General features: G+C 43.4%; 3 protein-coding genes and 1 long non-coding RNA gene across 4 annotated transcripts in view; 2 read left to right on the forward strand and 2 right to left on the reverse strand.

The window, feature by feature from the left end:
* The first annotated feature begins 21,899 nt into the window (after window positions 1–21,899).
* On the forward strand, window positions 21,900–61,354 carry SLC27A2 (solute carrier family 27 member 2). The gene is made up of 10 exons (XM_057488792.1): window positions 21,900–22,547; window positions 31,357–31,566; window positions 35,137–35,295; window positions 37,465–37,589; window positions 50,879–51,073; window positions 52,896–52,986; window positions 53,581–53,779; window positions 55,538–55,635; window positions 59,606–59,736; window positions 60,888–61,354. Exons 1-10 carry the CDS (start codon window positions 22,070–22,072, stop codon window positions 61,062–61,064), a joined length of 1,863 nt encoding a protein of 620 aa, XP_057344775.1. The 5' UTR covers window positions 21,900–22,069; the 3' UTR covers window positions 61,065–61,354.
* A 5,194-nt stretch (window positions 61,355–66,548) lies between these two features.
* Window positions 66,549–86,585, reverse strand: LOC130679584 (histidine decarboxylase-like). Its single transcript, XM_057488793.1, is given in 13 exon segments — window positions 66,549–68,004; window positions 68,140–68,192; window positions 68,195–68,240; window positions 69,264–69,362; window positions 75,066–75,156; window positions 75,247–75,409; window positions 76,262–76,328; window positions 76,800–76,943; window positions 77,196–77,328; window positions 79,491–79,615; window positions 80,547–80,660; window positions 83,576–83,757; window positions 85,754–86,585. Coding segments are annotated over 13 exon segments (1,995 nt in total). The 5' UTR covers window positions 85,785–86,585; the 3' UTR covers window positions 66,549–67,257.
* Window positions 86,586–96,420: 9,835 nt separating this feature from the next.
* Window positions 96,421–115,838, reverse strand: LOC130679585 (uncharacterized). Its single transcript, XR_008992603.1, has 3 exons — window positions 114,771–115,838; window positions 102,166–102,289; window positions 96,421–98,798 (listed from the first exon to the last, which is right to left on the reverse strand). It is a non-coding gene; the product is annotated as an uncharacterized LOC130679585 (long non-coding RNA).
* Window positions 115,839–121,417: 5,579 nt separating this feature from the next.
* The window catches only part of LOC118908268 (long-chain fatty acid transport protein 2), a 64,135-nt gene continuing 41,373 nt past the window's right edge, over window positions 121,418–144,179 (forward strand). The window contains exons 1-4 of the mRNA XM_057488794.1: window positions 121,418–122,046; window positions 128,201–128,410; window positions 132,745–132,903; window positions 135,066–135,190. Coding sequence (XP_057344777.1) covers window positions 121,569–122,046; window positions 128,201–128,410; window positions 132,745–132,903; window positions 135,066–135,190 — 972 coding nt within the window. The 5' untranslated portion in view covers window positions 121,418–121,568. The remainder of the gene's footprint in view (window positions 122,047–128,200; window positions 128,411–132,744; window positions 132,904–135,065; window positions 135,191–144,179) is intronic.

Consider the following 144,179-nt stretch of genomic DNA (forward strand, 5'->3'; position numbering starts at 1 on the left):
CAACATTCTTCAATGAACTGGAAAAAATAATTCAAAAATTCATATGGAAACACCAAAGACCACGAATAGCCAAAGCAATCCTGAGAAAGAAGAATAAAGTAGGGGGGATCTCACTCCCCAACTTCAAGCTCTACTATAAAGCCATAGTAATCAAGACAATTTGGTACTGGCACAAGAACAGAGCCACAGACCAATGGAGCAGACTAGAGAATCCAGACATTAACCCAGACATATATGGTCAATTAATATTTGATAAAGGAGCCATGGACATACGATGGTGAAATGACAGTCTCTTCAACAGATGGTGCTGGCAAAACTGGACAGCTACATGTAGGAGAATGAAACTGGACCATTGTCTAACCCTATATACAAAAGTAAACTCAAAATGGATCAAAGACCTGAATGTAAGTCATGAAACCATTAAACTCTTGGAAAAAAACATAGGCAAAAACCTCTCAGACATAAACATGAGTGACCTCTTCTTGAACATATCTCCCCGGGCAAGGAAAACAACAGCAAAAATGAACAAGTGGGACTATATTAAGCTGAAAAGCTTCTGTACAGCAAAAGACACCATCAATAGAACAAAAAGGAACCCTACAGTATGGGAGAATATATTTGAAAATGACACATCCGATAAAGGCTTGACGTCCAGAATATATAAAGAGCTCACATGCCTCAACAAAAAAAAAAACAAATAACCCAATTAAAAAATGGGCAGAGGAACTGAACAGACGGTTCTCCAAAACAGAAATACTGATGGCCAACAGACACATGAAAAGATGCTCCACATCGCTAATTATCAGAGAAATGCAAATTAAAACTACAATGAGGTATCACCTCACACCAGTAAGGATGACTGCCATCCAAAAGACAAACAACAACAAATGTTGGCGAGGCTGTGGAGAAAGGGGAACCCTCCTACACTACTGGTGGGAATGTAAGTTAGTTCAACCATTGTGGAAAGCAGTACGGAGGTACATCAAAATGCTCAAAACAGACATACCATTTGACCCAGGAATTGCACTCCTAGGAATTTACCCTAAGAATGCAGCAATCAAGTATGAGAAAGATCAGTGCACCCCTATGTTTATCGCAGCACTATTTACAATAGCCAAGAATTGGAAGCAACCTAAATGTCCATCGATAGATGAATGGATAAAGAAGAAGTGGTACATATACACAATGGAATACTACTCAGCCATAAGAAAAGGGCAAATCCTACCATTTGCAGCAACATGGATGGAGCTGGAGGGTATTATGCTCAGTGAAACAAGCCAAGCAGAGAAAGAGAAATACCAAATGATTTCATTCATCTGTGGAATATAAGAACAGAGGAAATACTGAAGGAACAAAACAGCAGCAGAATCACAGAACTCAAGAATGGACTAACAGGTACCAAAGGGAAAGGGACTGGGGAGGATGGGTGGGTAGGGAGGGATAAGGGGGATAGAAAAAGGGGGGTATTAAGATTAGTATGCATGGCGGGGTGGGAGAAAGGGGAGGGCTGTACAACACAGAGAAGACAAGTAGTGATTCTACAACATTTTGCTACACTGATGGACAGTGACTGTAAAGGAGTATATAGGGGGGACCTGGTACAGGGGAGAGCCAAGTAAACAAAATATTCGTCATGTAAGTGTAGATTAATGATTTAAAAAAAAAAAAAGCAGTTCCAGTGTGGTGACCTCCAATGAGTTCTACACAATCATATAAAGGGCATATAAAAGTGTAGGCAAAGGGTCTGTTTGTGTTTATACAGAGGATCAAAGCCTAATTGGGCTACCCCGAAAATGAACTAAGATACAATATGAAAAAGAACTTCCAACATCAGCACTCTCTTGAAGACTCAAGCCGGAAGTTGATCATCAAAAAACCCCAACAAAGATCCACGCACTGATACAGTTGTAGATGCACTCATCCCACCAGTTCCTGGACTTGCCATGGGAATGAAGAAGGAGATATCTAAGCTGGCCTGTGCATACAGTAAGACAACAAATTTGACTGGATCTATACTGTTGGAACTCAATCAAGAATTAGGAGAAGTGCAAATTGTAGCTCTCCAAAATCTTACAACTACAGACTGTTCACTGTTAAAAGAACATATGGGATGTGAACAGTCCCCAGGAATGGGTTGTTTTAATTTATCTGATTTCTCTCAGACTGTTCAAGTTCAGTTGGACAATATCCACCATATCATAGATAAGTTTTCACAAATGCCTAAGGTGCCTAACTGGTTTTCTTGGCTTCACTGGAGATGGCTGGCAATTACAGGTATACTTTGGTTATGTAACTGTACTCCTATTATGTTAATGTGCATGTGCAATTTAATTAGTAGTTTAAAACCAATACATGCTGAAGTTACTCTACAAGAAGATATGTCAGAGAAATAATCAATCTTCCCATGTTTTCTTCCGCCTGGTACTTCTATAGCTTTTCTTCTTCCTTCCTAATTACAACCCTTAAACAGAATTCGTGCCTCATACCGAATTTACCGAGTATCATAATTCTTCCAAGTGGTAAAGACACCTCAAGACAAATGCTGGGCATAGAAGCTACAGGGCATAAATATGCAAAGAAGTAAAAAGCTAACCTTTTCAAACAATATGGCTTCTCTCTCACTTACCAACTTTACATTTCCCTGTACGGCCCCAGAAGATGACTGGTTAGCCAGAGACGGGTAAGATTCCTCAAGGGAGGAACAACCTAAGACAGGCACAGTCACAGGGGGGCCATCAGGTGAGAAATTGGGGATCAACAGAGGTGAGGCTTAGAATCTCACACCCCCTGTTCTGAGAGAAACCTTCTGCATACGTGGATGTTTTATTGCCCTTGTCTAGCTTGGATTAACACATAGTCTACAGGCACACACCTGATCATCTACATTTGCTCTCTTACAACACTAAACTATGTTTTCTACCTTTATCTTGTATCTACCTACCACTTCAGCATTTTATTAAAAATAATAATAATAAAGAGAGAAATGTGGCATCCACATATAAATCAAGTATAAAAATCAAATGAGTATTCATATTTGAACTGTTTATAGTTCATAATGCATGAGCAAAACCGAAAGCTTCTGTGATGACTGCCCTTGTACTGTTCACCATGTAACTTATTCACTATGAAATAATTTGTTCTCCATGTAAGAACTTGTTCGTTATGCTTCAGAAGATTGGAGACTGACGAAAATTAGGCTTGGGGTGGATTAATGATTGTGCATTGAGTATTGATCCCCCCCTATACAGAATTAATTTTAATGTTGTTAACAACCATTTGGTCAATAAATATGAGAGATGCCCTCACAAAATATATATATATATATATATATATATATATATATATATATATATATATATATATATACACACACACACTTCCAATTGTAAAATAAATAAGTAACCGGGATGTAATGTATAGCATAAGGAATATAGTCAAAATATTGTAACAACTTTGTATGGTGATAACTGGTACCTAGAATTATCATGAGTATAAATGTTGAATCACTGTGTTGTACACCTGAAACTAATGTAATACTGTGTGTCAACTACCCTTCAATAAAAAATAATTATCTAAAAAAAAAAAAGAAAGAAAGGGCATCAGGTGGGACTAGAATGAGACATGTACAGCTGCTTTTCCTTCTGCTAAGTGAGTAGTCAAGGCCATACAAGCCTTGAGTGTAATGGACTCATCAAGGGCCCTGTGAGCTCAATGTTCATGTAACTGAAGATGGTTATGGATGGGGTCTTTGGCAGCAGCTTGAATGGACACGCCAACCCACTGGATTCTGGTCACAACTATGGAAAGGAGCTGAGGTCTGGTACACCTGGATATTGAAACAACTGGCTGCTGTGTACCATGCCTTGGTAGCTACAGAGCCCATCACTGGAACAACTCTAACAAAGGTAGTAACCGCCTATCCCATTGTGGGGTGGGTGCAAGACTGGACCCAAAGGCCATGGAGTGGCATGGCACAGACACCTACACTGACCAAATGGGGTGGATATTTACAGCAGTGTAGTGCTCTCTCTACTAGCTAGCCAGGTAAGTGGAGAACTCCAATGCTTATTAGGGCCAGTGATGTATACCAGTGTAAAGCAAGAAGAACTTGCTTTTGAGCCATTGGTAGCCGAGAGTACTTATCAGGAGGGAAAAAAGCCCTTGGACCTAAAGATGCTTGGTACACAGACTGCTCCAGTCATGGGCAGTCCCTGAAGTGGAGGGCTGTGGCTTTCCATCCTAAGACTGAGACAATATGGATGGAGGATGGAGAGGGCAAGAGCAGCCAATGGGCTGAGTTGCGGGCAGTATGGCTCATGATCACACAGGAGCCCTCCCCTATAGTTGCCTGCACTGACAGCTGGGCCGTCTATCAGGGTTTGACCCTGTAGCTACCAACATGGCACCATGTGAACTGGATAGTTGGTCACCGGCCCCTTTGGTGGCAAGAATTGTGGCAAGACCTATGGGCCTCTGGTCAGACTAAGACTGTCACCATATATCATGTGACTGGTTGTTTGCCTTTGGCATTCCCAGGGAATGATGAAGCAGACACATTGGCCCAAGTGCATTGGCTAGAAGGAAAGCCTGCCTCTGATGTAGCCCAATGGTTATATCAGTGTTTGTTGCACGCAGGGCAAAAGACAATGTGGGCTATAGCCCATCGGTGGAGCTTGCCGTTGACCTTTGAAGAAATCAGCAGAGCCCAGAGGGAGTGCTTTGTGAGCTCTAAGAGGACCTTACACCAAGTCCCACAGCAACATGAGACAATAGTAAAGGAGTTGACACCCCTTGTCAGGTGGCAGATAGACTATACTGGGCCTCTGTCCATATCAGAAGAATATAAGTAAAACATGACTGTGTGGACAGAGCTACTGGCCTATTGGTTGCTTTTCCTGCACATCGTGCAGATCAGCAAACCACTAAGAGGAGGCCAGAGCATCTCTCTGTAGCCTATAGCCAGCTGCATGTGATTGAGAGCGATCAAAGCCCACTTTACTGGACATGCATTACAAGAATGGGCACAGCAATTAGGAATAAAGTGAAAGTTTCACATACCATATAACCCTACTGGGCCAGGAATGATAGAGAGGTACAATGGTTTGTTGAAATCTGACCTGAAGTCAGACACCAAAAGTCTATGGGGCTGGTTGGTTCACTTATAGACATTGCTACGGCGTTTGAATGAGAAGCCCCAAAAAAAGGAGCCTTGAGCCCTGTGGATATGCTCACACACCTTGCCGCCTCTATACAACTGTATGTGCAAATCAAAGAGGTGTTATTGAAGCCAGGATATGGCCAGCAGAGCAACATCCTGCTGCCAGCCCCTGCTGCATTAAACCTTGAAGACCCTGTCGAATGAACGTTGCCCTGGACATTTCAACTCATGGACCACTGATAGCTGGCCCTCCTGGCACCTTGGGGAAAAGGCCTGGAAGCTGGCCTCATGTGTAGTCCTGGAGTAACAGCAGAGTGTCCCCAAAGATCATGGTAGTGTACCCAAAATGTCCGGGAGGTAAAAGCATCTTACAGGTAAGTTTTGTTTTATATTTATGGCCAGTGCATATGCCCTTTATATTGACCCATCTGTAACTCCCACAGGGAGGGGGGTGAAAGTCTGGTATACTAGACCAGGATGAGATCTCATTCCTGCAACTGTCCTCTCACAGGACCACCCTCTTGCATGTACCTGATGGACAAGATTTGCCTACATTGCTGTCATTAAAACATGTATCATATCGCCCTTACAGTTATTTTCTCCTACAGTCCTTGTGGCCTGGATACACCCCCTGGCTGCAGCTGATGCATGATGATTGCTCTGAACTCCCTACCTGTTCAGCTACTGCCTGCCTATGGAATGGGCGACCTTGGACTTAATCTGCCTAGGACTCCAAACCTCGCTGAAGCCTCCAGCTTGAGGATTACCATGATTTTATTGCTGTTGCTTTTTTATGTTGTTACCTGGGTACAATGCTCCAGTTTTCTTGCACAGGGGCCATTGCGGAAGATGGAGAACATGTAGATTGTGAGGCGAGATTTCTGGAGGTTTGGGCTGTGGGTAAAATTGCAATATTCCCAGAATCTCTCACCTGGCTTTAGTTCATCTGCATATCAATCCGTGTTTCCAAAGGGTGGAAAGTTTTAGGCCATCTGCATATCAATAGGTAATTACAAGGGCATGAGAAGGTTTATCTAGACTGGAGAGGTTGGGCGGAGCTCTCTTCTGCTGCACCCTGGTCAGGAGAGAAACGGGGGTGACTGCTTGTAAGAAATACATGTGTTTCTTAACTTTATTTCTCCCTTTGACTGATTTAGTTTTCAGAGGTATTTCACCCCAGGATTTTTCAACCCAGAGGTACAAGAGCTAACAAACATGTTCAGGGATGAAGAAGGGTGCATTGTGAGTTGAGGATATGTGGGTTGTAGTGGGATGTTGATAGGGAAAAGGGCTTGTACAAGTAGAGAACACACATATATGCTCTGAAAGCAATGATCATGTCACTAGGCTTTTTCCCTCAGAATTCAACACCAAATCAGAGGCATTCTGATCAGAATCAGTGAGAAGCAAACACCTTTTTTTAAATCATATTTTGTTTTCATTGTTTACTTACCAAGCACAAGGGGATCCCCAAAACAGGGGGCCCTGCTCCTTCACGTCTGATGACAACAACCAATCTTTCCAAGCCTCTCCTGTCCTTCCTTCTCCAAAAGCAGAGCCAATCTCAGCCTGTGGCATCCCGCCGAACTCTAACCGTGCCTCTCACTGAACACCTATACAGTCTGTACATCTAAACCTAAATGTCACTGTGGTTGCCATTCAATAGGAGAGCAGCCACCCATATATCAAGAAATGTGATTCACAGCAGACAGCACAAAGATAGACCTTCCTAGAAACACCTGAATGACTCAGTCACAAAATTCCTATTTGTACTAAATAATGTCAAATAACAGCAGGCTTCATAACCTATACATTTTCGTTGACAATAAGTCCCCATGCATCAGGTGTCACAAGGCCTAAAAAATTAACACAAGGCCTGTAAGAGCTCAGGTAACTCCTAAAAGTCTTCAGCCAATATGTAACAAACAAGGACTTGAACCCAGATCCTCTGACTTGTTCTCCTTCTCTTTTCCAAAACTTCAATCCTGGAAGTTGAATGCCAGTTGGGAAGGTGAAACTAATAGGCACAGAACAATCAAGAGCCGAGATGAGTGGGTTTATAAATTCAGTACAAGGGATAGATTGGCATGGGCTAGAGGATTTTTTTTTAAAGTTTCTGGGACACTTCTTCTGTGAAACCTACTTGCAAATACACTATGTAAAACATACATATGGAGCTGCTTTGACTGGAGCTGGGGTAGGGGTTCCCAGAGCCCCTTTCCCATGCTCTGCAAGGAATTCTCCATGGCCCCTCAGAAGTCCTGAGGGCTCTACTGAGCAGCTGGGAAAACGCTGGCCTAAGTCAGTGGTTCTCAAAAGTGCAATCCCTAGACCAGCAGCATCACTACTGTCTGGTGACCTCTTGGAAATACGCATGCTTTGACCCCACCCAAAATTCATTGAATCAGAAATTCTGCAGGTGGGGCTTAACAAGCTGTGTTTTAGTACATTTTCCAGGTAATTTTGATGCCTGTAAAGTCTGAGACCAGCAGCCTACTTCATCTCCATATAGGAAGGGATCCACCTGCTTTGAAAGAACACTTGAGGTTCGATTGGGGACTTTGAAGGGAGTTGGGAACTGCCACTGGGAGGCCTTCCCTACGAAAGCAGAGATGGATAAGGGGTGAAAAGCTGGCCAAGGCTAGAATGTGTCAGCATACACTCCCAGTAACCACATGCACCCCCTGAACTTCTACAGTGTTTCAAATAGGGCAGGAGAGAGTGGGCACTTGAGGTGACCTAGGTTTCCTTGGCCTACGGAGTTTAAGGAAAAGAGAAATCTAGGAGGCTGCATTGAAGTGACTGGCCAAGAAGGGCCTCGAATCCTGACAGTAACAGGCTCAGTGGAGGTAGGGCATGGGGGAAGTGAAGGTCAGGCAGCTTCACTAAGAGTATAGGGGTGGAGAAGCTCCATGTCAGAAATCCTAGTGCTGAAACAATCTTCAGCTATATCAAAGCCTGAGATTTGGCTTATTTCATGCTTCACTATTGAATTTATATTTCTAAGTGAACAAAGTTGCATAGAAACCATTTCAATACAAAAATAAACCAAAAATGTTGTATTTTTTCTGCACTCAAAAATGATTTAATTTCTGTCTTTTTATATTTGGTATAATCTTCTCTTCATTCTTTCTTGAAAAGGACTATAGCTTCCTTTTGGTATTTTTCCCTTTTATATATTTGTGTGGTAAAATACACATAACAAGATTAACCTTTTCAACCATTTTTAAGTTGAGTTATACTTTCCTTTTTAGGTCTAAAAATGTCACTCTAGTTGATTAGGGAGAGCTGTTTTTACTTGAAAAATGTTAACGTTTGTACTTTATGTAGGGTTCCTAACTTTTCTAAATGCTACTTGGCTGAGAAATCCAGACATGTATGAACCACTGCCTCAAAGGGGAGTTGGGAGGATTTAGAGGAAACGAGTTCAGGGGTATTTGAGAGAGGCAAGAACAAAACCACAGAGAAGAGAATGTGCAGAGAATTTTTCCAGGAATGTAGACCCATCTTGCTAAAACAAAGCATTTTGTAAAGGAGTAGTTGGGATTAAGTTTTGGTCCATTTAAAAATATCTAGTGCCTCTACTTACAATAGCCAAGAATTGGAAGCAACCTAAGTGTCCATCAGTAGATGAATGGATAAAGAAGATGTGGCACATATACACATTGGAATATTATTCAGCCATAAGAAGAAAACAAATCCTACCATTTGCAACAACATGGATGGAGCTAGAGGGTATTACGCTCAGTGAAATAAGCCAAGTGGAGAAAGAGAAATACCAAATGATTTCACTCATATGTGGAATATAAGAGCAAAGGAAAAACTGAATGAACAAAACAGCAGCAGAATCACAGAACCCAAGAATGGACTAACAGGTACCAGAGGGAAAGGGACTGGGCAGGATGGGTTGGTAGGGAGGGATAAGGGGGGGAAAGAAGAAAGGGGGTATTATGACTAGCCTGCATAATGGGGGGGGAAGGGGAGGGCTGTACAACACAGAAAACAAGTAGTGATTATACAACATTTTGCTATGCTGATGGACAGTGACTGTAAGGGGGTTTGTGGGGGGGACCTGGTATAGGGGAGAGCCTAGTAAACATAATGTTCTTCATGTAATTGTAGATTAATGATAACAAAAAAAAAAGAAAGAAATGGGGGATTACTCCCTGATAGGATAAAACTAACTGCAAATCACCGATTAATTCATTCTTTAAATATCCTTAATTTTGATCATTTAAAGGGTGTCAGATGATCAGCTATGGAAGTACATTTTTCTGATAATATTCCTTTCTCTTAAAAAAAAAAGCAGTTCCTGTGTGGTGATCTCCAATAAGTTCTTCACAGTGGTATAAAGGGCATATCAAAGTGTGGGCAAAAGGTTTGTTTGTGTTTATACAGAGGATCAAAGCCTGATTTGGCTACCCAGAAAATGAATTAAGATACGGTATGAAGAAGAACTTCCAACATAAACATTCTCTGGAAGAGTCATTCCAGAAGATAATCATCAAAAAACTTCAACCAAGATACTGGTGCTGTTGCAGTTGTAGCTGCATTCATCCCACCAGTTCCTGGACTTGCCATTGGAATGAAGAAGGAGATATTTAAGCTGGCCTGTGCATACAGTAAAACAACACATTTGACTGGATCTATGCTGTCAGAACTCTGTTGGTAGCCGCGCCTGCCGCACCCTGAAAATGGCGCCCTCTTTAAGAGGAAGTCCCTGCATAAGGGAGTAAAACAACTTGGGCAACAAAAACCCATGCAAATTGAGTCTGAGCATATGAACCAATCAGGCCAAAGTGTCATGCTAATTAAGGCCTATGCAACAGCACCAATCAGCGTAGAGCATGAGGCCTATATAAGCAGACCCTTTCTTCCCGTCTGAGTCCTGCCCGACACATTTGTTTCACAAAGAGCTGAAGAGTAAAGCTTTCTGCAGAAGAATCCTGCTGTTGTTGCGTGCTGTTCTTGCCGGCGAGGACGGGGCGCGCGACAAGTGGTGCCGAAACCCGGGAACCAGAACATCACCGGCACAGGGAGGACCCTTCAGACATCTGGAGAGGATTCAGAACTGCAGGACAGAAGAAAGCCCGGAGAGGTAAGTTCCGAGAGACGCGCTTTTAAGGGTGGTGGCTGATGGTTCTCTGTAAATAAAGAGGCACCATGGGAAACGCACCATCGTTAGTCTCAGCATTACAGGCAGTTCTCAAAGAGCAAAATTTGAAGGTCTCCGCCAAAGTTTTAGGATCATTTGTAAAAGAAGTAGACCGTGTTGCCCCCTGGTTTATCTGTTCAGGGTCCCTCTCCATCCCGAGCTGGGACAAGTTAGGGAAAGATCTTGATAGAGAAGAAGAAGAGGGACACTTGAGAGGAGGCACTAGACCACTATGGAAACTGATTAGAGCTTGCCTGCAGGATGAAAAGTGTGAAAAGGTGATAAAAGCAGGTCAGAGAGCCTTGTCAGACATCCAAGAAAGTATGGCAGAAATGGAACGGGAGACAGAGCTAGCTCACGGCCGAAAAAGGGCCGCTAAAACGAAAGTTAAAAAGCCCCAGAGTGAGGGAGAGAGCCCGTCCAGGGCAAAAGCGAAAGAGCCCCGAGAAGCAGGTGACGACCGCCTCGGAGAAAATAGCAAATACCCCTGGAAAGAGTTGAGGGAACTCCAACTTTCCAATAGGGAATCAGAAGATGAACTAATGTCCTCGGAAGAGGAGGAGGAGACTAGAACCGCGAAGTGCGGAAGTAAGGGAGCCAGCAAGGCTGAAAGGCAGACCAAAGAGAAAATGAAAGCAGGGTGCTCTCCGTCGCCCACTACTCCGCCACCTTATGTGAGCGGTACACATACTTTCTGTCACCCAGATACCATACTAGCAATTAAGCATATGTTTCCTGTGTTTGAGGACAACGGGGTACGCTCCCACCAGCCCCTGAGCCATAAACAAGTTAAAGATCTAGCAGAGTCCGTTCGGGCTTACGGAGTCAGTGCTAACTACACCTTAGCGCAGATTGAGAGGTTGACAGAAACAGCTATGACACCTACAGATTGGCAGTATGTGACTAAAGCATGCCTTACTAGCATGGGACAATATATAGAGTGGAAAGCATTGTGGCATGATATCAGCATGACCCAGGCATGTGCAAACGCTGCCGAAGGGCAACCCGCATGGTCATATGATATGTTGACAGGCCAGGGACAGTGGGTTGCCAACCAGACCGCCTTCCCCACGCAGGTGTACGCACAAATAAACGCGTGTGCTGCCAAGGCATGGAAAGCCCTCACTAACAAAGGGGAAGTGTCAGGCAATTTGACAAAGATTATCCAAGGGCTGAGCGAGCCATTTTCAGATTTCGTCGCTCGCATGATGGAGGCCGCGGGTAGAGTATTTGGGGACCAAGAGCAAGCTATGCCCCTAGTGGAGCAATTAGTATTCGAGCAGTGTACCAAAGAATGCAGGCAAGCGATTACACCCTGGAAACAGAAGGGGATGCATGCTTGGCTAAAAGCCTGCAGAGAAATAGGGGGACCACTCACCAATGCGGGCCTAGCCGCGGCTATATTACAAAGCCACAAACAAGCCAGAGTTACCAATAAAAATATTAAATTTTTTCAATGTGGGAAATTAGGACATATAAAGAGAGAATGTAGAAGCCCAACTTTAGAGCACACAACCCAAAAGACCCCTGGATTATGCCCTAAGTGCAAAAAAGGCAGACATTGGGCCAATGAATGCCGATCTGTTAAAGACATAGAAGGGAAACCCTTAGAGCTGCCAAAAAACGCCCAGAGGGGCCCCCGCCATCAGGGCCCACAAATATATGGGGCAACCAGCACACAAGTATCATTTGGGAGCAACCAAGCCCCCCGAGGAGAGCCACTCCAGGTTCCGCGGGATTGGACATCCGTGCCACCACCAGAATAGTGTTAACTCCACAGATGGGAGTTCAACCCATCCCCTCAGACTTTAAAGGCCCCTTACCACCAGATACAGTTGGGTTGCTCTTGGGACGCTCTTCTGCTGCCTTAAAAGGCCTTGTAGTCCACCCCGGAGTTATTGATCAGGACTATGAAGGACAAGTAAAAATTATGTGCTCAGCCCCCAGAGGTATCTACCCTATATCCCCGGGAGACCGCATAGCCCAACTCCTAGTATTGCCCAGTCTCCATGCCAATTACCCAGCCGCCACCAATGAGAGAGGAGAAGGGAGTTTCGGCTCTTCTAACTACAATTCAGCTTTCATAGTATTAGATTTAGCAGACAGACCAAAATTAACCCTCAAGATAGAAGGAAAAAGTTTTGAAGGAATCCTGGATACTGGAGCAGATAAAAGTATTATTTCTGCAACCTGGTGGCCCTCTAAATGGCCTGTAACACAGTCCTCACACTCTTTACAAGGTTTAGGATATGAGTCTAGTCCTACCATTAGTGCCAAACCATTGAGATGGCAGGCGCCTGAAGGGCAAAAAGGTACAGTTACCCCTTATGTGCTCCCACTGCCAGTCAATTTGTGGGGGAGAGATGTTATGCAGGGCCTAGGCCTTAAACTCATTAATGAATACTCCACCCCTGCCCTAGGCATGATGATGGATATGGGATATATCCCTGGTAAAGGACTAGGGAAACACCAACAGGGACGCACAGAGCCTATCCTACCCAAAGTAAAAAGTGACCATCGCGGTTTGGGTTTTTCATAGGGGCCATTGAAGACGCCATGCCCATACCTTGGCTTACAGAGGAGGCCATATGGGTTCCTCAGTGGCCCCTATCCTCTGAGAAATTAGAAGCAGCGCACCATTTAGTACAAGAACAGCTCCAATTAGGACATTTAGAACCCTCTGTATCTCCATGGAATACGCCCATATTTATGATCAGAAAAAAGTCAGGATCATGGAGATTGCTTCATGATTTGAGAGCAGTAAATGCTCAAATGAGGCTGTTTGGACCTGTCCAGCGAGGACTGCCACTCCTCTCTGCTCTACCCAGAGAATGGAAAGTAATCATAATAGACATCAAAGATTGTTTTTTCTCTATACTCCTAAATACCAAAGATAGGGAAAGGTTTGCTTTTACCCTGCCAGCTATTAACCATGAACAACCAAATGCCAGATTTCAGTGGAAAGTCCTCCCTCAAGGGATGGCAAATAGCCCCACCATATGTCAACTGTATGTTCAGCAAGCGCTAGCACCAATTCGCGAAAACTACCCCAAACTAAAAATCATTCACTATATGGATGATATCCTTCTCTGCTCCCCACAATCAGCAGAAGTAGAAGAGGCCTATGTAAAGCTCACTAAATCCCTAGAGACTTGGGGACTGAATATAGCCAGTGAGAAGGTCCAAAAATCTAGTATTAGCAAATTCCTAGGAGCCACCATTTACACAGATGTAATTTGCCCCCAAAAGCTTGAGATAAGACATGATCAGCTGCGAACTTTGAATGATTTCCAGGAGACATTAATTGGTTGCGGCCATTTTTAAAGATACCTAGCACTGAATTGAAACCGCTATTTAAAATCCTAGAAGGGGACTCACAACTAACATCTCCGCGCTCCCTTACACCTGAGGCAGTGCAGGCCATCCACAAGGTAGAACAGGCCTTAATGACAGCACAATTGAATAGGATACAATTAAATGAACCCTTTGAGTTATGCATCCTTCCTACTCCGGGACTGCCAACTGCAGTCTTGTGGCAACGAGGGCCACTGATCTGGATCCATCCCCAAGCCTCTCAGGCTAGAACGATAGAATACTACCCAGCTGCCATAGCCAATCTCGCTCTGAGGGGAGTAAAAAACTCATTAACACATTTTGGGAAAGCTCCAGCAACAATCATAACCCCTTACAATATGGAGCAGATACAAACATTATGTGCTATGAATGATGATTGGGCCGTACTTGCTTATAGCTTCTCAGGAACCTTTGATAATCATTTCCCAAAACATCCCCTCATCAATTTTGCTAAAAATCATCCCCTAGTGTTCCCTCGGGTCACTAGCTTAACCCCGTTGCCACATGGAAAAACAGTCTACACAGACGGATCCAAGACTGGTACGGGTGCCTATGTCCATAACGGCAAAATTGTAACAAAAAATTATACGCCCAATACTCCACAAATCATTGAGTGCCACATAGTCTTAGAAGTACTACAAACCTTTCCCGGACCTTTGAATGTTGTGTCAGATTCTTGTTATGTAGTTAATGCAGTCAAATCTCTGGAAGTGGCCGGGCTAATCAAAGCATCCAGCACAGTAGCCACTCTGTTCAAGCAGCTGCAATCAGAATTACTTAATAGACAATCACCCTTATATATAACCCACATCAGAGCACATTCGGGCCTTCCCGGGCCTATGGCCCGCGGCAACCAGCTAGCAGACCTCGCGACTAGGAGTATAGCTTTCCCTCTGCTAGACCCTGTCGCCACAGCTTCAAAATTCCACTCACAATTTCATGTCACTGCTGAAACACTGCGCAAGCGGTTTAGCATAACCAGAGCCGAAGCTAGGAACATTGTTCTTAGCTGCCAACAGTGCTGCAGTTTTCTTCCCACACCTCATGTTGGGATCAATCCTAGAGGTATTAAGCCTTTACAGGTTTGGCAAATGGATGTAACACATATTTCTTCCTTTGGGAAGCTGAAATATGTACATGTATCTGTGGATACTTGTTCGGGAGTCATCTTTGCCTCCCCATTGTCTGGAGAGAAAGTTTCCCATGTCATTCACAACTGTCTTGAGGCTTGGAGCGCATGGGGGTTACCCCAAATCCTCAAAACAGACAATGGACCCGCCTATACTTCTGCCAAATTTGCTCAATTTTGTCATCACATGGGAATTAAACATATCACTGGTCTTCCTTACAACCCACAGGGTCAAGGGATTGTGGAGCGCGTGAACCGCACTCTCAAATCCTATCTAATTAAACAAAAAGGGGGAATTGAGGACTTACCCCCCACACCCAAAACAGCTATAGCCCTAGCACTTTTCACTCTAAATTTTTTGAACCTGGATGCTCAAGGCCATACAGCGGCAGACCACCACAATCAGTGGCTAAAAGACCCACAGGAACTAGTGAAATGGAAGGATGTATTATCTAACCAATGGAAAGGCCCGGATCCAATTATAATAAGATCCAGGGGAGCTGTATGTGTTTTCCCCCAGGGTGAAGAAAACCCCTTCTGGATCCCAGAGCGCCTGACAAGGAAGGTCCTGGACAAAGGAGATGACCTCTCTGTGCCTACTGATCCTGCTCTCGTCGCTGGGAACCCCGATTCAGGGAGTACTGAGATAGGGAATATTGTCTGCCTTTCCTAAGCCCATGCCCGTCCGCTTCAATGCAGCAATTTTTCCACGTTTTTTTACTTCCAACTCTAGCATAAATCTGCCATACCTGGCAAAAGACACCACAACAGCTCCTTTGGGAGAAAACCGATCCTTTGTAACCGACGGATCATTATGTTTCACCACTAAGAATCTAACCAACTGTATCTCCCTAAAGCAGAGAAAATATGGCTGGTTCAGTGATCCGATAACGGGGATCGTGCTTGGGGGGCCCGAGAACCTAACGATCCCCCAGAATGTTCTCTGGATCAATGGAACATTTGTAGACCCTCCCGGAGGCCTTAACTCAACCACCAGCCTCCGTCAACCCAAATATGCTCCCCACTGTTTAGGTGATTATGAGGGAGAACCATGGCCCTGGACAGACTGCCAGTCAGCTACAGTGACTTGGGCAGACACACACCAGAGGTTCACTATCTCCCCAGATATGACCGAAGGTAGAAGTTGGGGAACAGCAATGATAAAAGATAGCAATTACTCCCAGCCTATGAACAGGAATCCTTTTCACAAATGGATGCTGTGTGGCATTAATGGCTCTTGTACAGACCTGTCCCCACTATCCGCCCTTTTGGGTGGAGGGAAAGGCGTCAGCTACAACATGACCTATCAGTGCTATACTGATGTGAAATCCTCAAGCCCTACCACTCGTTTCTGTTCCCCGGTCAATTCTACGCAGAGAGCCCCCAGGCTCCCCTTCCCACCAGCTCCAGTGTGCCTTTCCCCCCCCATTCCTGTTTATCTTGTCCAATGATGGTTTTAACTCCTGTTCCAATACCTCCTGTTTTCTGTCTCAGTGCTGGGATGCGCTTAACTTTACCAATGCCTTAATAGCCCGTATTCCTCATTGGGTCCCTGTCCCAGTAGACGCACCTAATACCATGACACTGTTTTGAGAGAAACGCGACTTCGGTGCTACAGCTGCTATAGTGCTTCTAATCTCCATATCCGCAGTTGCAGCCACTGCAGCTGGCATAGCTTTAGACACCTCTATCAAATCAGCTACAGAACTCAATAACCTTGCGGAATCAGTATCCTCTGCCCTTGACCATCAGTCCACGCTTGATGGCAAGCTGAAAGGAGGAATAATGGTCCTCAATCAGCGAGTAGATCTAGTGGAAGAGCAACTAGATGTGCTCTGGCAGTTAGCCCAATTGGGATGTGAGCGAAAGTTTCGCGCTCTCTGCATTACTAGCATACAATATGAAAACTTTACGCGAGCAGCTAATCTGTCACGAAGCCTGTCCCAGTATCTTTCAGGAAACTGGTCCCAAGACTTAGATGGAGCATTGGAAGAGCTACGGCGAGAAATAACCCACATCAACTCCACCTGGCTAGATATCTCCGTAGCAGAAGGACTCTCTTCCTGGTTCCACAGAGCCCTCTCCCACGTCAAAGAGTGGGCGGGCATGGCTGGAATGGGTGTATTCATGCTTGGAGGTCTCATGCTCTTACTCTGGTTGTTATGCAGGCTCCGTGCCCAACACAGGCAAGATAAAGTGATCCTTGCTCAAGCCTTGATGGCAGTAGATATTGGCGCCTCTCCCCAAGTATGGCTCAACATGCTCAATAAAGAAGCTCAGCTTTAGCTTGAGGTAGCCCTTGCACCCTGAGCCCTTGTGGCATTGCACCAGGCCCGGGTACCTTATCGCTTACCTGCAGCTTTCCCTAAGAAACTCGCAGTGCAAGAGGGTCAAAGAAAAGGTCCAAGACCCTTTGTACCAGACGGTCCCAACGTCTGCTAGAGGATGCGAGGCTATGCACTGCAAGAGGTTTTGGACCCCTCTGAGAGACATGCCTGATTGCATAGGGGTAGATGTCTACAAACCCCTCTCCGAAAATAGGACATCAAATGTTTCTGGAGATCAGGCCTCTATCTCCGCCTCAGCTGACATGTTCCGTTCTGAGTTTCTATAAAACAAAAAAGGGGGAGATGTTGGTAGCCGCGCCTGCCGCACCCTGAAAATGGCGCCCTCTTTAAGAGGAAGTCCCTGCATAAGGGAGAAAAACAACTTGAGCAACAAAAACCCATGCAAATTGAGTCTGAGCATATGAACCAATCAGGCCAAAGTGTCATGCTAATTAAGGCCTATGCAACAGCACCAATCAGCGTAGAGCATGAGGCCTATATAAGCAGACCCTTTCTTCCCGTCTGAATCCTGCCCGACACATTTGTTTCACAAAGAGCTGAAGAGTAAAGCTTTCAGCAGAAGAATCCTGCTGTTGTTGCGTGCTGTTCTTGCCGGCGAGGACGGGGCGCGCGACAGAACTCAACCAAGAATTAGGAGAAGTGCAAGTTGCAGCGCTCCAAAATCTTGCGACTATAGACTATCTACTGTTAAAAGAACATATGGGATGTGAACAGTTCCCAGGAATGTGTTGTTTTAATTTGTTTGATTTTTCTCAAAATATTCAAATTCAGTTAGACAGTATCCATCATATCATTGATAAGTTTTCACAAATGCCTAGGGTGCCTAACTGGTTTTCTTGGTTTCACTGGATATGGCTGATAATTGTAGGTCTGCTTTGGTTATGTAGCTGTATTCCTATTATGTTAAAGTGTGCACGCAACTTAATTAGTAACTTAAAACCTATACACACTTATGTTACTCTACAAGAAGATATGTCAAAGAAATAATCAATCTTCCCATGTTTTCTTCCATCTGCTACTTCTACAGCTTCTCTTCTTCCTTCATAATTACAACCCCTAAGTAGAATTCGTGCCTCATATCGAAATTACCGAGTATCATAATTCTTCCAAGTGGTAAAGATACCTCAAGACAAATGCTGGGCATAGAAGCCACAGGGCATAAATATGCAAAAAAGTAAAAAGCTAACTTTTTCAAACAATATGGCTTCTCTCTCACTTACCAACTTTACATTTCCCTGTATGGCCCCGGAAGATGACTGGTTAGCCAGAGATGGGTAAGATTCCTCAAGGGAGGAACAACCTAAGACAGACACAGTCGCAGGGGGGCCATCAGGTGAGAAATTGGGGATCAACAGAGGTGAGGCTTAGAACCTCACCCCCCCTGTTTTGAGAGAAATCTTTTGCATCCGTGGATGTTATGTTGCCCTTGTCTAGCTTGGATTAATACTTAGTCTATAGGCACACACCTGATCATCTACATTTGCCCTCTTACAGCACTAAATTATGTTTTCTACCTTTATCTTGCATCTACCTACCATTTCAGCATTTTATTAAAAATAATAATAATAATAAGGGAGAAATGTGGGATTCACATATAAATCAAGTATAAAATTCAAACGAATAATCATAATTGACCTGATTGTTTATAGTTCATGATGCATGATCAAAACCGAAAGTTTCTGTGATGACTGCCCATGCACTGTTCACCATGTAAGAACTTATTCACTATGTAAGAACTTGTTCACCATGTAAAAACTTGTTCGTTATGCTTCAGAAGATTGGAGACTGTTGAGAATATGGCTTGAGGTTGATTAATGATTGTGCATTGAGTCCCCTATACAGAATTTTATTGTTAACAACCATATGATCAATAAATATGAGAGATGCCCTCTCAAAAAAAAAAATTAAAAATAATTCACCATAAAAAAAAAATATCTAGTGCCTGATGATATTCTGCTAGTAGTAGAAATTCAATAAATATTTGTTAATTAAGTTCAAGTCAAATTCAGAAGAACCAGAACATAAAGTTTGAACTTCATGTTTTAAACCAGAGCTTCCAAGTAGATGATCAGAGAATGGATAACCAGTGTGCTAAGCTACTGATCTGCTCCCTCCACAAGGGAGCCAGGCAGGACCCAACACCTGTCGTCAGCTCCAGCGCAGGTGTGTTCTAGTATGCTGTACAAATGCCACGATTGTCTATAGAGGTCATCAGTGGAAGGACATAGGAAACGATGGGGAGGCACTAAAGATCACTGAGCAGCAGAGATGTAAGATGACAGCAATACTTCCAGGAAGACGATAAGCCTAAGCTAGAACCACTGGGAAGAAGAGTTCCAAGATAGGTAGGTAGGTACGTAGGTAGGTAGATAGATAGATAGATTAGATAGATAGATAGATAGATAGATAGATAGATAGATAGATAGACTGATAAACAAATATTTCCTAATTGACTCCCCAAATGTATTTTTTCCCCCTTCCTTCCCCACCACTTTTTAAAAATACCCTGAAATTTTCTACAATATGGGACTGACTCTACACCCAACTCCATGGCTGAGCATAATTGGTTTAAAGCAATGGGCACTTCTTTTCCCCAGGCCACAAAGACTGGTCCAGGAATGGGCACACCACCCTATCAAAGATTTTTTTTTTAATAAGGGACTCCTAAGAGAAACATTCTTAGATTCTGTCTGAAGTTGAAGCAGGAAGCATGTAACCCTGAAGGGCTGGCAGCCATCTCTGGATCATGATGGGAGCGCCTACATGAGAAGGAGGAGAGAGAGCAGAGAAACGGTGAAAGGGGATCTGGGTCCAGGCCGCAGCACGTAAGCCACGTGAAGGAAGGCTCACCTGAAGCCTTTGCGACCCCGGGACTGCACAGTCACCGCTTAAATTCCTGTTCTGCTTAAGCTGCCTTGGGTTTTGTTTTCTTTGGCTTGCGACTGAAAACAGCTGATACACAAGGCTGATGCCTTCAGAATAAGAGAGAGCAAAGTAGGCATTTTGGGGAATGTAGCACTCTGGAGAGTAGCTGTTTAGGGACAGGACAAGAGCGTCTAGGAGGCTGTTGAAGTGACTGGCCATGAAGGGGTGGCTGTGGGATGGAGAGGGAGGGCTGCCTCCGAGCTTCAACCTGAAAGAACAGGTGCCCACCAGAATAGTTCCTGTCCTGACCCCTATTTTGATTAACCCTGCAGACTTCCCCCCAGGGATAACAAAGGCCCCCAACTTCTCCCCAAGGAAATGATGCAACCAGTTGCTAGGTGGTAGCTCGATGGACCATGAGTCCGGAAAAGGGGAAGAAAGGGTTGCTTGATCAGGTCCCAGGGATAAAAAGTGAGGGCTGAGAAAATGGGGGAGGGTAAGATTGTGAGAGGGAAAAGAGAACATTGCTAATGGAAAAAAGAGAACATGGATAGAAATCCAGGGAATAGGAGGGCAGCCTAACACTGTTGCTAAGAGTGGGCCCTGAGAGCCACACAGATGCCAGTTTCAAAGCCCGAGCGTCACTTAACTACTGTCTTAATTCACATCTCCAAGCATCCCTTTCCTGTCCATAAATGAGTATGAAAGTGTCACCCTTAGGTGACTGTCTGGCTCCAAAAATATAATACAGAGAAGTCCCTGGCAGAGTGTCTGGCAAGGAATAGACAGTCATTATTGGTTGTTACAGCATAGGAATAAGGTAAACAGACACAGGAAGACAGGAGAGCAAAAAAATAAAACACTGCTATACTTAGATCCTGACCCTCCTTAGTTGCAAGCAGCGACTCTTCACTCCATATACACAGAGTATCAAGAGAAATTAAAATAAGGATCACAATAAAAGAAATAGACTTTGAGAAATGCCAGTAATGTTTACTTTATTTTCTCTGTACTGTACTTTTTTTTTTCCTCTGAAGGCGCCATTTGGTCAATGTATGTTCAATTGGGCTGACAATAGTTGAGAATATTCAACATACAAGGGGGGGAAATCACTTAAAATAAAATATTAACACAAATCAAAATATCGCCAGAGCTTGATCAGGAGGCAAAGTTTGGTCTTCCTCAACGCCAAATCTGACCTAGCTGGGCCCCACAGGACCAACGCCGACAAGAGCTGCCTGTCCCTACCCGCTGCCCAGTCCCTACCCGCTGCCCGGGGGCTGGAATGAGCTGGAGGTCACAATCGCTGGTGCTTTTTGCTCAACCTTGAAATCCTTGCACAGGAGGCCGCCTTGCAATGAGGCTGAGGCTGGGCGGGACGCGGGGAGGATAGGCAAATCTGAGAAACAAAGAGGAGAAAACCCCTGGGACCAGGAAGGAGAGATGGGGTTCTGATTTGACAGTGGCGCCTGGTGTCCGCTATAATAAATAACTGGACCGTGTTGCATTCATAAGGCATTTCATTAACAATAACAAGTCATCTCTAGAACTCTATTAGCGTTAGCAATAACAATAGCCCTACGCCTGCACCATCTCCACTGATCTCAACATCCTCTAAGTGAGTTTTATCATCACCATTTTGATAAGGAAACTGGCTCCAAGGTTTAAAGTACTTGGGCACAGGAGAGGAGCGTCCACACTTGACCCCAGACCTCCGGACCCGCGCAGAGTAGAGGCGGGGCCCGGGCGAGCCGCAGAGCAGCTTTACCGGCCACAGGACGACCGCAGGGGCGGGCCGCGGGCGCAGGTGGCGGCACCCCCACGAGGGGGCGGGATCAGCCGTCCGGTCCCGCCCACAACGCCCAGCAGCCCACACGCCACTCCACCTGCCCCAGAGCCCGCGTCGGTGCTGGCAGTCCAGGCGATCCGCCGTCGCCCCAGCCTCGCCGCGCATCCCCGCGCAGCCCGCCCGCCGTCCGCCCGTCGCCGACCCCGCCGCCGAGCTGCACGCCCACAGTGCGCCCTCTGCCCCGCTGGGGACAGGGGACCCCGCCACCGTCATGCTGCCCGCCGTCTACACGGCCCTGGCGGGGCTCCTGCTCCTGCCGTTGCTGGTGAACTTCTGCTGCCCTTACTTCTTCCAAGACATGGGCTACTTCCTACGGGTAGCTGGCTTGACCCGGCGGGTGCGCAGCTATGCGCAGCGGCGGCCGGTGCGCACCATCCTCCAGGTCTTCTTGGAGAAAGTGCGCAAGACTCCGCACAAGCCCTTGCTGCTCTTCCGGGACGAGACGCTCACCTACGCGCAGGTGGACCGGCGCAGCAACCAAGTGGCGCGGGCTCTGCGCGACCACCTCGGCCTGCGCCAGGGAGACTGCGTGGCACTCTTCATGGGCAATGAACCAGCCTACGTGTGGCTGTGGCTGGGCCTGGCCAAGCTGGGTTGTGCCATGGCCTGCCTCAACTCCAACATCCGTGCCAAGTCCCTGTTGCACTGCTTCCAGTGCTGCGGCGCCAAGGTGCTACTGGTCTCGCCAGGTGAGCCCAGGGACCGCCCGCCTCCTCCCCCGGCACTGGGCTCCTCCGCTCTTCACCGAACCCGCCACAGGGTGGTGTAGGGGGTTGGAGAGGAAAGTTTGGATTGACATTGGAGGGTGTACAAGGGGACCGAACCCTTTCTCCAATCACTAATACATGATCATTAAAACCACCTGTTGTGCAAGCTGACCGTGCCAGGCACTGTGTTAAGCATTATACATACAATGTCTTAAATCCTCAACAGGTAGGGTTTACTTTTGGACTTTATAGATGAGACCACTGAGACCAGCGAGGTGCTGGCCTTATGCCCCAGGTCTCAGAGCTGGGAGGAGGGGGCTCAACCAGGGATGGATATCTACCACCAGAGGCCAAGCTCTTAACCAATACTGACATCTGTATTAAAATGCAGGGGTCTTTAGTGTGAACTACAGAGGATCCAGGGAGACTGCTTGACTGGCTCTTGACCATGGGAAAGTCACTTTCCCTCTCTGTCCCTTGGTTTCCTCCCTTGTAATAGAAGGTCTTCAAGGCTGCTTCCAGCTCTCCAGTGCTGTTAGCCTCCCTGGATTCTCACTACAGAGAGAAGGTGACCCCACCTGATCTCCAAGGAGAAGACTTCAGGGATTTGCTGCAGTGCCCTTTTGAGCCCCCATTGCATCAATATCAGTAGTGACCTTTGGTTCTGTAGTTACCTCCTGCCACTTTCCAGGGACCCTGAAATGGTAACTTCATACTCCAGTGAATACCAGGTCAGGAAGAAACCAAGAACCTGTTACCCACAGGGCTGCTGTTTTTCGCTTCCCAGAAAGCTTGTCTCAACTCTTGAATAAATGCCAGGAGATGCTTCTCGCTGTCACGAAAGGAGGCCTGACCAGGTGTGGGTTGAAGGACATCAAGGAGTAGCGAGCCAGGAAGGCTCACCTTTTTGTAATGCCCTCCTGTCCCATGCCCTATACTAGATGCTTTTATTACCCTAAGAGATAACGTATCATTACTCCCTGTTAAGCAGTTGAGGAAACTGTGGCTTCAAATTCCCACCTAGGTCTGTCCAGCTTCAAAGCCCATGACTTTCCGTACAACATGCTACTTCTACGTGAACGTAAAGTGTTAAAGCTGGAGGGGTTTAAGCACCCATCAGCTCTCCCCCTTCATAAGAGAGGAAACTGGAGCAAGCTGAGCAGTTTGCCTAGTGTCACAGAAAGATGAGAGGTCTGTTCACTTGTGGGAAATCAGGAAACTTATGTGGCAAAAAATAATTTAAAAAAATGAAGTCTTTTTATGAAAGCCTACAAGCAGGGGGACAATTTTAAAGGCAGCCAAGTTATTTGAAGGTGATGATCCTTTCAAGAAAATTCCTATCAATTTCCAATTGCCTGGAAAGAGACAACTTCACTGCTTATTAACTAGAAGACTCTCTTAAACCCGTTTCTTGACTAGTTGGTTTGGAGAAAAGTTGTTAGCAGAGTGATCTTTGTACCACTGCTGAGGGTTTAAGTACTGTTTACCTGCACAGTATCCCAGGCTCCCTGTGAGGGAGGTCAAAGACTGGGAGTTTTATTGACAAAGAAAATTTGGTTTAAATGACTATAATAGACCTTGGTTTTGTAATCAAGTCAGAAATACAACCCACCCAGACAAGAGTCCTCTGCTATGAGCATTATGTTTGGTCAGTATATGTGAAGGGTATAATGGAATTCCGACACTGAAGTCTAATTTAAACCAGACTTTGCAGTGGACCTCTGGCACTCTCTAGCAGTAAACTGACCTTTGAGAAAGGCCACACATTTGGAAAGCATTTAGTTTTTCCAAATCACTGAGAGATCATTGCACACCTTGCAGAATTATACTCTGACCTGAAATGATTACTGCAAAGGTGGGTCACACAGAGTCCAAAGGTGCATGCTGAGTAAGTGCACCCATGTGTAAATGTGTTGAATGGACTGATTTTTAGAATTCTTTAAAATTGGAATGAATATTCAAGATATTCTAATTCCCATAACCCTCCAACTTTAATGAGTATGTTATGTACCTCAATAAAAAGTCTAGAAAATAAACTTTAATGAGCCAAAAAATCACTTAGGAAGCTTATTTTAAAAAACAGATTCCTGAGCCCCATCTCCAAACACTGATTCTGTAGGACTATGGTGGGGACCGTGAATGACCATGAATTTTTATAGCAAGTCCCATCCTAACCCCAGATGATTTTGAAACAAATGTACTGAGGACTATGCTTTGAGAAGCAGTCTAGTTTCCGCTTGCTTTTGTAATTGAACAAAGACTCAAAGCGGTGATATCAATTACCCAGAGTCTAGTGGCGAGTTAGCAACCGAGTGCTGGGGACAGACCCCAATTTTTTCTCACTTCCAGGGCACTTTTTATCCTATTACAACATCTGAACATGTTACCTACTTAGAAATATTGGAGTGGTGACAATTTAACACAGTTTAATTCTGTACTTTGAATTAAAGCCTGAGGGCTTGTGGGCTCAAGTTCTTGAGTTCTAACTGGCTGTCAAATTCTCAAGTGTATGTAAATGACCAGCACAATGGCATTTATCCTGAAGATTGATCCAGTTGTTAGGAACTTTGGGAAATTTAACAGGGCTCAACTATATCAGGATTTTCAGTACCCAAATATTCCTTGAAATTTACTATTCTTACAGAAAGTCTGAGACTCGTAAACACTTCCCCTGAATCAAACGGAAGCACCTGTTTCCCAGAGAATAGGGTTTTCTCTCTGTAGTACCTTTCAGGAGCCTTCTCTATAGAAAGGAATAATGTAAGTAATTACATAGAATATTATCTTCAGCTCTTTGACCTCATATCAATGTTGTAGTTGATAGAAACCAACTTTTTAGACCAGTAGTTTTTCAAGCAATTCCCCAAACATAGAATATGGGTAAGAGAAAAGCATATCTAATTTCATATAACATATTTTGTAAAAACATCCAAAAGTGCCCCTAAAATAGTTAATTTGCTGTGTTTCCATTTACGCTAGCATTAAAATCATTGCTAAGTTAGTCTTCTACTGGAAGGAGAACCCAGGTCTTTTTCATCAGCTCACTGGCTAGGTCTGCACTGTGCGGTTCAACATGCCCATGCAAAGCTCCTGCCATAGCTAATATTCCTGTATACAGCTTTAGTAACAGGTAAAGATATTCTCTATTAAGACAAGTAATGACTTTATAGCATCTTCCTACACTGATAGACAGTGACTGCAGTGGGGGTGGGGTAGGCGCTTGATAATATGAGTGAAGGTTGAAACCACAATGTTGCTCATGTGAAACCTTCATAAGATTGTGTATCAATGATACCTTAATTTTTTAAAAAAAGGTACTCTCTATTTTGAGACTGAGATCCAGAGGTGTTATAAAATGTTCCATATTACCTGTGACCTGGTTTTTTAAGGTTATGAAAAAACAAAGTTGGACCTCCACTAAACTTTCTAAAGTATTACATCATGGAAAGTTCTAAAATAGGAGAACTTCTTAATAAAACTAGTGTCAGACCAAGGCAAACTCTTGTCATACAAACCTTGGAGGTTAGATTGAGAAAAGCAGACAGTGTAATTCCACATCAAGAAATGTTTAGAGTGTCCTCATAAGGTATAAGATGAATTAGTTCAAGGATCCCACAGCCCAGTAAAAGAATTAAGCCACATACACATGACTGTGACAGCCAGAAGAATGTGATAAGTGTGCTAGGAGAGGTGCAAAAGGCTGTGGGAAAAAGAGCAGAGGGTGAAGGCTTCCTTCTTAGGCCATTGACAGCTGGGCTGGTCAGGTGCAGTGGGGGAGGTGGCATTCCAAGCAAGAGGAGCCCAGAGGCAGGGAAGCAGTTCTCATCAGCTCAGCAACACAGTGAGATGCTTCCTTAAAGAGTTTTACTGTGTAAGACAACAGCAGACTGGGCCTTAGAAATGGTAATTTTTTTAAGCTGTTCACTGAAGGGAATCTACTCTAGAGAAAACAGGGACTCAGAGACTCCAAAGAATGCCCATAGCCATGGCCTCACTTCTGTGGAAGGAGAGAATTTTCCAATGCCAACTCCAGTCAAGGGTGGAGGGATAGAGATAATTTCACCTCCACAGCTCTAGCCCAGGCAGTAACTGAGATGAGTTTGTGACAGAAACACTTTGTCTCTAAGGCTTAGAATTCTCTATCTTCGAAAAATGCCCTAGTAGTTTCTAGCACATAGTAGTCACTCAATAATGTTTATCAAATTAATGAGTTCCACCTTCCAGGTTGGTTGTAGCAGGCTTCTTTTTTTTCTTTCTGAAGCTTAAGAGCCATTGGATTGGGCATGAGGGCATGAAAATTGGAAAAAATTTAAATATATCCTTATTTGAGGAAATCCATTTACCCAACCTCCCAGTTTACCTGTGGCAGGGGGTATAGGAGAGAGCTGTGGTCTCTCCAGATGTCACTGTCAGAGAGGGAGCTGGTGACAAGCCCAGGATGGGTGGGGACCATGTGAGGGGATCTGTGCATAGGATGGAGAACAGAAACCCATGTCAAGTGAGTGGGTGGGAAGTCAAGGGCTGGGATTCCAGCCAAGTAGCCAGAGGTCTGAATAGAGAACTAGCTTAAAGATAGTCTCTAACATTGTTTTTCTTGTCCTTCTCATAACTGAAGGTTCCCAGGGAAGGAGTGTGGTTGTACATCTCCATTCAGAAACAAACTAGTCCTTTGCTAGCATATTTGGAAATGCCCAGTGGTTCATTTTCTTTAGAAACAAGAAGGGAGTGAAGAGGTAAAAACAAAATAAACTCTAAATCAGCTGTTAATATTATTGAATCTGAAGAAGAATAGAGTTGGATCATTCTGCATAATGAATGTAAGGGGCTGGTATTTGAAAAGCACCTTCACACAGCCTCTGAGAAATAGGGAAGTAGATATTTGGTACATAGGCAACATGGTTGTTTATGGATGTCAACTGATAAAATTATGTAAGGCCTGGTGGGACCTGGGAAACTCATGACTAGGAATTATCCTTGATTCCAAGATTCTTGAGAAAGCAAAAGTTCACATAAGCAAGAGGTTTAACTGAGAAAAATGACAAATAACATTAAGAGATTATGTAATTACATAAAATTAAGATGAATATATGTATTTACCTGTTAAAGATTTACTTACTCCTGGTGGGACTTAACCTCGATAAAGCATCTTCCTGACCTCGGGGCGACTTGTGTGGAGGGAGGAGAGGGCATATGCACGCCTCTGTCTGAAGGATATTCTAACACCTGTTGTGCTGGTGTACAGAATAGGCAATAGGTTGTTAAATACTATAATTCCAAACTGTCAGTGATAGAAATGCAAAATCCCAGTTAAAAATTTGAAAAATTATTTTCAGCCTGTCTCCAAGGGCTGTTTTGAACCAGTTTGTGTTTCAGTTGTCTTTCCCTATGAAGGAATGATGAGCCTTCAGTCTTGATTTGTTCACCTACCAACCATTTCACAGTCAGCCTGAATTTTTATCAAAACACATTTCCTTTCACTGCCTTCTTTTCGGATCTTACCTTATTGGTAAACAATTCTCAAGTGTTCTATTTAACTCAGTTACCCTCTCAATGAGGCAACCTGGAAGCAGAACAAGCTACTAGATTCAATGCTTTTCCTATTAGAAAGCTGCAGGTTCAGCCAATAGCATCTATTTTTATATTTTTTTTAAATATTTTTTATTGAAGTATAGTTGATACATAATATTATATTGGTTTCAAGTATACAACACAGCTATTCAACAGTTAATCTACATGATTAAATCCTCACAACTAGTGTAGTTGCTGTCAACATAGAAAGATGTTCCAGAACTGTTGACTATGTTCTCTATGCTGTACTTTCAACCCCATGACTAATTTATATTATGATTGACCCTGTGTGCCTCTTTATCCCCTCAGCTGTCCTCCCCCATGAGAACTACCAGTCTCTTCTCAGTCCTTATGCTTCTCAGTCCTTATGAGTCTATTGCTGTTTTCTTCATTTTGTTTTGTTTTGTTTTTAGATTCCACGTGTAAGTGAAATCATATGGTATTTGCCTTTCTCCACCTGGCTTATTTCACTTAGCATCATACTTTCTAGGTCCATCCAAGCTGTTGCAAATGGCAGGATTTCTTTCTTTTTTTCAGTCAGTAGCATCTTGCCACCTTGGTAACAAAGACTGACTCAGCTCACCACTCCTTCTCTCTCCCTACTTTCTAGATATGGACATTTGTGTTCAGAAATTTCCCTTCTTCCCTTCATCAAAAACAAAGGATAGAAGCTTCATAAACTACCTTCATTTGGTTTTTCTTTTTACTAAGACAGATTTTAAGGCCTAGGAGTGTGGAAGTGCTGTAATCACTTGATTTCCCATCACCCAAGTATGTACTGCTTTCTCTAAAGTTCTATTTCAATCCACAATTTAAACCTAGATTAATGAGGAACTGACAGATCTAATCTACACCCTTCAGACAACTTTTCTGTATTATTTCTCATACCCAAGCTTTTACTAAAGCCCAAGGTTATGCTCTTCATCAAGGAGAATAAGAGATTGTCCCTGTTACTCTTAAAAGGCAGATCCACATGCTTTTAAGAAGCACTGAGTAGACAGCATCTTCTAAAAAGGGAGGCACTTTACCAAAACTTGAACCTGAGTGACTAGTACAAGGAGGGTGAACCAGGGTTTTCCAGGTAACCAGGGTGAGAAGTGGCATTCCAATCTGATGAACCCCCCTGGACAAAGGTAATGAGAGGGGAGATTACAGGTGTATTCAGTTCACATGGATCAGTGTGGCTAGAGGAAAGGGGCCAAGGGGTAGACAGTAGGAGATGACATCAGAAAAGTCCACAGGGGTTAGACTGTGAATGAGCTCAAGACCTCATATGGCGCATAAGGACAGTGGATTCTATCACAGAGGATGAAAAGCCATTGAAAGATTTTAAAGGACAGTAATGTAGCTGTGAAGCAGTGTAGCTGATAAATTGTAAGTGGGGAGAACTTACAGGCAGGAGCTTGGTTAGGAGGTAATTGCAATGGTCAAGATGGGAAATAATGAAGACCTGGCCCAAGGCAGTAGCACAGGATGGGATGTTATCAGTCCAGGTTTTTATAACAGTAATATTTTTTATTGTCTTACTGAAGTGCTGAAGTACTAGAGAACAACCCTTCAGAATTAAAGAGTAAAGGAGAACCGAAGTTCCTGGGGCAAAAAGGGAGAGAAGCTGATCTGATGGAGGTTGAAAAAAGAATTGAGGCAAATAGTCCATTAAAGAATGATAATCAGTAGAAACTCCAGGAGCAAACTGTTTGTGAAAAAAATTATGATTAAAGTGTGTTACCTGGCTCTGCAGTGGATGATACTTACATAATCATAATCTTGTTGATCGTGGTTATTGGTTTGGGGTTTCTGGAGCAAACCCATAAACAAAGCTGGGAAGACAGTTATGGTCTCAGAATAGATGTGAATACTATTAACCCAGTCAGCAGAAAGTGAAGATAATAACTGTTGGGAGTGGACAGGGGTAAAATGGGGGATGGGACCAAAATTGATAGGTCACGAGGTAGCAGGAAAAACGTTATTTCATAATGTAGAGGTGTTTGCTAGAAGCAGCAGCCAAAATAATTGAAATTGATTGACTCTAGGCAGCAGGTTTAATTGTGAGGAGGGTGGGGTGAGGGTTGTTGATTTTCCTAATAAACCCTTTTGCCCTATTTATTTTTACCAATTGAATGATTCCTTTAGTTCAAACTTTTAAAAAAATTTTTAATGCATCTACCCAGGTGCTATTTCTTGTCTTGATGGAGACATCATATACACCCATCAGAGAAACAAAGCATATAAGGTGAATTAGGAAGAGCCTCCCCAAGGTAATTCCCTGGGATATTGAGTCACCTTCCTGTAACAAATAAGTATATTCACTTCAGTAATCACAATTCAAGACAAGGAAGCTTAAAGCCCATCTCATCTTATGGTTTAAGGGCACATAAATCCAAATAGCGAACATTACATGTGGTTTGCCTATTAAATCAGGGCCTTTAAAATTTTTTGACTTTGACTACAATAAAAAATACATTTGTTTGTGACCCAGTACCCACACACCCATGTAACTGAAACAAAAGTTTCAAAAAAGAACAGTGCTTACCTCTTAGTAGCTGTGTATGCTCTGAAATTTTCTACTGCATTTTATTTTAATTACTTAAAATACTGGTCATTTTAAATGTCTTTAACAGTCCACCACTATATTGTGACCCACAGTTTGAAAAACATACTTATCAGTCCATTTTTTTCCTCAGACCAGAGAATGGTCTTTTGAAGTTTGGAACTTATATCTCAGAATTGCTGAACCTCCTTAGGGAACTACTTACTACTGATATGCTTTTTTAAATGACTTCTGTGTTTATTAGTTATCCTGGCTCTCATTTCTGTTTGTCTTTTCCTCCCTTAAAAATGTTTTTCATCAGTAGTTTTGTGGGGCACATATTAGGAATAAACAAATTCATTTCTGGAGTATTTTGAGATGTATACCAGATATGCACATGTTAATACTTAAATATCCTGGTTTTTACCCATATGTCCATTTGTACAGATGTCAACCCACTGTCTGCTGCTCATGAAACCATCAAAACCCAACCATACCTCAAATATTGGAATCTTGTGATATTTTCATATGTAGCAAATTCCATGTTTAAAAATGCATAATTAAAAGCATCACTTTTTATAATTCACACATTTTAGGCAAAATTATGGTGAAAGCAAAATTACCATGAAGCTCATTGCTCTACAGAACTTTAATGGACCAATTTAATTTGTTTGGGTTTTTGTTCTTATTAAGAACTCCAAGCTGCTATTGAAGAGGTGCTGCCCAGCCTGCAAAAAGATGATGTATCCATCTATTACGTGAGCAGAACTTCCAACACGGATGGGGTCGGCTCTCTCCTAGACAAAGTGGACCAAGTGTCGGCTGATCCTATCCCCGAGTCATGGAGATCTGAGGTCACTTTCTCCACTCCTGCTGTATACATTTATACTTCTGGAACCACAGGTAAAAAGAAAGAGGATTCTCAAAGAATCTCAAAGGATCTCAAAGAATCTACTGAAGGAGTTAAATGTTGGGTTAGGTTTTCAAATGTTCTCTTTCTTTGATAAAACTTATCAGATAACTAATACTTCAGAGGATTTAGCTCTATGCCTGTGGGAACTGATCTTATTTCATAGCATATGATCCCATTTGGGTTTCTCCAAGCCACATATATTTCCCCCTAGTTGGTGTGTAGATAAAGAGGTTAACCAAGAACTGTAAAAATAGTTATGCTGATGGATGAAATTTGGCACTGAATAGGTTGTTGGAATTTTTTTTAGTGATTGTTGTATTTTGATTATATTATATCCTGAGTTCATATAAAGTGTAACCTATTACAAATGGAATGCCAGACTATAGGGCAATAATGGGCTTGTTTATATAAATGTTTTGTTGACTGTCTTCCCATGCAGGACTGACTTGGAGTTGTTTGGTGCTATGGGTGTAGGATCAGTCTAGCTCAGAGCCTAATATCATATTTCTTCAAATCTAGCATGCCTTTCAGTGTAAGCGGCACCCTTATTTTGTGAGCCACTAAGGAAAACCATGGCCAGTTAAGTGTTATTGGAATGCTGCTATATGAGCCAGGCAATATTAAGGATAGGCTGTCCTAGGCATTCTCCCATGGGCTCCTTGGTTCCTACAATTCTCCCACCACCTTAAGATGGATCTGAACCTTATTCCCATTTTGCAAACTCAGAAACTGATGCTTGAGAGGTTAAGAACTTCCCAAGATAAGTAGAAGTGTCAGGACTCACATTTTAGTGGATACCACAGCTCATACAACTGATCGCTTTGCCCCAGTTCCTCCTAATTCTCCCATTCAGCACATCTTTAGTGTCTGCCTGCTCTAAGCCAGGGAAAATGTTACCAGAGGTAATAATATTTAAGTGGACAGGAAGCCAGCACCAGCATGCTAATTGTTACTATTAAATTGCAAAGCAACATGTGAATCTTTCTTTTGGTCAAAATTTTAATTTAAGCAGGTAATACATGCATAGCATGCCATCTCCTTGTAAAATAATCAAACATTATAATTATAGATAAGGCTAAAGGTTCGTTTGCACCTTTTTTCTCCACACCAGACTATAGGCACTCTCTCCTTCACCTCAACAGTCCCTCCGCACCCATCTGATCGCCTGGTTCCTGGACCTGAGTTTAACTTCCTCTCATACAGTCACTCTTGCTGAGCATTTTCATTAAGTAAATGAGGCGATGCTGGGAATAAATGAGAAGGGAATTCTGACACATAATTAAAACTGTTGCCCAAAGCATAGTGGCTATCATTTTTTTATGTGTCAAAAGTTGCTTATTGCCATGCAAACAGAATGGTGGAATGACATGATTAATCAACTGCATCCACTAATACAGATTCACCTCAATGTGTGGGATTTTTACCCTCATTTCTTAATAAGGTGGTAAAATCAAATTGTAAACTTTGGGATATAATGGAGATAAAATGAGCCCTTGGTTAGTGACAGGAAATTCTAGTCTCAATGCTAATGAGACAAGTATAGAACTTCTTCACAATGCACATTTTGGCAGTCAAATGTAAAGCCCATTTTAGGTAGAAAAAGGGAATGAACACCTCTTGATTTAATCCTGTGATTCAGAATTTATGTTTAATAGGAAGATAAGTGCCTTGATGTTCATTTTACCTTTCTCCTTACCTCTGAATATAATATTTGCTAAGTTACTCTTATACACATTAATTAGAAGAATTAATTAAAAGAACTTCTTTAAGCAATTGGAGAACAAAATGTTTTCCCTGTTCCTCCATGGCAGTCATTAGCACAAAGTTATATAATTGTTACCAATTATTCTTGTTTCCTCATTGATACAAAATCATAAATTAGGAAATATCTGAAAATACTTCAAAGCAGCAAAGAATGTGCATTTCTTTTTTAAAAAGTGTAATTCAGAGCTTTCACTCTCCGAATGATTCCTTTCTGTGGTGAATACAACTGATTTATTGATACTTTCTTCTATTTCTTGATATTAGTGTAGAATGAGGGCTTCATACTAACACAGTGCCATGGGCTCACTGCCAGAGAAAATGGACTTTGAATTGTGTTTACAGTGATGGTAGTTTACTGGCCATACTGCTTTGCCTTACAGGGAATTGCTGTTTTTCAGCTAATGCCCAGCTAGGGTACCAGGTATTGCAGGATTTGAGTCTCCAGCCAACTGTCTTCCTCTTCATAAAGCCAGTTTACCTAATCAGAACTTAAACTCCAGCCCAAGCCCCTTAGTAATTGCTTCATGCCCTCCCCAACTAAACTGACTTCCTGTGGGAAATAATAGAAGCATACCCTTTTAACAGAGTCTTACAAAACAACTGTGTAAATTATGGTAAAGAAAATGCAAATGTATTTAGTCTAGTCTACTAAAACTACACCTTTTAATAGTTTTTGTGATATTTTCATATGTAGCAAATTCCATGTTTAAAATGGATACCATTTTTCACCTTTCAAATTGGCAGAAATCCCAGCATTTCAGAGCACACTCTCAGTGTTTGGAGGAAAAGGTACACTCACATATTGGTAGTGGGAGAATGAATGGGGATAGCCCTTATAGCCGGCAATGTGGCAGTAGCTATCAAAATTACAAAGACATATCTTTTGACCCCACAATCTTACATCAGCAAATTTTATCCTACAGATAGAGCATCATTCATAGTGTAAACTGCCATGTGGACCAGGATATTCACTGCGTTATCATGTGAAATGGCAAAATAATGTAAATAAATTTACATACAAAAGACTTGATGCAGCATAATGAGAAAGAATAAATGAATTAATATGTAAGGGAAATTTCTATGTACAAATATGAACAGATCTCCAAGATACATTGTTATTTTAGGGGGAAAAAAGCTCAAAAGAATGGGCACATTTTTTTAAATAGGGGCAGGACAAGAATATATGAGCAAATGTTCATATTTGTTTGTATTTATATTCAAAGAAGCTCTAGAAGAATATATAAGAAATACATAAAGATGGCTATGAAGGTGATGGGCTGTATAGGCTATTTAATCTCTCTAAATCTCAGCCTTCTCATCTGTGGATTAGCAAATTTTGAGAATGAAATTTTGAAAATACCTTGCATGGTGGTAGGCATGGAGCAGAAATTCTATAGACATTCCTTTCTCTTCAAATTACTGCTGTAATAACCATCTAATCCAGGGGTCAGCAAACTATGGCCTGTGGGCCACATCCAGCCCCCTCACTGGTTTTTTAAAATAAAGTTTTATCAGAACACAGCCACATTCATTCTTTCATGTATTTGGCCTCTATCTGCTATAATTGCAGAGTTGTATAGTTGCAGGAGAGGCATGTAGGGCCCTGCAAAGCCTGAAACATTTACTATAGGTCTTCACAGAAAAAAATGTGCCGACTTCTAGTCTGACTAATCATGGACGTCCGCTGTGCAAGTTCCCTAGTTGCTGAATCTTCCTGAGCCAGATCTCTCTCCCAGACCACGTGTCTAAATGACGGCTCTTGGCTCACTCACGCTTTCTCTTGTATCTTTGCAAAGGTCTTCCAAAAGCTGCGACGATCAATCACCATCGCCTGTGGTACGGATGCGCCCTTACTGTTGTAGCTGGGATCAAGGAAGATGATATCATCTATACGACGCTCCCCTTGTACCACAGTGCTGCACTTATGATTGGCCTACACGGATGTCTGATAACTGGTAAGCTTTTTCTCTCAATAAGGATAAGGCATTGTAGTTCAGCACACTTTCACATGAGTTCATCAGGAAAAGTAACACAAAATTTGGCTACTTTCCTGTGTGCCAGGCACGTTTATTTCAATGTTAACAGGGCTATTTGGTTCACCCACTGCAAGTATCTAAAATAACTTACATTTTCTCCTGCCTGCTTGTCTGATTATATAATGCTGTAATTGTTTGCTTTATCAAGGAGGAAACTTTAAGATGTTTTCAGTTTTTATCCAGGTTAGGACCCTTGATTCTTAGAGTCCATAGATAATTCTTCTGTGTCATTTCCATCTTCAGAAATCTGCATTTGATCTTCGTCAGCATCCTAAACTTCTCTTTCAGTTGTCTCCATTCTACTTTACCCTCCCCTGAACTCACAGCTCCTCAGCTCATGTCAAAATACCGGGCTTTCCATCTCTTCTCTTTCCTTCTGAAACCTTACCATTCAAATTAAGTTGCCATCCTCTGTCCTTTCAGTAGGATTTATGCTACTTGTATAAATTAAGGCTCAGTCTAATAGCCACCTCTTCCCGGAAGCTCTCTCTTTAACTAACTGAGCTAAGAAAAAAAAAAAAACTTATTTTTTCTCCCATGTGGCATTCCATTTAAAATAATTGTGTATGTACATGTAATAACACATATGCCTATGCATGTTTATATATGACTGCCCAAGCCTCTGTTTCTATGCCTCATTAGCTTGTTGATCAGCTATAAAATATGTAACCTGGCATCAGTTAGCAACCTCCAAATGAGCAAGAAGTGCCTGGGCCTGGTCAGGGTGCTCGTGCATAAGGAACAGGTGACTCTGAGGCTCCAAACGGACAAATCATCACTCACCTATTTACTGAAGCACCACAGATACATGCTAAAAAAAAAAATTGTATTTTAAAAAAGTTTCCTCTTCCAAAACATTGCACTTCTGTATATAATAACATGAAAAATATTTGTGAGTTTTTTTATTGACTACATTTCATGCCTATAATTAGGTCTCATATGATCAACACATTATTTCTTCCCATTGTATTAGCTTTCTATTGCTGCTGTAACAAATTGCAACAAACTTAGTGGCTTAAAAATGACACAATTTTATTGTCTTACTGTTTTAAAGGTCAGAGGTCCTCAAATCAGGGTGTCAGCAGGGCTGCCTTTCTTCTGGAAGCTTTAGGAAAGAATCATTTCCTTGCTTTTTCTAGCTCCTAGACTGCCTGCATTCCTTGGTTCCTGGCCTCTTCTTCTGTCTTTAAAACACATCACTTCAACATTTTGCTGCCATCATCCCATTTCTTTCTGCTCTTGACCATCTTGCCCTCCTCTTACAAGAACCCTTGTGATTGCATTGGGCCCACACACATAATCCAGGATGATCTTCTCATCTCAAGATCTTTAACTTAGTCACACATATACAGTCCTTTTTCCCATGTAAAGTGACATATTCACAGGTTCTGTGGATTAGGACATGGACATCTTTGGGAAGCATTCATACCTCACCTATCAAAGAAGAATCCTCCCGCTTGCTCAAGACCCTGGTTCTCCATTGCCTAGAAAATTACGTCTGGCTCCTGCACCTGGTACTTCCAAGCTGTCCGTGATTGCACCCCTCACTGCTTCACCAGGTTCACCTCTCTGACCCACCCACTCTTTACCACTCCAGTCATAGGCCAGCTGAGTCTCGGCTACCCTCCAGCACTTTCTGGACTGTCCTGTCTTGATGTTCCTGCTTTTTCCTCTCTCTGGAATTCCCTCATCTTTCTCCATATCCATTCCTTAGACCTAATTCAAATTCACCTCTTCCAAAATGTGCCTTTCTCAGCCCTGCTCCCAAGCAGAATTAATCTACATGCACACACATGTACACATACTCTCCCAAGCTCATATTACCTTAGGGCTTCATTTGAACCTCTTATTTATTGTGCCCTGACTTTTATTAGAAAGACTCTTGTACCTATCTTCCCACTAGATTGGAAGTTTCTGTAGACCAAACCATGTCCTATTAATGTTTTGAACTGAACATTATTGGTACACAAGATTCGTTTGCGAATATAGTCAGTATTTAAATTTCTACCTTTCAAAAATGACAAATATAATCAAGGAAGTTTTTTTGTAGCGTTTTGTTATCAACATTTTACATATACTTCTCTGTAGGTGCTACTCTTGTTTTGCGGACCAAATTTTCAGCCAGCCAGTTTTGGGATGACTGCAGAAAATATAACGTCACTGTCATTCAGTATATTGGTGAACTGCTTCGGTATTTATGCAACTGTCCCCAGGTAACACTGACCATGTTTCATTATCTTTTTGAAATGGATAATATGGGAATTCAAGTCACTTTGGGTCATGCTAGGCTTCATCTGATTTGTATGTATCAGTTTTCAGTTTAGGCTCCAATTGTCATGGTAAAGTACTTGGCACCACCTCTGTCCTGCAGAGGGGATTTATTAGAGGGCAGTTGCTAGTAATACTGTTATTATTATTCCATACCTTTTCATCTGTTCACATCTTACCTCTACTTAGAAGATCCTCTCTACTTCCCTCTCTGCCTGTCTAAAGCCTACACACTGTCAAAGCCCCATTCAGACGATACCTCATATATTAAACCGATCTGGGTCACTTCAATGAAAGGCATTACTCCCTCCCCCTACATCATTTCATTTCTACCCCCTGTGGCCCTTGTCAGATTGCAGGTGTTTGTCTTCATGCCTCCCATCCTCCCTAGGCTGTAAAGTCTTTGATGACTGGGCCCACATCGTGTCTCCTTGCCCTGTCATACCAAAGGCATGCAGGAAGTGTTGCTTTATGAGTAAATCCCCCATGTGGCTTTGAAACCACCCAACTCAGTTGGTCACCAAGCTTGGAAGGATGCTCCAAGGACACCCCAGGGGCCTTGGATCTATGCTGTTTGCTGATAGGTGGAGGCTTGACGAGGTTGTTGGCAAGAGCTGCTCCTGCCTGGTCCCTCTGCTCTCATCAGAGATTTGGCTGCGTGTCTGGGCACCAAATCAAGGTTTCTCAGCAGTAGCACGGCTGACATTTTGGGCCCATTCATTCTTGGCCATGTGGACTTCTTTGGTCCAATGTAGGATGTTTAATAGCACCTTTGGCCTTTCCATAGGATGTGCCAGTAGTACCCTCCCCCTTCCCCCAGGTCGCGATCATCAAAATGTCCTCAGACATTGCCAGGTGTCCTCTGGCAGGCAAAATCAGCCCCAGTTGAGAGCCACTCAACTAGATAATGCAGTAAGCACTCGGATTCTGCTTCCTTTAATCCTTTCAGTCATCATAAGTAACAGACTTAGAGGATCACCAAGTTGGTAAATCACTCTTTCTAAGCACTTGTTAGGGTCAACTTATGTAACAGCTGCTAGGTGGTGTATAAAGAAGTCTAAGATGCTCTCACCCCAGTTTTTTCTCTCCTCACTTCCTTCAGTCTCGCCCACAGGTCCCCTCATCTGAGAGGGCTCCTTCTGCTAATTATTAAGTATATCACCCTGCCTCTCACCATCCATCTGTCTCATGGGTTACTCCGGACATAGTGCAGATTTATATGACTATTGTCCGTCTCTCCCAGTTAAATGAAAGCGCCATGTACCAGGGGTTTGGTTCCTGCCAGATCGCGAGCACTGAGATCTATATCTGACACATTCCAGGCATCAAAATATTTTGCTGAATGAACCTCTAAATTCTTGCCCCTGAAGGGTGTATAAGTAATTTGAGGGAGGCAGTGTGTTCCCCCAAGATGTTTGGGCTTAGCACACATTATTCGGACTTGGGGGGGCAGATTCAGCAGCTTAATAAGGGTCCTAATTAGCTAATTATGTGTGAGCGGGTTTAGTGCTTTTCTACAGCACTTTCTCTTGATGGCATTATTGAATTTTTTTTCCCATTAGTATTCTGTCCAGTCCTCAAGATTGCATGCCTGTCTGTTAAAACCCAGAGATCCATATGGAGCCCTTCTGTTTGCCTTTTCCTCTCTGCTGTACAGGCTCCCCCTTGTCAGTTAACAGTCTCCTGGGGAGGACGTATTACTTCTATTGATTCTAATGGGAGCTACCTTTAGACTTGAGGAAAGTAAACATGTTTGTGTCTCGCTCTCTCTGGCTCTCACACTCACACATACACGCCCTTCCACCCCTTTCTCCTGTCTCAGAATGTTTTCTGAGATGCTGGAAGACAAAGACAGTTTGATGGGGTTATATATGTTCAAAAAATATTATGATTTGCTGTATAATTCATGGCTGACCTCTAATCTAAAAGTAGATTTGGAGGTCATTTGCCCTTCCTTCCCCCCAACCTGAGTTCTGGTTCGTGTGGAAAATATTTGTAAGAAATGATCAAAGTTACCTCAGAAAACCTTCACTTAAAGTTTATTTTAATGATATCATCTTATACTGAGAATGCCCTAAAGACAAATAACTGTTAGGATGAATAAATGAATTCAGCAAAGTCGTAGGATAAAAAACCAACATACAAAAATCACTTGCATTTCTATACACTAACATTGAATAACTTGAATAGACAATTACAGAAGCATTTCCACTTACAACAGTATCAGAAAGAATAAAATACTTAGGAATTAATTAACCAAGGAGGTGAAAGACTTGAGTAATAAAAACTACAAAACATTGCTGAAAGAAGTTAAAGAAGACTGAATAAATGGATGGATGGATTGATAAGCAGAATGTGGTATATACATGCAATAGAATGTTATTCAGCCTTGACAAGGAAGGAAATTCTGCAGCGTGCTACAACATGGATGAACTTTCAGGACTTAGGCTAAGTGAAATAGCCAATCACAGAAAGACAGAGACTGTAGACTCCACTTATATGAGGTATTTAGAGTAGTCAAAATCAGAGACAGCAAAATGGTGGGATGTCCAGGACCGAGGAAGGGTGGGAATAGGGAGGTACTGTTTAATTGGTATAGAGTTTCAGTTCTCCAAGATGAAAGGAGTTATGGAGATGATCATGGTGATAGTTGCTCAACAATGTGAATATGTTTAATACCACCGAGCTGTACAATGGGTAAGATAGTAAATTTTGTGTTATGTATATTTTATCACAGTTTAAAACAAAATAAGCCAGGATAGGAAGCCCAGATTGAATGAATTTAAAGGGAGCTTCAAGAAAGATTGTATCAGAATGACTTCTCAAAGAAAAGTGAATGAAAACTAGAACTAGTGGTTCTGGATCAGTGTAATCAGGAACTTGGGTCACCCTCAGAGCTGCCTAAGCAGGCTGTCCCTGGAGAGGCTGCCACCCTCCACCCCCAAGTGGTGGGCTGCAGGGAGGCAGCTCCTGCCGTGGGTTAGCAGATAAGCCAAATGACACCCATCCACAGATGCGGCACTGCTCACCAGGAGGCTCGAGGGCAGGCTTAGGGAGGGGGAAGCCGCTATGCTTTCCTTCCTCTTCTTAACCATATTTAATAGCCCCTGTGGTACAGCAGAGGACCGGAGGAATACTCCCAGCTACCTTTGGGGCAGCAGTTCAGATTTGGCTTAAGGAATATAATGTAGTGCTTAAGAGCAGGGATTCGGGTCAGCGGGCCTGAACCCTATCTCTGCCATTTGAACAGGAGAGTTAACCTGTCCAAATCAGATTCCCATCAGCCACAGGGGAAATAATAGTACCTACCTCATAGGGGGCTGTGAAGATAAAACAAGATAATGTACGTCAAGCATGTGACAAAGTACCTGGCACTTAGTAGATAATCAGCAAATTATTATCACTATTTTCAGTGCCTCAGAATGTGTAGCTCATAGTACATGCTCCATACATGTCATTGAGTGAATCGATGAAAATTCTGCCCCTTGTGCACAAAGGAAGAAGTAAGAGAAGACATTCCAGTGAATCAGTCACTCTCATTTAAGGCTGAGTGAGGGGTTAGGTAGCAAAACTATTGACTTAAGTGATTTTACAGTATTATTGTCAAATACCCTTTATCCATTTCACGTGTCTTCCATTGTTACAGCTGAGCCTTGGTTCCCAGGGTGCCTGTTTATAATGCAAGATTCCGGTTCATTTCCCGTAGTGTGCAAGAGTCAGCTCCCATTTTGTTCTGAAGCTGCTCACCCTAATTACCTGGTGCCCTGCATTTCTCCGTGGACACCCTGACCTCCCACCCTTCCTCAGTCAGTAAATCCCAGTCATGTAAATTCCCGGGTGTGCTCACGTATTGCACCTCACCCCTGTTGTGGAATAGAAGGTTTAATCCTTGTTAAAGAAAACTGAGCAGGCGACCCTCATCCTAAAATACCGTTCCCTTGAGGACTGGCTTTGGTGATGAGGGACACTGTGTCCCCTGTGGGAAAGGAAAACTCTAGTCGCACCAGAACTCCCAGCCACTGGCGAGTGACACATCTCAGAAGGTCCTCCCAGTTTGTGTCCACAAACATGTCCAGCTTAGAGCCTTAATCCCTCCTGCTGGTGTAATAAGATCCTTCTGTTCATGATGAAAAGTGAGTCCATGGTGTTGTGCCTCTGAGCACAGCCCCCCGCCACGCCAGGTGACAGCTGCACCTGTGAGGCTGGCCTGCTGCCCAGTCACCCGGGGCACCTGCAGCTTCCTGTGCCCTAAACCCTGCCCTGTGCCAATGTCCCAGCCATTAACTGTTGAGCAGAGACCTTGACGGCTTCCTGGTGGAGGTCATGTCTTCTTTTACTGCCGCACTTGCCCTACCTGCAAAGCACAGGTCCAGGCCCTGCAGGTGACGGAGGGAACCTGGCCTCTCAGGAATTTACAGTCTAACTGGGGAGATAGAAGCTTACCACCCAGGAGACAAGGAAATGACCTTAAGAGGGTGTTTGTGGGCTTCAGATAGAATAAGTAAGGTCGTGGGTTTACACATTGGAGTGCTTTGGAGCTTCACACACAGGTCTGGGGGCAGCTAAGTCCCAGGCCAGGTGGTTAGTTTTTAAGTGAAAGTTAGTATTCTTCAAATATTTGTGATGTTTTATTCCCAGACTGGCAGTAAGGGACGGGAGTGTGGGGGCAAGGGTGGTCTCTGAAAAGCTGACGGTCCTCACTGAGACTGAGTGAGCCTATATTTCATAATCTACATAATCCAAATGGAGACACCTGTGGGTGAAATGAGTGTAATTAATAAGCACATCAGGACAACAAGCACAGAGCAGGACTGGCCCTCGTAAGCCAGACAGGTATCTCCCTACTTAGAGGTACATGGTAATTATAAAAGGGAATACAGACGCAGTCCTGGACATGAAACATTTCAACTTCATAATTTTTTGACTTTATGATAGTGTCGAAGCAGTATGTGTTCAATAGAAACTATCCCGTGAAGTTTAAATGTTGATCTGCTCCCGGGCTAGCGTCATGCTGTGGCATTAGATTGTCGTGGTGCTGGGCAGCCGCGGGGAGCCCAGCCCCCAGCCAGCCATGCGGCCACAGGGGTGAATAACAGGTACACTTACGACCACTGTGGTTTTCACGTTCACTACAGTATTCAATAAATTACATGAGCTGTGCAGCACTTTATAATTAAATAAGCTTTGTGATGGATGAGTTTGCCCAACGGTAGGCTACTGTGAATGTTCTGAGCATGTTTAAGGTAGGCCAGACTTAGCTATGCTGTTTGGCAGGTTAGATGGATTAAATGTTTTCAAATTTTGCTGTGTTTATCAGAGCTTAACCCCACTGTAAGTCGAGAAAGATTTGTACAGTCAGTGATCTATGGACCTTGGGAGCTGATTACTTCCCACCCAGTCAGAATACCTAGGTTCGTTTAGGCTCAAAAGGCTCCTCAGGTATGCCCGTGAGCACCCTGCTTAAGAACCATCGGCTAGAGGCCAGCAGTCCTTCTCTACGTTTCCTCCTCAGAAAGACTGTGCAAGTTGCCCAGCTTTTACCAGTGGCCAGTATCTATCTGTCCACCTCTCTGGTTAGGCCTCCCGGAAGAGCCTCATCACCTGAGTTTTGACTCAAGACCTAATCAGAAATGAAATGCCTATCTGCTGCTCCACTGGCCCCTGGGCTCCTATGTGAAGCCAGTTCCAGGTTTGTTTTGGTTTGGTTTCCAGAGGCCACAGGGAAGGTCCTCCCCTTGTCAGAGAACTGCCAGCCTCTCTCTTCAAGCAGTTCTTTTTGAAAATCACTTCACAGTGATTTCACAGAGTAGGAATGCTCTTTAGATCATTCACTCTTTTAAGCAAATTGTAGTTTGAGCAAACAAACTAACACTGATATGAGAGGAGAGTCCCAGGTACCAGGCTCTTAACCCCATTCCATTCCGTTTCCTATTACAGGTCATGGAATTCCAGAATTTATAAAGTAACATTATACTTATTTATTTGCCCTTTTCTCCCACCAGGCTGTGATCTCCTAGAGAACATAATGTGCCTTATTAATAACAAATGTCATTAAAATCATCATAGGTTTGGACATATTTGTAGCGGCCTCATAAAGGAGGGAAAGCGACCTGGATGTGACCGCATCTCTCGTGCTGACACAGGACTCCTTTCCCTCTTGCACTCAAGCTTCTCCTTTGTGATTTTTATGTGTAACAAAGCATTTTCCTCCCAGGCCACCTGAGGCAACTGGGAGCTGGCTTCCTCCCTCTCTGCCCCTTCCCACCCCACTGGGACAGTTTCATTGTCTTGGTTCAGCCACCTGCCCTTGTGCGCTCTGGGCCTATTTGCTAAATGAGGACATGGTAAGAGTCTTCTCTCCCGTCCCCCAGGCCCCACCAGTATTGCTCTGTAATGACTGTAGAAAATGATTGTCTCTCTCTCTCCTTGCACTGGGTTCCCAGTTCTCTTGTTGGTAACTGAAGATCATTGCTTCAGATTGGGTCTGATCTTTCCCCTGTGGCCCTTCTTTCTGGCTATTCCCTGATACTCACCTGCCCCATCAAGAAAATAATCAACACATTATTTTAGCTTCAGATTGGATGTGGATTAAATGTTGGAATCTCTTGGTTCCGTCAAGTTATCTCACTTTGCCTCTAAAAAATCAAAATGGAGGGGGCGGAGCCAAGATGGCAGGGTGAGTAGTTCAGTGGAAATCTCCTCCCAAAAACATATATATTTATGAAAATACAATAAATACAACTACTCCTAAAAGAGACACTAGTGGATACATTACAACAGTCAGGCTACATCTACATCTGCAAAAACTCAACTTCACACGAAGAGGGTAAGATACAATCCATGGCCAGGCAGGACCCGAACGCCCCCCCACCCCAGAACCCAGCAGGAAGAAAGGAATCAGAACAGGGAGGGAGTGGAAGCCCAGGACTGCCAAACAACCAACTCTAGAAATCCACACCAGAGCACAGACCCACGGTGCACGGGGTGCTGGATATTAAAGAAACGGAAAACCAAACCTGCGGGCAGGTCCCCACAACCGGCACCCCTGAGACAAAAGAAAAGCAAGTGCTTTTTGCAAGTCTTAAAGGGACAGGGACCCCACAGCTGGACGAAGTTGTCCCAGCACACTTAGCCAGCAGCTGGGAATCCCGGGGACCTTTAGGCGCCCTAACCCCCTGGGCAGCAGCACAGCTCTGAAGCCCCTCATGGCACTAAGCAGCCTGCCAGTCGTTCCCCCAACTGGCACAGACCCCGACACACCAGCCCAGTAGTGGGAGAGCGGCAGCATGCAATGTGGGCGGCGGAGCCAGAGGGGACCAGTAGCGGCCCGTGCAAGCCCACCACAGTGGCAACCAAGCAGCCCGGGAGTGGCCTGCACACACTGGTGGCCGCGACACCAGAGGGGCCCGGGAGTAGCCTGCAGGAGCCGGTGGCAGCAGTGGAGGAGTGGCCCAGGAGCAACCACACACCCAGCAGCTGCCCAGAATCCCAGCCCAACACACAGCCACCCAGGCCAGACCCAAAGGTCACTGCTGGTACACAGCTGCCCGGCAGGGGCGCCACTTTCACAGAGGAGTGCACCTGGCATGCCTGCCACTCCCCACAGGGCTCTGCGCTGCTGACGGAGACCCCACCCACAGCAACTTAGGGGATTAACCCTGTGGCTGCTCCAGGAGTGCTGGTAACTGACACAGGCAGCGCAGAAGGGCAAGGTGTCCAGCAAGCAGGAAAGGACTTTCTGCTCCCAGCTGACACACCCGCTACCTGCCTACAGCCACCGCTATCACCATGAAAAGGCAGAAGAATTCAGTCCAGTCCAAAATAGCCCAGACAACCCCTGAGAGAGGACCTGCAGAGATAGACCTAAACAGTCTCTGTGAAAAAGAATTCAAAATAAAAATCATAACCCTGCTGATGGATCTGCAGAGAAATATGCAAGAGCTAAAGGAGCAAGTACAGAGGGAGACTACAGAAATAAAACAATCTCTGGAAGGAGTTAAAAGCAGAATGGACGGGATGCAAGAGGCCATTAATGGAATAGAAACCAGAGAACAGGAATGCATAGAAGCTGATGCAGAGGAAGATAAAAGGATCTCCAGAAATGAAACAATATTAAGAGAACTGTGTGATCAATCCAAAAGGAACAATGTCTGCATTATAGGGGTATCAGAAGAAGAAGAGAGAGAAAAAGGGATAGAAAGTGTCCCTGAAGAAATAATTGCTGAAAACTTCCCCAAACTGGGGGAGGAAATATTTGCTCAGACTACGGAAGCACACAGAACTCCCAACAGAAGGAACCCAAAGAGGACAACACCAAGACACATAATAATTAAAATGGCAAAGATCAAGGACAAGGACAGAGTATTAAAGGCAGCCAGAGAGAGAAAAAAGGTCACCTACAAAGGAAAACCCATCAGGCTATCATCAGACTTCTCAATAGAAACGTTACAGGCCAGAAGAGAATGACATGATATATTTAATGCAGTGAAACAGAAGGGCCTCACACTACGGATACTGTATCCAGCACAATTATCATTTAAATATGAAGGAGGGATTAAACAATTCCCAGACAGGCAAAAGTTGAGGGAATTTGCCTCCCACAAACCACCTCTACAGGGTATTTTAGAGGGACTGCTGTAGGTGGGAGCACTCCTAAAAAGAGCACAGAACAAAACATCCAACATATGAAGAATGGAGGAGGAGGAATAAGAAGGGAGAGAAATAAAGAATCATCAGACAGTGTTTATTATAGCTCAATAAGCAAGTTAAGTTAGACAGTAAGATAGTAAAGAAGCTAACCTTGAACCTTTGGTAACCACAAACTTAAAGCCTGCAATGGCAATAAGTACATATCTTTCAATAATCACCCTAAATGTAAATGGACTGAAATCACCAATCAAAAGACACAGAGTAATAGAATGGATAAAAAAGCAAGACCCATCTATATGTTGCTTACAAGAGACTCACCTCAAACCCAAAGACATGCACAGATTAAAAGTCAAGGGATGGAAAAACGTATTTCATGCAAACAACAGGGAGAAAAAAGCAGGTCGTGCAGTACTAGTATCAGACAAAATAGACTTCAAAACAAAGAAAGTAACAAGAGATAAAGAAGGACATTAAATAATGATAAAGGGCTCAGTCCAACAAGAAGATATAACCATTAAAAAAATATATGCACCCAATACAGGAGCACCAACATATGTGAAACAAATACTAACAGAATTAAAGGAGGAAATAGAATGCAATGCATTCATTTTGGGAGACTTCAACACACCACTCACTCCAAAGGACAGATCCACCAGACAGAAAATAAGTAAGGACACAGAGGCACTGAACAACACACTAGAACAGATGGACCTAATAGACATCTATAGAACTCTACATCCAAAAGCAACAGGATACACATTCTTCTCAAGTGCACACAGAACATTCTCCAGAATAGACCATATACTAGGCCACAAAAAGAGGCTCAGTTAATTCAAAAAGATTGAAATCCTACCAACCAACTTTATAGACCACAAAGGTATAAAACTAGAAATAAATTGTACAAAGAAAGCAAAAAGGCTCACAAACACATGGAGGCTTAACAACATACTCCTAAATAATCAATGGATCAATGACCAAATTAAAATGGAGATCCAGCAATATATGGAAACAAATGACAACAATAACAGAAAACCCCAACTTCTGTGGGACGCAGCGAAAGTAGTCTTAAGAGGAAAGTATATAGCAATCCAGGCATATTTAAAGAAGGAAGAACAATCGCAAATGAATGGTCTAATGTCAAAATTATCGAAATTGGAAAAAGAAGAACAAATGAGGCCTAAGGTCAGCAGAAGGAGGGACATAATAAAGATGAGAGGAGAAATAAATAAAACTGAGAAGAATAAAACAGTCGAAAAAAAAATCAATGAAACTAAGAGCTGGTTCTTCGAGAAAATAAACAAAATAGATAAGCCTCTAGCCAGACTTATTAAGAGAAAAAGAGAATCAACACACATCAACAGAATCAGAAACGAGAAAGGAAACATCACGACGGACCCCACAGAAATACAAAGAATTATTAGAGAATACTATGAAAATCTATATGCTAACAAGCTGGAAAACCTAGGAGAAATGGACAACTTCCTAGAAAAATACAACCTTCCAAGACTGACCCAGAAATAAACAGAAAATCTAAACAGATCAATTACCAGCAACAAAATTGAAGTGGTAATCAAAAACCTACCCAAGAACAAAACCCCCAGGCCAGATGGATTTACCTCGGAATTTTATCAGACATACAGAGAAGACATAATACCCATTCTCCTTAAAGTTTTCCAAAAAATAGAAGAGGAGGGAATACTCCCAAACTCATTCTATGAAGCCAACATCACCCTAATACCAAAACCAGGCAAAGACCCCACCAAAAAAGAAAACTACAGACCAATATCCCTGTTGAATGTAGATGCAAAAATACTCAACAAAATATTAGCAAACCGAATTCAAAAATACATCTAAAGGATCATACACCATGACCAAGTGGGATTCATCCCAGGGATGCAAGGATGGAACAACATTCAAAAATCCATCAACATCATCCACCACATCAACAAAAAGGACAAAAACCACATGATCATCTCCATAGATGCTGAAAAAGCATTCGACAAAATTCAACATCCATTCATGATAAAAACTCTCAAGAAAATGGGTATAGAGGGCAAGTACCTCAACATAATAAAGGCCATATGAGATAAACCCACAGCTAACATCATACTGAACAACGAAAGGCTGAAAGCTTTTCCTCTGATATTGGGAACAAGACAGGGATGCCCACTCTCCCCACTGTTATTCAACATAGTGCTGGAGGTCCAAGCCACGGCAATTAGACAAAACAAAGAAATACAAGGAATCCAGATTGGTAAAGAAGAAGTCAAACTGTCACTATTTGCAGATGACATGATATTGTACATAAAAAAAACCCTAAAGACTCCACTCCAAAACTACTAGAACTAATATTGGAATTCAGCAAAGTTGCAGGATACAAAATTAACACACAGAAATCTGTGGCTTTCCTATACACTAACAATGAACTAATAGAAAGAGAAATCAGGAAGACAATTCCATTCACAATAGCATCAAAAAGAATAAAATACCTAGGAATAAACCTAACCCAGGAAGTGAAAGGCTTATACCCTGAAAACTACAAGTCACTCTTAAGAGAAATTAAAGAGGACACTAACAAATGGAAACTCATCCCATGCTCCTGGCTAGGAAGAATTAATATCGTCAAAATAGCCATCCCGCCCAAAGCAATATACAGATTCGATGCAATCCCTATCAAATTACCAACAGCATTCTTCAATGAACTGGAACAAATAGTTCAAAAATTCATATGGAAACACCAAAGACCCTGAATAGCCAAAGCAATCCTGAGAAGGAAGAATAAAGTGGGTGGGATCTCGCTCCCCAACTTCAAGCTCTACTACAAAGCCACAGTAATCAAGACAATTTGGTACTGGCACAAGAACAGAGCCACAGACCAATGGAGCAGACTAGAGACTCCAAACATTAACCCAAACATATATGGTCAATTAATATACGATAAAGGAGCCATGGACATACAATGGGGAAATGACAGTCTCTTCAACAGATGGTGCTGGCAAAACTGGACAGCTACATGTAAGAGAATGAAACTGGATCACGGTCTAACCCCATACACAAAAGTAAATTCGAAATGAATCAAAGACCTGAATGTAAGTCATGAAACCATAAAACTCTTAGAAAAAAACATAGGCAAAAATCTCTTGGACATAAACATGAGTGACTTCTTCATGAACGTATCTCCCCAGGCAAGGGAAACAAAAGCAAAAATGAACAAGTGGGACTATATCAAGCTGAAAAGCTTCTGTACAGCAAAGAACACCATCAATAGAACAAAAAGGTACCCTGCAGTATGGGAGAATATATTCATAAATGACATATCTGATAAAGGGTTGACATCCAAAATATATAAAGAGCTCATACACCTCAACAAACAAAAAGCAAATAATCCAATTTAAAAATGGGCAGAGGAGCTGAGCAGACAGTTCTCCAAAGAAGAAATTCAGATGGCCAACAGACACATGAAAAGATGCTCCACATCACTTGTCATCAGAGAAATGAAGATTAAAACCACAATGAGATATCACCTCACACCAGTAAGGATCACTACCATCCAAAAGACAGACAACAACAAATGCTGGTGAGGATGTGGAGAAAGGGAAACCCTCCTACACTGCTGGTGGGAATACAAATTAGTTCAACATTGTGGAAAGCAGTATGGAGGTTCCTCAAAAAGCTCAAAATAGAAATACCATTTGGCCCAGGAATTCCACTTCTAGGAATTTGCCCTAAGAATGCAGGAGCCCAGTTTGAAAAAGACAGATGCACCCCTATGTTTATCGCAGCACTATTTACAATAGCCAAGAAATGGAAGCAACCTAAATGTCATCAGTAGATGAATGGATAAAGAAGATGTGTACATATACACAATGGAATATTATTCAGCCATAAGAAGAAAACAAATCCTACCATTTGCAACAACATGGATGGAGCTAGAGGGTATTATGCTCAGTGAAATAAGCCAGGCGGAGAAAGACAAGTACCAAATGATTTCACTCATATGTGGAGTATAAGAACAAAGAAAAACTGAAGGAACAAAACAGCAACAGACTCACAGAACCCAAGAATGGACTAACAGCTGCCAAAGGGAAAGGGACTGGGGAGGATGGGTGGGAAGGGAATGAGGGATAAGAGTGGGGAAAAAGAAAGGGGGTATTACAATTAGCATGTATAGTTGGGGAGGCACTGGGAGGGCTGTGCAACACAGAGAAGACAAGTAGTGATTTTAGAGCATCTTACTACGCTGATGGACAGTGACTGTTAAAGGGTATGTGGGGGGGACTTGGTGAAGGGGTGAGCCTAGTAAACATAATGTTCTTCATGTAATTGTAGATTAATGATACCAAAATAAAATTAAAAAATCAAAATGGGAAGCCAAGTCCTTTGGTTATTCAATCAGAGTTCTGGCTGTCAGCCCATACTACATGTGTTGGTGGGGATGAGGGGTCATGTGTGTGGGTGACAGACAAGGGGTGCACTAGGGAGCATGTGTAACTAACATAAACATACAAACATAAAGGCAGTTATTAATATGTAAGTACAGGCTCCAGTGATGGTTCCATTTGATCCCCTCCTCCTCCTACCACAGAAACCAAACGATCGTGATCATAAAGTGAGACTGGCATTGGGAAATGGCTTGCGAGGAGATGTGTGGAGAGAATTCATCAAGAGATTTGGGGACATTCACATTTATGAGTTCTATGCTTCCACTGAAGGCAATATTGGCTTTGTGAATTATACGAGAAAAATCGGGGCTATTGGAAGAGTAAACTACCTACAGAAAGTAAGTACCTTGAAAAAGGAGAGCACATGTACCCAGTGTTCAGAATACAGAGGTTTCCCAAAAGCTGTGTCATGATGATGTTATTCTCATCGGAATTTCATACAGTGTCACAGCCAGGGCCCATCCACCAAGAGGTTTTGCTCATTCTCTGTGATAGCTTGGGATGACAGAGTCCTCTAATTTAAAAATCTTAATTTCTATTACTAACAATCCATTAGACCTTGGCCCTCGGCAAAGTGAAGTCCTATGGGAAGTCTTCCTGAACCCATTTATACTCCTATATGACAAAACGCCTGAAGGCTTCCGGCTCTGTAACTCTGTAACTTTTCCCTATACTGTGAGGTGTGGTGCTTGCCCCTGGCTGTGCTGGGCCTCAGATCACCCAGGGAGGTTTCACAGGTACAGGTGCAGGGTCCCACCCCCTGAGCTTCGTGCTGAGGCAGGGCCCAGGCTTCAGTGTTTCTCAAAAGCTTGTGCAGCCAAGGTTAAGAACCACTATCAAGACCTTCAAGAGATCTGGGATGCATCCAGATTCTAGAATCTTGTGAACATTTGTGTTCACCTGACAGCTCTTCCAGAAAGACAGTTCTTATTTTTAAACCAGCTCACACAGCAGTCTCTCTCAGTCGTTTTATCACCTAGGGTCTCTGGACAACATCTCTGCCTTTTCTGTGTTCAGGCAGTCAGCCTTCCAGATGACCACCTGGCCTGCAAATTCCAGTAATATCCAGCAAATGCTGAGCTTCCACTGGCTTCAGCAGGCACCGCTGTCATTGTGCCTCTGGCAGTCCATCCAGCCTGGCCACGAAACAGTCACACCAGAGATCCCAGGCAGTCCATGTCCCCAGGGAGTGACTGGCAGCAGACAGAGGACAGTAGTCCATGTGCATAAGAGATCTGGCTCCAGAGAGGATGTGCCAGCACCTTCACATCCTAACTGAATGCCCTGAGGCAAGTCACTGATGTTCCTTCGGCCTCAGTTCCATCATTTATAAAACAGAGATAGGAAAAAGAAATAGGCCAGTACTTGGCCCAAACTCAGTATTAATAAGAGAAAAGGGCTATTGAAATGATTAAACTAAATAATTCATGAGGAAATCCTTAGAGGATACAGCCCAATACCTGTCAGATAATAGCCTTGAGCAATTGTTAGCTATAGCAATTACTGCCGTTCCATTCCTTATATTCTGGCCTGATCTCCAGGCCTTCTCAAGTCCAAGGAATCTCTCTGGCAATGAGAGCCAAATCTATACAGACTTCACAGCTCCCTCCACGCCTGGGCGTCCAATATGGTAGCCATGAGCTACTCGTGGCTACTGAAATTTAAATTATGTGAATAAAATTTTTAAATCGGTTCTTCACTTGCACTAGCAACATTTCAAGTGCTGAGTAACCACTTGTTAAACGACTGCCCTATTGAGCAGTACAGAGAGCATTTCTACCATTGGAGAGAACTCTGGGCAGCACTGCTCCAGACTGAAGATCAGTTTCCTCCTGCCCAGTGGAACGGCTGCTGAGGCGGTCAGCCTTGTCTCGTTGGCTTCCGTCCAACCTGTACCACCCCGACCCTTGGAGACCCAGGCTAGATGCAGTTCAGAGCCCCAGGGCAGGAAGCTGGGTGCGAGCAAGAGGAAACTTTGGAAGGTATTGAAAATGTTTTCTATCTGGGTCAGGATGGTAGTTCCAGTGGTGTATACAAATGTAAAAATTCACCAAACTATATGGTTAAGGTATATATACTTTGTATATTTTATGTACACTATACCACAATTTAAAAAGTGAAAAAATTTGTACTCAGAATGATATGTTTTAATTGTACCAGAAAGTCGTAACGTATGAGCTGATTAAATATGATGTGGAGAAGGATGAACCTGTCCGTGATGGAAATGGATATTGCATCAAAGTTCCCAAAGGTACAGTGGATTTTTGTTCAGTTAACATGAGCCTTTTCTTACCTTGACCAACTAACTGTAAAGAACTAACATCATTGCTGAAATGAATACCTGGTAAAATTTATCAGAGTGGGAGAAAACAGGTTTATTTAAGTATCCTCAAAATAATTACAGAAGTTCCAAAAGATGCTAATTTACCACCACATGTAAGATGATTACAGTTTGAAACCTGGCTTAACAACTTCTTGATTATGAGGCGGTTCTGCGGAAAGGGATATGTGATTACGATTCCAAAGCTATCGTTAGTTTTAGGGGGTCTTTTCCTTTAAGCTTAAACTATTGTGCATTTGTCTATGCATGTAAATCATTATTCAGTAAAGAATTAGCATTAAAAAATTACAAATGTGTGGCCATATAAAATAAGTTCCTCTGTGTTTTGTGTAATATGTGTGTATAGGATGTATATGAATATGCACATACATGTGCATGGAAAATGCCACTTCTTGCAGCCACCTTGTCATGTGGGTTGTATGACATCAGTTTTAAGAGAAGGTTAGTGATAAAATTTGCCTACTGCTAGCGCATAAAATAACAATTTGCTTTCTTATGTCTTAGGCGAAGTTGGACTCCTGGTTTGCAAAATAACACGACTCACACCATTTAGTGGCTATAGTGGAGGAAAGACTCAGACAGAGAAGAAAAAGCTGAGAGATGTCTTCAAGAAAGGAGACCTCTATTTCAACAGTGGAGATCTCTTAATGATTGACCATGAAAATTTCATCCACTTCCATGACAGAGTTGGAGATACATTCCGGTTGGTTTCTCTGAATTAGGGAGCCAAAACAAACACCTGCACAATTTGGCTTACTCCTAAATTGGAATCACATTCCACTTCGGTCATGGTGCTCCATTTCCTTCTATCTCTTTGTCGTGCCAATTCAACCTCCTATGTCCCCAGAAAATAAGGAGCAAAACGCATGAGGTGTCACTCTAACGCAGTTAACTTAGTTGAGCAACACCAGATGAGAATAAAGCAGAAAATCTGTGTCTGATTTTTGGAGCCTAAATAGCTCAGTTCATCGAAATCCTCTCATTTATCCTTAGTTATTACTGGTCACTCATAGGACAGCCTGAGATTTTCACATTCTTTCCAGTGATGGGGCTTTTCATCAGATAAAACCAAATGCAAATTAACACGGAGCTGATCTAGTTGAAGAGAGGAGGGGTTCAGAGGTCTCTCCAGTCCCCTCCCTCCCACTCTCCAGCCCCATCCAGGGTTTCTCACAGAACCCCCAGGTCAGCATAATGAAGTGAGAAAGTCATTGTAATAGACCCTGAAATTAAGTCCCTACAACAAACAGCACAGCCCTCCAGCTTCATGACACTTGGTTTAAACACTACCCTCCTGTGTAGACTCCCCAAGACCAAGCTCTGTGTCTGCTTGTTCAGCCCCTGCAGCGCCTAGCACAGTGCCTGACACCCACAATTACTTTTTGCATGAATGAAAGAGGAAGGGATGGAAGTTGTCTGGCAATAGTAGAAAGCATGGATTTGAATAAGGGAAACCAAGCCCCAGGCTTTCCTCTACCTCTGACCAGCTGTGTTGTCGTGGGACCTTGCTTGACCTCGATTCCTTCACCCACGAAATGAGGATCCTGATGACCCTTGGGGTCCCTTCCATCTCTAATATTCCATGACTCAGGATTCATATCATTATTATGTGGACTTCATGTTACTATAGAGTCTCAACTATAATCAAAATAGAAATACGGAAGTCCCTTTTTCCTGAGCCATGATGGTCTCCCATGACCTTGTTTATTTTTTAAAGAATATCCAGTTTTTTAAATTTTTTATAGAATATTTGAGACTTTCTTCTGCCTGTTCCTCTCCAACTCTATGATGCACAAGGGGAAGTATAGCCACATTTCAGGTTGCACAGCATGAAGAGTGCGGAATATGTCTCATGTTGGACTTTATGCTGAATTAATATAAGGGGCCATGTCCTGGTTGTCAGCATCATATAAAAAAATTACTTCTAGGAGATCTAAAGAATTTTTAAATGTAAGACATTGTAACTCTTTATTAGGAGGAAAAGTAGGTCCTGGCTGGGCACTAACATTATAGTTTTCCTGGATGGAAAGTATGATATTTTCTTATTAAAGGCTTTCTCAATGCCATGAGAACCTCAAGTAGACATATAAAATTCTATTAAATAGAAATTCACTGATGGAATTAAATAGCAATCAAAGTTAGTGAATGAGAAAGTGAGAGACCTTAACACAGCATAAAGTCACGGGTGTTTAATTTTTATTCCCACTGCCTGTCTTAGGCCAAGCCTGTATTTTCACATTAGAACAGCATCAGTCTGTGTATCATGTTTGACGTGGTAATGTTGAAATTCCACATCTTATTATTTAGGTCTATGCCTTTGTCTTTTGTTCCATAAATGGGGTGCCTCTCCCACGACTAAGTTGGGGAGGTTGAGAGCCAGGGTGAAGATGAGTGCAGCCACCGCACACAGCCTGGGCCAGCGAACACCAGTGACCTCTGCGAACCTTGTCTTTTCTTCCAGGTGGAAAGGGGAAAACGTGGCCACCACTGAAGTTGCTGATGTCATGGGACTGGTTGATTTTGTCCAAGAAGTGAATGTTTATGGCGTGCCCGTACCAGGTAGGCACAGGAGGTTATGCCTACTCAGACAGCAACTGGTCATAATTTTGACCCCACGGCAAAGTTTGTCACCACTTTCTCCTGCCAACTGAAAAGTCACTCTGTCAGACACCTAAGGAGAAAGAGTCTGGCTTATGTTCCATTATAAATCAGCCAAGTCAATACATCTGAACCTGGCCCTGATCTGTGGTTCGGCTCCCCAGCTGTTCTTGGGCTCCTAGGCGAACCAGATCTCTCCTAGATGTAGGGTCCCGTGCTGTATTGGGCACACCTCAAGAAAATATGTGTCATACTTGATTGCTGGGAAATGGTATCTTGGCCTCACAAATATGACCAAGTACAGTTGCAAGAAGAAAAACCAGGGAAGGAGCTGACTTTGTCTAGACTCTTATTTTAAAGCAGATCCTTTACCCGAGGCCAGCATACTGAATTTCAGAATCGTCATATAGAGTAGCGTCACCAAGCTGTCATCTGCAAGGCTGCTGCCAAATGGGGAGTGCCAGCATTTGACTTTGGGTCTGGCTCTTACACCTGCTGGCTGTTTGACTTCAGGCAAATCACTGAAACTAGTGTTATTGCCAGTCCTGCAGTTAAGATTGTCAAGATAATTAATTCATTTCAGTTACAGAAATACTAAGCATGTGTTTTGTGTTCACCAGATATATATGAGAACAGTCAAGAGAAAAAAAATCATTTTAATTATAGATGCCAGGATTAAAACCTCCAAATCACTCTTCAAATATAAGGTGCTAATGACACTGGTATTCCGCCCCAGAACTCATTATCTGGGATTCTCACCTTTAATCAATATGTAATACACACAAGTCCCTTTTTCCTGAGCTATGATGGTTTCACATGACCTTGTTTTTATTTTTTTTTAATATCCAATTTTTAAATTTTTTAAAGAATATTGGATACTTTGTCTTGCCTGTTCCTCTCGAACCCTATGACAGTGGCACAAAGGAAGTGTAGCCACCTCTCAGGTCGCAGAGGGTGAGGAGTGCAGAATACTTCTTGTGTTTGGGCTTTAGGCTGAATTAATACAAGGGTCCATCTCATGGTTGTCAGCTGTCATGCCCTGCAGAGCTTTCTCAGGCCCCACCTGGCATGTACTTCTCAATGCTGAATTTTAAAAGGGTGACAACACAAAAGAATGTGTATGAGAAGATGAGAGAACCTGGGGAATGGAATGGAAGGGCCTAATCCGGGGCTTTTCAAAGTGGGGTCTCTGGTCCAGCTTAAGCAGCATCATGAGGAGCTTGTTTAACAAGCCAACTCCAGATCTGCTGAGTCAGAAACACAGGCCATCCCCAGACCTGCTGAGTCAGAATCTCAGGCCATCCCCAGACCTGCTGAATGAGAATGTCAGGCCATCCCCAGACCTGCTGAGTCAGAATCTGTGGGGTGGACCCAGGGAGCTGTGTTATAACAAGCCCTCCAATGATTCTTAAAAATACCGAAATCTGATTGGGGGGTAAAATACCTAAAAGTAGATACTGGTGGTAGTTGTACAATAGTGTGAATGTACTAAATGCCACTGGGTTGTTCACTGTAAGATGGTTAAAATGATGAGTTTAATGTGTGTCTTAACACGATTTTAAAAAATACTAAGGTCTGGGAAGCACTGAAACCTAGTGATTCTGAAAATCTGGCCATTCATCAGAATCATCTGGAAAACTTTTTAAACTCTGGATCTAATGGATCAGAATTTCTGGGGTTTGGGCCTCAGAATCTTCATGTCTTTTTTAATTCCCAAGTAAGTCTAATGACAATAAGTTTTGGGAGGCACGGATAGAGAACAGAGAGGAGGCTAACAGTTTGCAAATGGTTAGGACACAGGTGGGGCAAGAAGGCGATACGCTTGTGTTGGGGGTTGCTCCAGTGAGCAGAACAAAATCCGATGGTTGGAAATGGCCAGGCAGCGAAATGACCAGGCCTGGCGCTCTCCTGTAACCAAAGGGGTAAACAATAGAATGGGCTGTCTCTTAAGATAGGGAATGTCCCACTGAGGCCTGTAAAGAGGCTGGATGTCCACCTGGGATCCTATATGAATTCTTGCAGCAATGAAAGGTTAGAGGTGAACTCTGAAGTTTCTCCCAGCTTTTGGATTCTGTGATTCTCAAAGCTACACTTGCTGCCATCTGGCCTCCCATGCACAGAGACCAGCCCCATTCCAGCCTAGAGATGTGGCAAGTCTATCTAAAGTAAAGCATCAAGCCGCCAGGGTGATTTTTAGGAACGGAGGGCTGAGCAAGACCTTCCCAGATCTCAGCTTTGGATCAGGAGGGAACTTACAGGTTTGGGCCTACAGCGGAGTTGACTTTTTCTAGGTGTCACATCAGAACTGTCCCACTACTGCCTAGAACTTCCTATGCTCAGGAGAACTTCCTGCAATGATGAAAATGTCCCATATTTGCACTGACCAGAATGTGTAGCCAATAGCCACCACATGGCTATTAACCATTGAAATGTGGCTAATGCACCTGAGGAATTGAAATACTCATTTTATTTAATTATAATTAATTTCAACAGACACATGTGACCAGTAGCTACCATATTGGACAGTGCAGCTTTAGGGAACCCCTTGGCCAGAACCTCTGTAATCTGGAACCTTCTTCCTGGAGCTGAACTAACCCTAAACCAACCTCTGGGAGTCAGGGCAGAGGCCTGAGACCCAACAGGACCCACTAGCCTTTTGGTTGCTTCTGCCAGAGCCAGAAACAAGGAGCCAGTTGACACTAAGGTTTTCTGTTGCATCAGCCTCTGATGTAATTCTAAAAGGAGCTTGTTGATGACATTTGAGATTCCTGAGACAGGTACCTGCAAGAGAGCTACCAGGGACCCCTAAGAAAACGGATCCAGTGCCCTGCCTACCTCCCTCAGATAAGGGGCAAATCATATCAGGATGCATTTCCTTTCTTTTAATTTTTCCTCTTGTTTTCTGCCTTCTTTAGAGTGATGGATAAACACACAGTCACCATGGGAGAGATTTCGAAAGCCGGGGCCCAGGTGACCATGGGCGGCTCCTTCTCCCTCTCTGGTTACAGCTTAGTAGTTCAGGGAAGTGGACCTAGACTCCCGCTGGGTCTGCCGGATCAGGTAGAAGACGTACTAATACCTAATTACCCTTGTCCTCACAAGAAAACAGTGGTAATTTTTCTCTTCACTGAAAGGCACTGCCTGATGGGGAAGAAAGAGCTGTTGGGATCTGTTTTCCCTGAGGAGAGCGTGTGCCCTCGGGATTAAGGGCATCAGTGGGAAGGCACAGAGCAGCTCACCTTTGCACCTTGCCTTCACCCTCCTGTCCCACGGCTTCTCTGTAATACAGAGGCAAAGCTATTAGGAACCTTGATTAAATAAGTAAGTCTCAAAGGTGGTGTTTGTGCCTGGAAGCACAACAGACCTGATATTGCAACGCAAAGAGCGACCAGAACTCAGGCACTCAGGACAGCGGAGCAAGGACTTTTCACTGACGTCAAAAATAAACAAATACGACAAAGACAAGAAAGTTCTGTTAGCCACCAGTTTGACCTGTTTCCCCCTCAGATGTTTTCAACCAGGCTGTTTTCATTCGATTCCTGATCCTGCCTCGTATTTGCTGCATGAACTTGAACTAGTCTCTTAATGCCTTTAAGCTTCAGTTTCTTCAGCTCTAACATGGAGTTAACATTTGTACCTCTTCATAAGGTTGTTGGGAAGCTTAAATGAGAAGGTCCGTAAAGCGCGCTAAAATAGGGCCTGGCATGTCACAGATTGAATTGATGTATACCTATTATTATTATCGTTATCATTATTTTTATTATTATTGCATTCACCTTAGGATAGCTTCAACATATATTTGAAATGAAACCTCCAACTATCCAAAGAAACCCATACCGTACTGTTGTCCCACTCCACGCTTCTTTGAACTAGCAGAACCTCGTAAAATACATAGCTACAGCATGTCTCATTTTCTCTCATTTACTTCTAGGTCATGAGGGTCGAATCGGCATGGCTTCCATCAAGGTGAAGGATGACCATGAATTTGATGGAAAGAAACTCTTTAAGCATGTTGCTGATTATCTGCCCAGTTACGCAAGGCCTCGATTTCTAAGACTACAGGTGCGACCTCTTGCTATCGAGTTCAGTTATCCTCTCTCAGAGACCCTTGTCACTAGGGAACAATTCCCCTTACACCATGGCAACCACACTGGCCATTTTCACTACTTTTTCCAGGAAGCTCAATAAAGCAGCAGAGATATCAGAAATTATAGCTAGCAGAAACCAAAATCTAATCTGTTTCTCCCTGAACTAGCCAGTTTATTCAGCAACAGAATTAGCAAAGAACTCACAAAATCTGTGTTTGATGAGGTATGGCAGACACGTAAAATAGAAATGCTTTGACCCTCCTACTTCTTATTTCTGGTTTTAAATAATGGAAAAATCCACTGAAGTCTTACACCTTTCTATAGTGTGAAATTTTTTTTGTTTGTTTGTTATCATTAATCTACAATTACATGAAGAACATTATGTTTACTAGGGTCCCCCCTTCACCAAGTCCCCCCCATATAGTGTGAAATTTAATTGGGCATCATTAGCCAGCTGGAACTACCACAGGTTTAACTTTTGCCACTAGAGAGATGCTTTTTTTCTTTCTCAAACATTAACCCATTGGTTAGCTTTACACTCTCACTTTTGGACTTTGAGATCTATGATTCTATAGCTGAAAACTTGAGAAAAGAAGCGTCAGATTACCAGTATTCCTGAGGTAGAGTTATTTCTGTTGATGTTCATAGCACACACTTCCTTTAACAGTGAGATTGTTGAGGAATGTGAAAATTCAGACATCCTCAGATCATCACCTATTAACTGAAGAAAAAGCAAATCTTCAGTCTAATGGACACACACACTGAGAAAACAGAGCTGTCAGTATATAGATGATCCTATCCCCACCGCACCCTTAATCAGGGTATTCCAGTAATTCCTAAAGCTCACCAAGCAACAGACTCCTCTGCTCTGTATTTCACTGTCAGCTGCCCCTCACTCCCCACAGGTGATCCTAAAGCCTTAAGGGAATGAAAAAAAACCCTGCAGAAGGCCCCTAGGGGTGCCTCTGAAAACAAGCTGTGTGGATACTGTACAAAACTTGGCTTCAGAGCTCTGTGAACCAGAGATGCCAGTGGGCTCCCAGCCTCCCTGCCCCACCTCTTGCCCTGCAACCTAATCTGTTTGCAAAACACTACAGCAATGTGGCTTGTTTGATGTGTTTTCAGGACACTATTGCTATCACTGGAACTTTTAAACACCGCAAAGTGACCCTCGTGGAGGAGGGCTTTAACCCTGAAGTCATCAAAGACTCCTTGTATTTCTTGGATGACAAAGCAGCAATGTATGTGCCTATGACTGAGGATATTTACAACGCCATAAGTAATAAAAGTCTGAAACTCTGAATATTCCCAGGAGAGCTCATCTTTCCAGACAAAAACTTAATGGACCTAGTAAAGTCTTTTGATATAATCCAACTCTAATGTGGTTGAAGATGGTGAGATGCAGTTTTTCTTCATGCTTCCCAAAAGGGAAGACTTTTCTAAATTACACCTGAGCCTTTGCAAGTGAAAAGATTTAGAGATAATTATTTTTCAATTTGCACTTACTGTTTGTATTTTCAAACTAAGCTTGTTAGAGGGAGGGCATTATTTTTTGTAAATATATAGTAAAATAGGCAAATGCCAACATATGAGATGGCACTGTTTCCTGGCTTTATTCTAAATGCAAACCCTGAGCCTGACAGCCTTACTGGTACATTTTCACTGGTGTCCCACTCATAATGACATTCTAGTAAAAAATGGCAAGGAATTAGGGGGTGAGGGGGGTGGGTCACCAATGACCAACCCAGTGGAAATCATAGTGTAAGGTCAACTCTCCCCACCTAGTAGCATCCTGGTCACTCTCTACAAACAGAGTTACCATCAGGTGGGAATGCCAACTCTAGTGTTTGAAGGAGCTTAAGTTAATAGCATGATAATTCAATATACAAAAGGTATTCTGGTAATATATTAGCTATATCAAGGGCTGCAAACTTGGGTGTCTTCAGGATTTACATTGGTAATGTGGACAAGGGAAGCAGGTCCAGATGAATGTGGCAACCTTGAGGACAGCCACCACTCGGCTTCAGTTTGCTGATTATTGTCACGTGGGGATACAGCTCAGGGACTTCCAGGATCTTCTAATTATTCAGAAGATGGGAACTCAGATATTCATGTGAATCACTCAGAAAACAGAAATCTAGATAACATATGCATCTCCCAATTTTGAAAATGTTAAGTCTCAAAATTCGTTCTGGTTCCGTGTACCACACAAGAAGCGTATCTGTGGACCAGATAAATCCCAGATCTCCAGCCAGCACCTCCACTTGCACATGCCCCTCAGCCCTGAGCTGGTTTCACTCCACAGCCAGCCTCCTACCAGGGAGCCTGTTCAAGGACCTGGCCCCTTTGGTATGGCACGAGAGGCTTGGGAAATCCTAGGAGATCTTTCAGACAGACTCTTTCTCCTTGCACTTGGCTGCCTCCCTTCCTAAACAGAACTCCGTGACTTCTGCATGCGTCAGTTGCACAGAGGTTCCAGGAGCAGGTCTGTGGCAGTGACTTGAATGACAACATTTTCTTTATTGGAGCTTATTTTGGGCTGCAGGAAATTATGGTCACTAAGTCCACACCAGTAAGTGTAATCCAATTTCACACCAGCCTCCTTAAAAGAAATGAGGATTCCTTCCCTAGAGGACATCTTCATATGACCAGGAGCTGGCAAGGAGCCCCAATTCTTCCTGATTTTGGCCCTCATAAGACCCCAGGCAAACATATCCATAGATCCCCAATGACATATGAGGAGAGCGCTCACCACCTCCACCCTCAACACAGCACAGAAATATTTTTTAAACTCCCTCTATTCTTTTAGGTGACTAACAAAGAGACTAGTGACCTGAATCCCCACCCACACTCATGCCCAGTGGACATTTCCTGAGCATTTAGTATCCATAAGGGATACAAGGATGGCCTTGGGAAAACTCGATATCACTGCATCTTTGTGAATTTTGCTGATAATTTGGAAGAATTGTTGCTTGTGGGTCAGCTTTGGGGAATTTTTGCAAAATTCTAAGTATCTGCCTTTGTTGTATTGATCTCACAGTGAGAATCTGAACCCAAGTGATGGGAAATAGCACGACCTTTGTATTTGAGAGTATCGTGTTATGCAATTGTATTACTTGTAATCTTGCTAAAGTGACTCTGGTTGTAAGCAGAGGTTATTAAAGCAGTGACATCACTCAGTGTCACAACAGACATCTTTTTGGATGAGAGGTCAGCACTTACACTGATAGAACATCAGTATTCCAGTAACCAGAGCCTGCTGGGGCCTGACCACCTTTGACCTACATTTTAGACTTCCCAGTTAAAACTCAGGCACTCTCTCTGCCAGCCCAATGGCTTCCTCGGCCTCTACCTCCCCACACCTCCAGGATTCTGACCAGGTACCACAGTTCCACTGTGATAAATGAAGCCACCAGTGCAATGTCCTCAATACCTGGGTTGCATGTGTGTACACAAAATTAAGCCATTACTATGACAGATAATAAACTTTAAAGACTTATGATTCTCTAAAGGGTCAGAAATTGTGCTTGTAGAAACATCTGCACAACTCATTTGAAAGTACAAATGGATATTTTTTTAATGTATGCTGATATACATGTAAATCATTCAGTAGTTCTCTGATTACAAATGTATTATTTGGAAATATATTATCAATGCATAGATAGGATGCTACAGACCAAAATAATTTGGGAAAAAAACTAGGAAATGTCAGCATCTGACATGGAAGCTATTGAGAATCAGTATAAAAATGGACAAGATTTCGCAGGGGGGCCATCAGGAGAGAAATTGGGGACCAACAGAGTTGAGGCTTAGAACCTCACCCCCCCCTGTTTTGAGAGAAATCTTCTGCATCCCTGGATGTTTTGTTGCCCTTGTCTAGCTTGGATTAATACTTAGACTATAGGCACAGACCTGATCATCTACATTTGCCCTCTTACAGCACTAAATTATGCTTTCTATCTTTATCTTGCATCTACCTACCACTTCAGCATTTTATTTAAAAAATAATAATAATAATAATAATAAGGGAGACATGTGGGACTCATATAAATCAAGTATAAAAATCAAACAAATAATCATATCTGACATGATTGTTTATAGTTCATGATGCGTGATCAAAACCGAAAGTTTCTGTGATATGACTGCCCTTGCACTGTTCACCATGTAAGAACTTATTCACTATGTAAGACCTTGTTCACCATGTAAGAACTTGTTTGTTATGCTTCAGAAGATTGGAGACTGTTGAGATATAGGCTTGGGGTTGATTAATGACTGTGCATTGAGTCCCCTATACAGAATTTTATTGTTGTTAACAACCATTTGATCAATAAATATGAGAGATGCCCTCTCAAAAAAAAAATGGACAAGATTAACCAAATGCAGGGACCCAGCCTAAGCTCATTCATACATCCACTCTGCCAAGCATGTAGCAGGTGCCTGCTATGGACCAAGAGATGAACTCAGCACTAGTGTGATGGAGTTTTCCAAGCCTCTATCCAGGAAGTCAGATCAGAACGTCAAGGAAAGCCAACTGGAAAGAGCTCTAGAAGGGAGGCCAGAGTCCTCTCCATGTGGTTTAACTTTTCAACAATAATATTTTGTCATTACCATTGGTGGGGCTGCAGGAAGTCTATAAAGAATCAGCAAAGAAGGAAGAAGGTGTCACTTAGCATATCACCCTGGCACTGTTCAAGGGGAGCTGTGCTGACTGGCCAGCATAGGTCTTCTAGTTGACATGGGTGCTGTCTCCCCAGAGCGCACAAAGTACCATGTTGTGGAATATATATATATATATATACACATATATATATACACACACAATATGTTCCACTGTGGACGTCAATTTTCCATGACACAGAGTCATGCTTCTGTGTAGCTGTGAGCTCCGTGAGGGCAGAGATTCTGTCCTGGCTTATAATTATAACCCCAGTGCCTGGCACATAGGAGGCAATAATTATTTGTTGCTTTTTCATCAAGCAACCCTGATAACCGTCTGGTTCCCCATGCAATCTTTCTATGGGTGGTAGAGGATTGGAAAGGATGAGCTAAATAGATTATCTGAGTCTTCTAGTTCACACAGAGCAGTGATTCTCAAGCTTGAACACTGAGAATCACCTGGAAGTCATGGAAAAACACAGGCTGCTGGGACCTATTCCCCAGAGTTGGAACTGGAACTGGAATTTATGTTTCCAACAAATTCCCAGGTGAAGCTGTTGGTCGGGGCCTCATTTTGGAAACCACAGACAGAGAGAAAAATCATCCTGAGTTACCTCATGTGTTCTTATTTAGTGTAATTCAGTGCCTCAGAGCTGTATCATTGCTAATTCTTAAGGCTCAGATCTTAGATCTGGAGTGACCAAGTGCAGACCCCAGGAGAGTCCCAGCATCAAGCAGCCCTTTGTCTCATCATTAGCCTGCTATTGTTCTTGAAAATTCTATTTACTACATGCACACATATCATTTGCTGTATAGCAAAAGTAAAAACAGTCCTAGACAGTGTCTAGTCCAACCTCTTTATTTGATTAAAAAAACATAGCCTAGGGGGTTAAGTCGCAAAGTCACGCAGCTCACTGCATCACTACCTCCCACCTAGCACATACGAGAAGAGAGAACATATTCGTGGAGTAGTGGTTCTCAGACTGTGGTCCCGGAGGAGCAGTATCAGCATTACCTGGGCGCTTGTCAGACATGCAGATTACTGGGCCCCACCCCAGACTGACTGAATCAGACCCACTGGGGCTGGGCCTGCAGTCCATGTTTTAATAAGCCCTCCTGGTGATTCTGGTCCAGGCTCAGTTTGAGAACCAACAGCTTAGAGCAGTGTTTCTTAAGGCTGAATGTGCATAAGAAACACCTGGGGTGCCACTGCTTGTGGTCCACATACCGCCCTTTGAGAAGCAAGCAACCCTAGAGCAGTGGTTCCACACACTGCTGCATATTAGACTTATTTGGGGAGCTGTCAGAATCCCAAAGCCCAGATACACCTCATACCAATTAGATCAGGATTCCTGGGAGTAGGCCAGGCATCACTATTTTTTAAGACTCCAGGTGATTCCCGTATGCAGATAAGTTTGGGGACCACTCAGAGACAAAAAGGGTCAACATGAAACTTGAAGCTCTTGACAAAGATTCTCTCCTTGACCAAACTGTAGCCAGGCTCCTCCCAGCCCTCTTGTTAACTAGGCCTCAACCTCAGCCCATAGAAACATGAACAGATGCTCACACAGTCGCTAATGGCTCAAGACCATGACCCTAGGATGACTCTAGTGCCCCTAAAAGTGCCTGCCTGTGAAAACGCAAGGCTGCCAAATGAATTTACTGTTGGCTCCAGCCGACACCTGGGGCTGCCCGCAGTCCCCCAGCCTCTGGGGGAGGTGGGGGCCTGACTTTGGTCAGCACCACTTAGCAAACCTACATGGGCTTCACATCGACCAACTCCCCCTTCCCACGCTTTGTAATTTCTCACTTCCCAACTCTACTGAGCCCCTGCTGGCCCCTCCCCACTCCCCCATTCACCCTTCAAAATGTCCAATCACCTTTTTAGAGATCAAAGTTTAGTCCAGTTTATGCTGAACTCTTTTCCCTGTTGCAATAGTATATTACTGATTAATATCTGTCCTTACCACTGTAACTAGTGCCCAGCTTTGTTTACCTTTGACACTGTAACTATAACCGACTTCAAGTGCACTTCCTATACAACTGTGATCTGAAGAAAATCATTTTTCAGGCCTATTAAATAACTATGGGCAGGCTATGAGTACAGCTTTTATTTGACTACAGAGTCCAGGGGGAAAAAAATGCACAAGTTCCAAACCTAAGGAGGGGAACAGTTACATGTTCTAAGGGCCAGAGGGTCCTGCTGGACTGTGAGCTTCTGCTCAAGTACCACCTTGAATAGTACAGCATGGTGCAAATAGCATGGGCATTGTTGAAGACAAGGAGACCTGGGCTTGCCCACTTACAAGCTTAGTGACCTGGGGCTTCAGTGTCCTCATTTATCAATGCTAAGCCACAGTGCCTGACTCAAGCACCTGCCTTCTTCGTACCAACAGCTCCTCCAAACTCTTTTCCTCACCGTTAAATTCAAACCTTCAGCATCCTGAGAATCAGAATCCATAGTACATGCATTTAGGCTGCAGGATATGCTCTGGTTAAATAATCAATATTTCAGTGGTCAACGAAATCACACAAGAGAGGCTTTTTTGGGACGAGCACAATTTATTGCTACATTATATTGAATATCACAAGCTGCACCACAGAAGCTGCCTGTCAGTACACTACCCTGGACCTTTTCTCTCTGACCAGACTGCCAGAACCTTCTGTACCATTATAGGTCATGAACCCCTATGAGAACCTGATAAAAATTAGGGGCTCTCTCCCAAGAAAAACGCACACACACATAAGCACACGAATTCAGCACACAATTCGGAGGGGTTCAGAGACTCCCTGAAACACATCCTGGCCGAAACCCGGGCCTCTGGCAGAAACCTCCGGCCTAAACCATTGCCTGCAGGGGGCAGCAGGACAGCGGGAGCCCACACTGAGAGCTGCACTCAGGAAAGCTGGGGACGCTGTAGAACTTGATGAGTTTTTTGAAGGCACTTTTCTTTAGCATCATCATCTCTTCTGGAAACCTAGAGAAGATTCTGACCCGGGAGGAGCCCCCACTCCTCACAGAGCCATCTGTAGGCAGTGGTTTCTGAGCACTCACAGGCACGCTATTACAACTGAGGGAACGCACTGCCTTCTTCTTGTTCTGCACGGACAAGTAACTGAACAGGAAGGAGGACAGCTTGTGCTTGGTAACAGCTGGAGACTCTTCCGCAAAGCAGTCATCACGTGGGTCCAGCAGGGTTTCAGGACGGCGGCTGTCTTCGCTTCTCCCAAGACTGGCTCCCACACGCTGAGGCGGCTTGATGATCTTCCTGGCCTGGGCTGGGTCACCCCCTGCCTCACCAACAGACTGAAAGGACATTCCGTTGGCCAAGGCCCTGGGGCCCCCAGGTGGGGGGATGAGGTTCCCGACCTGAGGGCTAGGTTGCGAAGTACAATGCTGACTCAGAATGCGAGTGGCAGCATCTCGGATAAGAGTCCAGTCTCTCAGGATGTCATCCCTGGTGGTGAACTGGGATGTCACGGTGAAACGGATTATCAACTTGTCCTGGATAGTGGCGGGGATGAGGAAGAGACGGCCAGCTTTAGTTATTTCTTTCAACACACTTTCTGTGAGACAATTAGGACCCTGTTTGAAGAATAAAGAGAAGTGAAATCTGTATCAGATCCTCCAGAAGCATCCCCAGAAGCCCAGCAGCTGCACCTCCAAAGGCCGCCCAAGCCCCAGACAACATCACCCACAGGCCATGGGAGACGGCATCACCTTTAGACGGAAAACCACCAGGCCAAGGTGCCTCTGGGCAGGAATTTCAAAGAAGGGTCATTTCTGACCAAAGATTCAAAATATTTAGCCATTTCTGTACCCTGGAATTGTAAATACAAAGAGAACTGGGATTAATAGTCAGGCAAGGGACATTTACGAATAACTTTCCCACTGCTAAATGTGTTCAAACCAGTGACACCTTTGAAACAGAATTCAGAATGGCTTCTGCCAAATGTCCTTCACCGTTTGATTTTGCTCACATTCTAATTTTTTTTTAAGTTTGAGCTTTGTATCATATTAATCTTTCACTGAAGTTATATCATTTTTTTTTATTTCCTTTTTTTTTTCTTACCTAGGATCATTAACTTAACAAGGACAGGACTATACCTTTTTTGTTTTCACCTTTTTAAAAATTTCTTCATCCAATGAAATATTTTGCTAAGTAATGCTATCATCTGGTTCTCAGACTCAATCCTCTCTTTCAAGGGAAGTCAAAGGACTTAGCTAATCCTGTCTTTGACCATGCTGAGACAAGTGGGACAAACCTCACCCGTGCCCTTCTCTCTCTCCACTGCACGGTCTGTTTAGACAGTGCCCAACCACGTCCCCAAGAACGCTTCAGTAAATACCTACTGACACAATGTAAGAATGTTTGTTCCAGACTTGGTAGGTCTACATGTCCAAGCCAGGAAAGCCATGTTTCAGGCATAACCATAATAGTGACTTAAATTTTTAGACAGTTGTGACAATCAGCATAATTCTAAAAAGGATATGCTCCTACCCTGCACACACACGCTGACCTTTCATTATTTTCTTTCTTCCTCTATTAGTCAAGCTCTTGGGCCATCATTCCTCAGTGCTCAATGACAGCCAAGGATTGGTGAGACACTCAGGCAAGGGGGACAGACCCCAGACAGCTCTCGGTGCCATTGCTGCTCATTGGTCCTCTAGCTAACAAACAGATGGCCGCCCTCAGTAATCAAGTCCCAGAGGCCAAGAACAGGCCTAGACACCTGAGCCCATACTGCAGGTGCCCTGGGCTGGTCTGCAAACAGAAACCAGCCTTCCTCCCCTCTAAGACACAATGCAAGCGTGGATCAGCCCACCACCTGCACACTACATACATGTCTGATGTGCGCTTGAAGATTCCTCACACCGAAGGACCGAATCACGAACCAGAGTTTAATAGAGTGAAACCGCCGGCTCAGGGGGATCTGCCAGTGCTAGAACAGAGGAACACAGTGCCCGTGGTTAGAGACAAGGGCGCATTGTCTCTAACAAGGTACTCCCTCACTCACTCCTGGGCTTCACTCATCATCTATTGCCTGCACAGCCCTCCAGGGATGGACAGTATCACCATGACTCCTGAAGCTGTTGCTAAGGAGCAGCCAAAAAGCAAGTTACCGAAGGCTGCCCCATCACGTGACCAAATCCTACTGGTGACGGTGGCCAATAGGCCCTTGAGTGCAAGTGGAGACCAAGCCCAGACCCTGAACCAAGAAGAAGACACTTTGCTTTAAACGCTGCTTTAAGCATTTCATCTCAGGCTACTATTTATTCAAGATGGGAGCAATACACTTTTTTCTCTGAAAGAGGCTAGATTGAACAGCATAAAATAAAGTCCTATTTCTGTTTGCCCCCAAAATATAAAGTACAGTAATCAGGCATAACCATAATAATACTAAAATTTTTAGACAGTTGTGACAACCAGCATAATTCTAAAAAGGGTGTGCTCCTACCCTGCACACACACGCAGCCCTTTCATTTATTTTCTTTCTTCCTTTATTAGTAATCAAAAGCCCAGACGCTTGATCTGCAAACCTGGGTTTCTCCCCCAGCTCCGCCGCTTACTGGCTGTGGCCTTGGGCGTTGCTGCCTCACTGGCGCATAAAGACACAGAACAGCACCGCCCAGGGACGGGGCGAGAGAGGGACCAACGCAAAGCACTTCACACGAAGTTGGCTATTGAGGTGATAAAAATGTGAGCTACTAATGACAGTAGTGTTTCTGCCTAGAACCAAGATGGTCATTATTTAATCTCACTGCCTTGTACTGACTTTTTCCTGTGACATTCCTGTGTCCTCAGGAGGCATCCCTCCAGCTTTCAGATTTCCAGTGACCATCTGCATTTCCGCCCCTGCCAGATGAAAATTGGCCCTTCATTCCTGGTGACCAAATTCAACAGACCTCAAAATTCAAGGTTGTGGACACCACAGATCTGAAAATTTCAAACCAATTTCTCAGATGTGAAACCAGAGCAAAAGTTCTGGAAAACATTGGCAGTCATCCTGATAAGCAATGTGATTTCTAGTGACCTCTTCCTCACATGTCAGAAAGCTTCACCACAATGTCATTGGCTGGAAATAAATATTTGTCCCACCGAACTCACCCACAGGATTGCTAAATCCTCAGGAATGTGCTCACCTCCATCCTTCACCCTAGTTTCCACACCCAGCAGTTGGGACATTACGCCTTTGCTGGTGCACAGTGCTTCTCCCACATCAAGCACTAAGCCTGTGATTTCCAAGCAAACACCCTAGCGGCGAGGACCAGTTGGGGACTTCCTTTACCAGCAGAGGGCATCAAAACCTGGACGAGGGACAAAATCCTTGTAACAGGGAAGGCAAGCAACTCCACCCTAGTTAGCTGGCTGCTCTGGGAGAATGACTGGATAATAGGGGCCTTCAATGAAAACAGGGTTTTCTACATGGCTGTGGCCAACTAACTGCTTTATTTTGCCCAGCAAACTAAAATGAGAGGCAGAGGTGCTTTTAATTTGGTTTCTTCACACTCTGTCTGTATCCCCAGTTGTTTCTCTTGTCACTATTCCAAAACCAGATCACACTGACCCAGCAGGGTGGTTCTAGCTGATATTTTCTGTTGAAATGGGAGATTTGGTCTTATGAAGGGTGACATGGCTCTTTAACTCAAGGAATTCCCAAGCCCCTTTTGTGTCCTTTCCAGGTTTTGGAGGTCTCCCCTGCCAAGGACAAGACAGTGCCCCTTCCTTGGGGAAGGTGTGGGGGGGGCAAGGAGCTTCCCTGATGTCTGAGAATCAAGCCCTGATTCTAGGTGGCTCCAGGGCGCTATGGGTGAAGTCCCTAAGGGTTCTCTCCCAGGATGGGACTCTATCTCTGGCTCATCTCCAATGTAGCTGGGCTCCTATTTAAAGCTACAGCCAGCCTCCTGGGTGATAAAGACCTTGGGATACGGTCAGAGCAACAGGGAAGATCCCCAGGAACATGACAGATAGCAACTTCAGTTTTGTAGAAGTTTCTCAGAGACGTGACAATTAAACCCCTAGGATTACAGGTAGGGTGCCGGAGTCCAGCTCCAGCGGCGGAGGGATGAAGCCCAAAGGAATGAGACGGAGTCAGCGCATGGAGAGACAGGACACAGAGTCAGATGGAGGTGGTCTCTCAACAAAGTGTCGATGACAGCTTTATTTATACCATTTTGCACAAGGATATGATTACTTTTTATTGTTCTGTTGATTAATTGGTATAGACAATTGATTAATAGGTATAAGCCAGCTTTTTTCTTTCTTCTTCTTTCTAATCTATTCATGATTGGTCAAGTGTTAGACAGGTGATCATCCTCTGTTCCTTGACCGAGACTTTTCCTAGCAACATGTACTCTTTTATGTTTTACGTTTCTATGCAACACAGTTTCTAAGTAGTGCATGTGACCGTAGGAGCGTGCAGTATATAGCAGTTACTATGGAGTCTATCAGCTCAGGGTGAAATACAGGTCACCTACTGCCACAGTTAGCTAGGATTCTTTCCCACAAAAATATTCTTAGAAGCTTTAATAAATTTATAAGCAATCTAAAATCATAAACTCATATCTTCACTTTATACCCCTTTATAGGGCACAGTAGGCAGCAAACTAAATTTCCCCTTCTTATCTACATTTCTCTTTCTTCTGTGTGGATACCAAAATCTCCCTGACATATGCTACACAGGTCTCCATGACTCCACTACTGCAGGGACTAGACAAGTTCTTACATGGTGAACAATGCAAGGGCATTCATATCATAGAAACTGTTCCTGTTTTAACTACAAACCTTAAACTATAAACAATCAAGTCAAATATGATGTATGATTATTCATTTGATTTTTATAATTTATATATGAATGTCACATTTTCTCCTTTATGTTTCTAATAAAATGTTGATGTAGTAGGTAGATGCAAGATATAGATAGAAAGCATGATTTAGAACTGTAAGAAGGCAGGTGTAGATGATCAGGTTTGTGCCTACAGACCAGGTATTAATCCAAGCTGAACAAGGGAAACAAAACATCCACAGGTGTAGACAATTTCTCTCAAAACTGGGGGGGTGAGGTTCTAAGCCTTACCTCTGTTGGCCCCCATTTTCTCACCCGATGGCCCCCCTGCGACTGTGCCTGTCTTAGGTTGTTCCTCCCTTGAGGAATCTTACCCGTCTCTGGCTAACCAGCCATCTTCCAGGGCCATACAGGGAGATGTAAAGCTGGTAAGTGAGAGAGAAGTAATGTTCTTTGAAAATGTTAGCTTTTTACTTCTTTGCAGATTTATGCCCTGTGGCTTACAGACCCAGCACTTGTCTTGAGGTATCTTTACTTCTTAAAAAATTATGGTATCTGGTAATTTCACATATAAGGCACAAATTCTAGTAAATGGCTGTAATTAGGAAAGAAGAAAAACTATAGAAGTAGCAGAGGGAAGAAAACATGAGAAGATTGACTAAGTGTCAGACAGGGTTATTCAATTCAATATTCTCTCATAACTCTATTTCTATAAAACTCTCCATCACTAGTTTCACTAGCATTGTAATAATAAAAGGGGATATTCTCAGTGGAGATGGGGTGATCAGTGTTTGACTAACTAACAGCAGGTTTCGGTACTTTATGCCAAGATCACCATTTGGCCCCTGCGTGTTCCGTTCTTCAGGAGCACTGTCCTGAAAAGCTCCTGGGGAACTTATGCTCTCATCCTTTCCACACTGCTCAGCAAAGGTTAGTTAACCCTTAGCAAAAATGCAGGTAAAAGCAAAGCCAATAGTATAATAGAAAAAGCAAAAGCAAGGTGGGTAGTAGGGGGAGCCAGCTGCAAAGGCCCTTGATTTATGGGGGTCCTCCTCCAGCCTCAGCTTGCTACACAGCTTGAATGGCATGGCTCCCGCCAGTAGGGAAAGGAAAAGCAGACAGCAGCACCTTCTGGATGTAGAAGTATAAAAGGTAAGGCTCCCTTGGACCACTGCTAAGCTTAATTTAATATTTTATAATTATCTAGAAGAGAGAAAACACCATAAAAATCTCCAAACTTATGGGAATGAACCACAGGAAGATCTTGAGACACTGTTGTGAACCAAAAAAACACCAAAACACAAAAAAGAAACATGTAATCCAAAAGGGACTTAGGTAAGAAATGCTCTTATAATTCGGTGATCCAACTTTACTTATAGGAAAATGGGCACCATTTACACTCAGGAAAGGAAGCTAGAATTACTCTAAAATGTCTGCCCTTTGGGAGGCTGTAGACATTTTTTTTTTTATCAAGAAATTGTTGAAAGCCCACCACACAGGGCAGTGGAGATGAATGAAACATTCTATTTGTATCAACCTTTGGAGCTTGCTGCTTGCAATGCCACTCAAAAGCTGCAAAAACCTTAAGCAAATCTGAGCTGGTCTACGGAAGAATAACCAATAAAATGAAGAGATGATGGAGATATTACTTTAGGACTAAAACAGCAGGACAATTCAGTTGCCCAAAGAGGAAAGACAAAACATCTCTTCCCAAAGAGTGACTCTCACACACTTCAGGCATTGCTCTCCATACTTCAATATTGATTCCCTCAATCCTCACAGCAAACCTAAGAAGCTGGTATTATTATTATCATCATCCTCGTTGGACAAATGAGGAAGTTTAGACACAGTGTTTAAGCCATTTGCCCAAGGCTGCACAAATATGATTAATGGAGGAGCCAGGAGTCAGACCCAAGCTGTCTGGCTTTAGCACCTAAATGGTTAACCACTTTGCTATAGCAAATCTCGGCAGTTAAAAGAACTTTTAAGAATATTACTCCTACCATTTCTTGAATTTTGCCACATTCCCAGTATTATGTTACATGATCTACAGGCATGTTCCCATGTCAGCCTCACAATACCCTGTGAAACCAGGGTGACTGAGCCCACTTCACAGATGAGGAAGCCGAGATCAGGGCAGCCCACTGAGTTCCCAAAGGGCAAAGGCTGGCGAGCCCTCCAGACCAGGCTCCTCTCAGTCTGCTCTGCTGCGGCCCCTTGGCCACATGGATTTAACTTGTTTACATCCCTGTCTCCCCTACAATTAAAAGAAAGGCTCGTCCCCAAACTGAGGAGTAAATCTGAAGAATCTGTTCCCCCAAGAGGTAGTACAGGCTGAGAATGGGGTGCAGTGAGCTCGCTGGGAAGGCCAGGACTGCCAGAAGGCACCCAGAAGGTCAGGGAAAGCACCCACGCTCCACCCGCACCCACGCAGTGCCTCTCTGGGAACAAAAGAAAGCGATTTAACCAAGGAGCCTATTTCCCCATCCAAGGAAATTCTCCACCCCGCCCTGCCACTGGGTAGTAAGCAGAAAAGATTATCCAAGATGAGGCAGAAGGGAACTGGCCCCCACTCGGGGTGGGGAAGGCATTTCTAGGCGGTAGACAATGCCACAAGTGTTCAGCATGCACACGGCCTCAGAGGTGGGTCTCATTTTCTAGGGTTTTTAACAATTTTCTGGGTTTCATTCTGTATCCTTAGGCACAGCTTGAAACCAAAGGTATACAGGGGCAGTATGATGTGTTGGGCTCACGGTGTGCCCATTTCTGGTGGAAGCCAGTGTACAGGAGACGCTGGGGTCAAGAGGAAGCCGGTTTCCATCTCAGAGGCCGTCAGGCTGCCCCTTTCCGGCCACTCACCATGAAGTCGGTGGCCGCACCCGAGTTGGCATGCCTGAGGTAGACGGGGTTCACACTGAAGGTCTGCTGCAGCTTGAACTTGTCCTTGACCCTGTGGGTGTCCAAATGGGCATTAGCAGCTGAGGCCTCACAGAGGAAGCACGGCTTTCCCACAGGTTGGGAGCTGGGTTGCCACACTCACCAGAACCCAGTGCAATCAAAGTGCACCATCATCCACTTGGAAGGATTAAAGGTGAAGGAATCGGCATACTCGATGCCCTTCAGAAAGCCCCGGAACTCAGGGCACAGGAAGGCAGAGCCTGCATAGGCAGCATCGATGTGGAGCCACAGCCCCTCACTGGCACCTGAGGAGGCAAACGTCGCCCGGCTGGGAGGTGGGAATGGGGGTGGGATGGGGCTGCTGCCAGCCAGCTGCAAGGCGCCTCTCGCCTGGCCCCACTGGCTGGAGGGCTGCCAGAGCAGAGCTGGGAATGGTGGGCCTGCTTTGCCTAAGTGAGATGTCCAGGCATGTGGAGATGGGGGTTGGGGGCGGGCCGTGTCAATGTGAGGGGTGGGGCTGAATGAGGCCTCACTGCCTCCTGAAGAGAAGGTCCACAGAGCTGCACCCTGGCCTCTTTCTCTCACTGACCAGAGGGTTAACTCCCTGAGCTAGAACTTCCTGGCACAAAAACCAACTTCCCACTGACCCAGAGAGCAATGCTAATGCATCTAATACAAACAAACAGTGGGAGGGGATGGCTCTCCTAGTGGGTCTGCTGCTTGGGGAATTTGAACACTTGGGTTCCTTCTCTGCCTTTATCTCTCCCTATGGTTTCCCCTGCCCTGCCTTTTTTCTTGTCTTAGCTTAGAGTAGACAATCTTCCACTATGCCTCATTCACCCTGTGCTTTTCACACAGTCTGCGAGCCGACTTTGACATACAGGAGAGAGGGCAGAAAAGCTGCAAGTCTCCCACTGGTGCCCACTAGGCCAGGATGCAGAGGAGCAGCTCTAACCTTTGGTCCGTGCTGGGGAAAGCACTGACCTGGATGCCTGGGCGAAGCACCTGTGACCTTTGGTGGCTCTTCCCATACCTCAGCCTTTGCTGTGACCAAGAAAGGGTGAGCAAATTCCACAGAGCTAGTTTCAGGTTCTTGTTCTGGGGAACATTCTCAAATTCCTTACTTGTCTTCCTAGCCAGACAGGGCAGACACTTACAGATGGGGCCCAGCTCCGACAGGCAGTCAAATGCACACACCCCGGTGGTCCCCAGTGTTGCACGGACCTGGAGGAAAATAAAGGAAGTTAACGTGGGAAGGTGGGCTCATCAGATACACTGGGCCTGAAAAAAAGACTTAACCACAGATATTTTCTATCCTGCCCATCCCACTAGAACACTGCATTTCACACTAGACTTTTCATGACCCACAGTAAGAAACACATTCTATATAGTAAGTAACCTAGTACATATATATATACACATGTGTATTTGAAATAAAAGTTCCACAAAACAATAGATACTCTGTGCTACAGGAATACCCTCTGATATTTTCTATTCTATTTATTTTTGTAATGCTTGTTACGACCCACAAAATTAATTGCCTAGCCCAATGAATAGCAACTCATAAATCGTAACACATCGTATTTGAGGATCTCTCTACTTTTGTTTGCAGCATGTTACTTGCCTGGATTCTACCCAGATTCCTTCCTCACCTCCACGTTCTATTGTTTAAGCATAGAACACATTCTGACTTACAAAAACAGGCACCAAGCCCCGCTTCTTGTCCTCCTCGATGGCTTTCTTAAGAGCTTCCCCTCGGAGTGAGAAGTTGTCGTCCACAGGCAGAAATTTCATCTTCACAAGAGAAATCAAACCAGCCTTTTCCACTGAGGAGTGAGCCTAGAAGGACCACAGAAACCTACTAGCTGACTCATCCTGGGATGCGAACTCCACAGGAACTGCTGAAGCCAAACTAAGCGAATCAAATATAATGTTTACATTTGTCCTTACCCATGGTTCCTAGAGACAACCTCCACAGCATGACCTGCCTTAAATCCCAACTTACTTGTGTCTAGAAGAAACTTATTCAAGGACTAAGACTCCATAAGCTAAACCCTGGCCTGAAGATTTGGCCTGTGTTGGGCAACTCACCTGATCAGAGGCATAGGCAATGAGCCGGGCGTTCAGGGAGGACTCGTCTGCCCCAGGCTCAGATGCTTTCATTTCCAGGATTTTGTTCTTCCTTGCCGCCAGCAAAGCAATCAAGTTGGACTCACTGACTCTGCTCTGTAGTGGAAGAAGGATTACCAGTGGCAGCCTCCGTGTGTGCGTGTGTGCGTGTGTGTGTATGTGTGTGTGTGTGTGTGTGTGTGTTATTCCTAAGGAATAGCTCCTGCAGAGGGGACTGTCCTTCCTCACAAACTCAAGTGCCTATTATGAATTCTCCACTCACCACACCCTATGCATTCGTGGGACACTTCCCTCTCCCTGATTTTTCAGGGAAGTCATGAAAGCAGATTTTCACCTAAGAGCAGCATCTTTATTAGAGAAGCCACAGGGACCAAAAAGAGAATGCTCGGTCCCTGCCAGATATAAGTGTGTTTATCTGTATGCTTGCTCCCCATGTACAACTTGCTTTAAAGAACTTCCAGTTTATTTGGTATGGAAATGGAGTCTCTTCCCACAGGCATATCCCAGGGAGAGCTGGTCTTGGCCCATCTGAGAACCCAGTGACATTGGCCTCGTTTTGTTACCAATGGCTCCTGAGCCCTTGGGATCATATTGATAATATTACATAAGATAATATAAATATTCATTTAGAAAATGGAGAACATCCCTTTAGCTGCCTTTCAAGTGGGAGTATCAATTATCCAAATGAGAAGTGGAAAGGACTTCACTCTGGCCATGAGAATGGGAATCCTGGGGGCCACCTTAGCTGCCTCGTGGGATCTCGATGGTTTCTCATCATTCACTCAGTCTGTGGTGCTTTTCTCTCTTGAAATCTTCAGGTGACCAGCAGCTGATAGTCCCCTGCTCTAAAGCCTGGCAATAAGCGTCACAGCCTGGGGTACAGGCCAGATTCCACAAGATATTCAGTGGCTGGAAATTAATCCACAAAACAGAAGCCAGCAGAACAGAAATAACAATAGTACCTCCTGCCAATTGTATAGCAATTCTAAGTAAGTCATCCCATTTGCTCCGGATGAAACCTCTTGGAGATACTTGCGATAAAAGTATCGCTCTACGGATGAGGATGGTGATGTTCAGAGAGGTTACAGGACTAAGCCAAGTTCACATGGCTGATGACTGCAGGAGAAAGCACAGTTTGGACTTAGACAGGCCTGGGTTTGAATCCTCATTCTTCCACTTACCGGCTGTGTGACCTGGGCCCTTTTTTAACCTCTCTGAGCTTTAGTGCACTCCTCTCAAAATTGGGTGTGATACTATTTACCTGCAAGGTCCTGGAGATAATGAGATGATGAGCCAGATGATGTATAGCAGACATTTACTATGTCCTCCCAGACATAACATCTGAAGTCGTAACTATTTGCTAACAAACAACCCAGAATGGGTCCACAATATGCAGTGATTTCTCTTCCTTGTGAGGTTCAGAGTTTAATCTTGCTATCAGATTGCTGCAAGTGAGACGGGTGGTCACTTAGCTAGCACATGGGACCAGCAAACTTACCAGTTCTCATCTCAGGGCAGCATGGATATTTTCATTTAATAGATGAATTCATTTAGTCATCACATCCACTCTTTGAGGAAAATATTATTATTATCTCTACCTTATTGATTTTAAAACCAGGAAAACTACACATTACAGTAAAATTCAAGACTTTGGAGAGTCTCAGAATCAAGCCCTCATGAACGTCAAGACTTAGAGATGCAAAGGCACCTAGCAACATGCGCAGGCTATGGGAGGCACCCAGCAAGCCCCATTAGGCTGCCTGACCTCCAAAAAAAAAGAAATATTGGAAGAACCACCATTTGACAGATACCCAAATTAATTGGCATTACTTTCTCTCACTGCCAAGGATGTCCTGGGCCTACTTGCCTTCTCCTATCTGCTTACCACAAGGTGTCAAATGGAACACGGAAGGGAAGTTGTCAGATTATAAAGTGAGAACCCGAGTCAAGTAATACCAGAAATGTGATCATGTGTTGACTCTTTAATCTTCTTCAGAGAAAAAAGACAGGAGGAGTGGCGATGGCAGGGGCAGCTGTGGGAACGGAGAGAGGAGAGGTGGAGCAGTGGGAATGGGGGCACCGCAGAGCTAGCAGCTCTCAGGACTGGTGTCAGTGGTGATGGTGATGGTGGCGATGGGATGGTGGTGGTGTGAGTCTCGTGGGGAGATCCCCCGAGAACAGAACTGCCTGGGCGAGGGTTTGGCTTATCTGTCACTACTTATCCACCACGCTAGAAGGAGCTTTGCTCCTGAAGGCAACTGCAGGACGCCTCCCCCCTGGCTGCCGGGCTGGTGGTGCAGGAAGTGCTCTGGGAGTCCCAGCATTTTTGCCAGCCAGTCCATGACGTTCATCTCGAGCTCCGTGCACACAGGGCTGGAAGCCTAAAGGAGGAAAGCAGTTTCATCCAGGGAGCCCCAGGGACCAACATGCCACGCCAGCCCCGGAAACACATTGTGTCTGTGCCCTGGCCCTGCCCGGGCCCTGACGGTATCAATGGGAACCTGACCTATCTTCTCCCTGGAGAAGGGGTCACTGACAGGCCCTGTGCCCCATCCCCACCCCATCTTCTGCCAAGCCAAAAAGGGGAAAAGAATGTGGGGCTTTGGATTCATGCCGCCGTCAGTGAGGTAGGTTCCCCTGGACCCCAAGGCTCTGGGAAGAAACAGCCCAAGAAGTGGTGATGTTCATCTGGCTCCCCAAGTCCCTAAAGTACCAGCCGAGAAGCAATCTAAAGGCCAGGGGGGAAGTGCAAGGACTAAGAAAGAAAACACTACTTCCTGGAAGAAATAGCAATTTTACTCACCCCCAATCCTCCCAACCCCCATTCCCACACCCTATTACAATTCAGGTTAAATATATAAAGCTGTTCTAGGAGGCTTCTGACACAATTTAAAGCTGATTAGATATTAAGGGAAGTCTTAGGGCACATCCCTAACCTCTAAAGACAAGACCACGGTGGAAGTTGTACCCACAGAAGCCCAAGTGCTTAGTTAGGGTCACAAATTGTGGCAATAACCAGATCACAGTCCAAATCTCATCTCGGCCTCTATAATCTGTTTGATCGTGGAGAGATAAGCTACTTGAGGCACAATTTCTTCACCTACAAAATGGGGCTGATACTCATGAATCCATAGGGTTAAAGGATAAGAAGAGATAATTTATATAGAGCCTAAGCTCCAAGAAAGTAGTCATTGTTGATATTTAACTTGGAACCCTGTTCAGAGACCAGGACAAGTATGTCTGCTCCAGATATGTCACATCCTGCTATGTCCCCCATCACCACTGCTTACAGCTACAGCCATTGCTACTCACCCAGGTGAACCCCAAGCAGTTGATGGCATCAGCCAGCATGTCTCCCAGCAGCGATGGCCAAGAGGTGAGAGCTGGGTAGTAGGCGTGCATATGGGGGTTCTGCCAGTGTACCACCTGGAGGCAGAGCATGTACACAGTTGGCTTTCCTCCGCCAGAGAACCTCCCTAGCAAGAAGCACCCACTCTAGAGATGGGTTGACACTTTTAAAACAGGCAAATAAGTTACGCAACTCCATACAAATAAGACATATTCATGGTGTTCTTGCCAACCAGTTTCCTATTCTAAGCTTGTTCATCAGTGGAACATTGGCACATATGCAAAGACCAGAAGGGAATATGCAGAATGACAATTGCTGTAGTAATTAGGATAGTGGATTCGGGTAGCGTTCACATTAGGAGGCTCCAGTGCTTATCCCCCATGCCACCCGAGCCCAGTAATAAATGGAAGGGGAGACTATGAGCTCCAGAAGAGTAGGCTGCTTGCCTCATCCAGTTTCCTGCAAAAAAGCATCCTTTGTTTCATGGATCTATGAGCTCTCTGGGTAAACAGCTCCTGTAGATGGTCAGTGTGAATGGGTTCAAAGCTGTCTTTAGCTCCCCAGTAGGGATGAAGAAAAAGGCACAGAGAGTTGAAGGGGTAGGCCAAGGACACAGGACCCCTACCTCCAAATTAACCCCTGAACCCACAATCAGATTAAACTGGTTATAAGGAGGAGCCCGATGGACACGGAGGACCTTCCATAACAGGTCTCTGAAGTCCCCTCAGTGACTCAGTGGCTTCACTGATTATCTAATCTAGCTTCATCTCACTGTTCTACAAGCATGGCCTGGTCATTTCTGCATTCATGCCTTTGGGCAATGCTGTTTCCCTGACAGGAAGAACTTCTCATACAGACATGGCCCTCCCAAAGCTGTTAATTCTTAGAAAGCTACCAAATATTCATTTTCTTCATGAGTCTTTCCCCAGTTCCTCAGCCCCGTTTGATCCTGTCCCCAAGCCTACGGAACACTCACTCTCTAAGTGTTCCAGCCCTACTGAGAAGTCATTAGATAGCATCTTAGTGTATCATCAAGGTACATTCCGTGTGCACAAATTCCTTTTATCCCTCACCAGCAAGGACACTGTATGGTAGAAGGAGCAGAACATTTAAGCCCACGGAGACAGGCTCCAGTGTGACTTTGTAGATTTACTGTGAAGCCAATGAACTTAAGCAACTAGATCCCGGATTTGCATAGGTCTCTGTTGAGATACACACTTTTATTTTCTTACAGGGGATCTCAAAATTTGTATACAATTCAGACCCCATAAAAGCAGGGTCCAACTCTGCACCTCTCTTGACCTCAGTTCCTCATTGTATAATAAATGCTGTTTCCCGGGATTATTATGTGGATCAGCCTGGGAGGAAATTTGCAAAACGTAAAGCTGTGAGAATGGCGAGTTAATCACATGGTGACCGACACATCCTATATGCTGACTTGATGATTAGATAATCGGGTCTTTTCCCTGAATCTGCACCAGGAAGGATGTGTCATACGTAATAACAGTATCTTCCACTTTTCCATGCTTTATACCTTATTTAATTCTCACAGCACCCCAATGAAGTAGGTCTACCATTATCCTTCTTTTGGAGATGAGAATTGGGGCTGTCAGGGAGAGGCGGCATCCCGTGGTCACGCATGTCTTATAGGACAGATGACAGCACCAAGAGAGAAACCCAGGCTCTCTGAGTCCAGAGCCCGACCCCCCGAGCAGGATGGCATGCTGCCTTCTCCCCCATGCAGAGCTGACGTGATTTTTCTAAGCAGGGTTGGAAATGGTGGACAGTTTTTCCTCTCTGTGTGTCTAGGAGGTGGCAGGAAGGAAAAATTAATCTAGATTTCAGTGAGGTGCTGGCCAAATGTGAAAGCAAAGGGCCCACTGCTTTCAGGCCAGCTCTCAGAGCCTGGCGCAGCCTGTGAGATCAAATAGAAGATTGAGTCTTCATTATCGAGGTGCTTAGTGACAGCATTTAGGAAACCCCAGAGAAGGGCTTCCACCTCCTGGCCCTATCGAGAGACAATTGTCTGTTCGTGTAAGATAAATATGATAACATAAGCCAGACAAACATTTATCAAAAACAGACAGGCCTCTCTGCCCAGCAATGAGCCCCTTTCACTGCACCCCAGCAACTGCTGGATTTTCTTTCAATCAAATGAATCAGCTCATTTCCACCTCTTCTGACAGTTGCTTTCGATCTCACTACAAATTACAGTTAGCCCATCAGCAGATTACACTTTACAGAATGACATCCAGGAGATAATCTAAACAGGGAGCTTGCCTCCTTGGTAAAGCTTTAAGATAATGAAATTTTCAAGACGGTTCTGAAATAGGCTGCATGGTCACAGAGAGATGAGAGTTTGGCTTTTTACAAACTTGCCACCAGTTTCTGAGTTTGACTAACTTCTCATCCCTGCCTCCAGGCATATTTCTGTCACATTTAGGTCCAAAGCTCTCTGAGAATGTTGGAAGCAAATCTCAAGTCAACCTGGAGAGGAGCCTCTGGACATGCAGTCAGGATACCAGTGCCCCAAGCAGGGAGAGGGAGCACAGCCTGTGCAATGGGGCTGCAGCTGAAGGGGCAGAGCCTGGGTGCGTGGCTCAGTCTAGGGCACTTAGTCCCTCACTGGTAGAACATCAGTGAGGGAAAAAGAGCAGAGCCTGTCAAGGAAGACTGGCCTAGGTTACGATCTTAGATCTGTGACTTTGGAAAGACAGTTAACTTCCCTGAGCCTCAGTTTCCTCATCTGTCAGACTAGGCCCTGGGATACAGTCCTGATTCCCTCCAGCTCCCTACCTACCACTGCAGGTCAGCCCCAGCATCACAAACCTAACTTTAGTCACAGTCCCGATCCTCTACATGCCCAGGAGACAGGCTTGGCTGTTGGTGCGAGGTGGTGCAGGGTCACCCCTGGCTTACCGAAGGCAGGTCTTTCCTCAGGCCTACATCCCACTCTCTATGCCCCCAAGGCCAGAATCACCATCTCTGTGACTGTCTCTCACCCAGGCATAATGATGCGCTCAGTGTCCCCAAAGATGCTGTCCCAGCTGTCAGGTTTCTCAGGGGCAGCCTCAGGCAGCTGCGCTAGCAGGTAGCCAGGCCACACGTCTGGAGTCACCCGCCGCTCCCGCACCGTGCTCAGGTACTGGCAGATGCAATCCACCATCTCTTTTCCTGCGAGGAAGGCAGAGAAGCCAGCTTCATGTGCCCTCAGTGGGCCTGGCCGATGCATGCCAGTCCCCCTCGGGTCAGCCAGGAGACTGGTGAGGGAGGAGATGATTCATGGCTGAAGGGTGCAGGGTCTGATGCCCCCATAAGCCTCATCTTCGGAATGTAAAACCTGAGTGAGGGAGTGAATGACTGATGGGGGGTGTGGAGCACACAGATGAACAGGGCGTGATCTCAAAGCATAAAACGCCAGCATCAGAGTAAGGTATCTCCTTATATTCCCCTCTCCTTCTCCATATCAACCGTGATCATCTTTCTTTCCTTTCTTTTCTTCTCAAAAACAGAACCCCTATGACATCTACACGTTCAGTAGAAACTCTGTGGCTCTTTCTACGAAAAAGTGCCACATACACATGCACACCCCCAACCTATTCTTGGTAGCACAGATGGCAGGCTCCCAGGCCAGCCTCTGATAAAAGGTGAAAAGCTATTTTTTCACCATTCCCACTGAGCCAGTAATTCCTCGCCTTTTTTTTGACCCATGGACTTCTTTGAGAATCTGATTTAAACCCAAGGCTTAATCATACACAAAATTTCATTCAAAATTTCCCAGGTTTATGGAATCCCTAAAGCACAACCACAGACCAAGACTAAGAACCCTGCACCAATTAGTATTTCTTGGGGAAATGCAAAGCCATGGCCTAATCGCTTGATTTCCTGCCTCTGCCTCCACCAAAACCCCAGTGCCTAGAGCATGTTTTTGATGCTCAAAAAAACATGATCAAATGAATAAGGAAGAAAAATAGCCAAGTCAAATACTCTGAAGCCACTGCACATTATTATTCTTTCATTTCTGCAGAGAGGGTCTGGCTTCAGTGCCTCTGTCTCTTGCTTGGAGTCTCTCTTTCTCGCCCTTCTGTGTCTGTGGCTTCTTCTCTCAGTCTCTCTCAGTATCTCTAATTCCTCCTCAGTATTCCCTATGGTCCTTTCCCTGCTGCAAAAATAATAATAATGATAGTGAAAGAGAGAAGAGGAAAGGGAACCAGATCTCTTTCCTCTGCACAAGCTTGTGCAAAATTCGCACCAGAAAAGCAAGCGCCAAACACAACTGTGAAGGAGACTTTCAGCCCCCCTCAAGCCCCCAGCCCCCACCCCCACAGCCCGATATCTCCGGTGAGTGGCTCGGCACCCATGCGAGCCCTCCACTTATCCAGAGGCTGGATGAAATCGATTTGTGTTCCACACACAGGATAAATGTCCACAGGAACCTGCTCTCAGCCAGAAGTACCTTTGGAAAGCAGTGAAATGTTTAATGCACACTTAAGTGTAAAGGCTGCTAACCTTAGAGAGTTACATCTGGGTGGATAAGAGAGACTTGGGATAACTTACAGCAAAGGAATTTTAGGCAATATAAGCTACTCGTAGGGATGAGCATATAGAAAGTTATAGAAAGAGAAATTAAGTAAATATCTACTTCCCCTCTTAGGAGAGCCATGCCTGAAAATAAGTTAACCATTTAGTTTTGCTCATCACACAAGGCTTGAGACATCATAGCTGCTTGCTAAACATTTACGGGGTGAATGAGTAAATGAAAGACCCTCACTCAGAGATTCACACATAGGGTAATGAATACAAAGAAAGAAAAGATTTCTCAGTGACCACAGAATACGAAGGGGAAGTGTTTTTCAATTTCAGAATATGAATCATCCCCCTCTTGCCACTTAGGAGATCAGGAATCCAGTCCCCTGCTCTGTGAGAAGGGAAAAAGGGGGAGCGTGACTCGGCAGCACAGCCTCTGTGACTGCGGGACAGGAGAGAGAATGAGGGCGAGAGGAGTTCTGAACTGACCTCACATTCCTCTCTCAGGACAGATTTTGCTGGAGTCACCTCTCAGCAGGTGAATCTAAGGCTCCGAATGACCCCGCAGAAGCCAAGGGCTGACGCCAGCAGCAGTTCCCGCGGGGGTGGCTGTGGGACAGGGGGCCAGGACCCCTTGGCTCACCTCGCTCTCTGTATTCCTCAGGCTCCATCATCTCCCCGGGTCAGGCTCGGCTCCTCACAAGACACACACAGACTAGGAGGAAGGTGTGCTCCTGGGCAGCCAGCGCCTGCCCTTTATTTAGAGGGCTCTCCTTTCTTCCACCTTAGCTCCGCCCTCCGGGCCCTGCCTCCAGGCCCAATTAATCCCACCCCTTCTTTCTCCCAGTCCTTGATGGGAACAGTGAACTCATCTTTGGCTGGTCAAGAGATCCAGGATTTTAAGAGAGAGAGACAGAGATGCAGGGTGAAAAGTGCTTCTGAATCAAAAAGCGCACTTAGCAACCGAAGCCTGCAGGCAGCCTCCAAGTGAATACGGTAAAGGGCCCTCATGCTTTCTGCCCCTGGATTTACACCACAGGGCCTCAGCCTCCGTGAAAGCTCCCAGCTCTGTAGCACAGCACAAAGCCATGCAGAATAAGCAGCACAAATTATCAGTATTATGACTGCCTTTGCTTCGCCATCCACCACAGGGAGGGGAGGACAGGCCCTTAAGTGATGCTGCCCTGCTGGCTGTGCTGGGCTCAGCAACAGGCAGATGTTATCCTCTAACACACTGGGTTTTTTTAATTACTACATAATACTGATTGTTACAGAGAGATAAGAAAACACAGATAAGCAAAAGGAGTAACAATTGAAACATCCCCAGACTTCATCACTTAGAAGAGTGTGTGTGTGTAAAAGGACATGTGAAAACTACCATGGGGAGGAGAAACACTACTCTTGGAGCTTGAGTTCTGAGCAAACAGTGATCAAATGCTTTCAAAGTGCCAAAAAATAGACTTTTTTATTTGCTTCCATTCTTCATCTTGTCCTTTCAATGGTATTTTGTAGTTACTACTTCCTTGTCTTGGAGGTGTAGTGTCTCTGCGGACTTCAATAAAATGGCCTGCCATGCTCTTTCTTCTGCCTTACTGGCTGTTTGTCTCCTCCAGCCAACCCTAAGTGTTGGCATGCTTCAGGGTATCACCCTCTTCTCATCTTTCTTCCTGGAAGGATTTATCCATGCCTATGGCTTTAAATGGTACCCATGTGATAACAAGAAGGTATTGACTTTGTGTCAAATTTATACCATGAGGCCTTCCAGTCTTCTGAGCTCAAAAGTCTTACGTCCAGCTGCCTTCGTGATCCCTTTTCATGGTGTCAGCAGATTCCATGTCTGGTGAGAACCTTCCTCCTGACTTGCAGATGCCCATGTTCTTCCTGCTCTAACCTCACATAGCATAGTCTCTTATAAGAGTACTAATCCTATATGGGGGCTTCACCCTCATGAACTTAGCAAAACTTGATTGTCTCCCAAGGCCCAACCTCCTAATACCCTCAAATTGGGGGTTAGCCTTCAACATATGAATCTGTGTGGGAGAAAAACAATTGATCCATAACAGAATGCATCTTTTTCTTTTTTCTTGGACAGGACTTTATTCATTCATTCATTCATTCTTTCATTATTATCAAATGTACATCACAGTTGTTTAACATTCCCCCTGCTCCTTCCCCTCTCGTACTCCCCTCCTTCTTGGTAACCACTAGTCACTTCTCAGTGTCTATGAGCCTAATGCTGTTTTGTTCCTTCTGTCTTGTTTGTTTTTATATTCCACAAATAAGTGAAATCATATGGTATTTTTCTTTCTCCACCTGGTTTATTTCACTGTGCATAATACCCTCTAGATCCATCCATGTTGTTGCAAATGGCAGGATTTCTTTTTTTTATGGCTGAATAATATTCCATTGTGTATATGTACCACCTCTTCTTTAGCCAGTCATCTATTTATGAACACTTAGGTTGCTTCCATACTTAGCTATTGCAAATGGTGCAGTAATAAACATGGGAGTGCATATATGTTTTTGAATCAGGGATTTTGTTTTCCTTGGGTAAATTCCTAGGAATGGAATTGCTGGGTCAAACAGTACTTCTATTTTTAGTTTTTTGAGGAATCTGCATACTGCTTTCCACAGCGATTGTACCAATTTGCAGTCCCACCAACAGTGTAGGAGGTTTCCCATGTCTCCACATCCTTGCCAGCATTTGTTTTGTTCTTGTCTTTTGGATAGTGGCCATCCTAACTTTATGACATGATATCTCATTGTGGTTTTAATTTGCATTTCCCTGATGATTAGCAATGTGGAGCACCTTTTCATGTGCCTGTTGGCCATCTGAATTTCTTCTTTGGAGAAATATCTGTTCAGGTCCTCCACCCATTTTTTGATTGGGTTTTTTATTATTTGGGTGTGGAGGCATATGAGTTCTCTACATATTATGGATGTTAAACCCTGATCGGATGAGTCATTTACAAATATATTCTCCCATAGTGTAGGATGCCTTTTTGTTCTGCTGATGATGTCCTTTGCTGAACAGAAGATTTTTGGTTCAATGTAGTCCCACTGGTTCATTTTTTACTTTGTTTCCTTTGCCTGAGGAGATGCATGCAGGAAAAAGTTGCTCATGTTTATATTCATGAGATTTTTGCCTATGCTTTCTCCTAAGAGTTTTATGGTTTCATGACTTACATTCAGGTCTTTGATCCATTTTGAGTTTACTTTTGTGTATGGAGTTAAACAATAATCTGGTTTCATTCTCTTGCATGTAGCTGTTCGGTTTTCCCAGCACGATCTGTTGAAGAAGCTCTTTTCCCCATTGTATATTCATAGCTCCTTTGTCATATATTAATTGACCATATATGCATGAGTTTATATCTAGGCTCTCTATTCTGTTCCATTGATCTATGGGTCTGTTCTTGTGTCAGTGCCAAATTGCTTTGATTAGTGTGGCTTTGTAGTAGAGCTTGAAGACAGGGAGTGTAGTCCCCCCAGCTTCATTCTTCTTTCTCAGGATTTCTTTGGCCGTTTGGGGTCTTCTGTGGTTCCATATGAAAATTAGAACCATTTGTTCTAGTTCGTTGAAGAATGCTGTTGGTATTTTGATAGGGATTACATTGAATCTGTAAATTACTTTGGGCAGGATTGCCATTTTGACAATATTAGTTCTTCCTATCCAAGAACATGGGATAGATTTCTATTTTTTGGTGTCTTCTTTAATTTCTCTTATGAATGTCTTGTAGTTTTCAGAGTAAATGCCTTTCACCTGCTTGGTTAGATTTATTCCTAGGTATTTTATTCTTTTTAATGCAATTGTAAGTGGAGTTGTCTTTCTGATTTCTCTTTCTGATAATTCATCATTAGTGTATAGGAATGCAACAGATTTCTGTATATTAATTTTGTATCCTGCAACTTTTCTGAATTCAGTTATTAGTTACAGTTTTTTGGTGGTTACTTGGAGTTTTCTATGTATAGTACCATGTAATCTGCAAATAGTGAAAGTTTAACTTCTTTCTTACCAATTTGGATGTCTTGTATCCCTTTGTTTGGTGTAATTGCCGTGGCTAGGACCTCCAGTACTACGTTAAATAAAAGTGGTGAGAGTGAGCATCCTTGTCTTATTCCCAATCTTAGAGGAAAAGCTTTCAAGCTTTTTACTATTAAGTATGATGTTGGCTGTGGGTTTGTCCTATATGGCCTTTATTATGTTGAGGTACATACCCACTATACCCATTTGTTGAGAGTTTTTATCATGAATGGATATTAAATTTTGTCAAATACTTTTTCAGCATCTATTGAGATGATCATGTGGTTTTTATCCCTCTATAAAGACAGTAAGTATAATATTGGTCACCTGGGCTTAGGGTTGGGTTGTCAAAGGTTGAAAGCTAAGGGGAGCAGAGTTTAGAAGGTAAAGTAGGGCTGTAGAAAATGTTTTAAAATTGGTTACTGTGAGGTTCCACAATGCTGTGAATATACTAAAAGCACAATTATATATTTTAATTGGGAGAATTTTATAGTTTGGAACTTACACTTCAGTGAAGCTGTTGATTAACATAAAATTTAAAAAATAGAATGCTTCAGGAATGGTCTTTGTGGAAAAAAATAGCCAAGCAGACTTGAACTCCAGTGATACTGCCAGTAGTATAAGTTGTTCATAGGACAGGGGTAGGGCAAAAGAATAACATTTTAATTCATTTTATAAAAGAATGACAATGATAATAGCTGACATTTATTGAGTATATAAAAAGTTCCAAGCACTGTTAGGCAGTTTTAGTGGAAAAGTATGAGTTATTCTCTGGCCAAGTCTGGCTTTGCTCTATTATCTCTCTTCTATGCTTCTGCAACTCCATTTATGCCTATGTTGAACATTTTTTCCCCTTATCTCATACATATGTATGTATATATAAAATATATTAATTATATATTGTTATATAAATTATATATTAAAATGTTATATACGTGTTATATTCTCTTCTTTATTTTACATCTTCTTGTCTCTCTGAGTTTGAGGTTGAAAAATTTTTTCCTGACCTCTTCTTGAGTTCTCTCTTCAGAAGTATCTAATATGATAATAAAACTTTTTTACTGACTTCCTACTATCAGTTACTGTACTTTTTTTCAGTTGTAGAGTTTTCATTTGGTTTGTTTTCTTATACTTTTCAATTTTTTTTACCAAATTTAAGAATATTGACTCTTATTTCCCTGAACATAATAAACTTCCTTTTTAAATTGCTACTGAATATTAAAGAAGGCCTGTTTATGGAAAGCCATACCATGTTCTCAGAGAGCAAAACTCAACATCACAAAGATATCAACTTTCCCTAAGATAATTTATAAACAACACAATCCCAGTGAAAACACCAAAAAGCTTTTTGGGTGTTCTGTTTTAGAATTCAGTAGTTACTTTTACAGTTTAGAAGGAAAAGTAAGTATACTAGGATAATGAAGAAAACTCTAAAAGAAGAGAAATGAGAATGTTCTGTTCCCACAAAGTAGGTGTTAAAATATTTCATGATTCCTAAATAAATACAATGATGAGATATTGTTGTATGAAGGGACAAAACGAACAAATAAATTCAAATACATACAGGAACTTAGCATATAATAATGATGGCTTCTCAGATTGGAGGGAAAAAATGAATTATTTAATAAATGACACAGCTATAAACAAAAAAGAAAGAAAGAAAGATGTAAGATAAATTCTAACTGAAATAAGCAGGCAACGAGAGACAACAAAGGGCCAGGCAGTTTATTTGAGCACAATCCCAAGCAATGTTCCCTGGTCTGGCTAGTCACAGGCCAGGGAAGTCACGCTCAGCAGGGCAGGCAGTGAGTTTTTAAAGAAGGTAGGAGGAGGCAGAGCTTAGATTTACAGTGGTGCAAGGATTGGCTAGCCTAAGGCACATTTTCAGGTTGGGAGGGGGCAGCAGCCGGGGACTTTGGCACGTCATCAGTGTCCGACGTGCTCACCCCTCCCTCCAGTGCCTCCAACCTTACATTCCAGCCTTTTGGTTATAATGGGCGCCGACTCAATCTGGCTACTTCTGGCTGAGGAGGGGCGGTGTGGGTAGGGTTGAGGCTGGTGGGAGGCCAGAGGAGGCTTGGAGGGAAAGGGTGAGTACTTATGTACCCACATGATCTTGTTAACTTCTACTGTCCGACCTCTCTATTGGGGGCCAGAGGTTCTAGCAGATATGTTGCCTTCATCTCTCAGGACAGATATATCTAGCGTGATCACTCAGGCTTTGCCCCATCTAGTACTGTAGTCCGGACGATGAGAGACAGACGGAGGCTTGTTCATAACAGGCAGCCTGAATGAAAGAATGAAAAGAGGAGCATTGGGCAGGACAAGGGGTATCTCTCTTAGGAGTGAGAAATAAGGTAGGTAGGAGAGGTGTCTGGGGGAACTTGAGATAAGCGAGTCTAAGGGTTAGGGATGACTGGATGAAGAGGGACTACAGCTTCGTTGATTATCTGTAGGTCTTGAACAAGCTGGTAGGCCCCCGATGGCTTCTTGACTGGAAGGATTGGAGTGTTACAGGGAGAATTACTTGGTACCAGAAGCCTTTGGGAAAGAAGATGGTTAATGATAGGTAGGATGCCTTTGCGATGGGCTTGGGAAATAGGAAATTGGGATCTACAAGGAGAGGAGGATGGGTCTTTAAGGCGGATGAGGACTGCAGCATGATGGCTCGACACTACAGGAATACAGGTGTCTCAGACTATCAGGTTAATGCCGGTCAATGGTACAGGAGGGTCTCTGGAGGGCTCAGGGCTACAACGTATATTGGCTAAGATGATGAATGAGCTTGGTTGGGGGTAACTAAGAGGCAGGGAGATAGAGGCACTGAACTTGGAGAGGAGATCTCTCCCTAACAAAGGGAAGGGACAGGACAGGATGACTAGAAATGAGTGGGTAAGAAGATGGTTCTCAAATGTGTAGGCTACCAGACCTGTCTCGAGAGGCTTAGACGGGATTCCCATGACACCCACAACCGAGACCTGGGAAGGATGTAAATGCCCATGAAAGGAAGGTAAAACAGAGTAGGCAGCCTCCATGTCCACCAAAAAGGAGATGGACTTACCCGCTACCCACAGCGTGGCCCTGGGCTCAGCAAGGGTGATAGGGGTGTTCGAGTCTAGGCATCTTCAGTCTTTGAGTAGGCTCATCAGGTTCGGAGAGGAGTCCCTCAGGGGGGTCTGCCTCCCATGAGACTCTGTCACGGGAGGATCACCTTCCCCAACTGGGCACTCTACTTTCCAATGACCTCTCTTACCACAAACTGGGCAGGGTTTAGTCGGCTTGTTGATCGGATTGGGGCATCTCTTTGCCCAGTGGCCTTCTTGGCCACACTGGAAGCAGGGTCCCAGAGGCTCATGAGCTCCGGACTAGTCTTTGGTATGATGAGACCCCTGTCCTGCTGGCCGCAGGGCCGCTGCAAAGGCTCAGGTTTGGGACACTGTCCTCCTCTCATGTTCTTCAACATGGGTATTAAAGACTTTAAAGGCCATGGTTACCAGGTCACGGAGTGGAGTTTGGGGTCCCTCTTCTGCCCTTTTTAACTTATTTCTTATGTAACTAATACTTGTTCTGGTGAAATCTAGTTCTTTACTAGTTTAGGAGTAATAAAACAGTGACTATAAATGACAAAAGACTTACAAATGACAATGGTTAAAGATCTGATGAGAGCTTACTGTAAGACAGTTGACATAAGGAAATCTGGATGTTTCTCTAACACAAAACATTCAGTAACAAAGTTTAGCATTATTCTCTTTGACAGTGCTTTCTAGGTAATTTAGCAGGTAATTTTATATCAGATAAATAAGCTAAATTGGCCAAATACTTTCTCCAATGAGAAAAAATTTCTCTGACATGTTCCAGGGGCCCTGTGGAAAATATCAGAGTTAACTAGAGATAAAAGCACCTTTTTGAATTTGATTTTGGGAAGCTGTTGAAGTTTTTTTAAGGCATTTGTCTAAATAGAATCATAAGTTACTATTTACCAATAGTTATCTATTTAGCTAGAATGACAATAAAAGATTTTAAAGGCAAATACAGAAGGTTATACAGTTATTAGCAAAACTTAGCTTTTAGTTTTTTCATATTAAGATCTCATTATCTTAAATATTCAGACAACTCATTGAGACTTTAAGCGTGAGAAACTGTTTTGATAAAACAATTAGAGAACCCTTTGCAATCTTTTAACATTAAGAGCAGACTAACAGTTAAGAAAACTTTCTTTTTAACTGAAAACAAAATTCTAATTTTTCTGTGCTGCCTCTTAAATAAATAGCTTTAATTAGACCAAAAAAACCATTAGGAAATTTAATTTTCAGTGAACATTGAGAAGTGGGCCATTGTAAACTATTGCACTAGCATTCTTTAGATTAACAAATTCATGAACACACTATAATTCCTGACACCATGTGCTTTACAGCATAATCTCTAAGCACAAAATATGTCTACTTAACTTAGCAACACTTTAAGATTCTAGATCACTACAAAAATTTTCAGGCTGCAGGCAGGCACACATACTGTAATACACAATCACTAAGATGTTCACTTGCTACGCCCAGCTCACCCACTCCCGACAACCAAGCCAGACCACTTACAAAACGGCGGGTGTGGGGAGGGGTGTAGGGTCGGGAGAGAAAGGAGGCAGGCCTGTGCTGGGAGGAGTCTTGTCCATGGCTTCCAGAACTGGAGGGTGGGAGAAGCGTGTTCCAGTGGGGGAAAAGGGTGGTGAAGGTGGAAGGAGAGGAGGAGGAAGTGCTGCAGCCACTGGAAGAGGAGAGGAGCACGAAGACGGCGTGGTTGAGAATGTAAGACTTTAAGATGGCATCAACATAGGGGAGAACAAAGAACTTAAAGATGGTGGCGGAGAGGGGTGGGGGAAGCAGGCTGAGAGAGGTGGGAGACTAAGGTCCTCCGGCGGATCTGAAAAGGAAGAAGGACTGGGCAGAGTAAGAGGCTGACAATCCTTAACTGGAGATCAGACCAGGAGACCCTGGGTCCTTGAACACTTAACATAAAGGTCTGGGCGGGAGCGCAAAGTCCAATGCCTGCATATATGGGATTTCACCCCACTCTCCGCTCCAGTGGCAATAATTAGTTAAGTCGGTGAGGAGACCAAAATCAAAAGTTCCCTCAGGGGGCCAGCGAGATTGGTTGTCTAAGGGATACTGAGGCCCGGCCTCAGATCAAAGGAAGACCAGGTTCCATTTGTGAACTTCCCAGGACAAATATAGAGTAGCCAAATTAGAAATGAGACACCACAGCGGGGTCTGAGCCTCTGCTTTCAAGGGCTGGTTCCCCATGTCTGCGCTACTTCCCAACTAATCCCACTGAGAGGAGCGCCCAGCATCCCAAGCATGCCAAGTCAGGGGAGACGGCCTGGGAGCCTGGGTGAGGGACATCTCCCACATTGCAGGGCCAGGGGTGGGTATCCCAGTTGCCCACAGCAGATGGGCTGGATCCCCAAACCTGGACGTAGCTATGATTTCAGACAGACCAGGTGAAATGGAGTTAGGAAGGGAAACAGACTGAGTGAAACTGAGGGACACACCAGAAAATAGTCTACTCATTGGAGAGCAGGCTGAGGTCCCGGGTCGGGGAAGGAGGGGGCAAGGCCGCCAAAGACCAGTCGGGGCCCCGTGCTCATGCTCCTTCCCAGGTTTTTCGGCACCAAATGTAAGATAAATTCTAACTGAAATAAGCAGGCGACGAGAGGCAACAAAGGGCCAGGCAGTTTATCTGAGCACAATCCCAGGAGAGGTTCCCTGGTCTGGCTAGTCACAGGCCAGGGAAGTCACGCTCAGCAGGGCAGGCAGCAAGTTTTTAAAGGTAGGGGGAGGCAGAGCTTAGATTTACAGCGGCATGAGAATTGGCCAGCCTAAGGCACATTTTTCAGGTTGGGAGGGGGCAGCAGCCAGGGACTTTGGCACGTCATCAGTGTCCCACGTGCTCACCCCTCCCTCCAGTGCCTCCAACCTTACAAAAGAGAAAAGAAACAAAAGGAAAGAAATTGTGCTGGGACAAGGGCGGACGGACATCTGGAAACAAAATATAAGTTGGAGTCATTCCTTACACCATGTACTTGGATAATCTTTTTTCTTAAATCAAATAATCAAGTTTTAAAAATAAGAACATAAAATTATATGAAACCATCATATAATCAAGATAATCAGTTTCACAGATGCATATGTCCAAACTCATCAAATTATATACAATAAATAAATAAATAAGTAAAATTTTTGTACCAATAAAACTGTTAAAAAAAATAAAGATGAAAATCCTGAAGGCAAATTCTGGCACACTAAAACCCCTACCCTTTAAATTCCAATCACCACCGATTATGTTGCCCATTCCTTAAGATCCAATCACCAACACAAACACAAAACACACCCTACCCCTACCCTACCCACGAGCTGCTGCTCCCTCTCTCTGGGGGCAGCCATTTTCTCTTTCAGATAATAAAATCTCTTGCATGGGCCCATGACTCCTGAGTCATTCTGGGGTAAGGAGGGTCATGGCGAGATACCCTTTCAAGTTCCATGAAGAAATTTTAGGAGTTTTGATGATCGATCTCAAAGTGAAGATTATCTTTCTAAGTATGACTCAAAAGCTAGAAACCATAAATTTAACCATATTTTTTTAAATCACAATAAAAGTCAAAAGATAATGACAAACTGAGAAACAAGTACTTGCAATTCATAGCACAAGGGCAAGAAGAAAAAGACCAGCCCTCTAATAGAAAAATGGGGAAAGAATAGCAAGAGAAATTAGCAGAAAGGGAAACATAAAACCCATAATTGAGAAAATCAACTTAAACCTACACTCAACTACCATTTCTCCTTATGAAAACAGCAGAACACCAGCCTAATGACACATAAAGGTAGATGAAGAAGGGTGTGAAAAGGTGATCAGAGGAAACAGCCTATGGAAAGGCCGTGAGGTTAGACAGACCCTAGTAAAGTTAGAACAGAGAGTAATAGAGAGCCAGGTAGCAGTGCAGCCAGAGAGGTAGGAAAGGACAAAGCTAGGAAGGACCACTAAGGATTGATTTGCCCACAGGCCAGTGGGAAATCATTGAAATGTTTATGGTTTTAATTAAGGGTGTGACAAGATCAGATTTGCATTTTTACTCTTGTTTAGCCTCAAAGTGGAGAATTGAACTAGCTGAGAGCTAGAATGAAACCCAGTTAGGAGGGAGTCATCCAGGGGTTATGAGAAGTAGATTCCACAGTCACAAATATGTTTTTATCATTCTGTGCTTCAAATACAACAGCACACAAGAACAGAGACACAGACTCCAGATATTAACCCAAACATATATGGTCAATTAATATATGATAAAGGAGCCATGGATATACAATGGGGAAATGACAGCCTCTTCAACAGCTGGTGTTGGCAAAGCTGGGCAGCTACATGTAAGAGAATGAAAATGGATCATTGTATAACTCCATACACAAAAGTAAATTTGAAATGGATCAAAGACCTGAATGTGACTCATGAAACCATAAAACTCTTAGAAAAAAACATAGGCAAAAATCTCTTGGACATAAACATGAGCAACTTCTTCATGAACATATCTCCCTGGGAAAGGTAAACAAAACCAAAAATGAACAAGTGTAACTATATCAAGCTGAAAATCTTCTGTACAGCAAAGGACAACACCAATAGAACAAAAAGGCATCCTACAGTATGGGAGAATATATTCATAAATAACAGATCCAATAAAGGCTTGACAGCCAAAATATATAGAGCTCATGCACCTCAACAAACATAAAGCTAATAATCCACTTGAAAAATTGGCACAGGAGCTGAATAGACAATTCTCCAAAGAAGAAATTCAGATGGCCAACAGACACATGAAAAGATGCTTCACATCGCTAGTCATCAGAGAAATGCAAATTAAAACTACAATGAGATATCACCTCACACCAGAAGGGTTGCCACCATCCAAAAGACAAACAACAACAAATGTTGGTGAGGTTGTGGAGAAACGGGAACCCTCCTACACTGCTGGTGGGAATGTAAACTAGCTCAACCATTGTGGGAAATAGTATGGGGTTCCTCAAAAAGCTGAAAATAGACATACTAGTTGACCCAGGAATTCCACTTCTAGGAATTTACCCTAAGAATGCAGCAGCCCAGTTTGAAAAAGACATATACACCCCTATGTTTATTGCAGCACTATTTACAATAGCCAAGAAATGGAAGCAACCTAAATGTCCATCAGTAGATTAATGGATAAAGAAGACGTGATACATATACACAATGGAATATTATTCAGCCATAAGAAGAAAACAAATCCTACCATTTGCAACAACATGGATGGAGCTAGAGGGTATTATGCTCAGTGAAATAAGCCAGGTGGAAAAAGACAAGTATCAAATGATTTCACTCTCTGTGAAGTATAAGAACAAATCAAAAACTGAAGGAACAAAACAGCAGCAGAATCACAGAACCCAAGAATGGACTAACAGTTACCAAAGGGAAAGGGACTGGAGAGGATGGGTGGGAAGGGAGGGATAAGGGTAAAAAATGGGGAGGCATTACTATTAGCAGACATAATGTAGGGGGAGGGGCCTGGGGAGGGCTGTACAAGACAGAGAAGACAAGTAGTGATTCTATAGCATCTTACTATGCTGATGGACAGTGACTGTAATGAAGTATGTGGTGGGGACTTGGTGATGGAGGGAGTCTAGTAACCATAATGTTCCTCGTGTAATTGTAGATTAATGACACCAAAATAAAAAATAAAAATAAATAAAAATTTCAAAAAGAATATGAATTTGGGAATCTAATTAATCAAGAACAGTGCCAAAGCTGAAAGACATACAGGGAAAAAGAAGTAATCACATGCCATTAGGCAATGGAAGACATGATTTTTAGCAGAATCTGTGCAGCCGGTGGTAGGGAATGATTTACAGAACTGAGGTTGAGATTTGTGGCAGGAACTACATACAAAACAGTGAGAGATAAAAGTTTAATCGCCGTAACAGTGAATAATGAATGAGTTTTAGATACTGGGGTCAGCAAGGTAACCCTAGACTGCATGGGAAACTTTTAAGATTCCCAGATCACAATTTTACTCTCCATGAGGTCTATTGCATAAGGATTCTTATTGTTCCAGTGAACCCAGCAGAGCTTACTTCAGATCTTCGTACTTTTTTTTCTCTTTTGTGAACTGCTGGACTTTTTGGTCCACTCTGCAACCCAATCTTGAAATTATTTGAAACACAATGTGGCATAGTACATTAGTTTCCTAGCATTACTGGAACAAATTGCCACAAACTCATTGACTAAAAACAAAAGAAATTTATTTTTTCACAATTCTGGGGGGCAGAAGTCCAAAATCAAGGTGGTGGCAGGACTGGTTCCTTCTGGAGCTTCTGGAGAAGATCCACTCCAGGCCTCACACCCACCATCTGGTGGCTGCACTCCCATTTCTGCCTCCATCTTCACATCAACTCTTCTGTGTGTCTTCCTCCCATCTCTTCTCTTCTAAGGACACTTGTCATGGGATTCAGGGCCCACCGTAATCCAGGATGATCTCATCTTGAAATCTTTAACTTAGTTGTATTTGAAAGATCCATTTTCCAAAGAAGGTTCCTTTCACAGATTCTGGGTGTAGATATTGTTTTCTGGTGTGGGTGGTGGGGGGAACCCATTCAACCCAAGACACCTAAGTAGGAATCAGAATACTTGGGTTATAATCCTCACTCCACAACTGACATGCCAGATGTGACTTCTGGCACATTGGTTAACCTCACTGAATCTCAATTCACTCATCTGAAAATGCAAATAATAATATCTCCCTTATCTTCTTCACTGAGAAGTAGCCTGAACCATATTGACACTTTAAATAAATGCTAAATGAATAAATTACTAAATGAGTGATTGAATAAGTGAATCATCTAAAGATGTTCTGTACACCTTTACCAAATCAGACCTGGCTGGCACTTAGGAGAGAGGTTAGGGCTGAATATCTACACTTGGGAATCCTCAGCATTAATAGGAATAGACGAGGACACCTAAAGAGAAAGAGAAAGAAAATTGAAGACACAATGTTAAGAAACTTTTACATTTAAGAACTGAACAGGAAGATACTGAGAAGAAAATAGGAGCAAATGTACTAAGGAGTTAAGAGTTGTGGGTAAAATTGTAATATTCCAGAATCTCTCACCTGGCTTTAATGCATCTGCATATCAATAGGTGTTTCCAAGGGATGGATAAAATTAGTCGGTCTACATATCAATAGGTAATCAAAAGGGCCTGTAAGGGTTTATCTGGACTGGAGAGGTTGGGTGGAGCTCTCTTCTGCTGCAAACTGGTCAGGAGAGAGGTGGTACAACTGCTTGTAAGAAATAAATGGGTTCCTTAACTTTGATTTTGGTTTTAGACGTATTTGGCTCCAGGATTCTTTCACCTGGAGTTACATCTGGTGGTAGTTGGCAGGACCTCTAAACCTGAAATCTGTTTAATAGGTGTACTTGGGCAGCCTGCCCCGGGGATGATGGGGAAGCCACAATGGCTGTAGAGGTAGAGGGTTTAGCTTTACTCGGGAACCCCCTATATGTGGGTCTTCCAATTGGGGAGCCCCTAGTGGGGAATTGGTCTAGGGTGAAGCTCCTCCTAGAGGGGTGGAGCCTTCCCCTGACCTGTGGAAGAATGGAGACACCGGAAGCTGCCGAATTAGCCCTCCATCAGACAGAAGACTGCTTAGAGGTCCTGAGTGGCCGTGGAGCAGCTGGGATTGTAGGATCTCTTTTCATCCAAATAGTGGAAAGTGTTATTGAGGAGAGAGAGGGTTATCGAGGAGAGAGAGAGACTTTGGCAGAAGAGACACGCACTTCAGCATCACTTGGAGGAGCTGGGCGATGACTTTTGGGATTCCCTTAAGGAAGAGAATTACTGAGAGGATGGTTTGTGCTCCTGGAAAATTCCTTAGCAGCAGCAAGGAGGGAGGCAGCAGAAGAGTCCTCATTGCAGAAGGTCGTGGGGTAGGGGCAGAAAAGAGCCGTGCCTTCAGCTCCAGAGATGGTGGAGGAGGTGTCAGGAGAGTATGAGTGGGTGGGGCCGAGGGCCAATCTGTTGCCAAGGCCACCGCCTGAGGCACCAGCCTCTCCTGTACTAAAGACCCACCCTGTTATAATTAAGAAAGTAAAAACACAACAGCCACTGACTCCTGAGAGAGAGGAGCCGCCCCCTCCCCAGGTTGTGGAGCACTTTGTCTCCACCCCTATACCCAGGATGAGCTGGAGGACATGAGCGCCTGGTATCAGCAGAAGCCATCAGAATCTCTGCCTACATGGCTTTTGCACATCTCTGGGATATTGGGGCAGAAAACATTGTATTGTCAAATTCTGAAATGAGTAGACTTGCTTCCCTGTCTCACCCTTCTCTCCAGTAGGGCTTGCGAAGTGCCCATCACACCTCAGGGAATTGGGTGCTTCTGGATTGGCTGACAGCAGCCATCAGGGCAGTTTGGCCTAATCAGGGGGATTTACCACACTTACCCACTAGCTGGAAAACATATGCACAGCTCAAAAGGTGTTGCAGGAATGGGGCATGAAAAATATCATCTATAATATGGGCACCCAGGGCCCCGATGAGGAGTTGTTCACCATAGGAATGAGACATCTGGTGTTGCATACGGTTCCCCCATCTCTCCTTGGGTCCCTAGTAACTGTTCTTGTCCCCCACACAGGGCACCCATAAGTGAAGCTACTCGTACTTTAGCAGATCTGGGGGAGGTTGAAACAATAAGAGCGTGGAAGGAAGTATGGGGTACGACTGGAAGGAGAGGCACAAAAGGCCTGTGAATGTCCCAAGGACCCAGATATGGGTTGATTTGATAAAAGTAGGAGTAGTAAAAGAAAAACTTGATGGGCAGCCCAATAGGATCTTGTTAGAACTGTGGCACCAATTAAAGCCAGAGCAGCAGTTCCAGCTGCTGAGATCCAGGACACGGAAGCCAGAGGCAAAGCCCATGTCCTGCCTGTGTCCCTGCAAGACCTCCTGGGGAACAGCACTCAGGCTCCGCCTGGGCCTCACCCCCACAGGAGAATGACTGAGCATTGCAGTTTGACTGCGGAGGTGGGTGACCTTGGTGGATATGGTGGGGACCAGAGGCCACATGTAGAATTAACAATTCATTGGTCCCCCATGAATGTACAATGTGTCCTGGTGCTGGTGGACACAGGAGCTGAATGTTCTCTGATTTAGGGCAACCCTGAATGTTTTCCTGGGACCCCTGCTGTGATAGATGGCTATGGGGTAAGGCAACTAGAGTGAAGAAAGCCCTAATCCCATTGGAGATGGGGCATTTACCCCTGTAGGACTACACTGTGTACATTTCTTCCAACCCTGAATATATTTCAGGGGTGGATATCCTGCAGGGCCTATGGTTACAGACTGATGCGGGTGAGTTCAGACTGAGAGTACATGTGGTAAAGGCAGTTTTGAGCAGACATGCTAAGCACCCACCTGTACCTCTGCCTGTACCTAGGCAAGTGACAAATACTAAGCAGTGTAAATTGCCTGGAGGGCACAAGGAAACTGGAGAAACTCTGTAGGAGTTGGAGAAGGTGGGCATCATAAAGCCCACTCATAGTCCTTTTAATTCCCCAGTGTGGCCAGTGAAAAAGCCAGATGGCTCCTCAAGTATGACTGTGGGCTATAGGGAATTGAATAAAGTCACACTCCCTTTGCATGCTGTTGTCCCCTCAATAGCAGCACTTATGGACACACTAAGCTATGAACTGGGGATGTATCATTATGTTGTGTTGGGGACGGTTGAAACCCAAAGGGAACTGAGAGAGGACAGCTGAGAGACTGGGGTGAAAGAACGGTCAGGGATAAGGGAGTTCACTAAGAATAATAACAAGTCCTAGATGTTGAGTCTGAGTGTACTGAGTTAGGCTCTATCCTGAGGACAGAGACTGCTTGTTTTGTAAAAAAGTATGTCAATACTCAAGCACATGTTTCTTGATCCCTGGTTAACCTGCCCTTCCTGAGTGTGTATAAAAAGTGGAGAATAAAAGCTATACATTACTTTCCAGCTTGACTGGGTGTCCTCTCAGAGTGAGTTGTACATTTATTCAGCTCCACGCCTCCCCTTCAGACTGTTCGACTTCGACGGCAGGCACCGTCAAGTGGCGCCTGAACAGGGACCTGAAATACGGAGGAGAACGTGAGAGCGCCCGCGAGATAACAGTGTGCATGAAGCGGGTAAATGGCGGCGAGTCATTTAACCTCAGAGAGTATCATGGGGGCCGGAAACAGCCAAATCCTATTTGCACAGATACTTAAGCATGTGCTGCGAATGCATGGCGCAAAAATAGGACAACAGTTAACAAAATTTTTAGAATTCATAGAACAAGTATGTCCTTGGTTCCCCAAAGAAGGTATCTCGTTTAAAAGATGCTGTTTTTCACAGCTTAGGGGATAGTCCTGCAGCTAACACGATGTAAATAGGGCCTGTAAAATAATCAAGCTACACCCTCAAACCAACATGTAAATAGCTCTTTCTATTAACTCCTTTCCTTAGAGGCAGTCATCCTAAAGCTAGGCATTTCCTTGTCTGCAGCCCCAAGGAAGCGAAACAAGCTTGTAACCGGAATCAAGGCTCTAGCAGTGAGAGGTCACACAGTCCCTACTCTTATCAGACAGGCAGGGGGCTCTCAAGAAATGACTAAAGCTCAAGCAGAAAAAACTAGGAAAACAGAGTAATTCAATCCCTAAACTCTAAAAAAGAAGTGTCTTGTCTTCTGCACACAAACCTAACCTCAATACAAACTCTCTGATTAGAGAGGCTTAGCCCCTGAAAGAGATATGCAATATAATGTTATGCAGCTAAATATATTTTTGCCACAAGGAAAATAGTCAAAAGTCCTGTGAACTACTACAATATAGAACTAGTTTTCTAAATTCTTTTAGTGAAAATCTATTCTACTTACTAGTTTCATCATTATCTTTGAAAATTGAGAAGTTTTAAACTAGAATCCCTGAGATAGAAGAAATTTATCTTTTGCAATGCAGCCTGGCTTTAAATAACTCATGCTAGAATTGTACATGCATTTTATTTCCAGCCCCCTGGACTGGGGCTGTCTAAACCTTAACCCAGTAATGTAAACTGCTTACCCTTAGAGTGTATTCTTGAAAACTGAAGTACTTTTAATCAAATAAACTAAGAAGAAAGAAGGCAATTAAATATTAGTAACTCAAATCTTTATGTCAGTTTGTCTGCTGTGTATATGTTTTTATATGAAAAGTGTTGCTAACTGTAGTCATTATGTCTCAGTCTGTATGTTTGTGTCTAAGTGTGTAAATAAAAAATATTTTCTACCTCCTGATGGTATTAATAAAAATTGATTTAAAAACAAGCGCTTGTGAAAATTGGGCACTAAAACTTCCAGAAAATTTAATAAAAAATATTAAGCATGAATACTAATTTAAGTTTAAGTGAAACGGACATGTACTTATAGTTATCAGCTGCCAAAGTTTACTTAAAGTCATTTAATTTGATATTACCTGTTAAATATTTCAAGAAGATGTTTAAAGAAAAGCTTGACTTTGTCTAATGTTTAGTAAAAGTTTTATAAGTAATCTGGCATGGTTGCTAAAAATAAGTAAACAAGTGTAGCAAATGAACATCTTAATAATAATACTGTATTAATGTAAAACAGTGTATATATCTGCAAACAGCCTGAGAATTTTTGCGGTAACCAAAATTCTTAAAGTTTGCTAAGTTATATAGACATATTTTGTGCTTAATGAGAAATTGTGCTGTAAGGCACATTTACAAAAATGATAAAATATGTTCATAAATGTATCATTCTGAAGACTGCTGATGTAACAGTTTACAATGGTCTATTTTTCAGTGTTCACTGAAGGTTAAGGTACCGAATGGTTTTAAGTACTAATTGAAACTACTTAATATAATAAGGAAAACATTTCTGTATGCTAAAGAATGTATGTTTTAATAAGAGAAGGTATAAGGAATAAAAATACATTGTGTTGAAAGTAAAAGAAGATAACTATTCAAAAGTACAGCTGTTTGTTCAAGGAAAGAAAACACTGAATGTAAGAGGAAAGTCATAAAAGGTTTATAAAAGATTGATATAGTCATGCTATGTGAGATTAAAGCAAAGAAATCTTGATATCAAGTACATAGCAAGACTAGAATTTTTCTTTGTTAAAAGAACAAAAGTTTATTAGTCTATCTTTAATGTTGAAAGATTGCAAAAAGTTTTCTAATTGTTTATTAAAAGTTTCTTATGCTTAAAGTCTTAATGAATTGTCTGAGTACTTAAGAAAATGAGATCTTAATATTAAAAAGACTAAGCTAAGTGTTAACAACTATGTAACCTTCTGCATTTGCTTTTAAACTTTCTTATCATCATTCTAGTTAAATAACAAGTGTTATTTAATAACTATAATTCTATTTAGGCAAGTGCCTTAAAAACTTTTGACAACTTCCCAAGACCAAATTTTAAAAAGTATTTTTACCTCTAATTAACTCTGATATTTTCCAGAGGGCCCCTGGAACATGTCAGAGGAATTTCTTCTCCTCATCAAGGAAAATATTTGACTAATTTGGCTTATTTACCTGGTGTATATTTACCTGGAAAGCACTATCAAAGGGAAGAATGCCAAACTTTATTACTGAAAGTTTTATGTTACAGAAATGTCACCCTTCCCCCTAAGATGCTTACTCCTGATGCCCAATTAAATTTACCTGTTAGCACTGCTATAATCACTGACTGTGTGTGTATTGATTGTACTCATATAGCCTCTTACTGTAATTCTACAATCAATGTAAAATGGTCTCTGGATATAGACTTCCAAATGGTTGGGTATTTTTGTGTAATGACAAAACATATTAAGCCCTTTCTTCACACTATCAAGGTGTTTGTGGTGTGGGACGCATTCTTCCTGCTCTACATCCTGGGTATAAGCGCAAGAGGCTTCTCTGAGCTCTGCCATCTGATTGTCATGAAAACTTGAAACTTTCAGAGCCTGCCGCTGTTGCAGTTGCAGCTGCATTCCTCCTGCCGGTCCCTGGACTTTTCATTGGAATGCAGAAAGAGATATCTAAGCTGGCCTGTGCATATAGCAAAACAACAAATTTGACTGCTTCTGTATTATCTGAACTCAACCAAGAACTGGGAGAAGTGCGAGCTGCGGTGCTTCAGAATCGCGCTGCTGTGGACTGTCTGCTGTTAAAAGAGCATGTAGGATGTGAACAGTTTCCAAAAATGTGTTGTTTCAATTTGTCTGATTTTTCTCAAACTCTTCAAAATCAATTAGATGATATCCATCATATTGTCAATAAGATTTTACAAATGCCTGAGCTATCTAACTGGTTTTCTTAATTTCATTAGATATAACTAGTAATTGTAAGTCTGCCTTTGTTAATGTATCTGTATTCTTATTCTGTTAATGTGTGTACACAATTTAACTAGTAGTTTGTTAAAACCTATATATATATATATATATTCAAGTTATGTCTGTCTTTCAACATGTTCGATCTCAGCCATGTAATGCATATTTCACACAAAACTGGGATACCATATAATCCACAAGGCCAAGGCATTGTGGACCGTGCCCATGGCACCCTTAAAGCTCAATTGGAAAAAACAAAAAAGGGGGAGTTATATCCCCGGTCACCACAGAAGCATTTAAATCATATCTTATTTGCAGCCAAAACTGCATCTGATATATTAAATCACATAAAAGACGTGTTCAAAGAACCCCTGAATAGTCTCTGGCACAGTCACACCTCTCATAACCCTAGGCATTTTATGTCTTCTATTGCTGTTACTAAGGCCTTGTGTCCTTCGCAGCATGTGGAAACTCATCCAACAAGCCTTGAGAGACTTGTGGAAACTCATCCAACAAGCCTGCATCATTTGAAATTGCAGACACCCCCCCCTCACTTATAAATCGTGAGATTTAAAGTCAAGTATGGCAACCAATGACGGGTAAGATATGGTTGAATTGTAAATACCAACCTAAGACAGGGGGTGGTCGACAGAGGACTATTGCCCCATGATGGGTAAGGATTTACTGCAACCATACAACCTAAGACAGGCACATACCTTGACCCAGTCCGAGTTGGACTGGTTGTTTTATTAAAGAAAAAAGGGGGAGATGTTGGAGATGGTTGAAACCCAAAGAGAACTGAGAGAGGACAGCTGAGAGACTGGGGTGAAAGAACGGTCAGGGATAAGGGAGTTCACTAAGAATAATAACAAGTCCTAGATGTTGAGTCTGAGTGTGCTGAGATAGGATCTGTCCTGAGGACAGAGACTGTTTGTTTTGTAAAAAAAGTATGTCAATACTCAAGCACATGTTTCTTGATCCCTGGTTAACCTGCCCTTCCTGAGTGTGTATAAAAAGAGGAGAATTACTCTCAGAGTGAGTTGTACATATATTCAGCTCCATGCCTCCCCTTCGGGACTGTTTGACTTCGAAGGCAGGCACCGTCAGTTGTGGATGTTGCTAATGCTTTCTTCTCTATTGACATAGCACAGGAAAGTCAGGAACAGTTTGCCTTCACGTGGGAAGGCTGGCAGTGGACATTCACTGTTCTTCCATGGGAATACCTCCACAGCCCCACCATTTGTCTTGGACTTGTAGCCCAGGACTTGGCCATGTGGAAGAAACTGCAAATGGTGCAGCTATATCACTACATTGATAATATTATGCTCACATCTGATTCTCTTGCAGATTTAGAAGGGGCAGTTCCTAGACTGCTGTAACATCTACAGGAGAAAGGATGGGCTGTGCACAGCACCAAGGTTCAGGGACCTAGTTTCTCTGTAAAATTCTTGGAGGTAGTCTGGTTGGGGAAGACTAAAGTTATTCCTGAAGCAGTAATAGACAAGGTCCAGGCTTTCCCTATTGCTACCCACTGTGGCAGACTTACAGAGTTTTTGGGTCTTTTGGGCTACTGGAGAGTATTTATCCCACACTTGGCACAAATTCTGAAGCCCTTATACTGGTTAGTATAAAGGGCATCAGGTGGGACTAGAATGAGACATGTACAGCTGCTTTTACTGCTGCTAAGTGAGTAGTCAAGGCCATACAGACCTTGAGTGTAATGGACTCATCAAGAGCCCTGTGAACTCAATGTTCATGTAACTGAAGATGGTTATGGATAGAGTCTTTGGCAGCAGCTTGAACAGACATGCCAACCCACTGGATTCTGGTCACAACTATGGAAAGGAGCTGAGGTCTGGTACACCTGGATATTGAAGCAACTGGCTGCTATAATCCATGCCTTGGTAGCTACAGAGCCCATCACTGGAACAGCTCTAACAAAGGTAATAACCACCTATCCCATTGTCATGTGGGTGCAAGACTGGACCCAAGGGCCACAGAGTGGCATGGCACAGACTCCTACACTTGCCTATACAGGGTGATTTCCAGCAGTGTAGTGCTCGCTCTACCAGCCCCTTAAGTGGAGAACTCCAATGCTCATAAGGGGCAGTGACGTATACCAGTGGAAAGCAAGAAGAACTTGCTTTTGAGCCATTGGTAGCCATGAGTACTTATCAGGAGGGAAAAGCTCCTAGACCTGAAGATGCTTGGTACATAGATGGCTCCAGTCATGGGCAGCCCCCACAGTGGAGGGCTGTGGCTTTCCATCCTAAGACTGAGGCAATATGGATGGAGGATGGAGAGGGCAAGAGCAGCCAATGGGCTGAGTTGCGGGCAGTATGGCTCATGATCACACAGGAGCCCTTCCCTATAGTTGTGTGCACTGACAGTTGGGCCGTCTATCAGGGTTTGACCCTGTGGCTACCAACATGGTACCATGCCAACTGGATGGTTGGTCACCGGCCCCTTTAAGGGCAAGAGTTGTGGCAAGACTTATGGGCCTCTGGTCAGACTAAGACCGTCACTGTATATCATGTGACTGGTCATTTGCCTTTGGCATTCCCAGGGAATGATGAAGCAGACACATTGACCCAGGTGCATTGGCTAGAAGGAAAGCCTGCCTCTGATGTAGCCCAATGGTTATATCAGTGTTTGTTGCACACAGGGCCAAAGACAATGTGGGCTGTAGCCCATCGGTGGAGCTTGCCGTTGACCTTTGAAGCAGAGCCTGGGTGAGCGTTCTGTGTGCTCTAAGAGGAACTTACACCAAGCCCCACAGCAACATGGGACAATAGCAAAGTAGCCGATACCCCTTGTCAGGTGTTAGATAGACTATATTGGGCCTCTGCCCATAGGAGAAGGATATCAGTATGACATGACATGTGCAGACACAGCTACTGGCCTATTGGTTGCTTTTCCTGAACATTGTGCAGATCAGCAAACCCCCAAGAGGAGTCTAGAGTACCTCTTTGCAGCCTGTGGCCAGCACATGTGATTGAGAGTGAATGAGGCACCCACTTTACTGTACATGCATTACGAGAATGGGTATAGCAGTTAGGAATTAAGTAGAAGTTTCATGTACCATATAACCCTACTGGGCCAGGAATGATAGAGAGGTACAATGGTTTGTTGAAATCTGGCCTGAAGTCAAACAGCAGCAGTCTACGGGGCTGGTCAATTCGCTTAAGGACAGTGCTATGGCATTTGAATGAGAAGCCCCAAAAAGGAGCCTTGAACCCTGTGGATATACTGACTCACCTTGCCACCTCTATACAACTGTATGTGCAAACCAAAGAGGCATTACTGAAGCCAGGATATGGCCAGCAGAGCAACATCCTGCTGCCAGCCCCAACTGCATTAAACCTTGAAGATACTGTTGAGTGGACATGGCTTTTCAACATTTCAACTCATGGACCTAAACATTTCAACTTATAGACCAGTGATAGCTGGCCCTCCTGGCACCTTGGGGAAAAGGCCTGGAAGCTGGCCTCGTGTGTAGTCCTGGAGTAACAGCAGTGTAGCCCCAAAGATTATGGTAGTGTACCCAAAACGTCCAGGAGTTAAAAGCATCTTGTAGGTAGGTTTTCCTTTATATTTATGACCAGTGCATGTGCCTCCTGAAGCCCTTTATATTGACCCACTGTAACTCCCACAGGGAGGGGGTGAAAGTCTGGTATCCTAGACCAGGATGAGATCTCATTCCTGCCACTGTCTTACCATGGGATCACCCTCTTGCATGTACCTGATGGACAAGATTTGCCTATGTTGGTGTCATTTAAACATGTATCATATAACCCTTAAAGTTATTTTCTTCTACAGTCCTTGTGGCCTGGATGCACCCCATGCCTGCAGCCACCACATGATGATTGCTCTGAACTCCCTACCTGTTCAGCTACTGCCTGCCTATGGAATGGGTGAGCTATGGGCTTAATCTGCCTAGGACTCTGAACCTTGCTGAAGCCTCCAGCTTGAGGATTACCATGATTTTTTTGCTTCTGCTTTTTTATGTTGTTACCTGGGTACAATGCTCCAGTTTTCTTGCACAGGGGCCATTGCGGAAGATGGAGAACATGTAGATTGTGAGACGAGATTTCTGGAGGTTTGGGCTGTGGGTAAAATTGCAATATTCCCAGAATCTCTCACCTGGCTTTAGTGCATCTGCATATCAATCGGTGTTTCCAAGGGGTGGAAAGTTTTAGGTCATCTGCATATCAATAGGTAATTACAAGGGCATGAGAAGGTTTATCTAGACTGGAGAGGTTGGGCGGAGCTCTCTTCTGCTGCACCCTGGTCAGGAGAGAAACGGGGGTGACTGCTTGTAAGAAATACATGGGTTTCTTAACTTTATTTCTACCTTTGACTGATTTAGGTTTCAGAGGTATTTCACCCCAGGATTTTTCCACCCAGAGGTACAAGAGCTAACCAACATGTTCAGGGATGAAGAAGGGTGCATTGTGAGTCAGGGAGTTGTGGGCTGTAGTGGGATGTTGATAGGGAAAAGGGCTGTTGAACAAGTAGAGAACACACATATACGCACTGAAAACAATGTCACTAGACTTTTTCCCTCAGAATTCAACACCAAATCGGAGGCATTCTGATCAGAACCAGTGAGAGGCAAACACCTTTTTTAAAATCATATTTTGTTTTCATTGTTTACTTACCAAGCACAAGGGGTTCCCAAAAAAGGGGGCACTGCTCCTTCATGACTGATGCCAACAACCAATCATTGCCAGCCTCTCCTGTCCTTCCTTCTCCAAAAGCAAGGCCAATCTCAGCCTGTGGCATCCCGCCGAACTCTAACCGTGCCTCTCACTGAACACCTATACAGTCTGTACATCTAAACCTAAATGTTACTGTGGTCGCCATTCAACAGGAGAGCAGCCACCCATATATCAAGAAATGTGATTCACAGCAGACAGCACAAAGATAGACCTTCCTAGAAATACCTGAATGACTCAGTCACAAAATTCCTATTTGTACTAAATAATGTCAAAAAAACAGCAGGCTTCATAACCTATACATTTTTGTTGACAATAAGTCCCCATGCATCAGGTGTCACAAGGCCTAAAAAATTAACACAAGGCCTGTAAGAGCTCAGGTAACTCCTAAAAGTCTTCAGCCAATATGTAACAAACAAGGACTTGAACCCCAATCCTCTGACTTGGTCTCCTCTTTTCCAATACTTCATTCCTGGAAGTTGAATGCCAGTTGGGAAGGTGAAACTAATAGGCACAGAATAATCAAGAGCTGAGATGAGTGGGTTTATAAATTCGGTACAAGGGATAGATTGGCATGGGCTAGAGGATTTTTTTTTAAAGGTTTCTGGAACACTTCTGTGAAACCTACTTGCAAATACACTATGTAAAACATACACATGGAGCTGCTTTGACTGGAGCTGGGGTAGGAGTTCCCAGAGCCCCTTTCCCATGCTCTGCAAGGAATTCTCCATGGCCCCTCAGAAGTCCTGAGGGCTCTACTGAGCAGCTGGGAAAACACTGGCCTAAGTCAGTGGTTCTCAAAAGTGCAATCCCTGGACCAGCAGTATCACCACTGTCTGGTAACCTCTTAGAAATATGCATGCTTTGACCCCACCCAAAATTTATTGAATCAGAAATTCTGAAGATAGGGCTTAGCAAGCTGTTTTTTAGTATGTTTTCCAGGTAATTTTGATGCCTGTAAAGTCTGAGACCAGCAGACTACTTCATCTCCATATAGGAAGGGATCCACCTGCTTTGAAAGACCACTTGAGGTTCGATTGGGGACTTTGAAGGGAGTTGGGAACTGCCACTAGTAGGCCTTCCCTAAGAAAGCAGAGATGGATAAGGGGTGAAAAGCTGGCCAAGGCTAGAATGTGTCAGCGTACATCCCAGTAACCACATGCACCCCCTGAACTTCTACAGTGTTTCAAATAGGGCAGGAGAGAGTGGGCACTTGAGGTGACCTAGGTTTCCTTGGCCTATGGAGTTTAAGGAAAAGAGAAATCTAGGAGGCTGCATTGAAGTGACTGGCCAAGAAGGGCCTCGAATCCTGACAGGCTCAGTGGAGGTGGGGCATGGGGGAAGTGAAGGTCAGGCAGCTTCACTAAGGGTATAGGGGTGGAGAAGCTCCATGTCGGAGATCCTAGTGACAGAGAAGATTTCCAAGGACAGCAATTTAGGAGGGCTAAATGGTAGCTCCCCTCTGTCTCAACCCCTCCTCAACACAAACAACAAAAAAACACTCCCTTGGTTTCCAGCCCTGCCAAGCACCTGTTCCCAAGGTTCACTCCCTCCCCCTTGCCAGCTCACTTGCTGTGCACGTAGGAATGTTACAGAAAAGGAAGCAGAAAGATATATATTGCTCCCTTTGCCTTTGTTTGGGGCTCAGACTTTTTGGGAGATTACTCCCCTCTGAGCCTGCTGGTGTGAAATAAAGCCTCAACACTCCTAGACCTCTGAGGGCCACTTGATTCTTCTGTCAGTGATCCAGTCCAGGTTTTCCAGTATTTTCTGTAACATTTGGTTCCCTGACCAGGAAACCCAACCATAGTGGCCCTTTCTTGCCACCAGTTTGGGGCAATGGCAGGGCGGCGATGGAAGAGGAAATAGTAATGGAGAAGGCACGCCCTGCCTGATCTTTCAGCAGTCTCCCCCCACCCCCACCCCAACCCGGGTCGCCCTGGGCCGGCTCCGCTCTGCTGTTCCAGCTAGACTCAGCGAGCCTTGGCAGGTGAGGACCCGGTTCCGACATCGAATCCGGTAAGTCCCCGGGGCACCTGACCCAGCCAGTCCCACCTGTTGGGGTGGAAGGGGAGCCTGATCTCCTCCCGGAGACTTCTTAGAAGTCTCACAGGTAGACATTGCCAGGGGAGGAATGCTTAAACTCTGGTGTGTGTGTGTGTGTGTGTGTGTGTGTGTGTGTGTGTGTGTGTGTGTGTGTGTGTGTTCAGGGTGGCTAAAGTCACTCAGTCTGCACTGAATCTGTGTTTCCACAGCCTGCGCTACAGAATCTGCGTGGGCCCTCATCCGCTCTCACGGTCAACCGTCACGGCATATCAGTGATTCAGCTTCGGCTGACCTGGCCTGGGACTTACACAGGTGCACCTTAGCCAAGGCTGGCCAAAGTCTCCGCGAGGAGCGCGAATGGACGGGCATCTGACCGGTCTGCTCTCTAGAGGAAGCACCTCTCCCTTGCCTGTTGTCGCGGCACAATCCACAAACACGTCCTGGGGTCAGGGCAGAGTAAACCAACAGTCCTTGACACTGTAATCAAGGATTTCAGGAAGGGATTTTCAGAAAACAACAGAGTAAAATTAACTCCTGGCAGGTTGAAAACCCTGTGTGAATCTGTATTGCCCACCTTTAGTGTAGGGTGGCCTCCAGAAGGAACCCTAGATGTCCTAACAATCTGCTGAGCATGGTGGGTCATCCCTAGAGATCCAGGTCATCCTAATCAGTTCCCATACTTTAACTCCCAGTTAGAAACTGCCCAGACTCTTCCCCCTTGAGTGCGATTCGCTTGCAACAGGCAAGGACAGGGTAGAGTCTTAGTTGCCTCAACAAAGAAACCTGCAAAGAATCAACAGAAGCCTGAGCCTCCGCAAAATTTACTGGTGACCCAGAGGAAGAGCTAATATTGCCCCCGCCTTATTTGCTTCCAAGGCCATCAGCACCCATCCCCCGGTCCCTGATACCCCACCATTGTCAGCCTCCCTGCCAACTCTAGAACCAGTGAACCCACCCACCCCGGAACAGCAGCCAGACTGCACCCTCAGCCAGGAGCAGATGCCCTTCAGATACCAGTGCAAGAGATGCGGGAGCCTGAAAGACGTAATAAATATGGGACCATCCAGCCTGGCTGGTCCATGTTTTACTATCAACCCTTCTCCACAACTGACACCCTATCAGAAAAGCAACAAGCCCTGGTTGATCTTATGTACTCCCTCTTCCAAATTCATCAGCCAACCTAAGGAAAAACTGTCAACAGATTCTCCACACCCTGTTCACAATGGAAGAGAGGAGGCAGCCGGGGTCCTTGGTCAGGGTGCATAGGCTGAAATTGATGTCCCCGAGGAGCACCGCAAGAGGGACTTCACCACCCTGAGGGACAGCACCAGATCCACCAATATCACGATGCCCTCCTCCAGGGGATCAAAGCTGGGTCCATAAAGCCTATGAACATGCTAAAGTTTCTTCAGTCACTCAACAACCAGGAGAGTTTCCTGGGGACTATTATGAAAGACTGTGTGAAACTTAACACACCTACACCTCTTTTGACCCTGAGTCACTAGGAAGCTAGCAGATGGTAAATACCTCATTTGTAGCCCAAGCTGCCCCAGACATCAGAGGAAAGCTCCAAAAGCTTGAGGGCTTTGCTGGGATGAATATCACTCAGCTGATTGAAATTGCCAACCAAGTATACATGAACAGAGAAGTTCAAGCTGACAGGGATGCTGAAAAAAAAAGAATGAAGAAAAAGACCAGCCTCCTGGCAGCTACCCTGAAAGAGAGAGATGGGCAGAAGGCAGAGAGAAGCCAGCCACTAAGAGGGGGGAAGCCCAGGTCCCCCTTAGCCAAAGACCAGTGTGCTTACTGTAAAGAAAAAGGGTATTGGAAGAATGAGTGCCCCAACAGAGGCAAAGTCCCGAGGCCCAGTCACTGCCGGGAGGAGCCTCACGGGGAAAGGCTCACTGGCCTGGCAAGAGCAGACTCAGATTGACAAGGACCAGGCTCTCTCACACTCGGCCCCCATGAGCCCACGGTCGAAATGAAAGTGGGGAGCCAAAACATGACTTTTATAGTTGACATAGAGGCAGAACACTCTGTGGTCACTCTCCCTGTAGCCCCCTTCAGTGAAAAAGACTGCAACTATTCTGGAGCCACAAAGACAGTGGCAGTATCCCCTCTCACAAGAGGCGAGAGCAGGCATCCAGGAACACCTGATCAGACTCAGAGAGGCAGGCATTCTACTTGAATGTCCGTCACCCTGGAACACCCCCCTTCTACCACTCAAAAAGCCAGGAGGAGAGTACCAACTTGTTCAAGACCTGTGAGCCAATAATAAAGGAACTGTTTCTTTACACCCAGAGGTTCCAAACCCATATACCCTCCTCAGCCAGATCCCAGAGTCTGCCAAATGGTTCACTTGCCCAGACTTAAAGATGCCTTTTTCTACCTCTGGCTGGCCCCACAAAGCCAGCTCTTATTTGCCTTTGAACAGACTGAGCTGGATACGGGATGGCAGATGCAGTTAACATAGACGCGGCTTCCACAAGAGTTCAAGAACTCACCCACTCTCTTTAGAAAGGCATAGGCCGCAGACCTTGCCAGCTTTCTGAGAGATGCCACATGCTGCGCCCTCCTGTGGTACGTAGATGACCTCCTCTTTGCCAGTGACACCCAGGAAAATTGTGCAAAAGCACAAAAGCCCTCCTGCAACTCCTGTCAGACTCAGGATACCGAGCCTCATGAAAAAAGGCACAAATCTGCCAACAGCAAGTCCAGTACTTAGGCTTCCTCCTCACCCAGGGAGAAAGGGCACTAAAGCCAGAGAAGAAAAAGGTCGTTCACTCCTTGCCCCAGCCCAGGACGAGGGGGGGCATGTGAGAATTCTTAGGAGCCGCCGGGTTCTGCAAAAATCTGGATTCCCGGATTCTCAGCGATGGCAAGGCCCTTCTGCAACCTCCTGGGGGATCAGACTGAAAGCCACTGTCTGGACAAAAAAGGCAAGAGCCCCCTTCCTGGAAATAAAAACTGCTTCAGAACAGGCACCAGCCCTAGGCCTGCCAGATATAAAAAAGCCCTTCAATCTCTTCATACATAATAAAGGTAGCAATTCTGCATTGCAAAGAACATCAAAAGGAAAACAACCCTACAGCACAGGGAATGGCAGATGAAGCTGCCAGAGCAGCAGCCAGTAAGGAGGCAGGGAGAGCTCCTTCCCTCACTGTGGCCCTAACATCCCCGGTAGAGGCCCCTCCACCCAGGTACACTGAAAAGGAGAAAGAGTGGGCCATAACTGAAGGAGCCACTTTAACTGAAAACGGATGGTGGATGTTGCCAGACAGACATATCTTTGTCCCAACTGCAACTGGGAGGCAGCTAGTCAGCAAATACCACCAGCTCACCCACCTAGGAAAAATTGCACTGGAGGCCCTCCTCAAAAAGCAATACTGCATCAGCCAGTTGCCAGCGCTGTACCAAGCAGTGAGTGGACAGTGTGTAACTTGTGCCAGAAATAATGCTTGATCTGTGCCACGACTCCCACGTGGTGTCCAAAGAACAGGAGTTGCCCCCTTTGAAGACCTTGAGATAGACTTCATGGATGTCCAGCCAAGCAGAGGACCCAGATACCTCCTAGGAACAGTGTGTACATACTCTGCTGGGTCAAAGTCTTCCCAACCAGAACAAAATGAAGCCAGAAAGTAGTCAAAGTCCTCCTGAGAGGAATTGTGCCCCAGTTTGACCTACCGTCCACCATCCACAGTGACAATGCCTTTGTAGTAGATGTAGTGCAAATGTTAACTAAATCCCTCAAACATTACCTGGAAACTTCACACTGCATACAGGCCACAGAGTTCAGGGAAAGTAGAGCGAATGAATGGCACCCTCAAAGGAACCTAGCTAAATTTTGCCAAGAAACTGGCCTCCCGTGGCCAGATTCACTGCCCCTGGCTCTCCTGCGTGCTCGCTGCACACCTGGAACTCAAGGTTTTTTCCCCTTTTGAATTAGTGTATGGATGCCCTCCCCCATGTCTAGGAGGTGTCCCAGGGAACCTACACCAAATAGGAGATAAGAGAGCAAGAGAACAGCTGCAAGCCTTGGAAGCCACCCTAAACAAACTACAACAATACACCACAGAAAGAGCCCTGATCTCTCTAGGATCCCCAGTACATTCCTTGTAGGCTGGGGACTCAGTCTTCGTTAAAGATTGGAAAAAAGACCCCCTCAAACCTCAGTAGACTGGCCCCCCACATTGTTGTTCTAACTACTCCTACTGCCCTCAAGGTTGCAGGCATCACTCCAGGAGTCCGTCATTCCAGAGTGAAAAGGGCCTACGAGGAGGCATATCAGTGGGAGGCCCAGCCAGACCTCCAGATCCTCTCTGCCTCCACACCCAATGATTGCCCTCTGACTAATGGACACCTGTGTACCATGGATCCTGGCTCTCGTCAGAGTGGTGTCATATATTCTAGGCATTAGACTCTCTGCTGTTGCACCCCTGGACTGGACTATTCCTCAAAAAGTTACCCTTTCTATTGTCTATTGAGTAATTGTTAAGTTGTTTTGCTGTGCTTACCTGTCTCTCCTAGCTGAACTCGTCTCAGCCTGCATTTCCAAAGTACCTCTCTGCAATGTTTAACTGTACAAAAGTTATAAAGTACATAGTAGGCCTGAAGGGAGCTGCCTCCTTCCCCCCGGTGAGATTTCCTAGGAGGAACAGGCTGCCCCTTTGCTGATCCCTACTCTAGCTGAGCTCAGTGTAGCCGGATCAGCTGCAGTAGGCACAGTGGCGCTAATAAAAGGAGACTTAGAGCTCGCTGCCCTAACAGAGGAAGTTGATCAACATTTAGAGCACCTTGAAACCACCATGATTCAGCTGCAAGATCAAATTGATTCCCTGGCTGAAGTGGTGTTGCAAAATCGTAAAGTACTGGACCTTCTGTTCATGTCACAGGGAGGCTTATGTATAGCCCTTAAAGAAGATTGTTGTTTTTATGCAAATAAGTCTGGCATAGTTAGGAGCTCTGTGGCCAAAGGAAAAAAAAACATCCAGGGTAAAAATAAAATGTTAGAAAATAAAAAGTCTTAGTTCCAAGGATAGTTTGAATAGAATCCATGGTGAACAACTCTTCTAACTGGCCTTGCTGGGCCAGCGGTTCTGCTGTTCCTTAGACTATTAGTGAGACCCTGCATATTTAACTGGCTCATTAACTTTATCAAAAAACGCGTTTCCTCCATACAGCTCATGTATATGCGGAGCCACTATGACCCTGTCATAAACCAGGGAGATGATGCCCCCTAAAACAAAGTGTTTAAAGGGGCATCACAGGGTGGAATGATAGAGAAGATTTACAAGGACAGCAATTTACCAGGGCTAGCAGGTGGCTCCCCTCTGTCTTGACCCCTCCTCAACACAAACAACAAAAAAACACTCCCTAGGTTTCCTGCTCTGCCAAGCACCTGTTCCCAAGGTTCACTCCCTCCCCCTTGCCAGCTCACTTGCTGGGCACATAGGAATGTTAAAGAAAAGGAAGCAGAAAGATATATATTGCTCCCTTTGCCTTTGTTCGGGGCTCAGACTTTTTGGGAGATTACTCCCCTCTGAGCCCGCTGGTGTGAAATAAAGCCTCTGCACTCCAAGACCTCCGAGTGGGGCTTGGTTCTTCCATCAGTGATCCAGTCCAAGTTTTCTCAGTATTTTCCGAAACACTAGTGCTGAAACAATCCTCAGTTATATCAAAGCCTGAGATTCAGCTTACTTCATGCTTCAGAATTGAATTTATATTTCTTAGTGGACAAAGTTGCATAGAAACCATTTCTATACAATACTAAACCAAAAATGTATTTTTTCTGCACTCAAAAATGATTTAATTTCTGTCTTTTTGTATTTGGTATAATCTGCTCTTCATTCTTTCTTGAAAAGGACTATAATTTCTTGAAAAGGACTAGCTTCCTTCTGGTATTTTTGCCTTTTACATATTTGTGTGGTAAAATACACAAAACAAAATTAACCTTTTTAACCATTTTTAAGTTGAGTTATACTTTCCTTTTTAGATCTAAAAATGTCACTCTAGTTGGTTAGGGAGAGCCATTTTTACTTGAAAAATGTTAATGTTGGTACTTTATGTAGGGTTCCTAACTTTTCTAAATGCTGCTTGGCTGAGAAATCCAGACATCTATGAACCACTGCTTCAAAGGGGAGTTGGGATTTAGAGGAGGAGAGTTCAGGGGTGTTTGAGAGACGCAAGAACAAAACCAGAGGGAAGAGAATGTGCAGAGAATTTTTCCAGGAGTGTAGACCCATCTTTTAAAACAAAGCATTTTGAAAAGGAGTAGTTGGAATTAAGTTTTGGTCCATTTTAAAATATCTAGTGCCTGATGATATTCTGTTAATAGTAGAAATTCAATAAATATTTGTTAATTGAGTTCAAGTCAAATTCAGAAGAACCAGAACATAAAGTTTGAACGTCATGTTTTAAACCAGAGCTTCCCAGTAAATGTTCATAAAATGGATAACCAGTGTGCTAAGCTACTGATCTGCTCCCTCCACAAGGGAGCCAGGCAGGACCCAACACCTGTCGTCAGCTCCAGCGCAGGTGTGTTCTAGTATGCTGTACAAATGCCACGATTGTCTATAGAGGTCATCAGTGGAAGGACATAGGAAACGATGGGGAGGCACTAAAGATCACTGAGCAGCAGAGATGTAAGATGACAGCAATACTTCCAGGAAGACGATAAGCCTAAGCTAGAACCACTGGGAAGAAGAGCTCCAAGATAGGTAGGTAGGTACGTAGGTAGGTAGATAGATAGATAGATTAGATAGATAGATAGATAGATAGATAGATAGATAGATAGATAGATAGACTGATAAACAAATATTTCCTAATTGACTCCCCAAATGTATTTTTTCCCCCTTCCTTCCCCACCACTTTTTTAAAATACCCTGAAATTTTCTACAATATGGGACTGACTCTACACCCAACTCCATGGCTGAGCATAATTGGTTTAAAGCAATGGGCACTTCTTTTCCCCAGGCCACAAAGACTGGTCCAGGAATGGGCACACCACCTTATCAAAGATTTTTTTTTTTAATAAGGGACTGCTAAGAGAAATATTCTTAGATTCTGTCTGAAGTTGAAGCAGGAAGCATGTAACCCTGAAGGGCTGGCAGCCATCTCTGGATCGTGATGGGAGCGCCTACATGAGAAGGAGGAGAGAGAGCAGAGAAACGGTGAAAGGGGATCTGGGTCCAGGCCGCAGCACGTAAGCCACGTGAAGGAAGGCTCACCTGAAGCCTTTGCGACCCTGGGACTGCACAGTCACCGCTTAAATTCCTGTTCTGCTTAAGCTGCCTTGGGTTTTGTTTTCTTTGGCTTGCGACTGAAAACAGCTGATACACAAGGCTGATGCCTTCAGAATAAGAGAGAGCAAAGTAGGCATTTTGGGGAATGTAGCACTCTGGAGAGTAGCTGTTTAGGGACAGGACAAGAGCGTCTAAGGAGGCTGTTGAAGTGACTGGCCATGAAGGGATGGCTGTGGGATGGAGAGGGAGGGCTGCCTCCGAGCTTCAACCTGAAAGAACAGGTGCCCACCAGAATAGTTCCTGTCCTGACCCCTATTTTGATTAACCCTGCAGACTTCCCCCCAGGGATAACAAAGGCCCCCAACTCCTCCCCAAGGAAATGATGCAACCAGGTGCTAGGTGGTAGCTCGATGGACCATGAATCAGGAAAAGGCGAAGAAAGGGTTGCACAAGCAGGTCCCAGGGATAAAAAAAGAGAGGGCTGAGAAAATGGGGGAGGGTAAGATTGTGAGACGGAAAAGAGAACATTGCTAATGGAAAAAGAGAACATGGATAGAAATCCAGGGAATAGGAGGGCAGCCTAACACTGTTGCTAAGAGTGGGCCCTGAGAGCCACACAGATGCCAGTTTCAAAGCCCGCGCGTCACTTAACTACTGTCTTAATTCACATCTCTAAGCATCCCTTTCCTGTCCATAAATGAGTATGAAAGTGTCACCCTTAGGTGACTGTCTGGCTCCAAAAGTATAATACAGAGAAGTCCCTGACAGAGTGTCTGGCAAGGAATAGACAGTCATTATTGGCTGTTACAGCATAGGAATAAGGTAAACAGACAGAGGAAGACAGGACAAGGACAGGAAAAAATTAAAACACTGCTTTACTTAGATCCTGACCCTCCTTAGTTGCAAGCAGCGACTTTTCACTCCATATATACTGAGTATGAAGAGAAATTAAAATAAGGATCACTATAAAAGAAATAGACTTTGAGAGATGCCAGTAATGTTTACTTTACTTCTTCTGTGCTGTACTTTTTTTTTCTCTGACAGTGCCACTTACTAAACGTATGTTGAGTTGGGCTCACAATAGTTGAGAATCTTCAACATACAGGAAAATCACTTAGAATAAAATATTAACACAAATCAAAATATCGCCAGAGCTTGATCAGGAGGCAAAGTTTGTTCTACCTCAACGCCAAATCTGGGCTAGCTGGGCCCCACAGGACCAACGCAGACAACAGCGGCCTGTCCCTACCCGCTGCCCAGTCCCTACCCGCTGCCCGGGGGATGGAATGAGCTGGAGGTCACAATCGCTGGTGCTTTTTGCTCAACCTTGAAATCCTTGCCACAGGAGGCCGCCTTGCAATGAGGCTGGGGCTGGGCGGGACGCGGGGAGGATAGGCAAATCTGAGAAACAAAGAGGCGAAAACCCCTGGGACCAGGAAGGAGAGATGGGGTTCTGATTTGACAGTGGCGCCTGGTATCCGCTATAATAAATAACAGGACTGTGTTGCATTCATAAGACATTTTATTAACAATAACAAGTCATCTCTAGAACTCTATTAGCATTAGCAATAACAATAGCCCTACGCCTGCACCATCTCCACTGATCTCAACATCCTCTAAGTGAGTTTTATCATCACCATTTTGATAAGGAAACTGGCTCCAAGGTTTGAAGTACTTGGGCACAGGAGGGAAGCGTCCACACTTGACCCCAGACCTCCGGACCCGCACAGAGTAGAGGCGGGGCCCGGGCGAACCGCAGAGCAGCCTTACCGGCCGCAGGAGGACCGCAGGGGCGGGCCGCGGGCGCAGGTGGCGGCACCCCCACGAGGGGGCGGGATCAGCCGCCCGGTCCCGCCCACAACGCCCAGCAGCCCACACGCCACTCCACCTGCCCCAGAGCCCGCGTCGGTGCTGGCAGTCCAGGCGATCCGCCGTCGCCCCAGCCTCGCCGCGCATCCCCGCGCAGCCCGCCCGCCATCCGCCAGTCGCCCACCCCGCCGCCGCGCTGCACTCCCGCAGTGCGCCCTCTGCCCCTCTGGGAACGGGGTCCCCGCCACCCCCATGCTGCCTGCCGTCTACACGGCCCTGGCGGGGCTCCTGCTCCTGCCGTTGCTGGTGAACTTCTGCTGCCCCTACTTCTTCCAAGACATGGGCTACTTCCTACGGGTAGCTGGCTTGACCCGGCGGGTGCGCAGCTATGGGCAGCGGCGGCCGGTGCGCACCATCCTCCAGGTCTTCTTGGAGAAAGCGCGCAAGACTCCGCACAAGCCCTTGCTGCTCTTCCGGGACGAGACGCTCACCTACGCGCAGGTGGACCGGCGCAGCAACCAAGTGGCGCGGGCTCTGCGCGACCACCTCGGCCTGCGCCAGGGAGACTGCGTGGCACTCTTCATGGGCAATGAACCAGCCTACGTGTGGCTGTGGCTGGGCCTGGCCAAGCTGGGTTGTGCCATGGCCTGCCTCAACTCCAACATCCGTGCCAAGTCCCTGTTGCACTGCTTCCAGTGCTGCGGCGCCAAGGTGCTACTGGTCTCGCCAGGTGAGCCCAGGGACCGCCCGCCTCCTCCCCCGGCACTGGGCTCCTCCTTGTGGAGGACAAGGACTGGGAGTTTTATTGACAAAAGGAAATTTGGTTTAAATGACTATAATAGACTTTGATTTTGTAATCAAGTCAGAAATACAACCCACCCAGACAAGAGTCCTCTGCCATTGACCATTATGTTTGGTCAGTATATGTGAAGGGTATAATGGAATTCCAACACTGAAGTCTAATTTAAACCAGACTTTGCAGTGGACCTCTGGCACTCTCTAGCAGTAAACTGACCTTTGAGAAAGGCTATACATTTGGAAAGCATTTAGGTGATAAAGGAAAATGCTTCTAATAACTTTTCTAAAGTATTACATCATGGAAAGTTCTAAAACAGGAGAACTTCATAATAAAACTAGTGTCAGATCAAGGCAAACTCTTGTCATACAAACCTTGGAGGTTAGATTGAGAAAAGCAGACAGTGTAATTCCACATCAAGAAATGTTTAGAGTGTCCTCATAAGGTATAGGATGAATTAGTTCAAAGATCTCACAGTCCAGTAAAAGAACTAAGCCACATACACATGACTGTGACAGCCAGAAGAATGTGATAAGTGTGCTAAGAGATGTGCAAAAGGCTGTGGGAAAAGGAGCAGAGGGTGAAGGCTTCCTTCTTAGACCACTGACAGCTGGGCTGGTCAGGTGCAGTGGGGGAGGTGGCATTCCAAGCAAGAGGAGCCCAGAGGCAGGGAGGCAGTTCTCATCAGCTCAGCAACACAGTGAGATGCTTCCTTAAAGAGTTCTACTGTGTAAGAAAACAGCAGACTGGGACTAAGAAATGGTAATTTTTTAAAGCTGTTCACTGAAGGGAATCTACTCTAGAGAAAACAGGGACTCAGAGACTCCAAAGAATGCCCACAGCCATGGCCTCACTTCTGTGGAGGGAGAGAATTTTCCAATGCCAACTCCAGTCAAGGGTGGAGGGATAGAGATAAACTTCATCTCCACAGTTCTAGCCCAGGCAGTAACTGAGATGAGTTTTGACAGAAACATTTTGTCTCTAAGGCTTAGAATTCTCTCTCTTTGAATAATGCCCTAGTAGTTTCTAGCACATAGTAGTCACACAATAATGTTTATCAAATTAATGAGTTCCACCTTCCAGGTTGGTTGTAGCAGGCTTTTTTTCTTTTTTCCTGAAGCTTAAGAGCCATTGGGTTGGGCATGAGGGCATGAAAATTGGAAAAAATTTAAATATATCCTTATTTGAGGAAATCCATTTAGACCCAATCTCCCTCAATCCCACCACACCCTACCACAGACTTGTTTACCTCTCAGTTTACCTGTGGCAGGGGGTGTAGGAGAGAGCTGTGGTCTCTCCAGATGTCACTGTCAGCGAGGGAGCTGGTGACAAGCCCAGGATGGGTGGGGACCATGTTGGGGGATCTGTGCACAGGAGAACAGAAACCCACATCAAGTGAGTGGGTGGGAAGTCAAGGGCTGGGATCCCAGCCAAGTAGCCGGAGGTCTGAATAGAGAACTAGCTTAAAGATAGTCTCTAACATTGTTTTTCTTGTCCTTCTCATAACTGAAGGTTCCCAAGGGAGGAGTGTGGTTGTACATCTCCATTCAGAAACAAACTAGTCCTTTGCTAGCATATTTGGAAATGCCTAACAGTTCATTTTCTTTAGAAACAAGAAGGGGGTGAAGAGGTAAAAACAAAATAAACTCTAAATCAGCTATTAATATTATTGAATCTGAAGAAGAATAGAGTTGGATCATTCTGCATAATGAGTGTAAGGGGCTGGTATTTGAAAAGCACCTTCACACAGCCTCTGAGAAATAGGGAAGTAGATATTTGGTACATAGGCAACATGGTTGTTTATGGATGTCAACTGATAAAATTATGTAAGGCCTGGTGGGACCTGGGAAACTCGTGACTAGGAATTATCCTTGATTCCAAGATTCTTGAGAAAGCAAAAGTTCACATAAGCAAGAGGTTTAACTGAGAAAAATGACAAATAATATTAAGAGATTATGTAATTACATAAAATTAAGATGAATATATGTATTTACCTGTTAAAGATTTACTTACTCCTGGTGGGACTTAACCTTGATAAAGCATCTTCCTGACCTCGGGACGACTTGTGTGGAGGGAGAAGAGGGCATATGCACGCCTCTGTCTGAAGGATATTCTAACACCTGTTGTGCTGGTGTACAGAATAGGCAATAGGTTGTTAAATACTATAATTCCAAACTGTCAGTGATAGAAATGCAAAATCCCAGTTAAAAATTTGAAAAATTTATTTTCAGCCTGTCTCCAAGAGCTGTTTGAAACAGTTTGTGTTTCAGTTGTCTTTCCCTATGAAGGAATGATGAGCCTTCAGTCTTGATTTGTTCACCTACCAACCATTTCACAGTCAGCCTGAATTTTTTATCAAAACACATTTCCTTTCACTGCCTTCTTTTCAGAACTTACCTTATTTGTAAACAATCCTCGGGTGTTCTATTTAAGTTACCCCCTCAATGAGGCAACCTGGTAGCAGAACAAGCTACTAGATTTAAAGCTTTTCCTGTTAAAGCTGCACGTTCAGCCAATAATCTTTTTTATATTTAAAGAAAATTTTTTATTGAAGTATAGTTGATACACAATATTATATTGGTTTCAAGTATACAACAAAGCAATTCAACCGTTCATCTACATTAAATCCTCACCCCAACTAGTGTAGTTGCTGTCAACATAGAAAGATGTTCCAGAACTGTTGACTATGTTCTCTATGCTGTAACTTCAACCCCATGACTAATTTATATTATTGACAGTGTGCCTCTTTATCCCCTCACCTGTTTCACCCATGCATCCAACCCCTCCCCCATGAGAACCACCAGTCGCTTCTCAGTCCTTATGAGTCTATTGCTGTTTCGTTCATTTTGTTTTGTTTTTAGATTCTACATGTAAGTGAAATCTTATGGTATTTCCCTTTCTCCACCTGGCTTATTTCACTTAGCATCATACTTTCTAGGTCCATCCAAGCTGTTGCAAATGGCAGGATTTCTTTCTTTTTTTCAGTCAGTAGCATCTTGCCACCTTGGTAAAAGACTGACTCAGCTCACCACTCATCCTCTCTCTCCCTACTTTCTAGAAATGGACCTTTGTGTTCAGAAATTTCCCTTCTTCCCTTCATCAAAAACAAAGGATAGAAGCTTCATAAACTACCTTCATTTGGTCTTTCTTTTTACTAAGACATATTTTAAGGCCTAGGAGTGTGGAAGTGCTGTAATCACTTGATTTCCTATCACCCAAGTATGTACTGCTTTCTCTAAAGTTCTATTTCAATCCACAATTTAAACCTAGACTAATGAGGAACTGACAGATCTAATCTACACCCTTCAGACAACTTTCTGTATTATTTCTCATACCCAAGCTCTTAATAAATCCCAAGGTTATGCTTTTCATCAAGAATAAGAGATTGTGCCTGTTACTCTTAAAAGGCAGATCCACATGCTTTAAGAAGCACTGAGTAGACAGCATCTTCTAAAAAGGGAGGCACTTTACCAAAACTTGAACCTGAGTGACTAGTACAAGGAGGGTGAACCAGGGTTTTCCCAGTAACCGGGGTGAGAAGTGGCATTCCAATTTGATGAACCCCCCTGGACAAAGGTAATGAGAGGGGAGTGTATAGGTATATTCAGTTGACATGGATCAGTGTGGCTAGAGGAAAGGGGCCAAGGGGTAGACAGTAGGAGATGACATCAGAAAAGTCCACAGGGGTTAGACTGCGAATGAGCTCAAGACCTCACATGGTGCATAAGGAGAGTGGATTCTATCAGAGGATGAGAAGCCATTGAAGGATTTTAAAGGGCAGTAATGTAGCTGTGAAGCAGTGTAGCTGATAAATTGTAAGTGGGGAGAACTTACAGGCAGGAGCTTGGTTAGGAGGTAATTGCAATGGTCAAGATGGGAAATAATGAAGACCTGGCCCAAGGCAGTAGCATGGGATGGGATGTTATCAGTCCAGTTTTATAACAGTAATTATTTTTGTACCTCTGAGAAACACACTCACTGGTCCAAATTCAATAAGTGGACATGGAGACAAAGAGAAACAGTGGTGTGAGGCTTTAATGACAATCTTGCCAGATGGGATGTCTGGCGGGCAGGCACACCTGCAGAGTTTGGTGCCAATAATTTATCTCCTAGTGTGCAAGTCCCTCCCCTGGTTCCTCATTGGCTGAGTACTACAGGGTTCACAGTCTTGCCAGGATGCCACCTAAGCCAGTAATATCTTTTTCTTACATTTGTCTTAATCTTATTGGTACATTTAAAAAACTCAAATAGGCATAGCCAGGCTTTTATCAATTCCCCCACTCCCTCTCAGCCTGAGCAGCTTCCACCACATGGCCTTTTGTTAATACTTTACTATTAAAATGTTTTAAACCTCCTGGTGGGAATAAATCACATTTAGGTTTTATGGTGTTTTCTAACATTACCAAAGTGCTGAAGGACTAGAGAACAACCCTTCAGAATAAAAGAGTAAAGGAGAACCGAAGTTCCTGGGGCAAAACGGGAGAGAAGCTGATCTGATGGAGGTTGAAAAAAGAATTGGGGCAAATAGTCCATTAAAGAATGATAGTCAGTAGAAATTCCAGGAGCAAACTGTTCATTAAAGAAATTATTATTAAAGTGTGTTACTTGGCACTGCAGTGGAAAATACTTACATAGTCATAATCTTGTTGATCGTGGTTATTGGTTTGGGGTTTCTGGAGCGAACCCATAAACAAAGCTGGGAAGACGGAGTTATGGTCTCAGAATAGATGTGAATACTATTAACCCAGTCAGCAGAAAGTGAAGATAATAACTGTTGGGAGTGGACAGGGGTAAAATGGGGGATGGGAACAAAATTGGTAGGTCACGAGGTAGCAGGAAAAACACGTTATTTCATAATGTAGAGGTGTTTGCTAGAAGCAGCAGCCAAAATAATTGAAATTGATTGACTCTAGGCAGCAGGTTTAATTGTGAGGAGGGTGGGGTGAGGGTTGTTGATTTTCCTAATAAACCCTTTTGCACTATATTTTACCAATTGAATGAGTCCTTTGGTTCAAACGATTTAAAAAAATTTAATGCATCTGCCCAGGTGCTATTTCTTGTCTTGATTGATTCATCATATGCACACATCAGAGAAACAAAGCATATAAGATGAATTAGGAAGAGCCTCCCCAAGGTAATTCCCTGGGCTATGGAGTTACCTGTTACAAATAAGTATATTCACTTCAGTAATCACAATTCAAGACAAGGAAGCTTAAAGCCCATCTCATCTTATGGTTTAGGGGCACAAAAATCCAAGTAGTGAGCATGACATGTGGTTTGCCTATTAAATCAGGGCCTTTAAAATTTTTTGACCTTGACTACAATAAAAAAATACATTTGTATGTGACCCAGTACCCACACACCCATGTAACTGAAACAAAAGTTTTAAAGAACAGTGCTTTCCTCTTAGTACGTGTGTATACTCTGAAATTTTCTACTGCATTTTATTTTATTTACTTAAAATACTGGTCATTTTAAATGTCTTTAACAATCCACCACTATATTGTGACCCACCGTTTGAAAAACATGCTTATCTGTCCATTTTTTTCCTCAGACCAGAGAATGGGCTTGTGAAGTTTGGAACTTCTTCTCAGAATTTCTGAACCTCCTTAGGGAACTACTTACTACTGATACGCTTTTAAAAATGTGTTATAGTAAGTTGCTTCTATGGTTATTAGCCTGGCTCCCTTATTTCTGTTTGTCTTTTCCTCCCTTAAAAATGTTTTTCATCAGTAGTTTTGTGGGGCACATATTAGGAATAAACAAATTCATTTCTGGAGTATTTTGAGATGTATACCAGATATGCACATGTTAATACTTAAATATCCTGGTTTTTACTAATATGTCCATTTGTACAGATGTCAACCCACTGTCTGCTGCTCATGAAACCATCAAAACTCAACCATCCCTCAAATATTGGAATATGTAGCAAATTCCATGTTTAAATATGCATAATTAAAAGCATCACTTTTTACAATTCACACATTTTAGGCAAAATTATGGTGAAAACAAAATTACCATGAAGCTCATTGCTCTACAGAACTTTAATGGACTAATTTAATTTGTTTGGATTTTTGTTCTTACTAAGAACTCCAAGCAGCTATTGAAGAGGTGCTGCCCAGCCTGCAAAAAGATGATGTAGCCATCTATTACGTGAGCAGAACTTCCAACACGGATGGGGTCGGCTCTCTCCTAGACAAAGTGGACCAAGTGTCGGCTGATCCTATCCCCGAGTCATGGAGATCTGAGGTCACTTTATCCACTCCTGCCGTATACATTTATACTTCTGGAACCACAGGTAAAAAGAAAGAGGATTCTCAAAGAAATGAACCTATACTGAAGGAGTTAAATGTTGGGTTAGGTTTTCACATGTTCTCTTTCTTTGACAAAACTTATCAGAAAACTAATACTTCAGAGGATTTAATCTTTGCCTGAGGGAACTGATCTTAGTTCATAGCATATGATCCCATTTGGGTTTCTCCAAGTCACATATATTCCCCCCTAGATGGTGTGTAGAGAAAGAGGTTAACCAAGAACTACAAAAATAGTTATACTGATGGATGAAATTGGCATTGAATAGGTTGTTGGAATTTTTTTTAGTGATTGTTGTATTTTCATTATATTATATCCTCAGTTCATATAAAGTGTAACCTATAACAAATGGAAATGCCAGACTATAGGGCAATAATGGGCTATATTTATATAAATGTTTTGATGATTGGTTTCTCATGCAGGCTGACTTGGAGTTGTTTGGTGCTGTGGGTGTAGGATCAGTCTAGCTCAGAGCTTAGTATCATATTTTTCCAAATCTAGCATGCCTTTCAGTGTAAGCGGCACTCTTATTTTATGAGCCACTAAGAAAACCACGGCCAGTTAAGTGTTATTGGAATGCTGCTATATGAGCCAGGCAATATTAAGGATAGGCTGTCCTAGGCATTCTCCCATGGGCTCATTGGTTCCTACAATTCTCCCACCACCCTTAAGATCGATCCGAACCTTATTCCGATTTTGCAAACTCAGAAACTGATGCTTGAGAGGTTAAGAACTTCCCGAGATAAGTAGAAGTGTCAGGACTCACCTTTTAGCGGATACCACAGCTCATACAACTGATTGCTTTGCCCCAATTCCTCCTAATTCTTCCATTCAACACATCTTTAGTGTCTGCTGCTCTAGGCCAGGGAAAATGTTACCAGAGGTAATAATATTTAAGTGGAGGACAGGAAGCCAGCACCAGCATGCTAACTGTTACTATTAAATTGCAAAGCAACATGTGAATCTTTCTTTTGGTCAAAATTTTAATTTAAGCAGGTAATACATGCATAGCATGCCATCTCCTTGTAAAATAATCAAACATTATAATTATAGATAAGGCTAAAGGTTCGTTTGCACCTTTTTTCTCCACACCAGACTATAGGCACTCTCTCCTTCACCTCAGCAGTCCCTCCGCACCCATCTGATCGCCTGGTTCCTGGACCTGAGTTTAACTTCCTCTCATACAGTCACTCTTGCTGAGCATTTTCATTAAGTAAATGAGGCGAGGCTGGGAATAAATGAGGAGGGAATTCTGACACATATTAAAACTGTTGCCCGAAGCATAGTGGCTATCATTTCTGATGTGTCAAAAGTTGTTTATTGCCATGTGAACAGAATGGTGGAATGACATGATTAATCAACTGCATCCACTAATACAGATTCACCTCAATATGTGGGATTTTTACCCTCATTTCTTAATAAGGTGGTAAAATCAAATTGTAAACTTTGGGATATAATGGAGATGAAATGAGTCCTTGGTTAGTGACAGGAAATTCTAGTCTCAATGCTAATGAGACAAGTATAGAACTTCTTCACAATGCACATTTTGACAGTCAAATGTAAAGCCCATTTTAGGGAGAAAAAAAGGAATGAACATTTCTTCATTTAATCCTGTAATTCAGAATTTATATTTAATAGGAAGATAAGTGTCTTGATTTTCATTTTACCTTTCTCCTTATCTCTTAATGTAATATTTGCTGTTACTCTTATTCACATTAATAGAAGAATTAATTAAAAGAACTTATTTCAGCAATTGGAGAACAAGATGTTTTCCCTGTTCCTCCATGGCAGTCATTAGCACAAAGTTATATAATTGTTACCAATTATTCTTATTTCCTCATTGATACAAAATCCTAAATTAGGAAATTTCTGAAAATACTTCAAAGCAGCAAATAATGTGCATTTCTTTTTTAAAAATGTAATTCGGAGCTTTGACTCTCCGAATGATTCCTTTCCGTGGTGAATACAACTGATTTATTGATACTTTCTTCTATTTCTTGATATTAGTGTAGAATGAGGCATTCGTACTAACACAGTGCCACGGGCTCACTGCCAGAGAAAATGGACTTTGAATTGTGTTTACAGTGATGGTAGTTTACTGGCCATACTGCTTTGCCTTATAGGGAATTGCTGTTTTTCTGCCAATGCCCAGCTAGGGTACCAACAAGTATTGCAGGATTTGAGTCTACACCCAACTGTCTTCCTCTTCATAAAGTCAGTTAACCTAATCAGAACTTAAACTCCAGCCCAATCTCCTTAGTAATTGCTTCATGCCCTCCCCAACTAAACTGACTTTCCTTGGGAAATAATAGAAGCATACCCTTTTAACAGAGTCTTACAAAACAACTGTGTAAATTATGGTAAAGAAAATGCAAATGTATTTAGTCTAGTCTACTAAAACTACACTGAGATACCATTTTTCACCTTTCAAATTGGCAGAAATCCCAGCATTTCAGAGCACACTCTCAGTGTTTGGAGGAAAAGGTACACTCACATACTGGTAGTGGGAGAATGAATGGGGATAGCCCTTATAGCCGGCAATGTGGCAGTAGCTATCAAAATTAAAAAGACATATCTTTTTTTTTTTTTTTGAGAGGGCATCTCTTATATTTATTGATTAAATGGTTGTTAACAACAATAAAATTCTGTATAGGGGAGTCAATGCTCAATGCACAATCATTAATCCACCCCAAGCCTAATTCTCATCAGTCTCCAATCTTCTGAAGCATAACAAACAAGTTCTTACATGGAGAACAAATTCTTACCTAGTGAATGAGTTCTTACATGGTGAACAGTACAAGGGCAGTCATCCCAGAAACCTTCGGTTTTGCTCATGCATTATGAACTATAAACAGTCAGTTCAAATATGAATACTCATTTGATTTTTATACTTGATTTATATGTGGATACCACATTTCTTTCTTTATTATTATTATTATTATTTTTAATAAAATGCTGAAGTGGTAGGTAGATGCAAGATAAAGGTAGAAAACATAGTTTAGTGTTGTAAGAGAGCAAATGTAGATGATCAGGTGTGTGCCTGTAGACTATGTGTTAATCCAAGCTAGACAAGGGCAAGAAAACATCCACGGATGCAGAAGATTTCTCTCAGAACAGGGGGTGTGAGGTTCTAAGCCTCACCTCTGTTGATCCCCAATTTCTCACCTGATGGCCCCCCTGCGACTGTGCCTGTCTTAGGTTGTTCCTCCCTTGAGGAATCTTACCCGTCTCTGGCTAACCAGTCATCTTCTGGGGCCATACAGGGAAATGTGAAGTTGGTAAGTGAGAGAGAAGCCATATTGTTTGAAAAGGTTAGCTTTTTACTTCTTTGCAGATTTATGCCCTGTGGCTTCTATGCCCAGCATTTGAAAGACTTGTATCTTTTGACCTCACAATCTTACATCAGCAAATTTTATCCTACAGATAGAGCATCATTCATAGTGTAAACTGCCATGTGGACTAGGTTATTCACTGTGTTATCATGTGAAATGGCAAAATAATGTAAATGAATTTACATACAAGAGACTTGATGCAGCTTAACAAAAAAGAATAAATGAACTAACATGTAAGGGAAATTTCTGTGTACAAATATGAACACATCTCCAAGATACACTGTTATTTTAGGGAGAAAAAAGCTCAAAAGAATGTGCACATTTTTTTAAATGGGGGCAGGCCAAGAATATATGAGCAAATGTTCATAATTCTTTGTATTTATATTCAAAGAAGCTCTAGAAGAATACGTAAGAAATTCATAAAGATGGCTATGAAGGTGATGGGCTGTACATGCTATCCAATCTCTCTAAATCTCAGCCTTCTCATATGTGGATTAGCAAATATATGTGGATTAGCAAATTTTGAGAATTAAATGAAATTTTGAAAATACCTTGCATAGTGGTAGGCACAGAGCAGAAATTCTATAGACATTCCTTTCTCTTCAAATTACTACTGTAATAACCATCTAATCCAGGGGTCAGCAAACTATGGCCTGTGGGCCACATACAGCCCCCTCACCTGTTTTTTAAAATAAAGTTTTATCAGAACATAGCCACATTCATTCTTTCATGTGTTTGGCCTCTATCTGCTATAATAGCAGAGTTGTATAGTTGCAGAAGAGGCATGTAGGGCCCTGCAAAGCCTAAAACATATACTATCTAGGTCTTCACAGAAAAAAATGTGCCAACTCCTAGTCTGACTAATCATGGGCATCCGCTGTGCAAATTCACAGTTGCTGAATCTTCCTGAGCCAGATCTCACTCCCAGACCACATATCTAAATGATGGCTCTTGGCTCACTCACACTTTCTCTTGTATCTTTGCAAAGGTCTCCCAAAAGCTGCAATAATCAATCATTCTCGTGTGTGGTACGGATGCGCCCATGCTACTGCAACTGGGATCAAGGAAGATGATATAATCTATACGACACTCCCCTTGTACCACAGTGCTGCACTTATGATTGGCCTACACGGATGTCTGGTAACTGGTAAGCTTTTTCTCTCAATAAGGCATTGTAGTTCAGCTCACTTTCACATGTGTTCATCAGGAAAAATAAGACAAAATTTGGTTACTTTCTATGTGCCAGGCACGTTTATTTCAATGTTAACAGGGCTATTTGGTTCACCCACTGCAAGTATCTAAAATAACTTACATTTTCTCCTGCCTGCTTGTCTGGTTATATAATGCTGTAATTGTTTGCTTTATCAAGGAGGAAACTTTAAGATGTTTTCAGTTTTTATCCAGGTTAGGACCCTTGATTCTTAGAGTCCATAGATAATTCTTCTGTGTCATTTCCATCTTCAGAAATCTGCACTTGATCTTCATCAGCATCCTAAACTTCTCTTTCAGTTGTCTCCATTCTACTTTACCCTCCCCTGAACTCACAGCTCCTCAGCTCATGTCAAAATACCGGGCTTTCCATCTCTTCTCTTTCCTTCTGAAACCTTACCATTCAAATTAGGTTGCCATCCTCTGTCCTTTCAGTAGGATTTATGCTACTTGTATAAATTAAGGCTCAGTCTAATAGCCACCTCTTCCCGGAAGCTCTCTCTTTAACTAACTGAGCTAAGAAAAAAAAAAAATTTATTTTTTCTCCCATGTGGCATTCCATTTAAAATAATTGTGTATGTACATGTAATAACACATATGCCTATGCATGTTTATATATGACTGCCCAAGCCTCTGTTTCTATGCCTCATTAGCTTGTTGATCAGCTATAAAATATGTAACCTGGCATCAGTTAGCAACCTCCAAATGAGCAAGAAGTGCCTGGGCCTGGTCAGGGTGCTCGTGCTTAAGGAACAGGTGACTCTGAGGCTCCAAACGGACAAATCATCACTCACCTATATACTGAAGCACCAAAGATACATGCTAAAAAAAAAAAAATTGTATTTTAAAAAAGTTTCCTCTTCCAAAACATTGCACTTCTGTATATAATAACATGAAAAATATTTGTGAGTTTTTTTATTGACTACATTTCATGCCTATAATTAGGTCACATATGATCAACACATTATTTCTTCCCATTGTATTAGCTTTCTATTGCTGCTGTAACAAATTGCAACAAACTTAGTGGCTTAAAATGACACAATTTTATTGTCTTACTGTTTTAAAGGTCAGAGGTCCTCAAATCAGGGTGTCAGCAGGGCTGCCTTTCTTCTGGAAGCTTTAGGAAAGAATCATTTCCTTGCTTTTTCTAGCTCCTAGACTGCCTGCATTCCTTGGTTCCTGGCCTCTTCTTCTGTCTTTAAAACACATCACTTCAACATTTTGCTGCCATCATCCCATTTCTTTCTGCTCTTGACCATCTTGCCCTCCTCTTACAAGAACCCTTGTGATTGCATTGGGCCCACGCACATAATCCAGGATGATCTTCTCATCTCAAGATCTTTAACTTAGTCACACATATACAGTCCTTTTTCCCATGTAAAGTGACATAATCACAGGTTCTGTGGATTAGGACATGGACATCTTTGGGAAGCATTCATACCTCACCTATCAAAGAAGAATCCTCCCGCTTGCTCAAGACCCTGGTTCTCCATTGCCTAGAAAATTACGTCTGGCTCCTGCACCTGGTACTTCCAAGCTGTCCGTGATTGCACCCCTCACTGCTTCACCAGGTTCACCTCTCTGACCCACCCACTCTTTACCACTCCAGTCATAGGCCAGCTGAGTCTCGGCTACCCTCCAACACTTTCTGGACTGTCCTGTCTTGATGTTCCTACTTTTTCCTCCCTCTGGAATTCCCTCATCTTTCTCCATATTCACTTCTTAGACCGAATTCAAATCCTAACTCTTCCAAAATATGCCTTTCTCAGCCCTGCTCCCAAGCAGAATTAATCTACATGCACACACATGTACATGTACTCTCCCAAGCTCACATTACCTTAGGGCTTCATTTGAACCTCTTATTTATTGTGCCCTGACTTTTATTAGAAAGACTCTTGTACCTATCTTCCCACTAGATTGGAAGTTTCTGTAGACCAAACCATGTCCTATTAATGTTTTAAACTGAACATTATTGGTACCCAACATTCATTTGTGAATATATTCAGCACTTAAATTTCTACCTTTCAAAAATGACGAATATATTCAAGGAAGTTTTTTGTAGCATTTTGTTATCAACATTTTACATATACTTCTCTGTAGGTGCTACTCTTGTTTTGCGGACCAAATTTTCAGCCAGCCAGTTTTGGGATGACTGCAGAAAATATAACGTCACTGTCATTCAGTATATTGGTGAACTGCTTCGGTATTTATGCAACTCTCCCCAGGTAACACTGACCATGTTTCATTATCTTTCTGAAATGGATAATATGCAAATTCAAGTCACTTTGGGTCATGCTAGGCTTCATCTGATTTATATGTATCAGTTTTCAGTTTAGGCTCCAATTGTCATGATAAAGTACTTGGCACCACCTCTGTCCTGAAGAGGGGATTTATTAGAGGGCAGTTGCTCTTAATATTGTTATTATTATTCCATACCTTTTCATCTGTTCACATCTTACCTCTACTTAGAAGATCCTCTCTACTTCCCTCTCTGCCTGTCTAAAGCCTACACACTGTCAAAGCCCCATTCAGACGATACCTCATATATTAAACCGATCTGGGTCACTTCAATGAAAGGCATTACTCCCACTCCGTACATCATTTCATTTGTACCCCCTGTGGCCCTTGTCAGATTGCAGGTGTTTGTCTTCATGCTTCCCATCCTCCCTGGGCTGTAAAGTCTTTGATGGCCGGGCCCACATCGTGTCTCCTTGCCCTGTCATATCAAAGGCATGCAGGAAGTGTTGCTTTATGAGTAAATCCCCCATGTGACTTTGAAACCACCCAACTCAGTTGGTCACCAAGCTTGGAAGGATGCTCCAAGGACACCCCAGGGGCCTTGGATCTATGCTGTTTGCTGATAGGTGGAGGCTTGACGAGGTTGTTGGCAAGAGCTGCTCCTGCCTGGTCCCTCCGCTCTCATCAGAGATTTGGCTGCGTGTCTGGGCACCAAATCAAGGTTTCTCAGCAGTAGCACGGCTGACATTTTGGGCCCATTCATTCTTGGCCATGTGGACTTCTTTGGTCCAATGTAGGATGTTTAATAGCACCTTTGGCCTTTCCATAGAATGTGCCAGTAGTACCCTCCCCCTTCCCCCAGGTCGCGATCATCAAAATATCCTCAGACTTTGCTAGGTGTCCTCTGGCAGGCAAAATCAGCCCCAGTTGAGAGCCACTCAACTAGATAATGCAGTAAGCACTCGGATTCTGCTTCCTTTAATCCTTTCAGTCATCATAAGTAACAGACTTAGAGGATCACCAAGTTGGTAAATCACTCTTTCTAAGCACTTGTTAGAATCAACTTATGTAACAGTTGCTAGGTGGTGTATAAAGAAGTATAAGATGCTCTCACCCCAGTTTTTTCTCTCCTCACTTCCTTCAGTCTCGCCCACAGGTTCCCTCATCTGAGAGGGCTCCTTCTGCTAATTATTAAGTATATTACCCTGCCTCTCACTATCCATCTGTCTCATGGGTTACTCCGGACGTAGTGCAGGTTTATATGACTATTGTCCATCTCTCCCAGTTAAATGAAAGTGCTATGTACCAGGGGTTTTGTTCACTGCCAGATCACCAGCACTGAGATCTATATCTGACGCATTCCAGGCATCAACATATTTTGCTGAATGAACCTCTAAATTCTTGCTCCTGAAAGGTGTAGAAGTTTGAGGGAGGCAGTCCGTTCCCCCAAGATGTTTGGGCTTAGCATACATTATTCTGACTTGGGGGGGGGCAGATTCAGCAGCTTAATGAGGGTCTAATTAGCTAATTATGTATGAGCGGGTTTAGTGCTTTTCCACAGCATTTTCTCTTGATGGCATTATTGAATTTTTTTTCACATTATTATTCCGTCCGGTCCTCAAGATTGCATGCCTGTCTGTTAAAACCCAGAGATCCATATGGAGCCCTTCTGTTTGCCTTTTCCTCTCTGCTGTACAGGCTCCCCCTTGTCAGTTAACAGTCTCCTGGGGAGAACGTGTTACTTCTATTGATTCCTTTTTTTTTTTTTAACCTTTTTATTTTTATTTTATTTTATTTTTTTTTTTTTTGTAGATAATTATTTTTTATTGAACGGTAGTTGACACACAGTATTACATTACATTAGTTTCAGGTGTACAACATAGTGATTCAACATTTATATACATGATAATTCTAGGTACCAGCTATCACCATACCAAGTTGTTACAATATTTTGACTATATTCCTTATGCTATACATTACATCCCAGTTACTTATTTATTTTACAATTGGAAGTGTGTGTGTATATATATATATACATATATATATATATATATATATTTTTTTTTTTTTTTTGTGAGGGCATCTCTCATATTTATCGATCAAATGGTTGTTAACAACGATAAAATTCTGTATAGGGGAGTCAATGCTCAATGCACAATCATTAATCCACCCCAAGCCTAATTTTCATCAGTCTCCAATCTTATGAGGCATAACAAACAAGTTCTTACATGGAGAACAAATTCTTACATAGTGAATAAGTTACATGGTGAACATTACAGGGGCAGTCATCACAGAAGCTTTCGGTTTTGCTCATGCATTATGAACTATAAACAGTCAGTTCAAATATGAATACTCATTTGATTTTTATACTTGATTTATATGTGGATACCACATTTCTCTCTTTTTTGTTATTGTTTTTAATAAAATGCTGAAGTGGTAGGTAGATACAAGATAAAGGTAGAAAACATAGTTTGGTGTTGTAAGAGAGCAAATGTAGATGATCAGGTGTGTGCCTGTAGACTATGTGTTAATCCAAGCTAGACAAGGGCAAGAAAACATCCACGTATGCAGAAGATTTCTCTCAGAACAGGAGGGGTGAGGTTCTAAGCCTCACCTCTGTTGATCCCCAATTTCTCACCTGATGACCCCGCTGCGACTGTGCCTGTCTTAGGTTGTTCCTCCCTTGAGGAATCTTACCCGTCTCTGGCTAACAAGTCATCTTCCGGGGCCATACAGGGAGACGTAAAGTTGGTAAGTGAGAGAGAAGCCTTATTGTTTGAAATGGTTAGCTTTTTACTTCTTTGCATATTTATGCCCTGTAGCTTCTATACCCAGCATTTGTCTTGAGGTATCTTTACCACTTGGAAGAATTATGATACTCGGTAAATTTGATATGAGGCACGAATTCTATTTAAGGGTTGTAATTAGGAAGGAAGAAGAAAAGCTATAGAAGTAGCAGGCGGAAGAAAACATGGGAAGATTGATTATTTCTTTGACATATCTTCTTGTAGAGTAACTTCAGCATGTATAGGTTTTAAACTACTAATTAAATTGCACACACACATTAACATAATAGGAGTATAGTTACATAACCAAAGCATACCTGTAATTACCAGCCATCTCCAGTGAAACCAAGAAAACCAGTTAGGCACCTTAGGCATTTGTGAAAACTTGTCTATGATATGGTGGATATTGTCCAACTGAACTTGAACAGTCTGAGAGAAATCAGACAAATTAAAACAACCCATTCCTGGGGAATGTTCACATCCCTTATGTTCTTTTAACATTAAATCGTCTGTAGTTGTAAGATTTTGGAGCGCTACAATTTGCACTTCTCCTAATTCTTGATTGAGTTCCAACAGTATAGATCCAGTCAAATTTGTTGTTTTACTATATGCACAGGCCAGCTTAGATATCTCCTTCCTCATTCCCATGGCAAGTCCAGGAACTGGTGGGATGAGTGCATCTACAGCTGTAGCAGTGCGTGGATCTTTGTTGGGGTATTTTGATGATCATCTTCTGGCATGAGTCTTCCAGAGAGTGCTGATGTTGGAAGTTCTTTTTCATATCGTATCTTAGTTCATTTTCGGGGTAGCCCAATTAGGCTTTGATCCTCTGTATAAACACAAACAGACCCTTTGCCTACACTTTTGTATGCCCTTTATACCCTTGTGCAGAACTCATTGGAGGTTACCACACAGGAACCCCTTTACAGTCACTCTCCATCTGCATAGCAAAATGTTGTAGAATCACTACTTGCCTTCTCTGTGTTGTACAGCCCTCCCCTTTCTCCCGCCCCCCCATGAATGCTAATCTTAATACCCCCCTACTTCTCCAACCCCTTATCCCTCCCTACCCACCCATCCTCCCCAGTCCCTTTCCCTTTGGTACCTGTTAGTCCATTCTTAAGTTCTGTGATTCTGCTGCTGTTTTGTTCCTTCAGTTTTTCCTTTGTTCTTATATTCCACAGATGAATGAAATCATTTGGTATTTCTCTTTCTCCACTTGGCTTGTTTCACTGAGCATAATACCCTCCAGCTCCATCCATGTTGCTGCAAATGGTAGGATTTGCCCTTTTCTTATGGCTGAGTAGTATTCCATTGTGTATATGTACCACCTCTTCTTAATCCATTCATCTATTGATGGACATTTAGGTTGCTTCCAATTCTTGGCTATTGTAAATAGTGCTGCGATAAACATAGGGGTGCACTGATCTTTCTCATACTTGATTGCTGCATTCTTAGGGTAAATTCCTAGGAGTGCAATTCCTGGGTCAAATGGTATGTCTGTTTTGAGCATTTTGATGTACCTCCATACTGCTTTCCACAATGGTTGAACTAACTTATATTCCCACCAGCAGGATAGGAGGGTTCCCCTTTCTCCACAGCCTCGCCAACATTTGTTGTTCTCTGTCTTTTGGATGGCAGCCATCCTTACTGGTGTGAGGTGATACCTCATTTTAGTTTTAATTTGCATTTCTCTGATAATTAGTGATGTGGAGCATCTTTTCATGTGTCTGTTGGCCATCTGTATTTCTGTTTTGGAGAACCGTCTGTTCAGTTCCTCTGCCCATTTTTTAATTGGGTTATTTGTTTTTTGTTTGTTGAGGCGTGTGAGCTCTTTATATATTCTGGATGTCAAGCCTTTATCGGATGTGTCATTTTCAAATATATTCTCCCATACTGTAGGGTTCCTTTTTGTTCTGTTGATGGTGTCTTTTGCTGTACAGAAGCTTTTCAGCTTAATATAGTCCCACTTGTTCATTTTTGCTGTTGTTTTCCTTGCCCTGGGAGATATGTTCAAGAAGAGGTCACTCATGTTTATGTCTGAGAGGTTTTTGCCTATGTTTTTTTCCAAGAGTTTAATGGTTTCATGACTTACCTTCAGGTCTTTGATCCATTTTGAGTTTACTTTTGTATATGGGGTTAGACAATGGTCCAGTTTCATTCTCCTACATGTAGCTGTCCAGTTTTGCCAGCACCATCTGTTGAAGAGACTGTCATTTCGCCATTGTATGTCCATGGCTCCTTTATCAAATATTAATTGACCATATATGTCTGGGTTAATGTCTGGATTCTCTAGTCTGTTCCATTGGTCTGTGGCTCTGCTCTTGTGCCAGTACCAAATTGTCTTGATTACTATGGCTTTATAGTAGAGCTTGAAGTTGGGGAGTGAGATCCCCCCTACTTTATTCTTCCTTCTCAGGATTGCTTTGGCTATTCGGGGTCTTTGGTGTTTCCATATGAATTTTTGACTTATTTTTTCCAGTTCATTGAAGAATGTTGCTGGAAGTTTCATAGGGATTGCATCAAATCTGTATATTGCTTTGGGCAGGATGGCCATTTTGACGATATTAATTCTTCCTAGCCACGAGCATGGGATGAGTTTCCATCTATTAGTGTCCCCTTTAATTTCTCTTAAGAGTGACTTGTAGTTTTCAGAGTATAGGTGTTTCACTTCTTTGGTTAGGTTTATTCCTAGGTATTTTTATTTTTGAGGCAATTGTGAATGGAGTTGTTTTCCTGATTTCTCTTTCTGTTGGTTCATTGTTAGTGTATAGGAAAGCCACAGATTTCTGTGTGTTGATTTTGTATCCTGCAACTTTGCTGTATTCCGATATCAGTTCTAGTAGTTTTGGGTTGGAGTCTTTAGGGTTTTTCATGTACAGTATCATGTCATCTGCAAATAGTGACAGTTTAACTTCTTCTTTACCAATCTGGATTCCTTGTATTTTTTTGTTTTGTCTGGTTGCCGTGGCTAGGACCTCCAGTACTATGTTAAATAACAGTGGGGAGAGTGGGCATCCCTGTCTAGTTCCTGATCTCAGAGGAAATGCTTTCAGCTTCTCACTGTTCAATATAATGTTGGCTGTGGGTTTATCATAGATGGCCTTTATTATGTTGAGGTACTTGCCCTCTATTCCCATTTTGCTGAGAGTTTTTAACATGAATGGATGTTGAACTTTGTCAAATGCTTTTTCAGCATCCATGGAGATGATCATGTGGTTTTTGTCTTTCTTTTTGTTGATGTGGTGGATGATGTTGATGGATTTTCGAATGTTGTACCATCCTTGCATCCCTGGGATGAATCCCACTTGGTCATGGTGTATGATCCTTTTGATGTATTTTTGAATTCGGTTTGCTAATATTTTGTTGAGTATTTTTGCATCCACATTCATCAGGGATATTGGTCTGTAGTTTTCTTTTTTGGTGGGGTCTTTGCCTGGTTTTGGTATTAGGGTGATGTTAGCTTCATAGAATGAGTTTGGGAGTATCCCCTCCTCCTCTATTTTCTGGAAAACTTTAAGGAGAATGGGTATTATGTCTTCCCTGTATGTCTGATAAAATTCCGAGGTAAATCCATCTGGCCCGGGGGTTTTGTTCTTTGGTAGTTTTTTGATTACCGCTTCAATTTCGTTGCTGGTAATTGGTCTGTTTAGATTTTCTGTTTCTTTCTGGGTCAGTCTTGGAAGGTTGTATTTTTCTAGGAAGTTGTCCATTTCTCCTAGGTTTCCCAGCTTGTTAGCATATAGGTTTTCATAGTATTCTCTAATAATTCTTTGTATTTCTGTGGGGTCCGTCGTGATTTTTCCTTTCTCATTTCTGATACTGTAGATTTGTGTTGACTCTCTTTTCCTCTTAATAAGTCTGGCTAGAGGCTTATCTATTTTGTTTATTTTCTCGAAGAACCAGCTCTTGGTTCCATTGATTTTTTCTATTGTTTTATTCTTCTCAATTTTATTTATTTCTTCTCTGATCTTTATTATGTCCCTCCTTCTGCTGACCTTAGGCCTCATCTGTTCTTCTTTTTCCAATTTTGATAATTGTGACATTAGACCATTCATTTGGGATTGTTCTTCCTTTTTTAAATATGCTTGGATTGCTATATACTTTCCTCTTAAGACTGCTTTTGCTGTGTCCCACAGAAGTTGGGGCTTAGTGTTGTTGTTGTCATTTGTTTCCATATATTGCTGGATCTCCATTTTGATTTGGTCATTGATCCATTGATTATTTAGGAGCGTGTTGTTAAGCCTCCATGTGTTTGTGAGCCTCTTTGCTTTCTTTGTACAGTTTATTTCTAGTTTTATGCCTTTGTGGTCTCAAAAGTTGGTTGGTAGGATTTCAATCTTTTGGAATTTTCTGAGGCTCTTTTTGTGGCCTAGTATGTGGTCTATTCTGGAGAATGTTCCATGTGCACTTGAGAAGAATGTATATCCTGTTGCTTTTGGATGTAGAGTTCTATAGATGTCTATTAGGTCCATCTGCTCTACTGTGTTGTTCAGTGCTTCCGTGTCCTTACTTATTTTCTGCCCGGTGGATCTATCCTTTGGGGTGAGTAGTGTGTTGAAGTCTCCTAGAATGAATGCATTGCAGTCTATTTCCCCCTTTAGTTCTGTTAGTATTTGTTTCACATATGCTGGTGCTCCTGTGTTGGGTGCATATATATTTAGAAAGGTTATATCCTCTTGTTGGACTGAGCCCTTTATCATTATGTAGTGTCCTTCTTTATCTCTTCTTACTTTCTTTGTTTTGAAGTCTATTTTGTCTGATATTAGTACTGCAACCCCTGCTTTCTTCTCGCTGTTGTTTGCTGGAAATATGGTTTTCCATCCCTTGACCTTTAGTCTGTACATGTCTTTGGGTTTGAGGTGAGTTTCTTGTAAGCAGCATATAGATGGGTCTTGCTTTTTAATCCATTCTATTACTCTGTGTGTTTTGATTGGTGCATTCAGCCCATTAACATTTAGGGTGACTATTGAAAGATATGTACTTATTGCCATTGCAGGCTTTAAATTCGTGGTTACCAAAGGTTCAAGGTTAGCCTCTTTGGTATTTTACTGCCTAACTTAGCTCGCTTATTGAGCTGTTATATACACTGTCTGGAGATTCTTTTCTTCTCTCCCTTCTTGTTCCTCCTCCTCGATTCTTCATATGTTGGGTGTTTTGTGCTGTGCTCTTTCTAGGAGTGCTCCCATCTAGAGCAGTCCCTGTAAGATGTTCTGTAGAGGTGGTTTGTGGAAAGCAAATTCCCTCAGCTTTTGTTTGTCTGGGAATTGTTTAATCCCACTGTCATATTTGAATGATAGTCGTGCTGGATACAGTGTCCTTGGTTCAAGGCCCTTCTGTTTCATTGTATTAAATATATCATGCCATTCTCTTCTGGCCTGTAGGGATTCTGTCGAAAAGTCTGATGTTAGCCTGATGGGCTTTCCTTTATAGGTGACCTTTTTCTCTCTAGCTGCCTTTAAAACTCTTTCCTTTTCCTTGATCTTTGCCATTTTAATTATTATGTGTCTTGGTGGTGTCCTCCTTGGATCCTTTCTGTTGGGGGTTCTGTGTATTTCTGTGGTCTGTTCGATTATTTCCTCCCCCAGTTTGGGGAAGTTTTCAGCAATTATTTCTTCCAAGATACTTTCCATCTCTTTTCCTCTCTCTTCTTCTTCTGGAACCCCTATAATACGGATATTGTTCCTTTTGGATTGGTCACACAGTTCTCTTAATATTGTTTCATTCCTGGAGATCCTTTATCTCTCTCTATGTCAGCTTCTTTGCGTTCCTGTTCTCTGGTTTCAATTCCATCAATGGCTTCTTGCATCCTATCCATTCTGCTTATAAACCCTTCCAGAGTTTGTTTCATTTCTGTAATCTCCTTTCTGGCATCTGTGATCTCCCTCTGGACTTCATCCCATTTTTCTTGCGTATTTTTCTGCATCTCTGTCAGCATGTTTATGATTTTTATTTTGAATTCTTTGTCAGGAAGACTGGTTAGGTCTGTCTCCTTCTCTGGTGTTGTCTCTGTGATCTTTGTCTGCCTGTAGTTTTGCCTTTTCATGGTGATAGGAATAGTCTGCAGAACTGGGATGAGTGACGGCTGGAAGAACTTCCCTTCTTGTTGGTTTGTGGCCCTCCTCTCCTGGGAGAACAGCGACCTCTAGTGGCTTGTGCTGCGCAGCTGCGTGCAGACAGGATTTCTGCT

Source organism: Manis pentadactyla, chromosome 11 (genome assembly GCF_030020395.1).
Source record: "Manis pentadactyla isolate mManPen7 chromosome 11, mManPen7.hap1, whole genome shotgun sequence".
In the NCBI taxonomy this organism is placed as follows: Eukaryota; Metazoa; Chordata; class Mammalia; order Pholidota; family Manidae; genus Manis; species Manis pentadactyla.

Bases quoted from the DNA above. Each gene is read 5' to 3' on its own strand.
- SLC27A2 (XM_057488792.1), top strand. From the start codon at position 22,070: ATGCTGCCCGCCGTCTACACGGCCCTGGCGGGGCTCCTGCTCCTGCCG. The intron at 35,296-37,464 runs GTAAGCTTTTTC...ACTTCTCTGTAG, and splicing joins ACACGGATGTCTGATAACTG to GTGCTACTCTTGTTTTGCGG. The intron at 59,737-60,887 runs GTGCGACCTCTT...ATGTGTTTTCAG, and splicing joins CTCGATTTCTAAGACTACAG to GACACTATTGCTATCACTGG.